This window comes from Manis javanica, chromosome 11 (genome assembly GCF_040802235.1).
Source record: "Manis javanica isolate MJ-LG chromosome 11, MJ_LKY, whole genome shotgun sequence".
NCBI classification, from domain to species: Eukaryota; Metazoa; Chordata; class Mammalia; order Pholidota; family Manidae; genus Manis; species Manis javanica.
Window position 1 is genome coordinate 94678692 of NC_133166.1, and position 144179 is coordinate 94822870.

The following is a 144179-nucleotide window of genomic DNA, read 5'->3' on the forward strand; positions in this document are numbered from 1 at the left end:
CAAATAAACAGTTAAAGTGTACATACTCTTGTACTCAAAAGAAAAACAACCAGGAATAGAAATCAATTAGAAACTCAGTTTTTAAAGAAATTCTTTATTGAAAGTATCGATACAATGTAATACCATTATTACACAGCCCATTGTCATAATTCAATCATGTTCATGGATAAGTTCATAAAGGAAAATTCTGATGTGAAATGATAACTGTACAATTAAAATATTTGTCCTATTACCCAATACCAACATATTTTCAACATTCAAACACTACCTATTAAGTATGTACTCTGCCAGGAACTAAAGATGGACTTAGCTCTATTTAATATTTACATAGGTTATACTGTTGATGAAATTGATTCATATTTTCAAGCCCACAACAATAATCCTATGGAGTGATAAGTCTTATAGAAAGACATCTAAATAATTTTGAAACAAAACTACTGACCAAATAAATATGGAAATACAAAAATTTATAAAGGGTCTTAGTTTCCAAGTTTTAAATTATCATACACTTTCTTCCCCATTTCCAAGATTCTAAGCCCTATCTTCCCTGTTACAGAAATAAGATTTTCCAAGGAAATAACTAGTATGTCCTCTAAGTAAATTGTAATTAATACATATCAACCTGTATATGAAAAAATTAATTACAGATTAACAATAACAGGAAACAAAAGTAAACCTAGTTTAAATGACCAGACCCTAAAATCATAGAATTTATACTTATGTTGATCAATTTTGCCTTGTCAGAGTAATACATCACACAATAAAAGCCTGATGTAACATGCCTATTATATAAAACATGCCCACATTAACATGCAATTTATTTTCAGTGTTGCAACATCATGGAAAAAAATTCCAGTAACTAATCCTATGTTGGAACCACCCAATGAGTTTAATTATAGATTTGTCCGTAACGAAGTCTCCCTACATCAAATGCATGCTTGGAAACCTACTCCTCATACTCCAGAGATTTTGAAAACAAGTAAGATGCTTGCTTATTGCTCAGATACTTACAGTAGAAGTTCCTTTTTGCTCGTGGGTTCATCATTTGGAGATGTTTTCATCAGGAGTCACCATGCTTTTCATCTTTAACACCATGCTTCCTCCAAGGTTTCTTGCCCTTCATTTCCAAAACAGAGCCACTTGTGCTAACAAGCCATCGTCCATACCATTTCTTTCTTGTGCGTGTGAATGTTACTCTGTCGATCGATCGATTTCCTGTCCAAAAACACTCAAAAATGAGCAAATGCTGCTGTATGCAAGTGAAATGTGTTACTCAAATACCATTTGTGCAGCCTGGTTCAGGAAGAAATTCTCTGATTGAAATGAGGAACTACATCCCAGTTGTTCCAGAGAACTTAAAAGACAGAAACGTCTTCCTTATGAATGAGCATATCAGAGTTGCCAGCATCATTTATTGTCACTCATTGATGGCTCCAGTAGTATGACACAGGAAGCATCTATACACCATGTAGATAAATAACCCTCCCAATTGCCACAGTAACAACATCCCAACTATATTTTATAATCGGGCTTAGTATGCTTTGAAGTACATAATGTTTTCCATTCCAGAAAGGACAAAGAGATCTACATTGTCAAAGTTTATTTTTAAGCTCATGTGCTTGCTAAGTGCAGGGTGAACAGGCTTGCCGCGCCTGTGGTACCACGGCTGGAACCTATTAATGCAAACAGATGAATCGCTGGCCTGGTTCCACATAGGCTTTTCTTCCTTTCTTTCTTTTTCAACTGTATCTAAATTACATTGATGGTAATTTTCTAAATTGAGAATGCTCTCAGTTTTCTGGGCTTAGTTGTTTTAATTTTATCGGTACAGCAGCAATGTCAGGAAGGCAAATAAAAGGAAGGTTTCAAATAGCTTTGGCTGAGATAAGAAAGTTGGTAATTAGAGGCAGATTCTGTGTCTGGAAGAAGGTTGAGGGACATTTGGAGGCAGCAAAAATGACACAAACTTTAAATAAAGGAGCCAAAACTGAAGGAGAGAGTGAGAGAGAGAAGCGAGGGAAGGAGAGAGAAAGATGCCTTGACCATTAGCAATAATTCTTCACATATTTTCTTACTGTTGGGAAAGCAAATTGCTCTAGTTTGCTTAACCCCCTACCAGTCTACTCAACCCACCAAAATTAGCCCACATGTCATCTAATACAGGCTAAGACTTGTGGAAACACATCACTGCTCTATTAAACCCATAACAAAATACAGCTGAGCAGCGAGCATTAGGTGATCGGGTGACCCTGAGGTAATCCAATCCATATAATGGAATTTCTAGCCCAAATTTTGGACATCTGGTTTTGATATGATAATAAATGTGATAATGTACATTAAATACCAGTATTCAAGTAACCTAATCCTTCGATCTGACTAAAACAATGACTGCTTTTCAAATCATGTGAGAGAGGAAGATTAGATAGACACATCTGTGCATATGTCAAAAATGAGCCTCTCATGTACACACACACACACACACACACACACACATACACACACCAATACAACATACACTGTCCGTCATCTTTCCAGAAATAAGAGTTGGTCTTCACAGAACACTTCCTGTGCTCTTTTCTGGACACCCTGTTGCACAATTGCACTAATTTGCAGACTTAGCTGCGATTGAGGAGGATGGAAGGCAAGTGTGAAAAATAACAATGCTAACTGAACCAGACAGAGATGTGAACCTCTGGCCTTTGCTTCATTAGTACCACCTCATGCTATAATCTGATGAAGCACCCAACCACGGACAACTTGAAAGATCTCTTAAATCAGATTATCCTGTTTTAACTTCATGGGAAAGAGTTTCTACATTTCAAATCCAAATATTCCCATATTCTTAGAGGTCAAGTAATTCAGTGCTGTAAATGGTGCCAGAGTCCAGAAGTCAAGACTCAAATTAGCACCTTCGAATTAGGCCAGTTGATGGAAAAAGACTAACGCATGAGCATCTGCTGACCTTTTATAATTGCACATGAGAAGCTGACAAGTGACCTGGAGAAGGAGAAGGTGAATGGAAGCTGTCCAGATGAAAGTCATGTGGGGATTGCTCATGGTTGACTGGTACGGGGCTTGAGAGACAAGGAAGAAGCTAATGTTGATTGGCTCAAGTGTTTCAGAAGGGAAGGTTTTTCTAGTGGTGTATTGTGCAATCCATTTCCACTTATCAAACATCTACTATGCCCCAGGCATTGTGGTAAGAATACAATTTTGTATGTTAATTGCAATAATATAAACATGTACAAAATAGAGTGGTAGCAAAGAAGAGAAACTTATTCCTTACGTTTGGCAAAATAAAGGTTTATGTCTGAGCTGGGGTTGGGAGAGAAATTGGAATTTGCTAAGCAGACAACAGGTGGTGGGACATTCCACATAGCAGAATCAGCATGTGCAATAGTGAGATGAGTAAGATGGCTAAATTATTCTCAAGAACACAAATAATATGCATTACTGGATTTTTCAAATTCCAGGGGAATATCAGAATGGGCAGGATAATGTGGTTTAGGTCTGTCCCCCTTCCTCAAGCATGTGAGCTATCTAAAGAGAGAAACTAAGTCTGACATGCCTTGGAATCACCTATATTCCTGGTACATACTGGGTGGACTGGTTAATAAGTTGCATGGCCACTCCACCCCTCAGCAAGGATTGCATGAGTAAATCTTCCCCCAGTGGATTTCCGTATTCTGCTCCCTCTCCAAGTAAGAAGTAATTCAAAATATGTTTGAACATGAGGCATATTGAAAATCCATTCACTCCCTTGTTTCCTCCTCATGTTCAAAGTTTCATGAGTCAGGTGGATGGTATTTGAAGGAGCTGCCACAGAATAAAAACCCCAAGTGCTCTTTCTTGATTTGAGCCAAACCCAAACGTTTCAAAGGCGTGAAAGCACGCAGCCACATTGGTTTGGTCTTCCTTGCCTGGGCCGCTCTTCTTCCCGGTGCTGGCCAGCACCCCACAGACATCTTAAAACAGGAGCCATTTCCACGGAATTTTAAATTTTGCCAAAAACAAGAGGAATTGGAAATTTCGTGAGAATGGTTATTCTTAGGAGATTTCCATCCCAGATTCCTAACTTGTGTGGCTCAGATAAGCACCTAAAATGCACTGCCAAAACTTCTGAGGTCCCCTATGCACTATTTCCATGCACAGTTCTGCACTGAGACCTCAAAGTAGCAGTAAATGTAATGACGTGTTGGGAAATTTTTTTGTATGCCAGCCCAAGATTCCCTTACCTAGGTGGAAATGGGTTTGGAGTGCCATTTACAACTCAAACATTGGGTTTGAATGTCCCCAGAACATGTTCAATTTTTAGATGAGATGTGTTTACATTATCCCAAATCAAAATAACCTGCCCCAAAGCAACCCTTCAATTATCCTTTTGATCCTTGAGCAACCCCAAAATATAAGAATATTTTATTGGTATAATGCTAAGTGCAACCACTCACGCCCTTCCCATAGGCTCATTTCTCATGAAAAGACTATCTCATAAATTCAACCAAAATCTCACTCACTAATTGGGATACTGTTTCAGCCATTGCTATGTAACATAACGACTCGGTGGCTTAAAACAATAGGCATTTATTACTGCTAACTCTTCTACAGGCCAGTATGACAACTCTAGTCTCATCTGGGCTTATTCATGCATCACCTGCATGTGATGCTGTTTTCTTGGTTGGCCTCTTTAATGTGTCTGGGGCTCAACTAACTGTAGCCTGCTATGGGGTAGCCTCAGCTGAGACAACTGAGCTCCCCTCCTTGTATTCTCACTTGCTCACGCCTTTCAGGTATGGTCCCAGGCCAGCTTGAGTATGCTTTCTAGGCAATCAGAGGCAAGAGAGGAAGTAGAAATGTACAAATGCATTTTAAAGCCTCTGTGCATCAGCTTGTTAAGGCCGCACAGGCCAAAGCAAGATACAAGGCAAGTCAGTGTTGGGCAACATCCACCACCAAAGGATGTGAATACTGAGAGGCAAGAAAAACAGGGGCCATTCATGCAATCTATCTGCCACAGGCACACTGAAGGTAAGAAGTCAGTCATATTCAGCCACATGGATGGACCTATGACTGTATAAAGGTGCCTCAACCTATGAGACTAGAAGTAGCTTCCAGGACCAAAGCAGAAGAGGGAAGCCAAACTCCAAGCTGGAATGGGTGCAAAGTGCCCCCAAGAAAGCACAGATGATGCACCGAAATGGCACCTGTGCCAGAGGGAGAGGTGGAGGTGTGGCCAGAGACGGCAATGTGCCACACATAATATGTGCCACATAAAACCACAAGTGTGGTGAAACAAGAGTCAGTAAAGCAATAATAAGTTAAAAGGTGAATAGCTGGGTGATAATCTCTGTGGAGTAATTTTCATCAAGGTGATGGAGTAGGGGAAAAGTGACAAATGCAGTTGCCCACAGGAGAGAAGAATGATGGAACTGGATTTGATTGAACCCAGTAGGGCGGTGAGAACAAGGAAACAGGAGGCGTAGTGTCAATGGTGCACTTTTACTCACCTCCAGCCAACCGCTGTCTTAAAAGACGGGGTACCTGGTATGGCCATATATTAAAATTTCATGTACTGTTTTCTGATCTTTAAAAAACATTGAATGAATAAATAAATAAATAGATGGGTAGATAGATAAATAAATAAATAAAACACTCTGAAAAATATTTGCAAGCATGATTTACCCCATAGGCCACTAGTCCGCAGCTCTGGATACAAAACCTTCATTTCAATGGAGTGATTTCTAGCTATCTCAAACAGTCTTTCCAAACTCATGTATTTAGGGCCTACAAATGATTTGCAATTAGAATATCGTTAATTGATATACAAATGATTGGATCATTCGAGAGTACCAAATACACAGATGTTTTTGCCTCCCTAAAACTTCCGAGTTTCAAGAGTTCGCATTCTCCCATTCTCTTATAGAAGTCTAATGGGTGCTGCCAGAACCCCACCCCAAAGTTAATTGCCCCTATTCTTAAAGTCAGTTTATTCATGACACTTTATTACATAATAACTTTCTGTTTCCAAGTATATTGGTCTAACAATTTTATTTCAATCCCTCACATTGCAGATTTCTAGAACATACCTCTTTCTCTATCATACCTTTTCCTATAGCATCTAGAAAAATATCTTTATAATTTATAAAATATATATTATAGTTATAATTAAAATGTATCTATAATCCTCAACCTTGTTTATCTTGCCCTCACTGCAGTCTTCTGGATTTCAAGTTTATTGATGCAGCTTCTCCACTTGTATGTTTGGCTTCTCACTTTTTGCTTACTGTGTATGCAGCCTGGAGGATGCTCTTTGAAATCCAAAGACCTAATTATTTCTTCCATTCTGGGAAGACATCTCTTCCTAGACATTAGATTCTTGGCATTTTGGGGGAGACTATCTTGCCTATTTCCAGAAAAATATGGTTTTACTGCAAGTGGTTAACCCAAGGGCAGGAGAAAGGAAAGCAGGAAAAGATGGGGTGTTTTAGCTTCCTAATGAGGTCTCCTATATAATCCTCATTTACTCTGTTTTTCAGATTCACATCTCTTACACAAATCTCTTTTTCTTCCTTTAATGCAGAAATTTGAGAATGCATTATATATTATGTTGATACTATTGCTGCATCTGGGTACACATATTTGTATTCTATTTTACATACCTTATGCTCCTGTCTATATTCTCTCGACCTCACCTGTTTCCCAAACCCTCAGCAATTTCCTCTATCTTAGCTGCTGACCCCGAGATCTACTTATGGGTCTGATGTTTGTATGTTTTTATATCTGAGGCCAAACAAGCAACATGTCAGGAGTCGTTGATTCCTCCCACTATTTCCAGACTTAGATTCTAGAAGCACACATCACATGGAGTGGGATCTGGCTGACTCCAAAGCTGTCAAAGGTACCAGGTGATAAACTTCTTGGTTGAGTCAACTCTCATAAAACGAACTGTGGTCAATAGGAGGCAGAAGATGGAAGAAAGCTGGCAGATAAATGTTATCTAACTTCTTCCTGGAGGGGGCTGTTTAGATTCAGGACTTTGCTATGCTATTTGCCTGAACAATGCCACATATCGCCAAGCAGGTGCACAGCTGAGGGAATGGCTATGTCTCCTTGTGGCTGTTTGTGAAGCAGTGGTCGGCATGGTACACATTATCTTGCATTTGCTTCCCACTGTTCTCTGCCACACTTTCTTCATTCTAGTTACCCTAGGATTCTCTTCCCAATAAAATATTAGTACTTCAGCCTTGTGTCAAGCTCAATTATCAAAGGATATAGGTTAATACATCTGTATATGTATATGTGTTGGCATAATTATGTATGCACACACACATATGTATACAGTTACACAAATATAATTTTATGTATAAATATATATTTTTATATAATTACATATATGATATATATGATATATTATATGCATAATCATTTATTTCCCTTTACTGTTCCATACAAAATATGTTGCCAGATAAAATCCTCAACTTCTGTATGGTGACATTGTGACACAAGATATTAATATAGAGAATTTACAAACCCCAGAGTTTTGCTTTCTTTTTATGGTTTTGTTTTGTTCTTTGCTAGTGGAAAAAAAACTTTACAAAGCAGTAAATATGAACTCTGTAAAATATTGGCCATAAACTTTGGGAAATGATCAGTAAGAACACTAGTCTTTTAGAAAACTAGGGTTTCAGACTCAAAATTATAAGTAATTGAGACAAGCACCTTGAATGCTTATAGCTTAAAAATATTTTTTAGCTCAAAATATTTTTCTCTTAAATGTTGTGGGACCCAAAAATAAAGCTGTGCTTTAATTGCCCTGCTAATAGCAGAGGCATATTTTAAAATAAATGTCCACTTGACAGTTCCTTATATGTGTACTATTTTATGTCATATTGGGGAAATGATAGGGTGAACTTCTAAGGGCATTTGTAGTATATTCTCAAATAGGTAATAAAACAATACAGATTTTTTACATGGTTTTGTTTCTATCCTTCTTATTGCTCAACTCTAAATAAAACATGCATATTAATTTGTGGGCTGAGAGTCCAGTATTGTTGGTCCAGATCAGTATCATATGCTTAGATTTTATGTCAGATTTATGGGCCATTTCAGAAATCAGCACTTTGTACTTAATTAGCTGCTGCCTGTGTGTGAAGAAGAATTTAATGTTCACCCATAACCCATGTAAGAGTCAACACCCTTCAAAACAGTGAGGTGCGACCCATGGTCTCTAGAGCCTTGAAATGAATCCTGTAATCCAATTTCAATCACAAATTTCTAGCACTTACCACACAAAGAGATCAGGGAAGCAAAGCCACCAAAACAATCTTTTTGAAAGAGTACTTCTAGAATTGTTGGTCCTGGGCCATTCAGCTGAGGGAACCCTAAGGTGAAGAGTGGAATAAAGGCTGAGGTGAAGCCACCCTTGAGGTGTGGGGTGAGGGATGGGGCCTCTGACCCCCTGGGGCAAGAGCAGCTCCAAGAAAAAAAGCAACTGGTATCCAACTGCCAGTCTGTCTGGGAGCAGGAGGCATTGGGGCCTAGAGCGCCCCTCTGTTCCAGATCAGGCCTAGAGCAGCCCAAGTACAGAAAAGATCCTACAACATGCAGAGATGACCCAGGGGAAGAACAACGTGCTCCCATGGCTAAGCCCAGGGCCTGAGGCACAGCAGACATTTGTGATGGTTGTATTCACTGGAATAACCAGTTTTAGCACTTTGTGGGCAACTTCATGACATTGAACAAGTTACATTTCATTTTTTCACTTTAAGCCTTGCTTTCCCCATCTATACAGGGATGATAATCATAATTCTTACTCTCGGAATGATTTCAAAGATGATATGCAATGATAATATGACATTGTGAATTCCAAAGCAGTAAATACAGGAGTGGAAAGATAGATAGCTGGCATCTGCATTGCTTCTTTTTAAATATCCAGAGATTTCACCATTTACCATCTTTTGGGTTACCCGCAAAAGCAGATCCTGAAACTAGGACTTAGATGCTGGTAGTCTAGTTGAGCATAATTCCAAGAAGCAGGAGAGGAGGAGGAGGAAACATTAAGGCAGAAGGAATAGCTAATTTTTTAGGGTTCTTTCAATGGGCAACTGGGGTTTCCAGGAGGACATGAGAAGAGTGTATTTAATGCCTCTTAGAACCTCACCTGAGGATCACTGGGGATAAATTTACCTATCTGTCCCCACAGTCCATAAAGGAAACCCCCAGAAGTATTAGTCCCCTCACTTCCAAGTACACACAAATAGTTGGTAAGAGCAGGTTTCCACCAGAAATGTGCACATAAGAGAAGATGCTGTTGTCGTGAGGAGCGGTGAAGCCCGTGTGGATGTGAAGCTCAGAAGGTTTGAATATAGGCATCCAAGACATCAGATACCATTTTAGTAACTAAACTAAAGGGCAAATTTTCTCTTTGGCACTCTTCTATTTAATATAACATATAATTTAAATTGTAATATAAGTTGATATTCACGGGACCCATTTGCCCCACAGTAATCTTACTGAACTTAACATTAAATCCAGTGCTATACCTTTGTGAGATTCCAAAGAACCCCAGCCTTGCTTCCTGCAGACTCCTGCCAGTTTACATCCTTAAGCATCTCTGTTCTTGGCCCGCAGCCTAGGATTGCAAAGCCTGCCCTCTATCAATTTCCACTGAAGCGTATGGGAGTTGTGTAGTTTAAGACATAAGGGGGATCATCAATGGAACAGAATACAGAGCCCAGATATAAACCCACATATGTATGGTCAATTAATATATGCTAAAGGAGCCATAAATATACAATGGGAAAAAGTCCCTTCAATGACTGGTATTGGGAAAACTGGACAGCGACATGCAAGAGAATGAAATTGGATTACTGGCTAACTCCATACACAAAAGTAAACTTGAAATCAATTAAAGACTTAAATGTAAGTCCTGAAACCATAAAACTCTTAGAAGAAAACAGGAAAAAAATTTCTTAAACATAAACATGAGCAAGTTTTTCCTGGACACATCTCCTTGGACAAGAGAAACAAAATAAAAAATGAACAAGTGGGACTACATCAAACTAAAAAGCTTCTGTACAGCAGAGAACACCACCAACAGAACAAAAAGCCGACCTACAGTGTGGGAGATGACAAATGATTTATCTGATAAGGGGTTAACATCCAAAATATATAAAGAACTCATATGACTCAACACCAAATAAACAAATAACACAATTAAAAATTGGGCAGAAGACCTGAACAGACATTTTTCCAATGAAGAAATACAGATGGCCAACAGGCACATGAAAAGATGGTCCACATTGCTAATCATCAGGGCAATACAAATCATAAATACCACAAGACATCACCTCACACCCATCAGAATGGCCACTATTCAAAAGACAAGAAACAACAAATGTTGGCAAGGGTGTGGAGAAAGGGAGAGGGATTTAATGTTAAGTTCAGTAAGATTACTGTGGGGCAAATGGGTCTCGTGAATATCAACTTATATTACAATTTAAATTATATGTTATATTAAATAGAAGAGTGCCAAAGAGAAAATTTGCCCTTTAGTTTAGTTACTAAAATGGTATCTGATGTCTTGGATGCCTATATTCAAACCTTCTGAGCTTCACATCCACACGGGCTTCACCGCTCCTCACGACAACAGCATCTTCTCTTATGTGCACATTTCTGGTGGAAACCTGCTCTTACCAACTATTTGTGTGTACTTGGAAGTGAGGGGACTAATACTTCTGGGGGTTTCCTTTATGGACTGTGGGGACAGATAGGTAAATTCATCCCCAGTGATCCTCCTACCCTGTTGGTGGGAATGCAAATTGGTGCAGCCACTGTGGAAAGCAGAATGGAGGCTCCTCAAAGAACTAAAAATAGAAATAATATAAGATCCAGTTATCCCACTTCTAGGAATTTACCAAAAGGAAACAATCCCTGACTAGAAAAGAGATATGCACCCCTATGTTTACTGCCACATTATTTACAATAGCCAAGATGTGGAAGAAACCTAAGTGCCCCTCAATAGATGAATAGATAAAGAAGAAGTGGTTCATATACATAATGGAATATTATTCATCCATAAAAAAGAAAGAAAGACTGCCATTTGTGACAACATGGATGGACCTAGAGGATATTATGCTCAGTGAAATAAACCAGGTGGAGAAAGACAAATACTGTATGATTTCGCTTATTTGTGGAATATAAAAATAAAAAAAATGAACAAAATAGCAGTGGACTTATAGACACTGAGAAATGACTGGTGGTTACCATGGGGGAGGGTGTGGAAGAAAGGAGGAGCATAAAGGGACACAAAAACTCTCAATCATAATATGAGTTGGTCATGAGGATGGTTGTACAGCATGGAGAATATAGCCAATGATCCTGTAATATCTTCCTGTGTCGACAGATAGTAACCGCATTAGATGGGGTAAGAATTTAATAATGTGGGTAACTGCTGAACCAATTTGTTGTATACTTGAAGCCAATATAAAATTGTAAATCAACTATACCTGAGTTTACAAAAAAAGACTTAAGGGATCATCATGGGGTACACCTCACGTTACCTCACAAACTGCCATGTCACCCAAACTATTCCACACAATCCCTTTCCTTATCCCGCACCTTCAAGCCTGCTTAAAACCCTATTTTCTGTCTCACATAGAAGAGATTCCTGTATAATTAGTTCTTAGAAGCTTCACATTTTCTAACAAAATGGACTTTCACCCTACATGGAGTTTTCATTTAAGCTACTAACATTTTTTTCTTCCTATCATGAAATAAGTACATAAAGTTTCCTCTATGTGACTCAATAATACTATATTTGGGCAGAAAAAGAAAAGTGGTTATAAACATTTTATTTTTCTTAAACTATCCTTTGCACAAAATATAATACCCATGGTGGACTGGCTTAAATCCCCCTTTTAAATGCTTGCATAGCTCAAAGCATTTTTCCCCTTTTAAAGTCATTACATTTGTATTTTTCCCTTTATTTTTATGATTTTTGATTAGAGTACATCTCTTCCCACTAGAATATAAACTCCAAGAATGTAGCAACCAAGTCCAGTCTTGCTTAGCACTAATCATCAGCACCTGGTAATGAGTCTGGCACAGAGGTTGGTGAGAGATACATTTGTTCAATGAATGAATGAATGAAATTACATGGGTGAACTTATTAATTTCCTCTTGCACAGGTGGAAGGAAACTATTACAGAGCAAAACTAAAACCCAAGGCCTGGAAAAGTGAAGTTGCTCATCCCTTGGCCCTCTTTTAACTGTAGACTCTAATACATTGTGATATTGCCTAAGAGAAGCAATATTATATATCCAGTGTTTCTCTCAAATTTACATGCTTGACTGAAGAAATAGCAAAGAAGCTGATCTCAGCATTTCCTAACTTATTTTCCTGTTGAGAAGCACCCAATTCGTTTATATCTTACCTTAAAATTCAAACTTAGAGCCTATGAGCACCCCCCTCCAACACACACACACACACACACTTCTTTGAAATCACTACTTTAAAATACCTCTGTATTTCCACAGGAACTTTTCGTGATTTAGTACCAGTGGGTTATGCCTCACATCAGCCCCAAACCACCAAGTGTTCAGTTTCTATTTCTCAAGAACACACAGAACAAAATGTGGCAGGTGGTACAACAGCAACAAAGTAGAGCTGTCAATCTCTCTGGGACCTCAAAGAGCCCCAGAAATTCATGGAAATGTAAAAGAGGAGTAAAAAATACCCTAACTTTATTTTGACACATCTTCCAAGAAGTCAGATTTGGTTATAAATTTCCCCTTGGAGCCTGAGGATGGATACACTTATTTTCTTATTTTTCTAATCTAAGTATGTAGATGGAGCTAACAGGATGGATAGCTTAGGAGCACAGGAGAGCTCCCGGGTCCACATGGAGTCTGCTTCTGCAGGTAAGGTTTGGGAAGGAGAAAGGGAAATGGGAAGTTATTGTCTGAGGGCCCGGAATTCAAACCTACATCGTTACCTGCAAACCATGCAATCTGCTTTAAAATAGAAACCGCAAATATGGAAGCCCTCTCACATTTGTTCACCCTTCATGTACTTCCCAAAGACTTTGACACGTGTTATTGCCAACATTCACAAATGCAATGAAAGTTCACCACTCCGCACAAGGCAAGGGAAGGTCATGCTTCTGTAAAAGGACTAGAGATTATATTTGATTAAATGTGTTCATGTTATTCCCTGAAAATGTGCAGACACTTTAAAGGGCAACTATTCTTTCCAGTGATAAACTTCAACAGAACCCTCATAGCATAAATTCCAAATTAGCATGATTTGCCTCAATGGCTTTTGCTATTAATAGGCTTGCATATAGTCGCTAGCAAGAGCTCCCTACCTGTATCCCAGCCTTTATATACAAAACCATTTAGAGCTGAGTGGATTGCTTGCATTCCCATAAGGAGACCATGAGTTATTTTGCAGTGGCAAAGATTACTTTTTAAAGGTTTATAATAAGAAAAAAAGTATCAGAGCCACCTGTCTCTGCTCCTGCAGAGGAGAGGATGATTTCCCTCTTTCCTTCATTTTCCTTTCTTCCACAGTACACCCTAGTTCCTGAAGCCCATGACACTTTTAAAAAAATAAAACTATAATGGCCCTGCTTTGTAACTTATTCCATATGTTTGACATGCTTGATAAAATAATTCCACATTAGTTTCCCTAGCCTAGCATTTGGATCATGACATCTGTTTTTCCCTATGTTTTCATGATTTATTTTGGTGTCCATGTGAACTTGCTTTCTAACAGTAAAAGGAATTTGCTTAGATTTTCTTTTCCTGGAATGTCTCCTGGTGCCTTGAAGACCCATCAGCCTTCTAATCCACACAGGCTCTGACCCAGCCACCATCAAGCCAAAATGCCACTTACAAGCACATGAACTCACACAAGTGGTTTCATCTCTCTGGACCTCAATTTTCACATCTGTACAATGGGGATGTAACAGTAACAACAATTTGCAGGATTTGGGGAAGCCTTAAATAAGTTATATGTACCATGAATTAGTTATTTATATTAATATTAATTACACACACACACGCACACATACATATATATATATGAAGCACTTTGATCAGTGTGGCATTGATAGTGTTAGTTGCTTTAGTTATTAAAGCCAAGGCATAAAGAAAGTTCTCGAAGAGAGTTCTCCGAGGTGGTTGCCCTGACTATACCACCCCTTTACCGGCCTTCATTTATCCTGTCAGTCTGCAAACAGTTATCAGGTGCCAAAAGATAAAACTCAGCACCAAGTGGAGCCACACTGGAGACTGAGGCTAAGGAGAGTCAGTAGCACAAATCCCATCTTTAGTTAAAATTTTGATATGTTATTCATCATAGCTTTTTGCATTAGGTTTGACTTTTTTTAAATACTGCATTAAAATATTATTTATATTGATTACCTTGTGTGCCCTCCCCCGGTTAAATTTTATTCCCAAGCACGTGCCTCACATGCCTCACCTAGTCTTGATCCTGGACAGTTGTAATTAAAACAGACTCAGTTCTAGTCCTTATGGTGTTAATAATTAACAGGGACAAGGGATAGGCCTTCCCAACATTATCACAAAAATGTTAATTATTTCCATTAAAAATGCAAGTTTTATATTACTCATTAAATCTCGGGATAAGTTAACTCTTTTTAGAAGTTGAGCTCAAACTTTAATTTATTCTTTTTTCAATAAATAGGTGTGAAACATCTGCCACATGCCAGGCACTGTTCTAGGACTGAGACACAACTTTCTACTTCTACTTTCATAGTTTATATTATAGTGTGAAAGAGAGTCAATGAACAATGCAAATAAATAAACTGGACCATTTGTTATATAATGCTAAATTATAAAAAGAGAGAAACAATAAATGAAAGGGAGAGAAAACCTGTTGGGGAGAAAATATAAGTGTAAGGTAGGGACCACCGGAGTTGTGACCTTGCCGAGATGACCTGGGGAAGTGAGAGAGAGACAGAGTGACCAGGTGCCTGGAGGAAACAGTCCAGGCGAAGACAGCAGCTAGTGCAGGGCAGAGACCCTGGCGTGAAAATGTGCCTGAAGTGTTTGAGAAAACAGTAAAGAGGCCAGTGTGGCAAGGAGACAGTAAGCAGACACTTAGATCAGAAAGGTATTGTGGGCTGATCATGGGGGACCTTTTAAATCATTATTATAAGTGCTTTGTTTTGCACTCAAAGTTAGCGGGGAAATACCTGAAAGACTTTGAACAGAATGATGAGATCTGACAGGTTTATCAAGATCAGTCCAGGGCTATGCTAAGGAAGGGCTCTTGGGAACAAGAAAAGAAGCAGAGCCAGTGAGGAGCCCGCTACCCAACCCAGGTGAGATGTGATGGCGGCTTGGACCAAGGTAGGAGCAGACGATGCCTCCAAGCGGTCAGATTCAGGATGTGTTTTGAAAGCAAAGCCAGTAGGTTTTTCTGTTGATGTGGATGCAGCATAAGAGAGAAAAAGAGGCGTCAAGAGTAACTCAAGGTTTTTGACCTCATAAAATGGAAGAATGGGGTTAGTATCAGCTAAAACAGTAAAGACTACAAAGAGGTATGTCTGGGACAGAATACATAGGAGCTAAGTTTGGCCATGTTAATTTTAAGATGGCAATAATCAACAAAACGTGTATGTTGAGTAGATTTGAACTCTAGAATTCAGGGTATACCAGTTGGATATAGAGGCAAAAATTTAGGAGTCATCAGCATGTAAATGATATTTAAGATCACGGTATTGGATAAAATTATGCAGGAATGGGCATAGATAGAGTGGGGATGTATTTAGTACTAAGATACAAAAGGGACTAGTAAAGGAGACTGAGTTGGAGAAAATCAAGGGAGTGTAGTGACTTGAAGTCAAGTGAAGCAAGTATTCTGAGGAGGTAGACATGAGAAACTGCAGATGCCTCTAGTAGGTCAAGTAAGATAAGGACTAAATATTGCTCATTGGATTTAGCAAAGTGAACTGACCTTAATGAGAGAAATTTTAACAGAACTGTGTCAGTAAAATCCTGATTTAGTGAGTTCAAAAGAAAAACAAGGGAGAATTTTTAGAGAATTATTTTGAGTTCTGCTGTAAAAGTAAGGTGAGAAATCAAGCCATGACTAGAAGGGAAAGGAAATTAGAGTTTCAAAATGTTTGTTCTGTGTCTTAAAATGGGGAAAATACTACCTTGCTTGTACACAGGCAGAAGACAAAGGATATTGGCAAATAGGTAATAAGTCTAGTCTGATGGTGTGTGTGTGTGTGTGTGTGTGTGTTGTGTGTGTGTGTGTGTGGTGTGTCGTGAGAGGAAGGAACAGAAATGGCCAGAGATGGAAGGAGGAATAAGGAGAACAATACCCAAAGCCAGTGGTCCAAGGAACCCAACTGGAAAACAGCTTCCAGGTGGGAGGGCAGCCTGCAGGGTCCTCTGGAGAACCAGACGTGGTCAGGGCTGTGTTTCTTGAACCTGAACGTGCATCTCACTCACCTTGAGGACTTGTTAAAGTATGAATTTCTGCGCTCACCCCAGGACGTTCTGATTCAGCAGATGTGGGTGGAGTCAGATAATCTGCATTTCTAACAGGTCCCAGACAATGCTGACTGCTCTTACTGGGAGACCTAATCTACCCAATTAGTGCAAGAAAGTGAAAGTAATTTTTTTCACAAAAGAGGCTCTTTAAAATTTGAAACCAACAAAGCCTGGTCCATGTAAAATTAGCTCCAATTTTCACTGATTTTTAAAACAATGTTTAAAAATTCATCACAAAACACAATTCTGTTTTTCCATGTTCCTTTACACTATCTATACATATGTTCATTTCCAATAGTGCAGACATAATGATATGTTATTTCAGGTTGAAACAAGAAGTGTATGCCTTCTGAATCATGTTTCTAATATTTTTTTCAGCCCCTTGTTTGTCTTATCTATTCCTGAATCTATTCCATTCATCTTGAAAACATTTTATTTGGAGCCTTCCTTTTCATTTATTCAACACAGCACCTGCTAAGTATGAGGTAGCGTGGTAGCACTTAGGATATAGCAATGAACAGAACACCGAGAGAAAGACACTGAGAAAATAAACAAACACACAGAGTAACTCAGGTGGTGATGACTTGTACACAGGACAAAAATAAAGCAGGGAGAAGGGATAGGGATGAAAAATGAAAAATGAAAAATAGGATGGGTGGTCAGGGAAGGCCTCACCAAGAAAGTGAAATTTCAGCAAGGACATGAAGGAGGTAGGGAAGTAAGATACCCAGGGGAAGAATATTCCAGACAGGAAATAAAAAGGCTATAAGACTAGAGTGTACTGAGCATATTTAAAGAAAAGCAGGGGGTCCACTGCAGTCATGTGGACAAGGGAAATGGTGAGGGGTAAATGACATCAGAGAATCAATGTGGAAGACTGGCAAAGGGATCATGTAAGGTCTTGCAGGCCCTTGAGAGAGTTTGGGCCCTTCTCTGTTGAAATGGAGAGTCTTCCCTGACTTTATGCAACGGAGAGACATGATTTGTCTTGCATTTAAAAAAGGATCCCGGATCAAGAGCAGGAGAGTGACCCTGAGGAGGAGGCCATTGTGATAATGAAGGCAGGAGATGATAGCAGCTTGAAGGGGGATAGCAGTAGAGATGTTAAGAAACAGTCAGATCCTGGAGATCTTTTGAAGGTAGAATCAAGATTTACAGAGGGAATAGATGTGGGGTGTGAAGAAAGAGTAAAGGATGACTGTAAATGGTACAGGCTTGCTACATGGAGCTGCCATTAACTAAAAAGCTCTCGAGAGAATTGGGAATAACAGGCTGTCCGTACTAATTTGGACTGCTTGCTTTCTAGGCATATTGCATATATACTTTTTCTGGGATGCACAGTAAAACACATCACAGCACAATGACTAAGGTCCAGAAAAAAAAAAAACATGCAGGACCACATTATTGCATGGTAAATTAAAAAAGAATCAGTATTAATTAGTATATACTTTCACAAAACAAACAGGAGTTTAGGTAGTATAATTTACATGGTTCGAAAGTGACAAAACACAGAACAGAAAACCTTAAAGACCAAGAGGCACTCACTTCCTAACTTCTCCTGTTCCCCACATGAAGAGAAGAAATACCCTGCCTGCATTTATTTAGGGGTCCAAGAACCAATCTCCAATCTTTATTATCATGGGACTATACTTTGTTTATGGGATCCCTAGGTTAATTCCACTAATTCATGTCCCTACCTTTTCAGTTTTCTTAGTTAGGTTTCTGTTTGCTTTTCCTGGAGAACTTCCTCAGAGGTAAACTTTCTGAGTATGTACATGTTTGAAAAGGACATCTGGTTATGAATTTGTCAAACCTGATTTCTCATTTTCATAAGTAACCAAATCCTAAATTTCAAACCATTCTCCAGAAGCCAGAGGCCTATTGCACCTTGTGAGAAGGATTTTTTGTTGTTGTTTTCATGTATATTTTGTTTTCCTCTCTGAGAGTTTTTTGTTCCTTCTTTTCTCTATTGATGTGTCGATGTGTCTTCTGTCACTACAGTGGCCTTCAGTGGTCCTCTTCCAATTTAAAAACTCATGGAATCCTCAAGTCCTGAGAAATTGTCTTCTATTATTTCTTTGATAATTGTGTACCTTTACTTTTCTCTGTTTCACTTTTTTCTGGAATTCCTATGAATTGGGTATTGAAGCTCAAAACTGATACTCTATACGTCGAATCATTTTTTTCTTTACTGTATTTTCTACATCTCTGTACTTTTTACTTTCTAGGTGAAACTTTCTACTTGCTGGTTAAGCCAAGCACTCTGGCTCCATATGCCAGAATGAGGAGAGCTTTGCTCTGGAGCACTAATTAACTTCTCTCTAAAATAGTTTATTCATTTTTTTTTTTAAGGGAAAAAAAAAAACCTGAAACCATAAAATTCCTAGGAGAAAACATAAAGGACCAGTCTCCTTGACATCAGTCTTGGCAATGATTTTTTGGATTTCACACCAAAAGCAGAGACAACAAAAGCAAAAATAAACAAGTGGGACCAAATCCAACGAACAAGCTTTGATGTAGCAAAGAAAACCATTTACAAAATGCTAAGGCAACCTACTGAATGGGAGTAAATATTTGCAAGCCATATTTCTGCTAAGAGGTGAACATCCAAAAAAAAAGAACTTCTACAAATCAATAGCAAAAACCAAACAATCCAATTTAGAAAGTCCAAAGAAAGGGAAAATAAACATTTTTCCAAGAAGACATGCAAATGGCGAACTGGTCCATGAATTGGTGCTCAACATTGGCAATCATCAGGAAAATGCAAGTGAGATACCATCTCCTACCTGTTAGGATGCCTATTATAAAAAAGATAAGAGATAGTAAGTGTTGGTGAATATGTGGAGAAGAGGGAATCCTTGTGCACTGTTGGTGGGAATATAAACTGGTGCTGGCACAATGGATGACAGTACAAAGTTTCCTCAAAAGATAAGTGAGAGCTGCCAGATGATCCGGTAATCCCGCTTCTGGGTATATGTCCAAAGGATGAAAAGAGGATCTGAAAGAGATAGCTGCTCTCCCATGTTCACGGCAGCATTATTCACAATAGCCAACGTACGGAAACAAACTAAGTGTCCATCATTGGATGAATGGACTGAAATATAGAGAAACACACAAAGGAATATCATTCAACCATGAGAAAGAAGGAAATTCTGCTAGTTGTGACAACATGGATGGATCTGTAGGGCATTATGCTAAGTGATATAAACCAGACAGAGAAAGACAAATACTACATGTCATCAATTATGTGGAATCTTAAAAAAAAAAAATCGAAATCATAGAAACAGAGTAGAAAAGTGGTTACCAGGGGCTGAGTGGAGAAAATCAGGAGAGGTTGGTGAAAGGGTGTAGACCTTCAGCTATAAAGATCAATATAGTCTGAGGATCTAATGTAAAACATGGCAACTATAGTTGGTAGTACTGTACTATATAATTGAAATTAATTAGAGAGTACAAGTTAAATGTTCTGACCAAAAAAATAAATAAAATAAAATACCTATGTGTGAGATGATGGATGTGCCAATAACTAGATGGGGGAAATCCTTTCACAATGTGTATGTATATCAAATCACCACAGTGTCTTTGAATATTTTACAATTTTGTCAGTTATAGCTCAATAAAGCTGAAAAAAGGGAAAATAACCCAAGAAATGGAAAAAAAAAAAAGAGAGAAAGCCAGTATTTTACCTGCATAAAGACATCCACATGTAATAGCTTTGGGGAGAGAGGTGGGCACCCCACACCAGATCAGCAGAGGCAACCACCGTGTTCGGCCCCATGTCTCCCTTCCACTCTCTACTTACTTACCGATCCAGCCTTCATAGCCTGCCCAGGCTTCTGTCAGTTCTGTCTGAGAGTATTTTAGGCTGTGTCTGCCGAATCAAAGCCTTCTTTCCACTTTGAATCTTCTAGAAATGTGTTGAAATGTCACATTCATTGATGCCCTCTCCTGCTCCCTTCGCTGTTACAGATTTTCTATAAGGAATTACACAGTCACATGACAGCCAGGGCCAGAAGACAGAAGAACTCTGTGTAGCAGAATGTGAAGGTTTACAATTCAGCTAAAATGGCAACTATTACCTATACCAGCCAATTGTTGTTGATCTGTGAAACAGAAACACAAGTGTTGTCAAATTTTTGATATTTCAAAAGTGGCCAGAACCATGAACTGTTATGAGAAATAACCAGTGTTTAAATTTTGGAAAGTAAGGTTTTCCTAAACACTTTGAGGGCAATCAAAATATGCCACTGGCAAGATCCACCCCTTGGTTTGCTGATTTTCAATCTCTGATTTATACCTTTTAAAAAAATATTATTTCTCTGCTTTCATTATAATGAGCTCATAGAAACAAAGAAGAAGAAGGTATTTAGTCTGCCTCCAAATCATATGAGTTAAATTTGATATTACCAATGAAATCTCAGAATAATATCCAGTGCATAGTAAACAATACTCATTAACTCTTATGTTATTATTATGGTGATCTATTTGGAGCTTTTGTTATATCATCATACTGCAAAAGTATCAAAAAGGTATGCATTTAGAACCAAAAACAACTGGGCGCAGGAAGCAGTTGTCAAGGGTCAGAGCAAAACTATTTTAGCATGCTAATTAGCACAACTATGTTAGACGGTAAACGACGGACTCTCCCCCTGAAAGTGGGGGGAAGAAAATACATAAAATACCTATTAAATAGGTGGCTGCCAAGAATACACTTCAACAAGTTGTAGTTACACCACAAATCTTGGCACTCATTTCTCCTGAAAAGAATCTAAGAAAATTCTCTCTCAATATCCATGGCTCCCAGAAATTTATATTCTCTCAGAGACAACCTAAACCAAACATGCCTAACACATCATTCAAAATTCTCTCCCCCAAACATGTGTGGGGATTTTAAAGGGCACAAGAAAGTAACACTCAACACACACATACATGTGCACACACTCACATGCACACACGTGCATAAACACACACATACATGCTCAAGTATATCCTTTGTCATTCTGCTGCTCCATCAAGGTTTCAGCAGTTTTCCAGTTTCTTTCAACATCTTTTCCATGAATCTATGTTGGTGTTTTTTGATCATTACGTGTCAGTTACCTGTAGCATCACCCAGAGGTTTCACATCAGGCAATGTTCAACATTCAAATATAGAAAGAGTTGTCCAACTTGTGGACAGAGCCTGTCTTTCCCGAATGTCCCAGGCTTCCTGTCACAAGAAGAATCACCTGCCTCTCCAGGACTTTCTGCAGCCTAAGGTCACCAGCCTTCCAAGGCCTCCCAGTGCTGACAGTCCCCTGCCACTCACGGTTTGCTTTTGTCACAACTCAGGGATTTTTTTATATCAGCAATTACCCTAATTGGCCAGCGTAGGAATTCTATCTTTTCCCCTCTGTAAATTTACTGAAGAGCATTATAAGCCAGGCTCCCAGACTGCACAGTTTAGTTATTTATAGTAAGTCCATGGATCCGCAGCCAGAGGAAAGAAGCGTAATGTGTTTCCCAAGCATAAATCAGCGAAAGCCCTGAATGGCTGGATCATTCCCGTGCAATACTAGAAATTACACTAAGGAAGCAAATGGTTTTTTCTTAGTTTTTTAAATGATGGTATCAGTTATCTCTTTATAGGACTAATTACTTGTGTCATGTGACTTCTCTGAATCCCATTTTCCCATCTGGGAAGTAGGGCTTGTTTTAAAAACCCCATTAGTTAAGTAAAGTTATCCTTATTCGACAGATGAGCAAACTAACTTCTCAGGATGTACAAAGTGATTGACATGGAAAAGTGTGTTTCAAAATTATGTTAGTAATATTAATATTTATCTAAAAGTACTGAGAAGATGCTCTCCCTACCTCCTGTCCTCTCCAACTATATAAATTTGGAACACCCTGCCTGATGAGAACATAAAAGGACATAGAACATTGCAACTGGGGATAAATATATTACATCCCTGATCTGGGAAAAAATGATTTCCAGGGGAAGAAATAATCAATGTTCTTGTTCAGAAGGAAGGAGGATGAGAGAATTGACTTTTCCATCACTGAATCTGTGACCCTACTGTTGATTTCCCCACAGCAAAGCAGTTGGAGGATGTTTTAATGAAAATGTCCATGACATTCCGGGAGGGACTTGAAGAGTCAGATACCAGGGGATCCTTGTAGGCAGAAGGGACTGCGCTGAGAACAGAAAAGAGAATTCTCAGAGAATCAAAACACTATGACTAGAGCCTCAAACTTGAGGGTACACCAGAATCCCCTGGAAACATTGTTATAAGCACAGATGGCTGTGCCTCACCCCAGAGTCTCTGATCCAGCAGGTCTGGGGTGAGGCTGGAGAATTTACATTTCTAACAAGTTGCAAGGGGACGCTGATTCAGCCAGTCCTCCAGGTACTTACCTGGGTCCTAATCTCCTCATGTATGGAGACCAGTCATATGGGATGAAGGCTCACCCTAATCACTGAATTTTAACTGAATTATCTCCTTAAAGACCCCAACTTCAAATGTAGTCATAGTCTGAAGTACTAAGAGGTAGGACCTCAACATAGGAGTTTGGGGTTTGGGGTGGACCACAGTTCAGCCGACAGCAGCCGGTCCACTTACAGCGAGGAGCAAACCGCACACCATGACATCAAAATCGCAGCAAGCCAGGGGCCAGAAAGCAGATGGCTTTCACCAGCAGACACCCCCACATCACCCCAGGGAGGTGCCGAAGGACGGGAGGTGGCAGAGGACCTTGTGAGACGGTGGGAGGATGGTTCAGGCTTCACATCTGAAGGATATGGTGATCCTTTAAGTTGCCATAATATACATGCTGTAGAACATATTAGCTTAACCCAATTTTAACAGGTTAAAGCCTACATGCTTTTCAAGTCAGGAGCCAGGGTCAGCAGGTGGGCCTCTAGGTGGGGGGTTACGCATGTAGAATAAGGCAGAAAACTTTCTAGAAATTAAGCCCCTACATCTGTGCAGGGCTAAGGCATTCATACTGTTCTGCAGGGCATCTCACTTCAGCACTGCTGCACTTTGAGTAGGATAATTCCTTGGGTCAGGGAGGTAGGGGTTGCCCTGTGCATTATGCGATGTTGGTGGCACTCCAGCCTCTACCCACTAGATGCTGGTGGCACCTGCCCCCAGTTGTGACAACTCAAAATGTCTCTAGACATGGCCAAAAAATCCCCGAGGGAGGGGAATGCAAAATTATTCTAGGTAAGAACCACTGCTCCATAGGTTCTGTCTTAATCCTTCTGGGCTGCTATAAGAAATACCATAGAGAGGAGGGCACTTAACATTTATTTCTCACAGACTGAGAAGCCAGAAGCCCCAGATCAAGGTGCCAGCAGATTCAGTGTCTGGAGAGGCCTGCCTCCTGGTGCACAGACAGCCCATCTCAATGCTGCTACCTCACTTGGGGAAGGGGGAGGGAGTTCTGTGGGGTCTCTTTGATGAGGGCATAGATCCCATTTATGAGGGCTGCACCTTCCCCATCTCAGCACCTCCCAAAGGCCCCACCTCCTAACACCATCACCCTCCGGACTGGGTTTCAACATATGAATTTGCGGAAGGGGATGTAAACATTCAGTCTTTAGCAGGGTGCATATCATTAACTCCAGGAACATAGCCTCTATTCTCACAACAAGTCCATGACACAAGTATCAGACACAATTCTTGGTTAAGAATCACCAACCCATTGATAACTTCTCATTGTCACAAACTGAAAGAATGTCTGTCTGATTCTCAGACCAGATTCTTTTTTTTTTATTTTTATTTTTAATAGAGTTTTATAATAGCCTAATAGCTCCCAAAGCAACATTGGTGCCTTCATAAGTTGTTTTTTTTTTGAGAGGGCATCTCTCATATTTATTGATCAAATGGTTGTTAACAGCAATAAAATTCTGTATAGGGGACTCAATGCACAATCATTAATCAACCCCAAGCCTAATTCTCAACAGTCTCCAATCTTCTGAAGCATAACGAACAAGTTCTTACATGGTGAACAAATTCTTACATAGTGAATAAGTTTTTACATGGTGAACAGTGCAAGGGCAGTCATCACAGAAACTTTCGGTTTTGATCACGCATTATGAACTATAAACAATCAGGTCAATTATGAATATTCGTCAAACCAGATTCTTTTGATGGAGTCTTTTTACTTGGCTGTTCCTGAGCCACTAGCACATTAGGAGAACCCATTCCTCTAACTGAACATGCCTCTCATTTCCAGGATTGGGATAATGCAACTATCTCAGGTTCCAGGCCCAGAAAGGGATCATGTCATCGTGAAAGCAGAGCCAATTTTCACACCCAGCCGCATGTGCACGCAGCACCAGGCTGCCCAGAGGCTCACTCTTGCTTCAGCCTGACAGATACATGTCAGGTAGACGCTCAGAACTGGCGGGGTATGAAATACACACCCAGCCCTCTGCGATTTATCAGGCAAAGCAAAGCTTGTCAACCTGTCAGTTGCTGTCACGATGGTGCCAGAGTGATTTCAGTTCTTTGTTCATACACATGAATACTTTGTGTTAGCAGAGAAACTCTTTTGGGAATCAAAGATCTGTGGCTTCATGCTTCATATTTTTTCTTTTTCTTTTTTAAGTGTTTCTTGGATGTCAGAGGTAATTCATGGCTTCAGAGGAAGTAAAAGAATAAATAATCTGTCTAAAGAATACACCAAGAAGTGGACTGAGAGCCTGTGTGGCCAAGCCAAAAGGGTACTCATTTATTCTTTCATGTCACCACTCTCACAGAACACTGAAGGTGTGTGTGCCCAGGTGGGCCTGGCACGGGAAACTCAGGTAGACACAACATGCTCCATGGCCCGATGCGAGGAGACAAACGCTTAATCACAAAACTGTAATACCATGGTGCTCAGGTGTTCAACACCAGAAGAAAGACTAAGGAGCCATATTAGGAACAAAACAGACAGGGAATGCAAATGTAGGGATGCCTTGCTTAATTGAACCGTTATGCAAGCCGTTCTATTCACTGGTAATTCAGAAGGAAAGAAGCCCATCGGAATGGAATCACACTCTCCTTGGAGCCTTCCTCCTGTGATCGGCCCTCCTTGGGGCCCCACTGCTTCCGTCTCATTCAATCCTTACAACTGTTCAACTCACCACCCAGGATTTGTTTCCCAATCTTCTTTCAACAATTCGTGATTTGTCTTATTTGCAAACTGCTAACCTATCCCGAATAGCTGTTTTTCCCACTTCTTTGGTTGTATTCCTTTGTGTTTACCAGATGCTCTCACTTTCTTCCTGGTTTTAGTTGTTTTTATTGCAGCTATCAAATGTCCTGTTCCCACTGTTCATTCTGTGCTTTTCTCTCAAATTTTCTGGGATGAGTTTGCATTCTTTCAGCAAAGAGACACTGAGAAGTAAATAGAGCCAGACATATTATTTCTGATTCTGCTAGTTTTACCTTATTGAGGCCGCAATAGTGACTCAGGTGAGATTTCAACAAGGACATGTTTATAACCTTGGTGTATGTGGAATCTAAATTAAAGAGAACAAATATTACTCTATTCTGTCCTTTCAATGCAAAATGACATCTTCACTTTGAAGCCATAGTTTCTACAGAACCACAATTGATTTTGAGTTTAAATTGATTGTAAAGGAACCAGATTAGAAGTCAAGAGTAGGCTGAGCAAGCTGAATCAGTCAGTGAAGTTTTATTTTGCCACAACTAAAGGGCAAGTCTAAATAGGAGAAAATGAAGCTAAGTGTTTGTAAGCTGGTATTTTATGAAGGGAAGGAGAAACATATGAGTTCTGTTTATTAATAGCATTTTAAATTCAAGTGACTCAAATTGATGTTGTGACAAAACAATAATATGGTCAGATCATCTTTCACATGAGGCTTCCTCAGACTTTGTCCAGCGAGGAAAGAACACTGGGCCAAAAAGGAGTGTCCTTCCCTGCCCCCTAACTGTGCACGTGTCTTGTGTACAGAATCGGACTGAGTAATTTAGGTGTTCACCATATTTGACAAGAGGTTGGAAAAGTTCAAGGGAACAGTCCATCTCCCTCATTTATTTTTCATCTGATTTTTTTTCTCTCCCCTTATGGATAACAAAGCAGAGAGTATATTCTTCAGTCATTTTTACCCACTCAACAGCAAAGGGTAAACTCTGAAAAAGAATTCTCAAAATGCGTCCTTCCTTCACCCGACATGTATCAGCTGCTCCCAACAAACTGGCATGAACCCCCAGTGTTTGAGCACTTTCTGTCTGCCAGACATGATTCTTAGAGCTTCATCTACTTTATACTCTTGTAATCCATAGGAAAACTCATGAAGTAGATCTGGACATACTCATTTCACAGATTAAGAAATGGAGGCTCAGAGAATTTAATTAACTAACCCAAGGTCACACACATGCATACTAAGCGATCAAACTGTGATGTGAATCAAGGTCAGCGTGACTGCATACTGTCCTGAGCAGTCCCCCCAGCATGCCTGGGTGCAGATCTGCCCCGCCTCTCTCCTTGGACCCTCCGTATGCATTCCTCGGAATTCTATTCCTGCCCATTCCCATGCATCCAGTCCTAGTTCCTCGAGTCTCAATTTAACCATCTCATTCACAGAGCTTAGCCCAGCCTTTCCAGTAACCGATTGCTTCTCTAAAACCCTATGGTGCTTTTTTCCTTGGCATTTAACGAATGCACCCTTCTGTTGTTCATCTGTTCTGCAGCAGGGGTTAGAAGCCTACGTAAGCTATTTACCTACTGACAGTTTGGGGCTGTAATCCTTCCTGTAAGATGCACAATGACAGGAACTGGGACTATTTCATCAACCACTCTATCCCCAAGCCCTATCAGAGTAACTAACACATAGTAGGTACTCAGTATATTTTCATCAAGTAAATACATATAGAGAAGAATTGAGGTAGAGAAAGCCTGTGATCTATATGCCTAAAAAGCAAAAGCATCTCGTGAAAGTAATTTATTGGCATCAGAGAGTAACCCAAACCCAAGGGGTCAGTGTGGGAAAGGAAAAATAGTTTAAGTGCCCCCTGAAGTATGCTGCCCCCGTTGTCATCAATCACTACCCTACCCAATAATGTTAGCAGAACTTAGCTCAAATCCATGGGACTTAGAGTTTATAAATTAAACAAACAAAAACGTGACTTCGTGAAGATCTCTGTAAGGCTCAGATCACACAAAGTGCTTCCTCTTAGCCCAGGCACTAGACCACAGTGGGCATGGAAAGCAAAAGCTTTTTCCACTCTTAAGCAAGGCAGTCAGCCAGGAGGCAGAGATCCATGAGACGTGAGAAGGGACAAGACCACAGAAGCCTGATTAAGAGCCAGACCAACCTACACAGAGAGAGCAGACGAGACGACAACATCACAGATCAGTGCTGGCAAGAGACATCCCTGAGAAACCAAAAGCAGGACAGAGAACACGGTAGCTGCTCAGGGCCGCTGAGAGACCTGCCCCAGGCAGCATGATGAACCCTCCTGGACTCTACCTGATACACAAGACATCTTTGTTGGTGAGCACAAATGAAAACGGCTCCCTCAGAGCCTCCTGCGCGAGCTGAGAGGAACTGAGGTGGGCATGGTGGGCCGGACTACACACGGTAGACGAGCCAGAGATATATTGCTAGCTTTGGTGTTTGTTACTATTACTGTGAGTTTTCTTTTTCTGTGTAGCCTGGGCACACTCTGGTCAAACCAATATGTACCCTGACTCTTGTACAAGATTGCAATGCCTTAGAAGTTGAGAAATACATTATACCCTTTTTGGTAAACACAAGTCTTGGCAAGATGTTCTCCATTAGATCCTACTAAATAAACATTTGGTGCAAAGATGATAGTGATGATAGGAATCTTAAAGAGATCACTAAAAAAATACCTTCATTTTCTTACATGTTGTTCTTATTGCTGGATTTTCTGATTATTTTATTATGTTCATTATTGGAGTTACTATCGCTCCAAAATGTTCCAGTAGTAGCAAATTCATTCTGGCAAATAATTATATTGTAACCAGTGGAAGACTCCCAGCAAAAAGCCTTTTGTATTTTTACAAGAGTCTTGAGCCCACATTGTGTTACCTCAGAGAACAACACTAAGGAATCCAGGGTCGAACAAACTTGCCAAAAACCACATAAGCACAGTACGCCGAAACATCATATAACAGAGCAGAGCTCAACCTTTTCCAGAAGAAAATAGATAAAACATTAAAACAATCTGGCCACTGCAGGGGCCCACTGGTCCCTCAGTAGAATGTTCGAAGCACCTAAAGCAACAAGAGTCTGCTGGACCCTGAGTTGCCTGGAAACACAGCCTCTTTTCTACTCTCTCGTGCCTTCGCATCACTCTGAAAAAGCTGAAATTGCGATATTCAGACCCAGATGGCAGAAGGTGACTCTTAATGACTATCCTAGAAGTTGAGTGGCGTTCTAATCTAGACTATCCTAAAAATAAGTGGGTATTCTTTTGAATCAGAGTATTGGTGATAGTGGAAAGTGAAAATTGTTAGCCCTAGTGAGGGCCTCTTCATAATAACATCAAAACCCTTTTATGTTTCTCTGGGTCTGAATTCATTAAACTCACCAAATCAGCTTCTGCCACAAGTGATAGAAGAGTAACAGTCACTTAACTTTGCTTGGCCCAGGCGGAGTACTTTTTGGCCAAGACGTCAGCTGTGAAATAGCTTTAGGCTGCAGCTGGACTTGGAGAAACCTGGAGCTGGGCCTAGAACATGACCTAGAACTCTCCATTTTCTCAGGTCAGCTTCTGTCTTAAGTTCCAACTTCCTTCTTTCAAACTGCCTTAGTTTATAAAGTCAAAGCCTGTTTACATCTCACTTCATCTGTCACAGTTTCACTCATCGCCAAAGGGATTACCCCTCTTCCCTTAGTCCAGTTTGAGGAGAGCCTGAAAGGGACTGGCTGAGCTTGGGTTCTGTCCCTACCCTTATGCCCAGACAGGGGGTTACTACGAGGTAGTCACTTCCACCAGGAACACATGATACGTGTAGAAACTGGAGACATTTCCAAAAGGAAGGCGGATACTATTCCAGAAGTAGGGAAGGCAGTTGGACGGATATTACTAATGGGTCACTGTACCAATGTATTCCAAAACTCTGATTCAAATAAGGAATGTTAATTAATTTAAAATTATTTTATGTACTGTCCAGAAGATTCTATTTGGATTTCAATTTTCTTGCCTTTTTTTTTTAAACCCTTCTGCTATTAATCAAGGAAATCAAGAAATTATTAAATGCCTTATAAGCACAAAAGAGAATCTGCAAAAATTAAGTAATAAGCAAGCACATTAAGCACATATTTTAATGCTAAATGTTCTTCTCCCTGCAAACTAACCAACCATACCTCACGCCCTATCCATAGTTCATAGTGCAATATAGACTGCTTTCTCTGGAATGTACTTTCTCCTTGCTTCTATCCATCTTCACCTGTCCCTTGTTTCAAAATCAGGCTAGAAGCTCACTTCTCCATGAAGATTTCATGACCAGTCTGACTTCCTGACTCAGTTACTCAGTGCTTTTGTAACAGAGTTTGTATTATTATCTCATGTTTGTTCTTATAATCAGGAAGGTTTCCTTCTATGACTATCGGACTCCCACCTTTTGAAATGCTACGAGGTCTAGGTGTTGAGTATGAATGAGGAAATTATACACAGCTTTCTTTTACCTATGGTTCAAAAAGAAAAAGGATACAAAGGCAAACATTTAAGAGTGTACTAAGGAGAAATAATATATATATTATTTTTCATCAATAATTGTCCTTAAAATGAACATCCCTCAATAGAAAATAGAAAAAGTTCCAAAACTCAGTTTGATTTCAGGCAAAATTCAGTATGATGTCCTAATTGAACCATGGGTTTGTGGGCAAAACAATGTGCCAAGTCCTGTGTTTGGCCACCCTGGGAACTCAAAGATAAGAAAGAGGAATTCACTTATCAAAAAACTCATTATCTAGCAGACTGAAAGATCGTGCTTGTGGAACAGCTGCATTAACTGTATGTGAGAGAAAAGAAGGAAGCAGTCGTGAAGGATGAACCTTCCCTGACCTGCCTGGAAGGATTTGGCTGGTACTTCCTGTGTATCTTCCCCAGATTCCCATGTCAGCCTGTATAATGGTATCTCTCCTTATTTTTCATCTTTCTACCTACTCCTCATTCATACACCCACTCAGAAATTGGGTCCATTTATAATTGTATGCATATCCAATGAGTGAATGAATGCATGCACACTGACATGGGCTGCATGCAGATGGGGAAGTGCCTCGTACACCTGGCTCAAGGGGTGGCACTTTATTCTGGGAGCAGTAGAGAGCCATCACAGTTTCCAAAGGGAGTCAAGATCAGGTTTGTATCTCATAAAGAATACCTGGGTGTAAGCAGAGTATGGGCTGGGTGAGGTGGGAAAAGTCTGGAGGCTGTTATACTAGACAAGAAAAAGAAGACCCAGATCTGAGTTGAGGCAGTAATGATGAAGATGCAGATGCCAGGACAAATATTTGCCAGACGGAGTTTGCTTTCTGCTTAGATATGGAGAAGAAGGAAGAATCCAGGTTAAAACCATTTTTATGAGAACAAAAGAATCTAGGCAATTCCTTAAAGATTATTGCAACAGAGCTTTTTCTTGTGCATAGGGGATGATTGATGGTAAGCTGCACGAGCCCACATAATCAGCATCTCTTGTCAATGCCAAACCTTTCTTACCCTTGAATTTCCAACATCTGCACTAAGATAGACTTGGCTCAGGTATTTCATAAACCGCCAGAGTTCGTGTTAATTTTGTAACTTATATAATTATTCCCTTTCATGTGTCTTAAATGTCAAGGTTCCTGAAACAACAGTAGAGGAGCAAATTAAGTAAGTTCTACTGAACTTAGGATGTCCTAAGTATGTAGGCAAGGTTTCAACATCAGCAACTTCTCCAAAAAATATTACGAACCCTTGCAATCTCCCCCAAAATGGATGCCTCTAACAAGGTGTAATAATTTCATTGAAGTTGGAAACAGATGAGCAAGCCAGAACTGGAGTGTTGTTCCATCTTAGCCACCCACAGAAATGACCGCCACCCCATTTAGGCTGGGAGTCCTAAGGCCGTTTTCCTCCAGGCAAGAGTTTCAAAAGGAACAAGTAAAGAAGTGAACTCAAACAATTCATATGCATGAATAAGGCTGAAGGATTAGGAAGTAGATGCTCTCAAGCTGATTCAGTTCTCCACACCCCTCCTCCGGGCCATCAGTCTGGATAGAGAATGCTGTGGAGTGAGGAGGAACGGGTATTAGAGACAGACGAGACACAACACCATGAGAGTTCATCGTTAATGAGGCGGGTGGGGAGGCTGTGAGCTAACCCCTCACTTCTTCAAGCTCAGCCCCCAGGGGGAGCCAGGAATACCTTCAGCCCCCAGTTAAGGCGCCTGACTTAAAGCTGGGAGAACGTGGGCCTGTTTTTTGATGAAGTCTTTGGAAAGCAGTTGACTGGGCCAGCGTGGTGGGGCCACCACAGAGTTGAAAGGAGAGGGCATGGGACAACCCCGAGATTCCTTCAGCCCTGGAATTAAAACATATTCAAAGGCTGTCATGGCCCCTCAGGCCCTGTGCAGCGGCTGCCCAGAATGTGGGTGGTTGCAGAGAAATGACAGCAGGGGTGCAAATGGAGAGACTGCAAAGTGGCCTGTCCTGTCGGACTTTAGCTGAGAGAGGCATTACGGTAGAAACAAGCTAAAGAGCCCGTGAATGGACAGCAGCAGGCCACCAAGACAAGTCCCCGTCACGGAATAAACATCTCCCATCCTCTGCATCGCCTTCTGAGCACAGCACCAACTCCAGAGAAAAGAGAGGTGTCACTGAATACCCTCAAACCTCAAGTGACAGATAGCACACCTAAACATGACTGAGTGTCCCTGGTAATGACTAAATTAAAATGTTTGCATCAGAAACAATGGGGGCTTGAGCTAAAATTAAGTTTCTGTGGACAAGTAAAGGAATTTATACATCTGAGTAAAAGTAACTCAGTTGAGTGAAAGTAACTGAAATTTGTAAGTTCTTAGCATAGAGGTCAAGGTCAGGAGCTCAAGGGTATGTCAGACAGATTTAAAGCCAGTTTTGCAAATTATCAGCTATAGGGCTTTATGTAATATGTACTTTCCAAGCCTCAGTTTCCTCATCTGACAGACTCAGAATTCTGATGTCTATTCATTTAGACAAACTTAATTCCCTGCCCATGTGTCCACCTGGGCCTGACAAACAGATCCCATCTCATGTTCCAGATCTCTTCTCCTGCTCTAGATCTGTTCCGCCCAAGAGCCTAATTTTCCAATTGGAGGGGGTGAGCTTGCAATTTCACTGATTCCGTGCTGCTTCTGAGTATAGCATCAAAGATTTTAGCAGAAGAGAATCAAGAAATTTAAGCAGTGATTGGATTAGGTGGCGCTTGTAAAGCATTTGGTATTAAAAACTTTGGATGTCAAAGCTGTTGATAGAATTCTTGTGTGTACAAGGAGTTCCCAGAAAATAAAATAACGACAGAAAATGTTCATACCAGTGAAGAACATTCATATTCTCAGGAGGTATAAGCTGAAGCCCAGAGAACTCAGTCACAAGCAACACAGTCATCACCTTCGGATCTGTCACCTTTTACTTAGTCGCAGGATTGCTCAGGGTGAAAATAATGTCATTGTACAGAAGCCTATACCCCAGTGATGTCCCTCTAGCCATTCCACATATTCCCAGGACAGCTAAAGTTCTCTGAAATCTCTTTCCTAAACTCTCTTTCATGCAAACTCCCAATGGGAAATCAGCATTCTTCATTTGCTATTTTCATTGCACAAATTTCTCTTTTCTTGAATGCCATGAGCATATATATTTTTCATACACACACACACACACACATATATATATATCACAAAATTTTGCTATTTCTATATATATTTATAATTTTGTTTTACTTAAACTACATTATTTCAACTATGCGTCTTTCATTTGTTTGTTGATACCCTTATCTCTTACACAAAGGATTTCAGGTGGTTTATAATGAAACCGGGAACCATAAATTCATAGTAAAATATAATTTAGAATTTAAAAAAAATTAGTAACAGAAAGAATGTAAATAAAACTAGCAAATTAAGATCTGGGAAAAGGAAAAGAAATATGCAAAGTGATTATTATTCACAATGAAATAGGATAAAATTGAATTCCTGTTAGAATATTGTAATTTAGACACGTTCCACTATCCAGATTTTAGTTTAAACCATGGAGGGCTTACTGTCATATATATAGATGTAATTACTCTCATGGAGTAATTACAATCCTTCTACCATCTATGTCCCCCTAGAAAAGGCCATCACCGGCCCTCACCTTTGGAAGGAGAGGGGTGATCTCAGTAGTGGAGGATATAGTCAGGGTAAAGGGTAGGGCTAGTAACAAGAATGACTACCAAGACTTACTGAACATTTACTATGAATCAGATACTGTGCTGAGCTCTATCAATACAGCCATTGAGATAATCCTCATGACCACCTCTGGATGGGCCCCTTTTCATAGAAGAAGAAACAGAGACTTAGAAAGATTAGGCATTTGCCTGAGATGAAACAGTAAGGGGCCACCCTAGGTTTCGAGATGTACTAGGTTGACAGATACCCAAGCATGTATGCTGCACCACTATGCCAGCTTGCCTGGAATGCCCAGACCCTTTCCTCCCCCAGCTCAAGTGTATCTGTAGCTGCTGTCTTGGCACTCAAACCCTAGCAGAACCATGATAACATATTTCATTAATTTTTTTAACTCTAGACTTTTCCAATTTCTGAACTGAATGGAACCAGACACTTCATACAAGGTAGCAGTGTGCATTCAGGTCATCCTGCACCAGTGGGTGCCAGAGTCCGGGCAGCTGTTTCTCTCTGCCTCCCTCAGAGGCCTGAGACAAATTTCCCAGAGAAAAACTAGAGTCTCTTCTGCAGCTTTAGGACCAATTATATTAGATGAAGAGACTTCGTCGTGAAGGTTACAGACCCCCTGGAATCTAACCACTATGCGCCTGTGAATAAAATGTGCCCTTTCAAAACCCTAAGGAGATTTTGCTTCTTTCATTTAAAAAAAAGAGAGAGATTGAAATATTAAGAACTTAACCATTTTACTAGGAAATATTTAACTTTGAAAGTACCTTGAGAGGCACATTTGAAAAACCCCGAAATAGATATTTTACATTTTACATTCAGCCTATTTTCCTATACTTAATTGGTTCCATTATTCATGTTTTCCACACCCCAAAACTCACTGATTTTTTCTTAGTGCTTATGCACTTCAAGAATGTACAGTCATTAATCAAAGGACCTGTTCTTCACTTAGCCAGACTATCCGTATTAAATTCTTTTCATCTTCCCCCATAAATCATTTCTTTCTGCTCCTTCATCATTTTTATGACTCATGTCCAAGTTCTTTCTAATTTATCTGAGATGCTTGAAACTTCCCATTGTTACAAATTCTACTGAAAGGGATACTTCACTTCCCAAATCATGACATTATGTTCCTCAAAGTAAAGTTAAATTGACATGAACATTTTTTTGCTTTCTGCTGCTCAACTCAGATTTATTTTACTACTTTTCAAGACAGTGGCTTTTCAGATTTGGCTTCTTCACTAAGAATCAGTTTCTGTTACTCAATACTTGCTTTAACATGGGATGAGACCCTTACAAAAATAAGACTAGCTGAGAGTGTAAGCCAAAAAGGGCTGGAAATCTGAAATATTTAACTAAACTAATTCACTAGAGTCCATCTCAATACCAAGAGCAATGAGTCTAGAACTTTCAGTCCCTGGCTTTTATATAAATCTATCAAGAAATCACAAGATTGTTTTCAGGCTGCACTAATTCAACATCTGTATACAGTCATGATCTCTGTCTCAAACATTTCAGAGACACCGTAGGACCAAATGGCTTTTAGAGTATTTGAGAGTTAGTGACAGAAATATTTTTATGTGAAAGGGTGGTAGAACCTCCTTGCAAAATTTGGCTTGGGGAAGCCAGATGTATACACCTGCTAGTTAATCCTCCTCTATTAACACAGATTATTCAATAAGCATACAACCCTGGTCATTGTCTCCTTCCTTTCCTTATACCTTTGGCCTGACACATAGACATTCTTGTCTCTGTCAGAGGATGGAGGTGCAATATGAAGAGTAGTATAACAGGAAACACTCTTCATTGAGTTTCTACTATGCTTCTGAGTCCATCAGATTAGTATTCTTTGTTACCAGCCCTGGTCTTCAAATGTGCAAGCCACCTCTCCCTGATACAAGATCTAGTACAAGGCACTGTGAAGAGCATAAAGAGAACTCAGTAAGTGGCAACTAACCAAAATATGGCTTGATGACACCTGTAGATTTATTTTATTTACTAAAGTTAGTATTACACGGCTTGGCTATGGACAACCAGGAATGATTTGTAAGTGAATCACTTTTACCAAGATGAACTAGCTAAAAGTGGTGGGATAGAGAAGTCACATCTCTGAGAAGCAGCCTAATGAGAGAATCCCTGTGTATTAGGAATGGGTGTTTTCCACTGAGAATCCATATATATAAATCTAATTATTACAAAATATACTAAATCTTGAAGCAGGACTTTGATCACTTATTAATGAACTTGCCAATCCACTGGAAAACACCATGGATGCACCCCAATCCTGCATTCTACGAAAATACAAAACTTGTGAAGATAGTTTGTGAATAAGTTCACTCTCTTCTGAATCAGAAATGGTAATGTATCAATGCATCAGTGATCATACAGATAATTTTGTCATCAATTACCTTTCTCTTCCTTATATTTTAACCCTAAATGACTACAAATTATAAGCAAATATTTAACATTGTTATTTCCATCAGAAAGATACATAGTTGGAAATATAATGAGGCTAAAATTTCTAATCTTGGGTGTAATTAGTAGATGCTCTCTAATTAGAAGCTTCTGGATGTTTTCTATTGTGGTCTTGAAACTAATTATCAAAGAGTCAAGAAACACTTCTGGAAATTGATCTCCATGTTCTAAGTGAAGCAGTGGTTACTGCTGCAAACTGGATATTTATTAAACAAAATTTTGATTATTGAACTGGAGGTTCAAGAATTTGGTATCTTCTGACCATCAGAATCTTCTTTGATGATGGAGGGTCTAGGTGCATTCAGAGTCAATGTGCAAAACGTTCACTGGGGACCCCAGGACAGTGATGCACAGGTGATTGAGGTCCGTCTACACTTACCTCCTCAGTGCCTGCTGGGAGAGTCCCTTCCCGTTTCGGCAGACAGGCACGTCCTAATTTCTGTTTTTTATCTTGTTCTGCAAAGGTACCAGGATGAGAAAACATTAGTAGATCAGCTGTTCTCTGTGGCTTTTTACTGGACAGCACTGCTGTGTTGTTCTTGTCCTGTGTATAACAGCACCGTTTTCTTTGGCATGACACATTCAGTAAACACATGGTGGGATCCTCTGCACATATGACAAACTGTGGCAATCGGTATGAACAGGAAGAAAAGGAAACTCAATGTCCGTGATGTGTCAAGTGATTTCCAACCATTATGTCATTATTTCTTTTAATCCTCAAAGCAATTCTGGGAAAGAGAAAATATTACCCCCATTTTTGAGATGAGAAAACTGAGGCTCAATAGAATTCATTAAATACAAGCTGTGCAGGAGGGGCAGAGACAGTGGGTTCAATGTGATAGCCATAAAAAGGAGTATTTCTCTGCCTTGAATGGGATCTTCAAGTAGCTGCCTTGGCCACAACTGAACATCACAGTTACAAGTAACTGAACCAAACCAGTAGGGACACGCAAACCAGAAGCCCTTCTGAGAGGGACTGATGTTGGCTAAGGACTCCCAGAAAGCCATCTCCTTCACAAACAGGTCCACAAGCTAGTCAAACGGGGGCACAGTGAATGGCAAACATCCTTTTGAAACCCTTCAACCTAAGGGACTAACTCTTTACCTGAAGGTTGCTGCAAGATTCTGTAGATCAATACTTCCCTGGGTGTTCTTTAATGAATTTTGCTTTTATTAGGATTCCAGGCAGGGGAGGAAAAACTAATTTCCCAACAGAACTGTTCTGACAAGAGATGGTCAGGAAAGTTGAAACAGCCTGAGCAAACACGTGGCAGGCAACAGGAACGGTTTACGGGAGCATCGATGGGCGGCTGGGCCAACGCGGGAGGCAGGACTCACGACCCACCAGAGCAGCAGCTGGCAGGAGGAGCTGGGACTGGCTCTACAGTCCCAGGAGCTGGGACAATGCTAAGCTCTACAAAAGGCTCTGGCCACACACCAAAGCACAAAGAAATCCCCTCTCCCAGACATTCTGGGGAACACGGCTCTCAAGCCTTCAAACTCAAAGGAGAGAGTTCTTTGAGAAGCTATCAGCTCTTGGATGCCTACTCTCAACTTGTAACGATATTCCTTCGCTGTGTGTGTGCAGGCTGGCCTCTCAGTGCCTGCAAGCCCTAGCACAGTAGCAAATTGTTCCTGTGCAGCACGTGGGAGGCAAGCTGGCAAGCCTGCTGATACGTGTTGCCTTTGTAGTGTGGGGGCCCGGGATCACAGACATAAATAAGGCACTGCTCCTCTTTCCAGGCTGCCCTGCAGTCCCCACGCTGCCTTCTCTCCCACCCCAAAGAAACAAACAAACACCCGTGTAGCCCCAATTTATCACCATCTGAATATGTGAACCTTCTCTCCCTTTAATCCCAATCTGGCTACTCCAATTAAAAAAAGGGGGGGTTCCTCTCCCTAATAAGTATTTGGAACAATTGTTTTTGATTCACTTTTTTAAATTATGAGAAAATACCAATAACAAAAGGAGCATTTTCTGAAAATCTACATTAATTGCAATACAGAAGAACCTGGCATTTCTCCCTTTCACCATATAAAATCTTTGGCCTATAGTTCATCTTTAATTACATCAGAATAATTTCAGAGTCAAAATCAGTTCACCCGCGTTCAGAGTCTCCCGGGTCAGTCTGTAGGCAGGGGCCCTACTATACCTGATCGTGAACATTCCGTCCTCAGAACGGCCCAGTGAAGCAGGTTTTCTCACCCACTCTCACAAAGGAGGGTATAAGCACCCAGCAATCTGTCATATGGGTGGGGAGTGGGTGATTTGGAGGAACAGAAATCAGAGCTTCATGACTCTAAGCCTAGGACTCCTAAAAGATACATTATCCCTCTTTTTCTCTAAAACTAAGTTGTACGGGATTTTTTTGTAATCATTTGTTATTCATTGTAGTTGTTGAGAATTTAGGAAGTCTTTAAAGCAAAATTAAAAACTAACTCTGCACACAAAACGTTTGAATACTTAGGATCAGAGAGCCTAAACACTTCCATCAAAAAAAATAAATAAATGCATGATGATGAAATAATGCCCTAGTTTGGTGTCAATGTTTTGGAAATCTGGAGATTTATGTAAAATTTCCATTTCAATCCAGGGGCTGGTGTGCCTCCCAGACTGGTTGCCCTTTACTTTTTAGAGAAACAGCTTTTCTTACTACTGAACACCCTTGACCCACACTCCTCTGGCAAGTGTGTGAACGAAAAAGGGTCAATTCTGAGCAGTAAGTCAGACCAAATACCTGAAACAGTCAAAGGAAAGAACACATGTGTTTGCTTGAGTCATCAACCATCACCTCATTTTCACCTTTCTGAACCTGAATACTTGTGTGCAAGGCATGGGGCATCAGCATTTAAGGCCCCAGATTCTGACCTCATTGGAAGGCTCTCAACCCAGCCTTGAGCTTGTTAGCCTGACTCTCCTTGCCAAACCCACTGACCTTACATAGGCTGGGGCCATAACCTCTGCTGAGTACTGCATCACTTGAACTTTTTAGATTCAAGTGACAGAAGCTGACTCTGACTGAGTAGGCAGAGAATGAGATTAAAGATATCAGCTAGTTCCCAGAATTACTGGGAGTGCTAGGGAAGCAGGCTTGAAGCTGAGCTTCCAAGAATAATGCCCAAAATTGTGCCCCAGGACTGATGGGATGAAGAAAAGTTTGCCACCACTATCAGGCATTGGACACTACATTGTCATTTCTATGCCAAAAACAGCCTTGTAATCATGGTTACTGTCCATGTTGACAGAAAAGGGATAGAAAATAAGCACCTCTATAGCTACAGAGTCAAAAATTGGAGCAGTGAATCTGCCTGGCAGACCCTTTGTCTCATGCCTGTACCCTGGTATAAAGGTCATCTCCAGCTTTAGAGGAAGGAGGTCTTTGCTACCCAACAAAACTCACAAGGTAACAGATTCCTTAATGTTAAATGAGAGGAAGCATAAATGTGCTTACAAAATAAATGACAAACGTATGTCAATTTCTTAGCATAATAAAATATACATAACAACTCCAATTTTTTAATTACAAAAACCAAAGAGGTACAGTAACTTGCCTAAATTCATTATGGCCAAGCCAGAATTGGATCCTTGGTTTCTTGGATTCAAAAGCCCATGCACATTCAACTAAGCTATTCTGTGACCTTATTTCAGTGAAATAAGAGTAGTTCGAATTCAATGTCCTAAACAACACAGTGACAATTGTCAACTAAAAATGCCAGATGTGTAAGAAAAGTAAAACATCTTGAACTAGTAATCATGTATGATTAAGGTTTGATAATCCCAAACCAAATAGTTGCTGCTGTGCAAATAAGCAGCCTAATTTTTTCCCCTTTGTGTTAAGTATGATCAAGCATTGAATCAAAATGGTGTAATTTTATATTCATAAGTCACATGGTTTTTCTTACAGGACATGAAGAAATAACCTTCCAAAGCAGTGTTCTATATAAGATTGTCTTAATGTGAAGCTTCAGCTCTGTTTAGATCAAAGTACAGATTTATTAAGTTGTTACACATGTGCAAGGCGTTGTTCTAGGCACTGCAGAAGCATGAATTCTACTGTGGAGAAGCTCAAAGCCTAGTAAATGAGTAAGAGAAATAAAGATATGTTTCAGTTTTGCAGTGACCACATAGAAGATATGACAGAAACCCACAGGACACCAAACCAATATCCAGGGAATCCAAGCTATTATGGAAGCCCCAACCGTATTCGTTCATCATTTCTTTAAACGTCTTTGGAACTCCTCGTATAGGCTTTTCTAAGAGTGACGGGCTTAGGATACAAAATAAACGCAGTCTCTACCCCCATGGAACATAGAACCTAGTGAGAAAGACATAAATTAAACTAATAATTACACTAACACTTTATTAAATGCAACTGGAAAAAGTGCTATCCAGAAAAAAACAGTTTCGTAAGAGTTGATGGCAAGGGAAATCTATCACAATCTAGATGAGGTAGAGGACGTGATGAGAAACCATTCTCTATGTGTCTCTCTTGTTTATGTGCATCTTGTTTCAGCTTTTGTTCTATACTTTTTTCATAGTTGTATATGTATGGTAAGCAGCCACAGAAGTTCTTCCCTCCGAAGCAGAGGGCATATTTGCTTCCTACCAGTACAATCAAACAAGGTCTCCCTCCAGATCAAAAGATGGCAGATTTGTTGCAGTCCCCTTTAGAAGATGAGTTTTCTTCAGCTCAAGGTTCCTGAGCCACGAGGCAAACCTGTCATGTGTGTATCATCCTGCATCACCCGCAGGAGACTTCAGGGACAAGGGGGACTGATAAGAATGCACAGCCCTGCTGCCTGCTGTGCTGCGAGTAATAAAGACCTTTGTCTCTGACCCAGGAGTCTCATGTCTTCTTCTAGCATCTATGAAACTGTAGCTGGAAATCATGCAGATTACACATAAGATGGGGTCTCAGACCATTCAAGGCATTGGGGGGAGTGGTAGGAGGTCAGAGGTCCCCTTGAAGAAGGAATGTTTAAATTGAGACCTGAAAATAAGGTGTTGATAGTGGGAATTGGTCATTTTGAGGTCGAGGACTCTGAAGGAGAGGAGCATGGCAAGACTCGGGAGCTGAAAAGGGGCTGCAGTGCCTGGAGCACAGCAAGGGAAGTTGGAAGCAGCCTCTAGGTGAGGCTGATCAGATAAACATATATGATACTGTGATTTATGATAAGAAATATATACATATGGTCTTCACCACTTTCTAGAAAGGAACTCCTAAAATCCTTGGAGTTCTCTGAGCAAGAAACCTACAAAAGTATCTTTCATTATGTTCATGAGGCAACTTTGGAATCTTATCTAAAGGTGGGGGTCTAGTTGCCCCAGGAGAACTAGTCATGATTAGAGGGTTGGACATTTCAATCCCACCCTTGACCTCCAAGGAGCGGAAGGCACTGGGGGTTAAGTCAATTGTCAATGGCCAGTGATTTAATCAATCATGACTATGTAACAAAGTCTATATAAAAACCCAAAAGGAGGGTTTCCAGAGAGCTTCCAGGTTCATGAACGTGTGGAGGTGTTAGGAGAGTGGTGCACCTGCAAAGAGCGTGAAGCTCAGCCCCTCTTCCCACATACCTTGCATGCCCTATGTATCTCTTCATCTGGCTGTGGATTCCTATCCTTTAATGTCCTTGGTAATAGACTGGTAATCTGGTGAGTAAATGAGTTTTCTGTGTCCTGTGAACCACTCTAGTGCACTAAATGAACCCAAGGAGGGAGTCATATGAACCTCTCATGAAGAAGGACAAGTGACAACCTGAACTTCAGGTTGGCATCTGAAGTGGTAAGGAGCAGTTTTGTGAGACTAGCCCTTAACTTTCGGAATCTGAGTGCCATATCCAGGTACTTAGTGTCAGAATTGAGTTGAATTGTAGGACACCCAGCTGGTGTCTGAACTTGCATCTTGGATTGTATGGGGAGCCCCCACACCACATATTGGAACTGAATGCAGAACCCCCTTGACATATAGAGGAGTTACATCCTGGGAGACAATTCTCCATGGACCTCACATTTCTCATGTGGATTTATATGTTCAAGAACCCATTCTGCCCCATGCCACCTGTCAGACGCTGTGCAAGCCACCTGATTTCCTTTGCTCTTTAATTCATCATTCACTAAACAGAGATAATACAACACATGAGGGTGAAATGAGATGGAAATATTTGAATAAGAGTAATAAGTTTCTCTACCAGACTACTCTTAAAAATCGCCCAGCGGTGTCTCTCTTTGGGAAACTTAACTGTTGAGAAGCACTGAGAAAATCTTCAAGATGAATTTGCTTTTGACCTAAACCTTTTTATGGTTGGGTCACTGGAAGCTATGTGTCTATTTGTGACAATATCTTAGTTCTGTCTTTCCAAAACCTTTTCCAAACTCAGGGAAAATGGTGAGGCCAAATGCATGGGATACTTGAAAATATAACCTGCTCCCCAATCTCAGAGGATGTTGCTTTTCTTTCCCACAACCAATAACATCACATATCCTGTAATACTGGTAGTCAAATGCTTGAACAACTATTGTAGTCAAGCCGCCATTGCTGTCATTTCCAGATAACCCTCAGAGCACAGATGCTGAATGCTGAAAATAAAGCCGTATGTCGATTCCCAAAAACATGTTGAATGCCAGTTTCTTAAAATAAAAGTAGCAGGTGAGGGTTTTGTTTCTGCTTTTAAATAGCCATGAGGAATCCTCATTCTCCAATTGATGAAGCGTAAGTACACAGCAAAGCCCCATTCTAAGCTACCTCGTTATAGTTTTCAATCTTCCATGTATTCTGAGCAAAGAAATTTGTCTTTCCATTAAACTCTGAAGTTTTTTTGGCACTCACTTGAGAGTATGATAAACCAGCAAAAACCTGATTAATTAAAGCCTCAAGCTGAAGATAACCAAATGCTTTGGAGTGATGTTTTTTTGCTATTTTGTGAACAAGAACAATTAATCCAAGAGGCAAAGGGACTTTGTTACAGGGAGCAAGTCTGGCAAGGTCTGGTCCTAGTGCAGAAGCCAGGACTCTGTGCCCATTGGTGTTGACTTAGGGGGCTTCAAAACTCACCCAAAGGTCATTTTAACTATGGCATCTGACCTGTCTTCCTTTCGCCTCCATTTTTACCCCATATGTATTTTTTTTATCATGACCAGGGTATCGCATTATTTACTGGTTCATTGGTTGGGTTCTTGCCTTAAAATCAGGGTCTGTATTTATTTAGCTATTCAAATAACACAGTTGCTTAATAAAGGTTTTTGCTTTTAAATTGAATGACTCAATAAATAAAATATAATCATTAATCTGATAATTTAGAATCCAAAATACAAGCAGGCACACTGCCACCAGGAGGCCATGGCAGTGTTGGAACAGAAAACTCAAGTATTAAGGCCATATTGCAGCAGCACAGGGAGTTGGATTTACATTTCAAAACTAATTAAAGTTCCTTTCGCTTTCTTCCAAAAGGGAGAGTTCAGCTCAAGAGCTATTTAGGGAGGCAGAGAAGAAAAAGCTCTTTCCAAATTGCCTTCTTTCTTCCACCTCTAATTACCAGAGCACAAAATAAAGCTCAGACTTTAGAATTGTAAAAGGCTGGAGGAGAGACCCCCAACAATAGCAGAAACGGTCCCAGCAATGCAGTTTCTGTGCTCCAGGCAGACAGGAATAAAAGACTCACTCTTGACAGAATTCTCAGAGTGAGTAGACCAGGGAGCTGCTCCATCCCAAAGAGGTTTTCTCGAAATATTTATTCATTCTTCTGAGAGACACAAACCAGCCTGTGAATCCAGCAGTCAGACCCTGTGTTCAGGGTGAGCATCACATGCCCATCATTGACCATGTGCCCAGGGGTACCCATCTTTTCAGATGACCCACCTTGAAGGTGCTTCTTACTATTAAAGATACTTTGTCAACCCCCAATTTATACTCAGCATTTTCAACTAGCATCCTCCCCTTCCATGATGTTATACAGTTCTAAAAGGTAAATTTATTGAATATATTATTCATTAATAATATACAAATAGTTTCCAACTTTCTAGTTTACACACACAGTTAATCACTAATCATGGTATTTCCACAACCCCACTGAACCAGAATTAGTGTGGTAAAAAAAGGGGAAGGGCTCTGATGAGTTGAAGATTATTCTCAAGTCCCTCTTTATCAAACAAGGGCAGAAATATGGTTAGTACTGTGTATCACCCTGAATAGGAGGTCAGGGGGCTGTTCCCAGAGGAAATAAACTCCCAGCCAAGATGGAGTGAGCATTTGGGGGGACCCAGGAGGAGGAGGTCATACCCAGTCATGAGAACTATGGTTCTAAATGGAGAGGATGAAAGACTCCCAGCACCACATTAGGCTCCAAGGAACTGAGACCCTAGCCAAGTACTAGGACAGGGACAAGTAAGGGTTTGGTCACAAGAGGCAAGGAAGGAACCCATTTAACTGAAAAAGACACAAGTTCTCCCTAAGAAGGTTATGAGGAGCCTTGATTGTAGGATCTGGGTTGGACTCCATCTGCAAGTGAGCAGTATTCAGAAGGCCCAGCAGCGGCTGTAAGAGTTCCTGCAGAGACAGGCACCGCAGCCTCCCCGGTATTACAGTGGGAGGAACAGCAGGTGGACCAAGTGCCAACAGACACCTCCTTAAAACCGGAAATTTGGAAAGTCACTCAAAATGAGCATCACTATCTCAGAGGGTCAAACACAGGCAGACGGAGAACATGCACCCATCAGTTTGCAAATGCTCCCCGACAGCCCCCAGGACTCAGCACAAAGCCTCTCTCTCCCTGAGCCTCTACCTCTCTCTTGATTTGGCACCTCTTTTCCTCAGCTCTTCCCTTGCTTAGTCCTCTGTTCCTTTCCTTCAGCTTACTGACCCTCAGGTACATAAGACATATATGCTGTACCCAACCCCTACAGAGAGCAAGGAATTTGTCCTAACTCTGATGTTCTGTACTCCAAGTGAGCTCTTCTTAAAAACTTCCTGCATTTTGAGGCAGTATGAATGGGAATGTTGCCCACAGTCCTTGGTAGGCTTAGAGAGAAATGGTTGTCCTGTTCTATACCCCTAAAACAGCAGCAAAGCTCAGAGAACAGTAAAATTTCCCCTTGATTTAATTCAAAGGTATTGATTCAAGAGTAATAATTTCACTGAAGACTCTACCTTATATTAGGATATCCAGGAAGGCTATAAAGTTTCTGCAAGACTATAATATAAAATTAGGTCAATGACTGTCTCTCTTATCTACTGATGCCTGCCCAATGTATGGCTTATGCGTAACAGACATTCAGCATTTAAATGAATTAACGAATGATTCTCTTTTATTAACCCTTATGTGGATATTGCATCTTTCAAGTTGGAAAAATTATTTAAAACTAATTAAAAGCTGCAATTTTAACCCATCTCTGATTCATCTATTTTGGAGATAGTGAACATGTCTTATTCTTCCACACTATTCTTTATATACAACCCTCTCCTTTCCTACTGTTATGCAAGTAAGCCCAACCATTCAACCCCTCCCTAGTCTTGGAACCTTGAGATCTTGGTCCAGAATCTTCAGGTTCAAATTATTCCCATATTCTCCCCATTTTGCCCTACATGATTTTCTTCATTCTCAGTTTAAGGTCCTCGCCCTGTAGCATTTGATCAAGCTTTATTTGCTAGATTCTTATTTGCTGACTTATTTTCACGGCACTAATGTGTTCTTTCCAACCTCTTGGTTAAATTTTAATTATTAATATGCTAATAATAAAGTGGCATACAAATAAAGGGATACAAATAACTTTCTTTATTGTTCCTAAAGAAAGACAATGTAATTTATGTGACTTGCAGTGCTTATAAATAATTGACTTTGTTGGAAATAAACTTATTTATTTTGTTACAAATGAAGCCTGGAAATAAAATCTACCAGGAATAATAGCAAATAGATTTAATTTTGTGATTGATTCCATTTTGATGAGTCTGACAAGATCTCTTTTTCACTCACTAATAGAATTATATGCACAACCCAAAATATAGCACATGGTAATAATTTCCACCATTTCATTGTCATTATGATTAGCATCATCAAAACTATTAGATCGGTATTTTCCTTTCTGCAGAGAAAAACATTCCTTAAATGTGGAAAAATATTCTACACCCATTGAAATTCTTTCCTATCTCAGTAGTTTATATGCCTACTGCCTCTGTCATTTCTTGTTATGGTTTTGTAAGGAGTATAAAAATGTGGCAAGGGATATTAAGGTGCAAATACCTAGCACTTCTCTCCCCAGAGTGGACTAAAACTTGGAGACCTGAGTGGCCTGGGCTCTGGTGCAATCAATGTAGGGGAGGGACTTTCTCGTCTACCCTACCTTATCAAACCCCTTAGAACCTTCGAGCAGAAACATGAGGTTTATTAATTCTTCACTGAGTACCCTATGGCAATAAGAGGACCCGACAATGGACTCCATGAATTATTACTATGCCAATTTCAGAGCAGGCCACAATTTTATTCTCTCAATATTATTCTTCCATTAACTATAAATAGTATGTCTTTAATAGCATCTAAATACATGAAACATTTTTTGCCCAATTTAAATTTGAGAATCGTCACCATTACAATGAGAGCTTAGATTTTAGAGACACATTCCTTCCTGGCAATCCTGCCACTAACCTCACTGACCTAAACCCTCTGTAGTTATGCATCCTCCTGCATAAACTGACACCATCAGTGCCTGTGTGATTGAGATAATTTTAGGACGTACCCAGCACAGTTCCTGTCAAAGGGTAGGAGCCGTGAAATGTTGTCTTACAATAGTAACCCATTTGCTTTTCATTATACATAATCTTACTGCCCAATCATTACCTCAAGGAAAATTAGGATTGTTCTAGGATGAACACAAAGAAAGAGAAATAAGAAATGTTCTGGTTTTTTTTTTTCCACTAATCATGAAGAGGCCCTTGAAGCCCAAAGAAGCAGGATATAGCTAGAATGTTAAGGGCTGAATTGATTCACCCCAAAATCTGTATGTTGAAGTCCTAACCCCTAGGACCTCAGAATGTAACTGTATTTGGAGATGGGGTCTTTACAGAGGTAATGAAGGCTAAACAAGGTCCCAAGAGGGGACCTTAATCCTATGTGACTGATGTCCTTATAAGAAGAGGAGACTAGGACATGGACAAGCACAGAGGAAAAGGTATGTGAAGAAACAGAGAGAAGGTAGCAACCTACAAGCCAAGGAGGGGGGGGCCTCAGAAGAAATCCACCCTGCCAATACCTTGATTTCAGACTTCCAGCCTCCAAAATTGTTAGAAAATAAAAGTGTTGTCTAAGACACTCAGCCCATGGTACTTTGTTACAGCAGCCCTAGCAAACTATATACATAGAGGTTATGCCATAAAAATAGATCACGAAGAATGGAGAAAACCCCAGGTACCTCTAGCTCTGCAGGGGACAAGCTGAGGGTCATTCATTCAGGCAGAGGCTGAAGGTAGGAGGGAGCAGATGAGAAAACAGGAGAAGGAACCCAGAATGAGAAGGGTAGATCTAGCAAAACTACATGGAAGGCGGTCCCTGTACAGGACTTCAACAAAGCTCAGCCCATCGCCTCTCCCCACACCTCCACCATCACAGACATTCATTTCACTGCCAGCAAAGCGCAGTGTCAGTCATGCAAGGCCACTGCAGATTTGACTTCATATCGTTCATTTTTTTCATAAATAGCAAAGGAGATTTTTCAGTAAAAATTCCAAGTTACTATTAGTCTAGAAGAGGGAGAGATAGGCCCTGTTTAAGCAGATGGATGGTTTCATTAAGAAGGTACTAGAGAGAAGTGGAAATTTCTTTTCAAGACTGAAAAAAAAAAATTCCTAAGGAAAGGCAAGTTCATTAGAGTAGATGCTGATAGATGCACAGAAGAAAACGCTGGAGATCAATCTGCTGCTCAAACATGGAAGATCTAATGGACTTCCTGAAAGAAAATCCAGGCAGAGGTCCTATTTGTGATAAAAAAAAATCTCAAGACATTTTAAGGCCATTGTGTTTTTCAAAAATGTAAAAACAGTTGAATTATGAATGAGAATTTTAAACCTGTCTATAAATCAAAAGTCATTTTGTGGGGATGAAGATATGAAAACAAAATATGTGCATCTTCACTCCTCATCAATCGTGTCAGATGTGGGATATTTTAAAGTGGTTTTTTTATGATACTGACTTTAATAACTGATTTAGCAGGTATTTTTCACACTGATAGAAACTAGTACTACAAACTTTACTGCCTTATTCCTGCTTACAGTTGCTCAGGGAAACAGGCTTTAGACAAAAAGTTACATTAATTATCATGTGGGAGAATTAGCACTGGGTTAACATGCCATAGAAAGGACTCAATTTCAGAAAAAAAAAAATTCCGGTAGAAAAGAAAGAAAAAAACCTCCAAATTGAATATCACTTTTAAAATATAAAAGTAATCCATCTCATTTACCAACTCTCCTTAGCTGCAGTTCTTCTTTAAATCATCTTCATGAACTTCTGAAAACTGGTGTGCCTTAGATTCAACAAGCATTTCTTGCCGTGGTTTCTTTCTAAATTTGACAGATTCCCAAATGTAGGTCCTTTTCTCTCATATTTTGCTGGAAAATGAAGGAGTTGAAATCATTGCAAAGTAGGAAAATTCAGAAACGTGCCCCCATTTTTCAGGAAAGAGCCAAGTGACAGGGTCTCAATTAGCAATCCTGGACCAAGCACCTTAAAGAGATTTTCTCTTCTTCCTCTTAGGAAAGTCTGTTTTTTTTTTTTTTTTATCAGTCAGGATTCTTAGTTGCAAGTCATAGAAGCTGACTCTGAGTGGAAAAGCACGGTGGGAAGGTGTTTGTTTAAGGATAGAGGGTAGCTCACAGAATTCCTAGCTCCAGGTAATCTTTCAGGGAAAACACCCAAAATCACATTGCAGACCTGGTTGGATGAGAAAATTACTGCTGCCACCACCATGCAGTAAATTTTCCACTCTTGAACTTGATGTTTCTTCCACCACTGCCATACCAACATTGTCCTTATGACTAGCTGCAGAATTCAAGCCTGGCATGAGTGTCACTGAGAGGCCAAGCCTGGGTGACGTACTCCATTTGCCTGAATCATTACCAAACCTTTTTAGTTACTATAACTTCATGGAGAAAGTCTTAATATTTGCCTTGTGGATCTTTTTATCATCTTTCAACTTTTCTGTGTCCTGAAATTTAGTGTAACTCTTATAAATACATGAGTTTTTTTTTAATAGATCCTGACAATTTTTATCTCCTAAATGGAAAGTTAGTCCATTTATATTTATTATGATGACCGACATATGTAGCCTTGCTCCTATAATATTACATTGTGCTTACATTTGAACTATTTGTTTTTCTCTCTCTCCTTTCTTTACTTTTTTGCAATTAAGTGAGATTTTTGTATTCCTTTTCCTCTCTTTCTAGCTTGGAATCCATACACTGTATATCTTTTCCTTTTGTTTTACCCCACAATTTGATACAGTGCTTATTTTAACAAAATACACACTATAAAAATCCTTGGATTATTTTTATACTGTCCCCAACTTCAGCATTATCTCTTTTTAACCCAAGAAATTAAACAGTATTGCTATTGTTTTATACTGTCAATATTCTCTTAGAGTTATCCATTAGTTTACCAATTTCTCTGCTCTCCATTTCTTCTTGCATTTCAGATATTTAGGGGCATTTTTCTTTTGCCCAAAGGACTTGCTTAGTGAGAGTCAGCTAGAGACAAACTGCCAATTTTTGTTTAACACTGTATTTTGCTTTCATTATTGAAAGGTAGTTTCAGTGGGCTCTAATTTGATCATTATTTTGACCCTGCATATCTGGATATGAAAAAGTTAGATGCCAGTTGAATTACACATTTAATTCTCTTTGCTTTCTTATGCTTCTACATTCTCCCTCACACCGCTACTTTCCCCCCACCACCCATCACCCTCAGTTTCCACCTTCCTCAGAGACAGCACAGTGTGGTCTTTAGGGCTGTGACTCTGTGGACCCTGCTACGTGGACAGTCTCAGGTCAATTACTCTGCCCTCTGGCTCCTCTCCTATGAAATAGTAATGACAGTTCCTACTTCCTAGAGGCTTTGTGAGGTTTAAACGACATGCTAAGCCCTGAGATCGGTAAATTACAGAAAGCCCTCAGCGATTACGGAATACTATTTTAAAGGTGTTTTATTGACAATATTCATATTTCCCTAACATTGTCCAGTCGTCAGGAAAAAGCATTTAAAGCCTAACTGTACCACGGAATTTGGGTGCATGAGTAAAGATGTTGCTTGTTTCGTAATGTTCTCAAAATGAAGTCTTAGTCCTTTATTTCCCTGTGAGCGTTTCTGAGAAGGAAATGGCAATGATAATTGTTTACTTTCTGATGTAATTAGTCTGTTCTGAATTCATATTTATGTATATTGTTATTTGCCTCATCAGGTCTTTTGTCAATATGACTATCATGTTTGCTATCCTTCTATTAGTATCCTGATATAATGCATTTTAGACAGTCATGGTCATTTATTTTGGTACTTGAGGCAAGGAGATAATAAAATGAACAGGGAAGAAAAATCACATAGGTTTTGGAAATCTGTGACAGTAAAACAGTATCTTTTTTAATTTCTTAAGGGCTATATATTTTCAACTTAATTCATCCATCCTGAGCTGCTTAATGTAGTATAATTTGCATATTAATTGTTGCATCTCTAAGGATTAATTGCTTACTTCAAATTAATTTAGTGGATTTTCTAATAAATTGGCCTAAGTGGTGGGAAAAAAAAAAACACAGTAATGAAAATGAAGTACAGCCCACGCAAAAAAAGTTTCTAAAACTCTCACATGCTTAATGGAAATTAATCCATAGTTTAAAAAGAAATGAGCCTTATTTGGGGAGCAGACACCCCCGTGCAGTCCCAGGGTTTAATGCTTTTCTGTGTCAACTAGCTTTGAGGGAAGTCTCCAAGCTAGCAGGGCCTCACAAAAGGTCTGGATCAAGCTGTTGGACAATTCAGACCTTGACCTCAGTTGTCATCTGGTTAAACACAGATTTGTAATTTGGATTATAGTCAAATACAAAGCTATATTGCAAAACTATGTCCAAGATTTCTAACGTGGATCATCCCTTCTCCCAAGCAGTTTCATGTGTCATGATAGATCAACATTTTCCTTCTAGAAAATCCTTGTTTTTTCCCCTATACATTTCATTGAGTGAGTTAACAACAAAGCTTAAATTTACCTTCCCTTGACTTGGAGAAAGACTAGACTGCCCTGCCCAAACTGCAAAGAGATTTTACGAATGTCAAATCACCTTGTATTCATCAAGAAAATAAATGTCTATTGAAATTGAGGCTCTTAGTAATTGTGTTAATTAATGGGTAATACTCATTTTCTTCTTAATGAAGAAACCAAATGTAATTGCTTTTGCTGCAGTTACTGACGTGCCGTAGTTCCAAGCTTTCTGACAAATGATTCTGTGAAGTACAAACTGATTTTGCTATCATTTCAATAGAAGGAAGAAAATCATCCTTTGGAAATTCAAATTAGGAGAAACATAAATGCTTGATCAAAATAATTCCTCTGTATTTCTGGCATTTTCATGTGCCTTCCTTGGAGGGGAAAAAAAAAACACCAAAATTTTTCCTCCTTGCGTCCTTCCCAAAAATGCGGAATCACTGAGTGAACAGATTTTTGCTTTAAAACACCTACAAAAATAGTTATATTCATGGTCTTTTCCAGAGAATTTTCATCCCGTGCAGCACTATTTAGCATTTGACACATCAAAGTCATGTCAAATTTTCCAACCTTCTAATCTTCCCTTTACCTGAGGTAGGTGGAATATTGAGTGGCATCATTACAAGTCTTTCCTAAAGCAGAGGTACTAAAATCTGCAAATGCCATACATGTGTAATAACTCTTCTTTATCCTTGTCTCTAATAAAAGTCAAAATCACACCTGCATAGCCAAAGCTAAGTCTCAAAAGAAGAAAAAAAGGAGTTTAAAGCTGCATGTGTAATGTGAACAACATGGTTTTTGGAACCAGATAGACCCATCAGAAAGCATAGCTTAACTCTTCGAGCCTCTGACTCTTTACTTATGTGGTACAAAATAATAATATAAAATAATAATATCTAGCTTCCAGACTACTGTAATGATTAATTGGCATAAGCCACAGTAGGAGATGGGTACCTAATAAGCATTCAATAAATGGCAGCTGTTTTTATTAAATTTTTTCATGGACAGAATTCATCAGTTCCACTGAGGCCATTTAATTGGACTTGTGTATACAAAAATAGGAGCTTGTGACAAAAATAAAATGACCTCAGTCTCGGCTGAACCAGATCTCACACAAAACAGGAAGGAACTGTTCAGAGGAAGGAAATAGAGAGTTGAGCTGATTATACTCTCAACTGAATCCTACAGGGAGTCATTTGGATAATTATTTGTTTCATTCAGATATATAAAATCAGCAATCCAGCTTCTCCACTTAGATATTTTCTTTTCTTCTCTCCCTTCCTATATTTTCCAACTTCATAAGTATGTTTACATTGAACTCAGTCAACATCATAGGAAACATTTTCTGATGTTATGTAAGTGATTTTGAGTTCAGGCGTTTTGAAGTGAGATCTTCATTCTGAGCTATCTTGCTTGCCTGCTTGCAACACCTAAGCCAATCCCAAAATACTTGCTCAGATGCTTACTCAGGAAATAGCTACTTCCTAGCTGATTGCAAAATTCTTTATGACAAAGAAAACAGATGGGAATCTCCAATCCACCTGTATTATTTATTTAGAAGACATCTGTAGGGAAGCCCCACACATACACATACTTTCCCTACTGTTCTATAAGGACAGCTCTCTGCTGCTTCACCCCAGACATGTCTGCCCTTGAGAAACCTTGAAAACACAGTGTGTTATACTCATGAGTAAGGAGCTAGATAAGATCCTTGAAGGCGGGACACCTTGCCATGAAGGCCACACGCATGCACATCTTCAAAATTAATGTAACCATGAATTAGCACTATAGCAGCATAGAAAGTATAGCTTTATGCAGAATAAAGTGGTTTCTTTTGAGTACCCTCCACAATGATTCCCACCTCCTTCTTTGCTCTTTGCATTATCCCAAGACCTCAGCAGCAACCCCCAGACCCTGACAACATCTTATATTGAAATTAGGCATCGTCAACTGTGGAGACTCAGGTTATTAAACTTCCAGAAATATCTCAATGATGAGAGTATAACTGGGCTAAAGGCAAAGGGGGATGATCTTCAGCAAGTTGAACACAAGCTGAAATACTGTGCAGAGGTAGGCATCATTCCAGCTCCTTCTATAACACCTAGAGAGTGTCATCCACCACTGTTGATCCAACCACAACCAGCTTTGTATGTTGCAGCCAGTAGACAACTGTTAAGATACTGACCACATTGCAATCAAGCATGGAAAACAGGCCTTCTCGAACTTCAAAGTTCCCTCGCAACTGCGGTGTCCTGGTTTTAATAGATATCAAATTTCCCATATTCTGTGGCTTCCTGAACCTGGACAATTCTGAAAATCTTTGATTGCTTGAAAGATGCCAACCCCTATGGTACCCATAAGAGAAGTTCCCACCACAGTCATCCATGATCCTCAAAAGACAGGACTCCAATGCTTGTGTTTTCATTGTGATTGTGCCACCACCTGGATGAATAATTTCTATATTTCTACAAAGGCTTCATAATATGATGTAATGGCCACATAACAGTGCATAGAAGCTGAGGAGCAATCGCTCCTCTATGGTTAGACTTTTAAACTGCTAACTAACTCTCTTCTCATATGATAAATAAGGATGCAGTCATGATTTTCCTGTGTTAAACATTGTCCTTTTTCAAAAATTTCCTTCTCAGGAAGAAGATTACTGAATTGAAGAGAGTAATTTTTAAAGTTCTTGATGCGTAACACACTAAAATTCTTTCCAAAAGTGTTAAGCCACTTTACACTACAAACAGTATGAATTAAAAGTATCAGTTCACTTTGCCTTCTATAACATTGGACTTTGAAATATTTTGCTAAAATATGGTGATTTACTATTTTTAGTATTTATTAACTTTTAATATATGTAATTAATATAATTACATTAATTATGATTGTTGATTATTAATAATATACTTTTTCTTTAACTCAGCCAATCTTATTACCTCAAATGAATGGTGTTTTGTATGTTTAGCCCATTTATCTGTTGCAATCCTAATGTTTCCTATCACTTCATATAAATCTTCATATTTTAAAGGTATTAGCATTACTTCTGTCATATATGCTGAAAATATTCTTCTCCAACATGTACTGTGGAATTTTTTTGTAGTTGTTTGTGTATTTCAAATTCTAGGCTTAAGTTAACAAATAATTAAGAGGTTACTATGTGTCAGACATTTACAAGATGCTGAGGCTGCAAGATAGACACGGTTGCCATTCTCATATAGGTGCATCCAAGAAGGAAACATAACTGGGAAGAGTGCGTTAGATGTCCAATTAACAGAAAACCAGAAATCAATGGCTTAAGTATATGGGGTTTAAGTTTAACAAAAGATTCAAAGTTAGTTAGTCCAGGCCTGGCACAGCTAAGATGCCTTGGGCTGCTATTATCAAGGACCCAGACTCTTCTCCCTTGCTAGTTCATCAACTTAATTTATGACTTTCATACTCAAGATCTCAAAATTGCTATTGAATCTCCAGATATAATGTCTACATTGCATGTAGGAATCACAGAGGAGTTCCAGCCACAGGAGAATTTCTGTATCAGGTAAACAAGAGCCTCCCCAGAAACCATAACCTTATGACTTGACCAGACCTGTATCACATCACCACTCCTAGTGGCAAGAGAACTTGAGAAGTGAGTATTTTTATTTATCTGGATGTATATTCTGAAGAATATTAAGGGTTTCTTAATAAGGAAGTAGAAATGGAGATTAGGTAGGTAACTAACAATGTCTATCTCAGGAAGACTATCTACAAAAAACTAAAATAATTGTAAGTTGTAATGAACGCAATAAAAAAGGTAATGAATGCTTCATAAAGACTAATAGGGGAGGGAAAAAATGGTGGTGTGAGAAGTAAGGCTAAAACCTCCTCCCAAAATCACATAAATCACAAAAAATACAGCAAATACAACTAATCCTGAAGGAGCAACCCAAAGACTGCAGAACAGACTGCCTACATCTGGGGAAAAGAGAAGACCTCACAGAAAAGGTTAAAGTAGCAAAGCCTCAATCTGGCAGGACCCAAGCCCCCCCCCACCGATTCCAGCCCACAGGTGAGAGGAAGAGAAAGGAAGCAGGGAGGGAGTAGAAGCCCAGGATTGCCAAACACCAGCCTACTCTGGGACCACAAACTCACATTACATGGTTCTCTGCAGATTAGTGGGGTAGGAAGAATACCAGGAGAGATTGAGAATCCAGACACTTGTGGAAACAGGTACACACAACTGGCCTCCCAGGAAAAAAGAAAGGCAGGCACTTTGAAAGTCATCCCAACATCAAGAGGGGTGCTAAAGGGGCAAAGATTACACAGAGTTCACTGCTCAGGAGAAAGGACAGGAAGACAAAATCATCCCAACACACTCAGCCCAGCAGGTGGAAATGCAACAGGCAGCCTGCAGCTCCTTCCTCCTGACAGGCACTGGTCCCACACACCTGCTGTCCCCACCATCACTCCAGGTCAACTAGAGGGTGGTTCCACCTATGGTAGCTATAGGGACATAGCACAGAGGCTCCTCCCTATGTGCTTGGCCCACTGTACCTGAAAGTGGAGGCAGGTGTTACAACTGGGAAGGCAGGTAAGAGCTCTTTCCTCCAGCAAGTGCCAGTTCCATTCACCTGCAACCCCTGCCATTGCTACAGGTTCCTGTGGCAACTCCAGAGAGGAGAGCTTCAGGGCACTACAGGTCACCCCCTACACAAAGATATTATTCCATAGGAATTAGTAAAAAAATGAAACAGCCAGAGAATTTTGTCCAAACAAAACTATAGGAAAGGATGCTGGAAAGAGGGCTAAGTGAAACTGAAATCACCAATATTCTTGATAAAGATTTCAAAATAAAAATCATAAACATGCTCACAGAGATAAAGAAAAATATTTACTATCTCAGGGAGGAATTCAAGAAAGAGATAGAAACTTTGGAAAATACAGTATCTGAAATGAAACATACAATGGAGAAATTTAAAGTACATTACTTGAGGTAGAGGAAATGGAAGATGAAATAGAATCAGAGAACAGAAAAACAAAGAAACTTAGGCAAAGAGAGAATAAAGGATCTCTAGAAATTTAAGAATATCAAGAGAACTGTGTGACCAATCCAAGCAGAACAATATTTGCATTGTAAGGGGACCAGAAGAAGAAGAGAGAGACAAAGGTATAGAAAGTGTCTTTGAGGAAATAATTGCTGAAAATTTCCCCAACTTGGGGATGGAAATAGTCTCTCGGGTCATGGAAGTGCACAGATAACCCAACACAAGGGACCCTAGAAAGACAACACAAAGAAATAAATTTAAAATGGCAAAGAGAGAGTATTGAAAGCAGGCAGAGATAGAAAAAAGATCACATACAAAGGAAAGCACAGCAGGCTATCAACAGACTTCTCAGTAGAAATTTTACAGACTAGAGGAAGTGGCATAATATATTTAATGCAGTGAAACAGAAGAGCCTCCAACCAAGAATACTCTACCCAGCAATATTATCACTTAAATTTGAAGAAGGGATTAAGCAATTTCCAGATAAGCAAAAGTTGAGGGAATTTACCTCCCATAAACCATCTCTACAGTGTATTTAAAAGGGACTGCTGAAGATGAAAGTGCTCATAAGACTAAAGAGCTGTCACCAGAGGAAATAATACAAGAGTAAAGAAAGTAGAACAATTAATTACTAAGACTTCAACACACAACTCACTCCAAAAAACAGACTAACCAGACAAAAAATAAGTAAGGAGACAGAGGCCCTGACAAACATATCAGAACAGATATACCTAAGAGACATTTACATAACACTCCACCCAAAAGCAGCAGGATACATATTCTTCTCAAGTGTACATTAAATATTTTTCAGAATAGATCATGTATTAGGGCACAAAAACAGCCTCAGTAAATTTGAAAAGCTTGGAATTGTGCCAGCCAGCTCTCAGACTACAAAGGTATGAAAGAAGAAATAAATTATGCAAAGAAAACAAAAAAAGCCCACAAATACATGGAGGCTTAACAACATGCTCCTAAATAATCAATGCAACAATGACCAAATTAAAATGGAGATCAAGTAATATATGTGGACAAATGAAAACAGTAACTCAATATCCCAAAACCTGTGGGATACAGAAAAGGCAGGCCTAAGAGGAAAGTATATAGCAGTACAGGCATACCTCAAGAAAGAACAACCCCAATTGAGCAGTCCAAACTCACAACTAATGAAACTAGAAAAAGAAGAACAAATGATGCCCAAAGTCAGTAGAATGAGGGACATAATAAATATCAGAACATAAATAAATAAAATTGAGAAGAATAAAACAACAGAAAGAATCAATGAAACCAGGAGCTGCTTCTCTGAGTAAATAAGCAAACTAGATAAACCCTTAGCCAGACTTAGTGAGAAAAAAAAAGAGACCATGTACACACAAACAGAATCAGAAATGAGAAAGGAAAAATTAATATGGGCACCACAGAAGTATTAAGAAATATTAAGGAATACTATGAAAAATTACATGCCAACAAACTGGATAACCTAGAAGAAAAGGACAACTTTCTAGAAAAATACAACATCCCAAGACTGACCCAGGGAGAAACAGAAAATCTGAACAGACCAATTAGCAGCAATGAAATTGAACTGGTTATCAAAAAAACTATCTAAGAACAAAATCCATGGACCAGATGGCTTCACTGCTGAATTTTATAAAACATTTAGTAAAGTCTTAATACCCATCCTTCTTAATGTTTTCCGAAAAGTAGAACAGAAGGGAATACTTCCAAACTCATTCTAAGAGGCCAACATCACTCTAATACCAAACCCAGGCAAAGATACCACAAAAGAAGAAAAAATTACAGACCTATGTCCCTCATGAACATAGATGTAAAAATACTCAACAAAATATTAGAAAACTGCATTCAAAAATACATCAACAAGATCATCCATCATGATGAAGTAGAATTTATTCCAGGGATGTAAGGATGGTTCAATATTCCACAATCCATCAACATCATATACCACATCAACAAAAGGAAGGACAAAAATCACATGATCATCTCCGCAGATGTGGGAAAAGCATTTGACAAAATTCAACATCCATTCATGATAAAAACTTTCAACAAAATGGTTATAGAGGGCAAGTACCTCAACATAATAAAGGCCGTATATGACAAATCCATAGCCAGCATCATACTTAACATCATACTTAAGACTGGGAGTAAGACAAGGATGCCCACTTGCACCACTTTTATTCAATATAGTTCTGGAGGGCCCAGCTATGGCAATCAGACAACACAAAGAAATAAAAGGCATCCATATTGGTAAGGAAGAAGCTAAACTGTTACTGTTTGCAGATGACATGATATTGCACATAAAAAACCCTAAAAAGTCCACCCCAACACAACTAGAACTAATAACTGGATTCAGCAAAGTTTCAGGATATAAAATTAATACACAGAAATATGTTGTATTCCTATATACTAACGATGAACTAGCAGAAAGAGAAATCAGGAAAACAACCCCATTTACAATTGCATCAAAAAGAATAAAATACCTAGAAATAAACCTAATGAAGAAAGTGAAAGACCTACACCCTGAAAACTACAAGACACTCATGAGAGAAATTAAAGAAGACACCAATAAATGAAAATACATCCCATGCTCATGGCTAGGAAGAATTAATATTGTCAAAATGACCATCCTGCCTAAAGCAATCTACAGATTCAATGCAATCCCTACCAAATACAAACAGCATTCTTTAATGAACTAGAGAAAATAGTTCGAAAATTCATATGAAACTACAAAAGACCCCAAATAGCCAAAGCAATCCTGAGAAGGAAGAATAAAGCTGGGGGGATTACACTCCCCAATTTTAAGCTCTACTACAAAGCCACAGTAATCAAGACAATTTGGTATTGTCACAAGAACAGACCCATTAATCAATGGAACAGAATAGAGAGCCCAGATATAAACTCAAGCATATGTGGTCAATTAATATATGATAAAGGAGCCATGGATATACAATGGGAAAATGACAGCCTCTTCAACAGCTGGTGTTAGCAAAACTGGACAGCTACATGTAAGAGGATAAAATTGGATTACTGTCTAACCCCATACACAAAAGTAAACTTGAAAAGGATCAAATACCTGAACGTAAGTCATGAAACCATAAAACTCTTAGAAGAAAATATAGGCAAAAATCTCTTCTATATAAACATAAACAACTTTTTCCTGAATGCATCTCCTCAGGCAAGGGAAACAAAAACAAAAATGAACAAATAGAATTACCTCAAACTAAAAAGCTTCTGTAAAGCAAAGGACACTATCAGCAGAACAAAAAGGCATCCTATAATATGAGAGATTTATTTGTAAGTGACTTTATCCAATAATGGGTTAACATCCAAAATATTTAAAGAAGTCAAATGCCTCAACACCCAAAAAACAAATAACCTGATTAAAAAATGGGTGGAGGATCTAAACAAACATTCTCCAAAGAAGAAGTTCGAATGGCCAATAGACACATGAAAAGATGCTCCACATTGCTAATTATCAAGAAATACAAATTAAAACCACAATGAGATATCAACTCACACCAGTTAGGATTGCCAACATCCAAAAGACAAAAAACAACAAATGCTGGTGAGAATGTGGAGAAAGGGGGACCCTCCTACAGTGTTTGTGGGAATGTAAATTAGTTCAACCATTCTGGAAAGCAATATGGAGTTTCCTCTAAAAACTAAAAATAGAAGTACCTTTTGACCCAGGAATTCCACTGCTAGGAATTTACCCAAAGACAATAAGATCCTTGATTCAAGTTTATCACAGCACTATTTACAATAGCCAAGATATGGAAGCAACCTAAGTGTCCATCAGTAGATGAGTGGATAAAGAAGATGTGGTACATATACACAATGGAATATTACTCAGCCATAATAAGAAAAGAAATCCTACCTTTGCTACAACATGAATCAAGCTAGAGGGTCTTATGCTCAGCGAAATAAGCCAGGCAGAGAAAGACAAGTACCAAATGATTTCACTCATTTGTGGAGCATAAGAACAAAGCAAAACTGAAGGAACAAAACAGCAGCAGATGCAACAGATTTGAAGAAGGAACCAGCAGTTACCAAAGGTAAGAGGTTGGAGAGGGTAAGTGAGAAGAGAGGGAGAGGGTAATTAAGGGGCACTACAATTCGCAATCACAATATAGGTAGGTCATGGGAAGGTGGTACTGCACAGAGAAGACAAGTAATGACTATAATATCTTACTACACTGATAGACAGTGACTGTAATGGGGTTGGTGGGAGACTTGATAATATAGGTGAATGCTGGAACTACAATGTTGTTCATGTGAAACCTTCATAAGATTGTACATAGCAATGATATCTTAATTTTAAAAAAAAGACTAATAGGGAATGAAACTATGTTAGGTACAATGTTCCAGAAAGACCCCTGAAAGAAGTAACAAAATATGATGGGAAGGATGAGAAGGAATTAGTCTTGCAAGCAATGGAAGGAAAAGTGATTCAGGAAGAAGGAAGACACACTAGAAAGGCAGAAAGGAAAGAATTTGGGTTATTCATGAAACTAAAAAAGACTAGTAGAACCATGAATGCAGAGGAGAGGGCCAGGGAGAAGAGACACCAAATGAAGCCGTGGAGCTGGTCACAGTCTTGATTGTTCAGGGTCTTACTGGCCAGGGTGACATGCTTTGATTTTCAAGACTAATGGGAAACTTTGATGTTCCATCTTGCATAGTCTGACTTACATATTAAGATTACTCCAGCTGCTATATGGAAAAAGATTTGTAGAGGACAAGAGTGAAAATGAGAGACCAGTGGGCATTTTGATGGTCCAGATGAGAGAGAGTGAATGTCTGGACAAGGACTGCAGAAGGGTGGTGAAGAGAAGTGAGTGGGGTCACAGTAAACCTCAGAGGAAGAATTAACAAGAGATGCGGCTAGCTTGACTATGAAAGAAGGGAAGAAATCAAGAATGGATCTAAGATTTCTAAGTAAGTCAGGTGCACTTAACTATTTGCTAAGAGGACTGAGAGTGGACAGTAAAGATATCAAGAGTTCAGCCTAAGGTGTGTTAAAATAAAGCTTCTATGAAACATCTGAATGGGAAAATCAAGTAGATAGTTGAAAATATAAGCAAGAAGGTCTAAGGAAAAATCTACATTAAACATGTAAATGTGAGAGTCCACAGAATATTGATAACATTTAAAGGCATGAGTATCAATCAGATCATATATGGAGAAAATATGCAAAGACAGAAGAGGGCCCAGATAAGGCAACAGAAATATTAAATGAGAAAAAAGCTTTCTGTAAAAAGAGTGAGAAGGAGCCATTAGTGAGATAGAAACAAAACCAGGAGAGTGGTGTTCTGGAAGCCATAAGAAGTGCTTCAGAAATGAGAGAGAGGTAGCTCTTTATAAAGCTCATAGGAGATAAATCAGAGGGGAATAGGGATGTATCTATTAGGTTCTAGCAAGTTAGTGATATTAATATTATCTTCCTATCATGATTAGATCACAAAGGTCTTGAGGACAAAGGTAATGTCTAATACTATTCTATCTTGCCTGTAATGCTTACCCAAAGGCTAACTCAATAAATGCTTGGAGTCATAGAATCATAGCAGTGATCGAAGTCTTAGAAGTTACCTGATCCAACCTCAATTCAACAAACAAGGAAATTCAGACCAAGAGTGGTTAAATAATTTGAGCATAGTCACCCTGCTAGTCATTGGCTGCTTACAAGGAGACCTAAAACTAAAATCTATACCATCAATTCCCAGTCTAATTGATTTTTTTACTACATTATACAGTAGATTGATTTTCAAACATACACATAGAGGGAAGAGGAAAATTTTTTCTCTTAGAGGCAAACACAGCTTCCTATAGCTAAGCCAAAGTTTTAGGTCTAAATTAGAAGGAATAGAGAAACAAAATGTTGACAGTGAATATGTCTGTATTGAATCCATAAAGATAGAGCCACATATCTTCCCCTATATCAAAATATGGATGATTCAATGACAATGATTGGGGGAAAAGGAAAGGGAGAGAGAGGAATATAGCCCTTGTTTCAGTCAGAATATCGAGTAAATTTAACTCCTTCTTTATCTTTTGATTACTTCCTACTCAACCTAACCCAATTCAAGAAACATCTAAGTTGAAGACTTTAGGGAGACCTCTTATTATCTTCCCTCCATAAGGTTTCACACATTCCTGATACCAGTCATTGGAGATACTGAAGAGATTGTTGACAAGTTAATTTAAAACTATTGTGAACACAATCCACACTAATAGTTTGTGATATCAGCCCTCTATATAAAACAAAATATCATTGTGTTTTGCCAATATTATAACCACTGATCTAAAATGATAAGCTATTTTAGAGAAGTACAATATTTCTTATAATCTTAATTTTCATTGGTTCCTAACATTCCATCATGTTCTCCAGGGCCATGTTCCCTCTAGATAGTTAATCAGATTGACAATTCATTGCAAAAATTGAATGAATCCTTGATGAATCACATAATAAATTCTTACATAGTTTCCTAGTAAAGTCTCTCCATAAGAAATTAATATCTTAAAGTGACTTCCTTTTACTCAGAGTGTTCACATTCATGGAAACCTATTGAAAAATATGTTCCATGATGATGTATAGTGTAATTTAGACTACAAACTGTACTATAAAGTCTATATTAGTTCTACAATTCCCTCATTAGTTAGTAATTAAACAACTTAAAATGCTAAAGCATGCTATTCTCTACTGCTGGAGACACTAAGGGACAGATGGTCCTAGAGTAATTACCACAATCCCTTAACTTAGATACATTTTTAAGTTATATAAACAGAGCCAAGCAGAGCAATTAATCGAAGTAGAAATTAACAATATATAAGTGTGAAATATCATGAAGAATTTTTAAGAAATGTGTGCTTTCACTTCTAGTTTATTTCACTTTTATCTAGTGAACACATCTTCAACTAGCTTTCACTAGTTATTACTTGAAGGACTTGCACTCTGAGAGGGGCAGCTGACTCATAATTTTGAGAGCTTTTCCAGTAGATTTTGTTTTCTCTACAGAGAGTTCAACAGCCTCAACAGCATTGGATGGCACCTGTCTTTCAGCTACAAAGACAAACTTACCAGAACAATATCTCATAGAAGGAACATAATATAGACAACAAAATGTGAGTACCATTTGCAGGCAATACTACTACATCTTGCCAGTTCTAGGGCTGAGCTAAAGAGAACTTTATCCATGGAAAGTACACTCCACTTTCATGCTTCTCCATTGGCATAGGTATTAGCATACTCCAGCTATGGTCAGAAATGAATTGTTATTCTCTTCTTCACTGACTTCATAAGAGACTGAGCTGAAAATGTTTCTTTAAATGGCTCTAGACCCTAGAGAAGCTATATATGATTTGAGTGCTGACAACTCACCCTGGGAGGAATGGTCTATGTGTCCTTCTCTGCCACTCTGGACTCTTGGTCCTAGATATGTCGTGTAACACTCGCTTAGACCTCCACTGTACTGACCTCCATCATCTGTAGGAAAGACTGATGCAACAGTAGTAGTGGTTGAACAGTAATTTGAAAAAAGCAGCATTATGCTATCTTTTCTTCTGTCTCATAAATCTTCAGGTCATCTCTCTTGAGTAAAGTAAATCATATTTGGATCTATTTTCCCCCAAATATATCTGGGCCCTCCGGGGAAGAAAAATTCAATCTCTTGAGCAGATACCAAGGGATCATGTCATGATCCTATATGCAAGGTGGTCCCATAGTATATTGTCATAAAATCCACAAATCTGCGATATTATGAGAAATGAGACCCTCTAAGATGCCCTGAGATGGCTCAGGAATGCTATCACCAAACTAATAGTCTTGATATTGACATTTAAATCCCTGAACAATGACAGCGATAAGATTTTCTTTCAACAGGTGAGAGTTTCTCAAACTTTCCATGCATTTTAGTCACTACAGGTACCAGATACAGAATCAGGCTTACCTAGGCTCAAACCCTGGCTCTACTGTTTTGCTCCATAAAGAGGACAACTCTGGGCAAGTTTTCAATCTCTGGAAGTCATAGTTTCTTTATCTGCAAAATGAGACTTACTTTGTAGAATTAAAGGAGAAAACATAGGTAAACTATTCAGTACGGTGCTTACTACATAACAATCATTCAAAAAAGTTATTAGTAGAAACAGAGAGAGAGCTAATAATTGCATATGACTGGGCTCCGTGGATAAATAAAGTTAGGAGCAGAACATGTCTCTGTTTAGTGTTCTCTCCTTTGTTTGATTTCCCATAGGAGGGAAATTCAAGAAGCAGGCAACTGACATGATGTATACTTCAGAGTTCAGAGAAGCCAGAGAAAAATAGTATCAGCATAATTTCATGTTCAAGTTAGATTTAATAGCTATTAGAAGTTCATAAGAACAAAAATTACAGTCCTGGCTCTGGTCCAACTTTGTTTGTCATACTACATTTCATCTTTACAATCAGAAAATGTAGTGTTTAAGGTTAAGCAACAAAAAGGGATTATGCGGTTTCAAATTTTTTTTAATAAAATCTTGTTAATACCCCAAGACCCACATTTACTTTCCATGGTTATGAAGGTAAATATCCAAATAGCAGGACTGAAGCACTTCTTAAAAAAACAAAGCTAGAACACAATGGTCAATGGTATAGATAACAACAGGAATACTTTAAATATAACTTACAGCCAATACACATTCCTTACAAATGTGTGATCTATAATTAAAACTATCTAAAATGTTTTAGTCATGTAGATGAGGATAAAAAGAAAGTTCAGGGAAAACAAAAATTGCCTGATTTCTTGAAGAAAGAAGATAGTGATTTTTTTTTAATTTTCACTGTTGTAATGTTGTTTACATGACATTTTAAACTGTACACATAACCATAGCTACTAAAACACTTTTTAAAAAACTAGCTATTTGACTGAAGACAGTTACTAATTGTTTTTGTCACACAAACAACAAATAGATAATTAATCTTATTCTCCAAAAGATTACTCTTCTAATAGTTAACAAAATCCCAAGAGTTAACAAATTCTCAAATAGCTGAAAATTCTCATTATAAGAATCTATAAAAAATAAATGAATGCTTATTAAATGTTATAAGGTTTCAATATAAAAGTACTCATGAATAATATAAAACTAAGCTAATTAAAATGCTTATTTTCTCTAAAGTTGGGTCTACGATACATACAACCATTGACAATAACAGTTAAATACAGCCTTTAACCCTAACAAAGACAAATACAGATTCAAATTAACATCAGCCACACAATAATCTGTGCCATCCACTCCAACACTGCAATGAACTTTGCATGTAAGCAAAACTATTTAAAAAAGAGTATGAATATGAGACCCTGTCTTTCGCCTTGAAAAAGTATGAGTTGCTAAATATTTATCTCAGGTGCCTAGAGTCTGTCACGTGACACTCAGAAAAGCTACATTTGTACAGATTTTGTCCACATTTAGCAGTGAAGAAAATAACAGTGATAAATCCAGAAACAAAAATGATTCCCTATCCCTTTCCTGATTATTTTAAGTGAAAATGTTTCAGACCTAGATTACTCCAAAGAGTATTTTAAATGTCTACTTTACTTTGCATCCTTAGTTAATATAAGATCCCCAGCTAAGACTTTTTATTTATGTCTTTCCACAGAAAAGAACACTTTTCAGTGAGACACTTTGAATATTAGTAGGTAAGCTATTCTCGAAGTCGGGTATGTATATTACCTACTTACATCTAATAAAGGGGTGAAGCAAATTTGCTGGGACGTTATAATATTTTGATCTTTGACTCTTTTCTCATATATGATGCATCAAAATGAACAACAGCTAAAAGAAAGTCTCTAAAGAACTATGAAAAATTTCATCATGGGCAACACTAAACCATGCTTCTCTTGTTGTTCTTGTTGAAAGCATTCCTTCATGTTGGTATGTTTGTTCTTTTAGAATGTTGGGGGTTGGGGGACTCAAGCTGATTAATAAAGTTTTTCTTTGAATTTGTTTTTTTGAGTCCCACAGTTCAGTGTTTACATCAGTGGGTGCCCTGCTGCTGTTAAAAGCTCATCTATGTTTTTTTATAAACTGTTCCCTATAAAGCTCAACCCATATGTTTTGCTTTTTCTTTCCTCCCAAAAGTAAACCTGAATTCCTCCTTTCCATTACCATTGATGAGTATTCTAGAATTGATTTTCTATAAAGTCTCCCCACAAAAGAGGATTAGAAAATAAATAACAACAACCAATCTAACATGCCACCACAGTTTATTGTCAGGTTCTAATTCTTCCTCAATTTCTTGAAGCTTCATCTGCTTATGAGGAAAAGGAAAAAAATACCTGGTTTTATCATCAGAGTTTAGACCATAACATTGCATCTAGCCTCCTTTTCCCCAAGTATACTAAATGCTTAATTTTCTTTTTCCTAGTTTTGGGAAATATGAGGTAGGCACTGTTTTAAAAAACAATATTCTTTTAAAAGCCATGATCATAAATTTGTAAGGTTGAAGCCTGAGCAAATGAAGTCATTCATGAAAAAGTACAGTCTTTTCAATCTTGCCGAAAGAAAGAAAAAAATACTGATTTGTGAAAGTATAGTAAATTTTAGGGACTTTTTCAGAACATCACTAATACCGCCTCCAAGATAAAACAAGAGTTAACCGTCCAGTAATAAGTTTACATTTTGTCACTGGAGAAAATTTCAAGATCAGATACTTCCTAGCGTATTGAGATCTGATATGTTTCCTAGATCCTTACAACTAACATTAGCGGGCAGCGGGAGGCAGAAAGGCTAGTGGCGTGAAGACTTGAGTTCTTTCTACCCTCTCAACTCACTATGCTTAAGCTGTTCAACTTAAAAACAAGCTGTTTTTATTCTATTATTTTCCATCCCAGGTTTGGATGATGAGAACACATCTCTATCTTGTCTCACCACACTCCCTGCCTTTTCACTACCTTTCTTTTCAAAAGTGATAAATACGGTCTTGTCATCCACAGCTGCTCCTCCAGATGCCCCTGAATGGGGCCCAAAATCAGCCCGTCTGTGCTTTAAATGTGGTCTCTTGGGAATTCTGGTGGGTGACGCTGTCTTCCCTAGGTGAGCTCTTTCCCAGTTTCAGTGCACAGCAGAACAGAGGCCCTTCCTCCTCAGGGACGTCTGCCCACCAGGATGCGGCTGCCTGACCATTTCGGTCAAGTGGCCCATCTAGGAGACAGAACAGCTATTAGCTGGGAGTCAGGCCAAGGGGAGCCCCAGCAAGAGGGCCTGTTCCAAAGAAAATCTAAGAGCTTGTCTGCTGTTGAATTCCAAGCTGATTTATCGAGTATGTAATGTGTGCTGCGTCACTGACATACGGCATTTCTTTTTGATGCCACTTTTCAACGTAGTGAATCTCATCCCCATTTTACAAATTAGAAAATCAAGGCTTAGAGAATCTGTGATGAGGATTGTGTCGGTGAAATTGCCAACTTAACTCAAGCTATTAAGTAACTAAATTATTAAGAACTCCAACTTAAACTATTTGAGGTAAAAGAATTTAGTCGGCATAAATAATTGCTAAGTCTCCAGTATTGCCGTCAGGCCTGGCTGAGTTCACAGGTTGAAAGGTTATCGTCAGATTTCTGGCGCTTCATCTTCATGTCTCAGCAAAGGTTCCCTGTGTGCTGGCCACATTTTCAGATAGGCTTTCTTCATGTGAATCAAAGATGACCACCAAAAATCTGGTCTGACGTCATCTTTCTAGCTACAATCCCAGCAGGGAAGGAAAGTGCCTTTTTCCTGGCAGCTCTGGAAAAACAGTCTGAGGAAGACTGATTGTTTTGGCTTGGTTCATATCCCTGTTCTGGAACATACTTGAATAGGATGCTCTGGCCAGGCCTGAGCCTTGTCCATGGTTTTGAGGAAGCGTGTGACCAGACTCAGCCAAACCATATGAAGAAGTTCCCCACAGAAAAAAAGAGTTTAGTGACCACATGAAATGGGAAAAGGAAAATGTGCTTGGCAAAAAGTTCTGTAGTTACCACATTCTTATACAGGGAGGTGTAGTTACCACATTCTCTTGCCCGAGGCCACAGTACTGGGGTTCATTCTCACCTGCGCTGACTATAAATCCCACCTAGAGAGAAACAAGAGAGACATATGGCCAATCTAGCAAGAGAAGAGTGACATTAGAGCCACCAAACAGCTCCAAAATATTTTGGGAGTAAATTAAATGGTAGATTCAGTTGTTAATGGCGTTTGAAGTGGAGATCCCTGGTAAATGTGTCTCTAAAAGATGAATTTCTAATTTAGAGTTTACTCTTATCATCATAAAATTATTATTCAAACAACTTGTAATCAAAGCATTGTAAAATATATTTAAGTGTTCGTACTATTTTTAAGAGAGCATTTATGTGGAATGTAATGGCTCAAAATTATCAACTTAAACATCAGCCATGATAATGTATTACCACATAATTACACTCCAGGGTCTCCTGAGATTAGAACAACTATTTACTCATAGCTTCAATTTAAGTTTTCCTATCAGCTTTTGTTATTTTTCTGTCACTTCCCTCACTTGTCAGGACAATATAAAAACTGAAATGTAATTATATTTTGAGTAAGATAAAAGTGGTCACCCTCCACTGCTAGCCTCCATCTATGTCCTCTGCCGTCTTGTTTGATGCTTCAGAAGCCCAGGAAACTTAGATATCAGATAACCCATCCTATTAGAAAGGTATTAAGTATGTTCAATTAATGCATCTAAGAATTGTCTCTTGGTAAATGAATTTTTATATGAATTCATTGTTGGTAAATGGTTTTGTTGTATGACTAAATATTAAGAAGTAACATTTCTAAGAAAAAACACTTGGTCAGTAACTACATAGGCGATGCCTGAAATATTTAAAGAAAAATAAAACCTAAGCTTCTTTATGTGAACTAGGCTTCACAAAAGGCTGAGGACAGAGACCTAAGTAGAATTGGGGTGACATGACAGATCTGGATCTCTGTCACTTCCCGGGTGTAGAGGTGGTAGAAAATCATGTTTTAGAGCTTGGAATTTGGAGCCAGGCAGATTTGGGTTTGATTTGAACACTTCATCTTTTTGTTACATATCCTTTATATATATATATATCATATATATGATTATATATGATATATATATATATCAAGTTCCTTATACTTTCTGAACATCAATTTATTCCCTTATAAGATACAAATATTAATAGTTTTTCAGAGGGCACTCTGAATACTAAATACAATATTTTGAAATGCTTATCACAAGTGTTTGGAAAATGATGTTGAAATTATTAGTATTGTTTTTGTTAATGCTGCTCTGATTCCATAGAATCTAATTATATAACAGGCATAAAATGGACAAAATATTTTTCTAAACTTCTTCTAGCATAGAGGAGTGCTTGATGCTGAAAAACTGAGGTTTAGGGTTTTAGTTTTAAATCTTCCTTAATTACTTGCTAACCCTGTCAGAAAAGAGAACAACTGGATAGTTTCTCATCGTCAAAATGCAAAAAGTGCTGTTTATAAATATATAAAATTCATTTACACTTACTACTCCATCTCTTATGATTTTAATGGGATGAAAGTAGATTCTTGATGAGAAGTTAATAGAGTAGAGTAGTATCTTATAAAGAAAGTAGGACCCTAAGTGGATGGCTCTCACACAAGTCAATGCAAATACTTAATCACCCCATGTATCAAACCTGCTAGGGTTGAGTACAGAAATCTAGCAGGCCTATATTGCAGATTCTAAAAGAGGGACCCCAACCTTTGAGCTCTAGGGCTCTTACGTTGCATGGTTAGGGAAGCACGGCCCCTCCCCTAGTTGATCAGGTAAGAAGACAGAGCAGCAGTATTAGTTGACAGAACCTTGCCTCCAATCCTATCTTCCCATCTTAAGCTTTCACAGTGGAGGGTAATGCCGACACCTCCCTGCCATGATGGTATGGAAATAGGAAGTTGCTGTCCAAACTTGGAGTTCACTGGGATTGATCATCTCAAGTACCGACCCAAAGCTAGTTTGCATGATGCTTCGAGGAAAACCAATTCCATCACTGGAAGGCCAGCCTGTGGGCCATCAGTGTTAGTCAGGTTAATCCTTACCTCTCTGCAGGTAAGGTTATGATTGAACATAATCAAAACCCCTTTTGAAAAATCCCTTACATATACCCAAAGCATAGTATACATGGTTATACATAAAATTCTGTCCAGCGATTTTTATGCACTAAAATAGAGAAATGCAGAATTGAATTAAAAGAGAAAACTCTATGGGCAAATACCAGGGCATTCATATCATTTAGCTTTTAAAACAACATTGAATTCTCTGGGTGAATGAAAGCCCAGTGGAGAATTCTAGAATGTTCCAACCCATGTACAGAGCTTATACCATTTTCTTTTAGTAGAAAATCCCTGTAGCATTAATATTCATTACCAGGTTTGTTTGTTGTTGTAAGAATTACATCAGCTCTTAAGTTAAATGAACTATATTCAGTTTCCACAGGTAATAGTTGTTGATGTAATTCATTTTGTGTTTATATGGTTTTTGAGCTTTGTTTTTTGTTTTCTTGTTCAAGAAGTACTTTGTGATCAAATAGAAAACAACAGCATGCAGAATATTATGATAAAAGAAGGAAAATTATCGATAAGAAAAACAGTTATTTCAAAAACTTATAAAAAGTCAAACACACCACTCATTAGAAAAAAACTGTATGTGCCAAGAAAATTCCTATCCATCATCTGATTTAATTCATATAATAGTTCTATGATATTTATCCTACTTTTATAGATAAGAAAACTCAGACTTCAAGAGATGAAGTGATTTACCTTAGTTCATGCAGCCTGTGAATGACAATACTGGATGTAAATTACTGCTGTTTTGAATCTAGGGCCTTGTCTTTCTCTTGTCTCTATATATATATCATACCTTAAAAGATAATCTAATATATAGGCATCATAATTAAACCTTAAATACAATATAGAAATTCACTTGCCTCCTTAAAGATAGTTATTAAAAATAGGCATGAAATCAGCCTATCAAATATTTAGCTAATGGTTTTATCTATGCATGCCATATCTGATGAGATTTACTCACATGCTTTGGCAACGGCAATTACTTAAATGTAACTCAAATCCTGGCCAAGGGTTACCTTAACAGCCCTGGAAATAAGTCTGTTAATTGTTATAGCAGTATAAAGGCATTTTATTACTTTTCAATTGTTATTTAGATACTCATATAATATTATTACAAAGGATGACATTTTAATCTAAGAAGTTGTCATGTAATATTTAGCCATTGATAATATAATTTCCTTAAGACTGAAGGCTCTAAAAATATTAAGATTATTTATTGAGCCCCTTTTACATTTCAGGTACTTCTCATTACTGAAGATGCAGCAATGAACAAATCAGACACGATCTCTAGCTTCATCACCTCCTTAAAAGCAGGAGACAAACAGTAATCAAGTAAGCAAAATAAACAATGAATATGGATAACAGATCAGAATGCGTGCATTCAAGGAAACAGACAGGGAGACGTGACAGGTAATAACATGAGGGATGGAGTGATGAGAGGACAGAGGAGAAAAATTTCCTAGCGAAGTCAAGGAAGCCTTCCCAAAGAAGATGGTTGAACTTATACCTGATGGTGAGAAGGCGCCCATTATCTTGAGAGCAGTGATAAAGGCTTGCCAAATACAGAAAATGGCTAATTTCTAAGGCAGGAAATAATGTGGCTGTTGGAGCAACAGAAAGCCATCCATTGGAGCAGACGGTGGAATAGGGTGAAAGTAGAGGGGTAGGCAGGGGCCAGGTAACACGGGGACTGGCAGGCTACAGTAAGGAGCTTGGGTGTAATTCCAAGACCAATGGGAGCCACTTGAAGGTGGATTCATCAGGGGAGGAGCAGGGTCTGGTTCAAGAGTAGCATGCTTGCCAGTGAGCAATGCTCCCTTTGTGCGGAACACTGTACTGAGATGTCTCCTTCTCACCCTGTTGGGAGGGCTTATCACTACTGTTATGTGGAAAACAAAGCCACAAAATGTCGGTTATTTAGCGTCACTTAGCTGGTGGGTTTGAAATCCATCCATCTGACTCCCAAGACCAAGTACTTACCACCAGGCCTGGCTTCGGCAATTACTGAATGGCCTAATCAGTGATACATTTCACACCACTGTATTTTCAGCATGTGATTTTTCCCATTTCTAGAGACAGACTGGGATCCAGACTAAATTTGATAACCTCTTGAGAGCTAATGAGAGTGTGAGTTTCAAACTGAGATAGTTCTAGAATAAGAATTCTTAGCCAAAAGATGCCAGAAATGAGTGAAGTAATTAGAACTCAAATATACAGAAAGATGTCCAGATGGTGCTGACCAAGAACTCTATTTTCATGGAGGACGGCTCAAGGAACAAGTAGGATTAAACCAACAAGACTCTTTTAAGAAACCATTTCATGGAAACCCACTAGCGTTAGTCAAACCTTACATGCCACAGAGATACATAGATTATTGCTCTGGAAATGGAAATAGATTTGACTCTGAGCTGCATGGTTTGAGTACGCAACATTGGGTGTAGTGCCCACGCTCTCAAGGCTATTTCTAGTCTCAGCGTCCAGTCCTGGCGCATCAGGCTTCCCTTACCCGGCACACATGGAAACCCACACGAGGACAGAAATGAATAAAGTTCTGCGTCTCCAGCCTTCCTTGACTCTGTGACTGTGTCATTTTTCTTATTCATATTCTTTGTACTGTGCACTTTCAAAACTGCTTGTTATTTCCTCATAGTGTTTTGGCATCCTTTCAACAATGAAGTAACCAAAACCTACCATAAATGTTGCTAAAGAGCAGGAAAGTAAGGTGACACTGTATTTCATAAATTACATGGTCCCCACAAGGAATTATGGAGAAGGACCTTAATATTGTTTCTAGTTATAGAATAATAGTAATGGCAAAACAGTAGTGATGGTGTTTATTATAAGTAGTTGGCACACCTCTAAGTGCGTTAGTGTAGTGCCTCCTTTAATCTTGCTAGGTTGTGCTATTCTTACCACCCTTTTGCAGATAAGGAAAGTAATGCAAACATAGACCAAGTAAGTAGCCCAGGGCTCCAGAACAAGTAGTAGAAGAGGTTGGACTTAATTCCAGCTGTCTGGCTCTAAGTATGTGCTCTTAGGGACTTCCCTCCACGCTGTTCCATGGCAACTTAATAAAATACTTGACAACCCAAAAGCCGGGGACATTAATAGCTCAGAGAGAAGCATTAATAGGAAGCGTTAATAGGAGGGAGTCTACAGGGGCATTAAGAGTTTTCTATCAGCCTAGCATGATTTCATTAGACACATACAAAATAGATGTTTTAGTACAAACGCATTGAGAAGAACATGAGAGAGCCCTTTAAAGGGGTTTCTGGAGCGAAACATGTAAACTGTAACCGAACAAAAACCTCCTAAAGCTGTACAAGTCGAGAGATGATTTCTCTTAAAGTTCATGCAATTTTAAAAAGATCCCTGCAGCTTCATTTCCTCGGTGCCCACCAAGACTGGACCCTCAGCTCATTGAAAATGTAAAGATTTCATCTTATCTATGGGCTCACTTACCCCGCGCAGTCCAACTGTTTGTACTTCCCGCAGGATGGGATTAATCTTGGAGTGTTAGCACAGTTCCCTGGAGGATGAGCAGCTCCCAGGAAAAATAATAGCTAAACCATGGCGGGCCCTTATTCGGTCCTAAGAGGTTTGCTTGCATTAAAGCTTTCATGCTCCACAACTGCTCTCGGAGGTCAGTCTTGCTTGGGGAGGGAGCTTCTTTGCCCAGCCCTCTGCTTCCTGCCTCCTCCCACTCTTCTAACTACCCCCTGGCTTTTGCAGGAGGAGTTACTAATCAGAGTTCAGTGCTGGAGGCACAGGGCCTTGTTTACAGTAGAAAAGGTTACACTCCTTAAAGGTAACTCCGGACTCACTTGAGACTTCTTATTTACAGTCAACCTGGGAAAAGTCTGTCTCCTGTGTCCGGCCTTGGGCCACTCTCCTCCTTCACCCCCTCTTTGATGAGATGGGGTGTCCAGTCAATCAAAGTCAGCTCTGCCAGCCCAGGAAACTCAAATTCACAAAAAGGAATGGCGGTGGGGGCGGGTGGGGGGAGGGGAAGTTCACATGCTCCCTGGACCAGACCACATTCTCAACTGCCCTTTTACCAGCATCCTGGATGGTGGGTTACTGGGAACTTGTCCAGATGTTTATAAATGGCTCCTTAGTTCCCATTTTGGTTATTTTCCTTATCATATAAACGTCTTGATTGGAAACTCCCACAGGAATTGAAATGCATGGCAGATTACCAAATCTACACTCTCCAACTCCACGAACAGCAAACAGACTAGCCTAACAGTAAATGATTTGCTCATCTCTGGGAATCAAATGAGGGAAGCAAGGTGCAGCTGGGTCTGGTAAGGTACCACGGGCACATGGTTAAAGAGCAGAGGAGCCTGAACACATGCTCTGGAGCAAGAACTGTTTAATCAAAACCTCTTTTTAGTAGAAGGAATTTAAAGCCTTTAGGTTCCTTGCCTTTAAGAAATCTAAAACTAACCTAGAACCTAGAGCATGCTCTTCTGTGACAGGAAGTAGGAGGGAGGGAGGGATTTGAGGCTGATATTGTTCAATAAAGAGCACAGGTCCAGAGCTGGCAGGGCCGGCTCTGGTCCCAGATCCCTACCACTTAATGTTTCTAGAGTGAGCTTCCCTTGTGCAAGAGGAACACATTAACCTAAATGACCTTGACCTATCTCTCAGCTCCAGAATTTAAGGGCTCTTGCAAAGACTTTGGGGGGAATCAAATAAGATAATAGATGTGAAGTCACTTTAAAACATTTGACCACACACTTTGGAAATGTATTATATAGAAAAGCATAGCAAAACAGTTCCAAAAGCCCTAAGAATGAAGGATCCAGGTGATTTTCCACTTCGGTCCCCTCTGAAGGCCACTGCCACACAAAGCAGACTCCAAGGAAGCATCAAAAGGCCCAGAACATCCTAAACAGCAAATGTCTCTGCTTTTGTTTTTTGCTGGAGAGACTCTTCTTGCTCAGCTGGGGTGCCTTTGAATTGATTTCACAGGAAGAACTCCCATTGTCACAAATGCACCTGTGATCCATACAGAGGCAAATAGAACTTGCCAGGAGGATAATGAAAGAGGCTTTGCTTAAATCAGAGAACTGGGAAATAGATAAATATGTTTGAAACTGTACTTTATCAGAGCAGTTAAAATAGAAGTCTAAGAAGTAGGCATTGTCCTTAGAGGAATGGATAGAATTGGTGTACAAGAAAAAAAATCTAAGGATAGAACAGGGCCAGGAGAAAGAAGGAATGGACATTTATAAAGGATATAAATGGTATAAATTATAAAGGGTATAAATTATAAAGGATAAACTAGCAGATGAGCATAGTGAGGGCAGACTCACATGATATAATGTTAAGAAAAAGTCCAGCTATCTATAAGGGACTTTACCTACATTGATTTAAAACAACCCAGCAAAAGAAAGCAAAGCCTGAGAGAAATGAATGGCTCAAGTAACGTAAGTAGTAAAGTGAGGGAGACTCCTCAGGGCTACCCTAAAAACACTCAGATTCCTCAGATCCTTCTCTATATTTCCTCTTATCACTGATGTCTCTGTTTTGATAGCAGTGAGAAGATCGGGGACAGAAAAGTGTCTTGTTCTGCACCCAAATGAGTGTTTACATAGATAGTGTCATGGAGCCATGGCCCCTGGGCCAGGTGCAGAAGGCACCAAGACCCAGAGAAAGTTGACGTTTGTGTATCTTAATAGTAGTAACATCAATTGTGTCCAGCCAGCAGATAAGTCTCTTTTTTGCATTTTCTTACAGCTTGACCATTCTGTCAAGTTGCTCAACTGCAAAATACCTGGCAACAGGACAGGTCCCCCTGGGGCTGCTGCTCAGCATGGGGTGCAAACAAGGTCATGCCATGGGTTAGGATCAGGATAGTTGACATTCAGGTGGCGAGTGGGGGATTTGCTTGTGCAGCTTCATGTGGCTGCTCAGGAGTGAGCTAAATGTTAAAGAAGAACCACGTCCACTCTGGGAGAGGCAAAGGCCAGCTGATGTGTGCAAATCACTATTATATCAACCAACGCCATTCTTCTGGCTTTCAAGGTACAAAATAGGGTTTTAAGTACAATTTTTGCCAGTTTTTCCAGCACCAATGAGGTTTTTTCTTATATTTGCCCTGAAACACCATGTTTTGAAAAATTGTATCTACCAAACCTCATTTACTAAGTAAATTAATTTACTTGCTGAGTTTTATCCATCAAAGATGTAACTGCCCATCAAAGCTTCTAGTCAGCCTAGAATAGCTAATATTTCCATAGTGTGCTAATTATAATTCCAGACTAAAGTAAAGAAAGTTGACATTTTAATTAGCGTGGGCAGCTTTGCTATAATCAGTGAGTCATTTCTACTGGCTTTTTGAAAATGCTAAAAATAGCTCCCAGTTGTTGTATAGATCCAGGCACCCAGGGTTCAGAAGCAATTGAGTTCCCTCAGCCTTGAAACTGGGTCAGGTGGCCTTTCTAGGTAATCCCTTAGGACCTTCTACAGGCTCCTTCCAGCACATTCTGCACGTTGCATTGTAATTGTTTTTTTATACTTAACATCACTCACTTGTGATTACTTCGGTACTATCCTTAATTACATAAGCAAACCTACTGAGTTTCTTCCAAATCTGCACTTTCCCCAAAGAGAATTCCAAGGAATGTTATTTTCTCCATCTCATGTGGCCCCTATTTTGTTACACTTCCACTCAGGAGTGAACCAAATGTAAAAGAAGAACTACCTCCACTCTGGGAGAGGCTAAGGCCGGCTGTACGGCACATAGACATTCAAAGAAGTGAAAATCCCAACTTGATGAAGATTCTGAAGCAGATGATTCATATGTCAAGGGAATGAAAAAGGAGGAAGGGTCCAGGCAAAGGGAAAAGGTTGGGGAAACACGTGAATGTATCAAGCTATGAGCTTAGCCAGGCACAGAAGAGAAGAGGAACACCGGTGCACAGAGGAGAGAATCAAGGCAAGGAAGTGTCATCAGGTGCACCTAACTAGAGTTTGGAGATTTAGGAGGAAATGGCAAGAAATAATGATGCAGGTTTGTAGGGAAAATGGAAATTTTATGGCCAGGATTCTGATACCACCCACTGTACACATACTGAGCCTGCTTCCATGGCCCTTTGGCAGTGAACTGTTTACCTGCTGACAGAGCCATGAGGAGAGGACTCGGAGTAATGGAAGTATCAGCTGGGGGGAAGGGCAGAGGGGAGCAGGAAGTAGCAGAGCCCCTTGCTGGGGAGCAGGGGGGAGCAGAGGCTGGCAGAGGGAAGCCATGGAGCCCTGTGCTAGGAAGCAGAGAGAGAAGGCTTGGAGCCTAGTTCTGGGGAGCAGGAGATGGAGTCCCCGGCAGAGGCAGCACCTGGGTTGCAGATGCTGGGGCTAGAGATGGAAATAGGCTTGCCCCTTGCACAGAGCCAGGTGACCGCTGTGAGAATAAAGCCTGGTATGAGCCCTTTTGTACCTGCAGAGTTCCACTGTCATTATTCGGTCTCACTGAATTCATACTGAACTTGCCGAAAGCAGGGAACCCCCTCCTCCCAGAGCAACAAGGTTGCAGGTAATATATTGATGACTTTAGATTCTATCTGGAAGCTACAAGGAGTCACTGAAGAATTTTGGAAAAGATGTATTTATGCTTTAGAAAGCACAATGGCTCTGACTACAGCGTGACCAATGTGCAACCCAGATATCAACAGCATTGAGTCTGCCAGGGGACACAAAGGAAATGCCCCTGGATCCTCCCAGTTCCATGTTCCTCCCATAGATCTCTGCTAGTTCCCAGGGAGTTTTTCTTTCTGGGCCTCCCCAGGCTCCCGGCCACTGTTTGCTTTCAATCCTAACAGGAAACAAGTTCTCTTCTTCAGTTTCACAATCATAAAATAGTTTTTTTCATTTACACAAAGTCTTTGGTTTTTTGTTGTTTATTTTTTATTGTTTTTTGAACACTACACCAAAGATGTCTTAGGCAAGACACAGAAAGCTTTGCATCTCAATGATACAAACCGATGGGAATAGGAGCTTGGCCATCCACTGCCTTGGAGGTTAACGGTGTTTCCCTGGGCACCCATTTCTTTCTCTCCCTACCCCCATTGTACCACTGTGATTTTCACACTGTTTAGGGTATCCCCAGGAACTAGGAATGACTCCCCCTCTATTTGACCAGTGTGCCCTCTGCTTTGACGTCTGATGCCTGTAGACATCTCTGTCCTGAGGTGTTTCAGCCACCCCCAAGTAGATATATCAAGACATATTCCCATAATGACTATTTCTTCCTCAGAAGAAACTCCTACAACAACTGCTAGGAGAATTAGATCTTTTCCATCATTCTTAAGAATGATTGAAAGACAGAAAGTTGCAAAGGAAAGAAGAAATGGTTGAGAAAAATGATAAAAAGCCTGAAACAACAGCAGTGCAGATAAAAAGAAGATTGTTTTAAGAGATTCTAAGGAGACAGAATCAACAATACTTGAAGATGGATCCGATATTGTCTTTTGGGGGGCAAGATGGGACCAAGAATGATTTTGTTTTCTTTCTTGGGTATCTGAGATTACCATACATGATAATGATATGAAGCAACGTAGAGAACACTAGAGGGTCAGTATTAGTTGGTATTCTCCCTGTCAGGTGTTGAGCTGAGTTGTCTGTGGAACATGCAACAAAGTGGTCCAGCAAACCTCGGATTTTCTGAGCCTTCCTAGAGCCAGGAGTTGCCAGAATGGATGATGTGATGATCATGGAGGAACTACTACCTTGAGAGCTAAGGGAAGGAAATCTCCAGAAGGAGAGAGGCCGGCCACAGCGTCAGCGCTGTGCAGAAACCCCGGAGTGTGGGACCACAGTCCTCCACTGGATTTTCTGCTGTTTTGTCGAGGGGAGAAAACCAGTGTGAGATCTGGCAGATTTGAATTAAACAGTGGTTCCAATTTTTTCTTCATCCTAATAATTTAATTGTTTTTACCCAATTCTTATCACCAACAGGAAAATATATTCTAAATGCTCTGGAATATAAGTACTTGATTTGCACAGCTATGGTATAATGATAAACATAGGTGTGACCAAGGGGCCATATATTACCTCTATTTTAATTACTGAAGCTGAGAATCCCAAGAAAACCAATCAGACAGTAGCAAAGCCATTATCAAGCATAAGCCACTGCCTAGTACAAATTAGGCATATTCAGTAGCTGCATTAAATCTTTCAGGTCACTGGGGTCAGACATTATAGTAAATGGTATAAGGGAATAAATACAGGTTACTAGATGTCCAGAAACATATCTATTAGGAGAATATGCCCTAGGTCAGTGGTAATTTGATTTTTTTCTTAATCTTATTTTCTTCCTCTATACACTATTCTCAGAAAGCTCTAGCAAGATCTTCAGTACAATCTGCCTGGCTGCCTGATGTTAACAGATATTATTCTTTAGGAAAAAAGGGTCACATCAAGAAGTGTTCTCCCACCTAAGAGAACTTATTTCATAAATAAATGGATGTGGGTGCAGTGGCATGCCAGCCAGGACCCCCTGTCAGGCTTGAGCCACTCATTGTATCTGACTCAGCAGCTGAGACTCTCCCTGAGCCAGAGGAAGCACCTCACCCGAGTTTATGCCCCATTCACAAGGGCAGTCCACAGCCCACGGCGGCCCACGTGAGCAGAAAGCCAGACGCCGTGTGTTGGCTCTTGCCTTGATTCTGGATAAGTCTGGAGGGCCAAATCAAGTCCAGTGCTCCTTCGTGGTCTTCCCACATTAATCCATGGTCATTCTTTCCTGTTTCCAGGTGAACACTTTCGAGTTATCCTTGAATATTTTTCATTCTTCCCAAGGAATAGTCAGTCCAGCAGTTCTGCACCACCTTCATCATACACCCCGCCTCTGCCTGCTTCTCCCCACCTACACTGCTCCCATAATGTCCCATCCACCCTCCTCCCTCACTGGGGCAACTGCAAGAGACACCTAACTTCCCTGCCCGTTTCATCTTTGCCTCTTTGTAGTCTGTTCTCTATTCAGCAGCTAAAGTAATCTTTGTAAAACGTACAGTCAGGTTATCCAATCCTATGCTCAAAACACTACAACTTCTCACACAATATGTAGTAAAAGGCAGTGGTCAATAGGACACAGCAGAATTTGATCTCCCTGTTCCCTTTCCGACCACCCTTCCTGCTGGGCAATCCCTCCCTTTCACTCCATTCTAACCTCCCTGCTATTTTTAGAAGATGTCAAGTATATTCTTTCTTTCTGATCACTCCTTCCCCAGATGTCCATGTAACTAACTCCCTCCCCACTTTCAAAGTTTTGCTCAAGCACACCTGCCGAATGGTCATCGAGCTGTACCCTGATCATCCTATTTAAAATTGAAAAAGTGCCTCTAGGTACTCCTAATCTCATCTGTCCCACTCTTGGTTTTTCCTTTTTTACAGCACTTAGCACTTTTGGCTATCCTATATAAATTGTCTCTTATTTATTATGTATTCCCCCCCCCACCGATGATGGCATAAATTGCCATAGAGGAGGAACTTTGCTTGCATCTTCAATGATATACCCCAAGCACATAAAATAGAGCTTGGCACATAGTAGGTGCTCAATAAATACCTGTTGCCCGAATGGCTTTGGCAGTGCTCTTTCTAGCCTGAGTGCTCTGTTCCTTGTCCTACCCTCCTTTCGTGGCTGACTGCTCCCAAGAGATCAGTGGGCTTTTGTGTTTTCTACCAAAGATAGCGGGTTTTTTTGTTACTGTTGTCATTTTGGGATGAGAGCCACATGATATAAAATCATCCATGCTAAAGTGAACAATTCAGTGGCATTAATATATTTATAATGTCATCTGTCCACCACCTCTGTTTAGTTCCAAAATATTTTCAACACCCCTAAAGAAAAGCCCGTAGCCATTAAGGGGACACCTCCTACTACCCCTTGCTCCCAGCCGTGGCCATCACCGACCTGTATTCTTCCTCTGTGGCTTTACCTATTTTGGATATTTCATATAAATGGAAGTATGCATACAATACATGAAATCTTGTGCGTGGCTTCCTACGCTTCACAGAATGTTTCTGATACATGCCACAAGATAAGGCATCAGCACCTCATTACTTCTATGGCTGAATACCATTCCATTTATGTATGTATTATAATCCGTGTATCTATTCAGTGATTGATGGTGATTTGGGCTGTTTCTACCTTGTACCTATTGGAAACAGTGTTGCTATAGAAATAAATGTATAAGTATTTGCTTGAGTATCTGTTTTCATTTTGAGGGGGTTTATACCTGGAGTAGAATTGCTGAGCCATGTGATAATTCTATGTCCACAACTGAGTATAGGCTTTTGCTCCATTCTTGGATATAATCTCATATCTGTAATAAAGTTGGTGTTTTGTTTTTCATATGTCTTTCCCAGTCATTCACTCATCATTCAATAAATAATTATTGAGTACTTATATCAAGTCAGGTACTCTCTAAAGTGCTGAGGAAACAACCATGAACAAAACAGATTTTTAAAAATCCTATGTTTATGGAGCTCTGGTGCTAACATTAGGGTTGGGAGACATATATAAGATAAGTAATTTGGAACTATATTGGCTAAGAACTTGGGCAAGGAATACAGGAGATGCCATTTATTGATTCCCTCATAGCCCAATGATTACTGCTATAGAATTTTCAATCTCATAACTCAAAAAAGTTATTATCCTTTTTTCCCATCTGCATTCTTGGTTGCAAGCAGTAGAAAGGAACTCTGGCTCTTATGTACAGGTAAGATTGAAGTGATCGTAGGGGTGTTCACAAAGTAGAGAAGTTTGAAATGTAAGCCAGAGCCAAGGGGACTGTGGAAGCCAGGAGTAGGGTCTAATCCCTGGACCACACATTGACGCAGCCATTGCTAAAACCGCATAGCTCCACAGCTCCTTCTCAGGAGTCAAGTTCCCAGGCAGCCGTAGCCTAATGGTGGAGCTGAAATATGTGCTACCAAGGAGAGGGTGAGTGAATAACTGCGTTTTTTCAATTTCCATAGTGAAGGGCATGGATCTGCTTCCCACCGGGGCCCACCTAATGAGCTCATTTAAAAACCACACTGCTTGGGGGTTGGGCTGCCTGCCTGGCCAAAAGAGACATATACACGTTGTATTAACATCATGCTGTGCTATTAGTACACCCTAGCCCTGTTAATCTTACTTTTCTATTTCTCTTTTTTATAAGGAATACGTAGCCTGACTTTTTTTATTTTAATCTTATGGCTAGAAACTGGGGGGAAAATGCCACTTTAATACTGCAAGTACTTTTGTCTCCTGACAGGTGAAGAATCAAATTAACCTCTGAGGCAAATTTCTCCTTCATTTCTGGGGGAAAAAAAACCCACCTCTGTTCAACAACACAGCATCCATCCTGAATATAGATGCTTCTAGTAGAGCTATGTCTCTGAAGATTTAGTTGACGTGCTGAGAAAGATCTTTTCTGTTTTCTGTAAGGATAGAAACTGCCCTATGTCTTTGTATTATTATTTGTTTTTGTGGAAGGGTGTGTGTGTGTGTGTGTGTGTGTGTGTGTGTGTGTGTGTGTGTGCGCGTGTGTACTTACAGGCAAGCACTTTCTCAGAGGAATTTTGGGAGCAAAGACTCTAGAAACTGAAGAAATATGATATTTACTGTGAGCTGACAAGAAACTGTAGAAAGAAACTGTAAATATAATGCTTGGCATATGGTATTGTTCAAAAGGGAATAATACAGAGTTTGGAAAATATACTTATTTTGGACGATGTTTGGGTGTAATTATCCTGTGAAGGCTCCAGGACAAGATGTAACAGGGTAGGTTGTGAGGGAAGGGTCCCCTCAGGAGGGGACAGTCCCACCTGCACCAACTTGGCAACCTCTTCCTGTGACTGCAGCCACTTCCACAGCTCATACATGTCTATGTTCAGGAGCCCAACCTGTCAGCCTCTGTTACCTCTGCTGGGACCAAAGAGATTGCTGCCCAGCCCTTCCCCTCATGCCACTAGAACCTGACAGCATTTGACATGAGGGTTGCTGAGTGGTCTACCCCAGCTGACCTGCCTGTACTTCAACTGCAACAGAGACTAAGCAAGCCAGTGGGGGGCACACACAGAGCCTTTCCAGGGAGAAGGTCTTTGCCAGCACGCCTGAACTCCCTACAAGCATGGGGAAGAATCTGAATGGACAAAGCAATGACAAATGCCCATTACACATTCTAGCATCATTTTAAATATGGTCTTGTTTTATAGTACACTCAAATGTTAATCTTTCTCACTACCATCACCTTCCTTTTCTACCTTGGAACCAAGAGATACAGTGGTATGATCCCCTGATGAGTGGGAATTTAAATTTGCTGGTATCCAAAATTCTTTTAAATTCACCAATTCAATCCATTCAATAAATACCTATTAAGTGCAAATCTTGTAGTATATCGTAATGATTTAGAATCATGAGATCTGGGATGGCAATGTAGAACACCTTATATAAATATTTTATTAAACATTGTTACTCATTAAAATGTTTCAATTTTAGAAAAAATAAAATTTCACCATTCTCCTATCTCCCTGAATTTTTCTGTATTTATATTCTTTTCCAAGTATTTTCACATCTCTTATATTTTTGCACCTTAAATTCTTGTGGAATTATATTTACAATTTAAGTTTTAAAATGTGGGCAGCAGAGAAATATTATACAATATTGCTTTTTTTTTTTTGGCAAAGAGCCCTAGGGTCATGAAGACACCTCCCCTTAATCTCAAAATATATTTTCAAACATCACATAATGAGCACATAATATGTGATAAAAAAAAAAACAGAGTCTAGTACTGAGACAGATTTATTAATAAACAATTACAAAAAAGTAGAATGTGTTTGACCTTTCACACTTAAGTCATCCTACCTGAAATTAAATGTTCCCTATTGGGTGAAGTAGGATAGATTTCATTCCCTTCAATATGAACATTTCCTTCAGAACCATTTATTAAGTCATATATCCCTTCCCCACAGATCTGTAAGGTGACCTTCCTCACATACAAGGGAGTTAAAATGGAGACATAGCTCTCTCTTGTGCCCACTGCACTGTGTGACTATGCCTGCGTGTGTGCAGGGCGCTCCAGGCCCAGAAAGCTGCTCCAGGGCAGTTGGTGGTTGATGGTAAGATGGCTCAGGCACTCAGTTCCTATGACTAGGCAGCAGATCCTCTGAAAGACGTCCCCAGAGGATGGGCCTGTTCCAGGGTCTGTGGATTCTGAAAGCGACCACATCTAGAACCAATTATAAGTTACTCTCTGTGTCATGCTTCCTTTCCATTAGCCTCAAATCTCCATTGAAATCGCGCTCAGTTTTACAGCCTTGTCTCATCTTTCAGCAAGGGAAGTAAGGGAAGGTACAGGGCAGTAATGAGATGACAGTACAAGGAAGGGCAGCTGTTGGGAGGCAGGGCTCCGTAAATATTTTCATGTTTCTGCAGTCGAGGCTTTCTGAGTCAAGAGCCCTGGCACCTGTTTGAAGGGATAACTGAAGAGCAACCCTAAAAATAGAGACATCTGGAGAGATAGAGATTTATCTCCCTGGAACTATTTGTTTAAGTTACAAAGTGGTGAAACAGAGACCTTCCCTTCCTTTCCCCAGAGAGGGTTTGTTTACAATCCAAAACAAACACATGCTCTTTCTCTGTCTCATTTCCTCCCTCAGTCTTTCCTCCAAGTTCTCAGAAGGGAGGATGGGCAGATGAGCTAACAACTCCTATATAAACCCCGAGTTTCATAGTTTAGGGGTTCCTCCCCTGTGGTGCAAACCCTTGCGAATGCATGCATCTGCCACCCCTTGGAGAATTGGGGCTTGGGGAACTGACACAAGCTGTTCTGTGAGAAAGGTGTGCTCCCTGACCCTGAGATGTCATAGATAGGCAGATGTCATAGATACAGAGAAAGATGATGTCAACGTGGATATGAGTATGGAGATAGAGAGAAACATAAAACGATGGCAGGTTAATGTGTTAGCTTGCAAATAGCATAACATTTCAGCCTTTTGACAGTTTTAGACTTAACATCAGTTAGAACCTAAATAAAACTATTTTGGAGATCATAGAAAGGGATCTTGAGTGGACTAGTCAGTAGCCCATAGGTAACATGGAGACCAGAAATCTGGTGCTGGGTGGTGTTCAGCCTGCAAGAGGCATCCAGGACGGATACATTCTCAAAGTTCCCAGTAACTCTGTCATGTGGGGTGAGAACACTGGTAGGAGACTGTATTTTCTATAATCGAGGGGGCTGGGAGATGCGTTTGGAGAGACAGGCTGAAGTATGCCTGAAATGACCAATGTCACATGGAAGCATTTTTGCTGTATTCTACAGGTAATGAATACTTTTAAGCAATAATCAGATTTTTAGGGATTTTTTTTGTTTAGGGTTTGTTTTTTTTTAAGATCATTCTGACAGCAATGCCTAGAATAAATTATAAGAATTGGGAGGAAAAAAATAGACTATTATACTAATCTAGGTGACACATGATGAACTTCAACTAAGGTTTATAGATTCTAGTCCTGTCTCTCTTAAATTGATGTTAAAATTAAAACTACCTTCTCTCATGACTGAAAATATATTTGCTCTTGTCTCCAGAATTTGGATTATGGCCAATATGCTTCTTGTGCTCATCCAAATTGAACATATAATCGACTCTCCACTCCATATTCTCTTGCTACACTGTTCTTTATAACAAAATGTTTAGCAGGTTTCTGAGTCATATCTTTCTGTGAAAGTGTCCTCACAGGGCTTGGGGAACTGATGCAAGTTTTTCTGTGGGAAAGGTCTGTCCTTGACCTTGAGATGTCATAGATCTATAGATGCTATAGATATGGATATGGGTATGGAGATAGAGTCAATCTATCTTGTCTATGGAGAGTTGTTAGTTGGTCTTCCTGTGTCTTTAGAGCATTTTTAATTCGAGAGTGTATTTGAGTATTAAACATTCGCTCCCATTTTCTCACCCCACATATTTATCCTTTGGATTATACAAAACTCTGAATACCTGTCCAATGTCAGGAAATTGAAGATTGACCTGATGCCACTCTCAGGTATCCATTACCTACTACTTCCCAGGGCAAGTATAGACACAGAGATAAAGCTCTATAGACAGAGGGATGCCCATCCTAGAGTTTGTCCACACAGACTGCTAGCTCAGCCACAAGAATGGGTCTTCCAGGATCCAAAAGCCACTCCCATCAGCCGGGACTACCTCCTAAGGGCCTATGTTCATTTCTGTCATGCACAGAATCATCCCCATCAACTCAGCCTGGTTCAGTGAATCCCTCCTCAGGCCACTCCCTTCTTTCCAAGCATCAGCCTCTCTCCTCTCATTCTCCTCTCTTCTAGGCAACTTCACTCCGTCACTTGTTGAGCCTGACTTCCCCAACAAAAGGTACATGGCTAAACCTGGGAATGACGCCAAAGGGGAGAGAGCATGCCCTTGATCCATCATTCTCAAAACACACTGGGCATGAGAATCACTTCAAGTGCCTTTTCCACATACATCTTAACCAGCCAGCAAACTTGCAGGAAGGGCTCCGGGTAAATCAGAAACAGGTGGTTCCAGGACCACGCTTGGAGAAATACTGGCCTAGACCCTACAATGCAAATGCTTGGCTGATTTTTTAGGAGGGACAGGAATGGAAAAATGCCTTAAGAGCCTTTCTTGATGAACCTACAATCAGCCTTCAGTCTGGAAAATAAGAGTTGATTTCTCAAATCAGGTTGTCTTGCTTCACATATTTTGCATATATTTTCTAAAATTTAATGATTCTGGGTGTCAGGATGAGAATTTGTCTCTGCGACCTGACATAGCTAATAGATGAAGTCTTTTAAGGTGCAAGAAGCAAAAAAGCTATTAACATGATAAACAGTGGAATATTTTACATGTCTAGGCAAATTACATAGACATATTTTCAAATTTTGCTATGACAAGTGTTTTCATTGCCAACTTATTTTGTAAGCCTGTACATTAGAAGTAGACATCTATCTCTGCCTTATAGAAAACTACAAGGTAATTTTACTTTTCTTATAGAGAAAATTTTTTCTTTTTTTGCTTTCACTTAACAATGTATTTCCAGTCTTAAAATAATAACCATTTCTTCCTAAGAAAGAGTATATTTTAAGAATACAAAGCATACTAATGAAGCAACTTTCAAAGTTGCAACTTTCAAAGTAAATATTTATTTTCTCTTTTTTCCCCCCTCCCAATAAGTACTCAAAGACATCCATTAGCTATTTCTAGGAAAAAATTACCATTTTGAAATATGGAAGATTGTAAGCTAGATAATGTAAAATAATAATGATAAAAACGTAAACAGTAGTCTCTTGTAAGGAAAGTGCATTCAATACTTTCATTGTTTTCCTATCAGCATTGTACATAAGATATAGAGCCTCAGAGACAGAATCTGGCTGTGATTCTGGTTAGATAGTTTCTCCCTTCAAACACCTTTTCCAAGAATTTTGTGTTATTTTGCCATTTACAGAAATTGGGAAAAAAAACATTGCACATTAAATATAAAATACAATTGCACTTTCAGATTGCTTTATTTGCTTGTGGCATACTACATTTGTAATATTATTTACTAGATAGGAACTCAATGTGAACTACCACATTTAAAGTACCTCCTAAAACTGGCCAAGAGAGCACTTCGAGTATTTTAATTACAATGAAAGGAAAATTTCAGGACACCAAAAGGCAAAAAGGGCCAGAAGCCTTTATTCTCCATTTCCTTCCTACTAAGTACAGTACAAGTGGTACCCAGGTCATTAAAATCCACGCCACTCCTGCCCTCTGTTGGGAGGAGGATCACATCAGCTGTTTAAGAAGTCTTAGAGCCCAGAGCAGGGTGTTTCTCTGAATAGCCAGGTCAAACGACCAACCATGGGAATGCCTCAAAGCTCTGAGCAGTTAGCCCGGGTGACTAATGTATGGGGCAGAGATGTACTGTTACTTTCCATACAAGAAATTATGACCCTTTGTCATATTCTATGATTCACATGTTCAACATCACCTTATTTTAGGACATTGATGAGCAAGCTTTTTCTTATATGTCATAAAATATAAAAAGAAAATACAAATTGTCTACAAAGAGAACACCTAACAAATTATCAGATACTATGTGCTCTCCTTCCTATGATGCTTTTTCTAAGAAAAATACACTATAGACTGCAATGGGGGTGTGAAGACTTTATAATTTGGGTGAATGTTGAAACCACAATGTTGTTCATGTGAAACCTTCATGAGATTGCCTATCAATGATACTTACAAAAAGTTCAACATTTCTTGAGTATTTCCCCATGTCATTAAAATTACTTAAAATATTTTTAAAAAAGAAAAATACACTATAATCACCAACCATTTGTTAATTGGCTTCTCATGAGAAGGAAAATGGATCTTAGGCCTCAGGTAGAGACCCAAGCAGAGGTTTTTCTCAGTAGTGTTATGTAACTACACAAATGAGAGGGGAGAAAGAGACAGAAAGACCCTTAAAACAGAATTCAACAGAATAGGAATGACTAAAAAAAGATTTATTGAAGGATATATTTCTGAAGATGCTGTGTGAAATCTTTTTTGTTACTAAAAACTTATTTTTTATATTGCTTTATAGTTTTAGCCATACTTTAGCTCCATTTCTGAATTATTTTGCTTAGCAGCAGCTCCTAAAGGTATAGCTTTTCAGGATTTCTGCCTTTCCTCATTTTTCCTTTTGGAAAGCAGTTAATGACTTGTTAACCAAGACTTAAATGCATCAAAGAAAGCAATAATTTTGCAAAATGAGGTCACACTTTTGTAATGCAAACCCTCACAATTTACGTAATTGTTAAGCAAATCTCCATTTTCTTTTTTTTTTTATTAAGGTCTCATTGATAAATACTCTTATGAAGGTTTCACATGAAAAACAATCTGGTTACTACAGCCACCTATATTATTGAGTCCCCTCCATACCCCAATGCAGTCACTGCCCATCAGTGTAATAAGATGCCACAGAGTCACTACTTGTCTTCTGTGCTACACTGTCTTCCCCATGATACCCCCAACACCATGTGTACTAATCACAATAACCCTCAATCCCTTCTACCTTCCAACCCACCTGCCCTCCCCCACCCCTCCCCTTTGGTAACTGCTAGTCCCTTCTTGAGTCTGCTGCTGTTTTGTTCCTTCAGTTTTGCTTTGTTGATATTCTCCACAAATGAGGGAAATCATTTGTATTTGTCTTTCGCTGCCTGACTTATTTCACTGAGCATAATACCCTCTAGCTCCATCCATATTGTTGCAAATGGTAGGATTTGTTTCTTTCTTATGGCTGAATAGAACTTCATTGTGTATATGTACCACATCTTCTTTATCCATTCATCTACTGATGGACACTTAGGTTGCTTCCATATCTTGGCTATTGTAAATAGTGCTGCAATAAACATAGGGGTGCATATGTCTTTTTTAATCTGAGAATGTGTTTTCTTTGGGCAAATTCCTAGGAGTGGAATTCCCTGGTCAAATAGTATCTCTATTTTTAAATTTCTGAGGAACCTCCATATTGCTTTCCACAATGGTTGAACTAGTTTAAATTCCCACCAACAGTGTAGGAGGGTTCCCCTTTCTTCAATCCTCACCAGCATTTGTTGTTCCTAGTCTTTTCTATGTTGGTCATCCTAACTGGTGTGAAGTGATATGTCATTGTGGTTTTAATTTGCATTTCTCTGATAATTTGCAATGTGGAGCATCTTTTCATGTGCCTGTTGGCCACCTGAATTTCTTCTTTGGAGAATTGTCTGTTCATATCCTTCGCCCATTTTTTAATTGGGTTATCTGCTTTTTCGTTGTTGAAGCATATGAATTCTGTATATATTTTGGATGTTAACCCCTTGTCAGATATGTTGTTTATGAATATATTCTCCCATACTGTAGGATGCCTTTTTGTTCTGTTAATGGTGTCCTTCTCTGTACAGAAGTTTTTTAGCTTGATGTAGTCCCATTTATTCATTTTTGCTTTTTTTTCCCATGTCTGAGGAGACGCGTTCAGGAAAAAGTTGCTCATGTTTGTATTCAAGAGATTTTTGCCTATGCTGTCTTCTAAAAGTTTTATAGTTTCATGATTTACATTCAGGTGTTTAATCAATTTTGAGTTTACTTTTGTGTATGGGGTTAGACAATAATCCAGTTTCATTCTCTTGCATGTAGCTGTCCGGTTTTGCCAATACCAGTTCTTGAAGGGGCTGTCATTTCCCCAGAGTATGTCCATGGCTCGTTTATCATATATTAATTGACTACATATGCTTGGGTTTATATCTGAGCTCTCTAGTCTGTTCCATTGATCTATAGGTCTTTTTTGTGCCAGTATCAAATTGTCTTGATTACTGTGGCTTTGTAGTAGAGTTTGAAGCCAGGGAGTGTAATCCCCCCAGCTTTGTTCTTCCTTCTCAGGATTGTTTTGGCTATTTGGGGTCTTTTGTGGTTCCATATGAATTTTAGAAATATTTCTTCTAGTTCATTGAAGAATGTTGTTGGTATTTGATAGGGATTGCATTAAATCTATAGATTGCTTTAGTCAAGATGGCCATTTTGACAATATTAATTTTTCCTATCCATGAGCACAGGATGTGTTTCCATTTATTGGTGTCTTCCTTAATTTCTCTCATGAGTGTCTTGTAGTTTTCAGAGTATAGGGCTTTCACTTCCTTGATTAGGTTTATTCCTAGGTATTTTATTCTTTTTGATGCAATTGTGAATGGAATTGTTTTCCTGATTTCTCTTTCTGCTAGTTCATTATTAGTGTATAGGAATTCAACAGATTTCTGTTTATTAATTTTGTATCCTGCAACTTTGCTGAATTCAGATATTAGATCTAGTAGTTTTGGAGTGGATTCTTTGGGGTTTTTTATGTACAATATCATGTCATCTGCAAACAGTGACAGTTTAACTTCTTCTTTACCAACCTGGATGCCTTTTATTCCTTTGTGTTTTGTGTTGTCTGATTGCCATGGCTAGGACTTCCAGAACTATGTTGATTAAAAGTGGTGAGGGTGGGCATCTTTGTCTTGTCCTCGACCTTAAAGGAAAAGCCTTCAGTTTTTCACTGTTAAATGTGATGTTGGCTGTGGGTTTGTGATATATGGTCTTTATTATGTTGAGGTATTTGACGTCTATACCCATTTTGTTGAGAGTTTTTATCATGAATGGATGTTAAATGCTGTCAAATGCTTTTTCAGCATCTATGGAGATGATCCGTGGATTTTTTCTTCTTTTTGTTGGTGTGGTGGATGATATTGATGGATTTTCTAATATTGCACTGTCCTTGCTTCCCTGTAATAAATCCTACTTCATCATAATGGATGATCTTATTGATGTATTTTTGAATTTGGTTTGCTAATATTTTGTTGAGTATTTTTGTGTCTATGTTCATCAGAAATATTGGTCTCTAATTTTCTTTTTGTGTTGTGTCTTTGCCTGGTTTTGGCATTAGAGTGATGCTGCCCTCATTGAATGAGTTTGGGAGTATTCCCTCCTCTTCTACTTTTAGGAAAACTTTAAGGAGGATGGGTATTAGGTCTTCACTAAATGTTTGATGAAAATTCAGTGGTGAAGCTATCTGGGACAGGAGTTTTGTTCTTGGGTAGTTTTTTGATTACCAATTCAATTTCATTGCTGGTAATTGATCTGTTCAGATTTTCTGTTTCTTTCTGGGTCAGCCTTGGAAGGTTGTATTTTTCTAGAAAGTTGTCGATTTCTTCTAGGTTATCCAGTTTGTTAGCATATAATTTTTCATAGTATTCTCTCACTATTCTTTGTATTTGTGGTATCCATAGTGATTTTTCCTTTCTCATTTCTGATTCGGTTTATGTGTGTAGACTCTCTTTTCTTCTTGATAAGTCTGACTGGGGGTATACCTATTTTGTTTATTTTCTCAAAAAACCAGCTCCTGCTTTCATTAATTCTTTCTATTGTTTTATTCTTCTCAATTTTATTTATTTATGCTCTAAGCTTTATTATGTCCCTCTTTCTACTGACTTTGGGCCTCATTTTTTCTTCTTTTTCTAGTTTCAACAATTGTTAGTTTAGGCTGTTCATATGGGATTGTTCTTCTTCCCTGAGGTAAGCCTGTATTGCAGTATACTTCCTTTTTAGCATGGCCTTTGCTGCATCCCACAGATTTTGTGGTGTTGAATTATTGTTGTCATTTGTCTCCATATATTGCTTGATCTCTGTTTTTATTTGGTCATTGATCCATTGATTATTTAGGAGCATGTTGTTAAGCCTCCATATGTTTGTGGGCTTTTTTGTTTTCTTCGCATAATTTATTTCTAGTTTCATATCGTTTTGGTCTGAGAAACTGGTTGGTACAATTTCAGTCATTTTGAATTTACTGAGGCTCTTTTTGTAGCTTAGTATATGATCTATTCTTGAAAATGTTCCACATGCACTTGAGAAGAATGTATATCCTGCTGCTTTTGGGTGTAGTGTTCTGTAGAAGTCTGTTAGGTCCATCTGTTCTAATGTGTTGTTCAGTGCCTCTGTCTCCTTACTTATGTTCTGTCTGGTTGATCTGTCCTTTAGAGTGAGTGGTGTGTTGACGTCTCCTAGAATGAATGCACTGCATTCTATTTCCCCCTTTAATTCTGTTAGTATTTGTTTCACATATGTAGGCACTCCTGTGTTTAGTGCATAGGTATTTATAATGGTTATATCCTCTCATTGAACTGATCCCTTTATCATTATGTAATGTCCTTTGTCTCTTGTTATTTTTTTTGTTTTGAAGTCTATTTTGTCTGATACAAGTACTGCAACTCCTGCTTTTTTCTTCCTATTAGTTGCATGAAATATCTTTTTCCATCCCTTCACTTTTAGTCAGTGTATGTCTTTGGGTTTGAATGGAGTCTCTTGTAGGCAGCATATAGATGGGTCTTGTTTTTTTATCCATTCAGTGAGTGTATGTCTTTTGATTTGTGCATTCAGACCATTTACATTTAGGGTGATTATCAATAGGTATGTACTTATTGCCATTGCTGGCTTTAGATTCATGATTGCCAAAGGTTCAAGGGAAACTTCCTTGCTATCTAACAGTCTAATTTAACTCACTTAGTATACTATTACAAACACAATCTAAAGTGTTTTTTTTCTTCCTTTTTCTTCCTCCTCCATTCTTTATATATTAGATATCACATTCTGTACTCTTTGTTCTTTACTGCTTTTGTGGGTAGTTGATTTGATTTTGCATTTGCTTAGTAATTAATTGTTCTAACTTTCCTTACTGTGGTTTTATTTCCTCTGGTGACAGCTATTTAGTCTTAGGAACACTTCCATCTAGAGCAGCCCCTACAAAATACACTGTAGAGATGGTTCGTGGGAGGTAACTTCTCTCAGCTTTTGCTTATCTGGAAATTGTTTAATCCCCCCTTCAAATTTAAATGATAATCTTGCCAGATAGAGTATTCTTGGTTCGAGGCCCTTCTGCTTCACTGCATTAAATGTATCATTCCACTCCCTTCTGGCCTGTAAGGTTTCTGCTGAGAAGTCTGATGATAGCCTGATGGATTTTCCTTTGTATGTGATCTTTTTTCTCTCTCTGGCTTCTTTTAATATTCTGTCCTTGTCCTAGATCTTTGCCATTTAAATTATTATATGTCTTGGTTTTGTCTTCCTTGGGTTCCCATGTTGGGAGATCTATGCGCCTTCTGAGAGACTATTTCATTCCCAAGATTGGGGAAGTTTTCAGCAATTACATCCTCAAAGACACTTTCTATCCTTTTTTCTCTCTCTCCTTCTTCTGGTACCCCTATAATGTGAATATTTTTCCATTTGGATTGGACACACAGTTCTCTCAATATTCTTAAATTCCTAGAATTCCTTTTTTCTCTCTGTGCCTCTGTTTCTTCGTATTTTTCTTCTCTAACTTCTATTCCATTTACCATCTCCTCCACTATATCTAACCTGCTTTTAAATCCCTCCATGGTATGTTTCATTTCAGATAATGTATTCCTTAATGATTGAATCTCAGTCCTGAATTCATTCCTGAGTTCTTGAATATTTTTCTGTACCTCCATGAGCATGGTTATGATTCTTATTTTGACATGTCTTTCAGGAAAATTGATGAGTTCAGTTTCACTTGGCCATCTTTCTGGTGTTTGTGGGATTTTGGTTTGAACCAGGTTCCTTTGACATTTCGTATTTGTATGTGGTGCCCTCTAGTGCCCAGAAGCTCTACTCTCTGGAGCTGCTCTACCACTGGAGCCATGTCAGGGGTTGCAGTGGAGCAGTGCTTGTGCCTGGGGTGAGGAAAGAGCTATTTCATGCTTCCCAGCTTCTGTACCTTTCTCCACTGCCTCAACCAGTGGGCCAAGTGCACAGGTGTAAGCCTCTATACTTTGCATTTGTAGCTGCCATAGGTGGGTCCTCCTTGTGGCTGGCCTGATGTCAGTGAAGGGGCTACTTGTTTGGGAGCCAGTGAGGCCTGCTGGGAGGAAGACAAAGCAGACTGGGTATCAGGGTGGGGGGCTTTGCAGCTGCATAGCCAGCCAGGGGTATGGAGTGCCTCAAGTTTCTGAAACTTCCCAACCTGCTGGGCAGAGTGAGCCAGACAATTTTGTCCACCTGTCCTTTCTCCTGAGCAGTAAGCTCTATGCACTCCTTTTCCCTTTAGTAGCCCTCTCACTGTTAGGAAGTCTCTCAGACTACCCACCTTTCTTTTGTCTCAGAGCAGTCAGGTGTGGATACCTGCTTTCCACAAGCAGCTGGAATCTCAGTCTCTCCAGGTATTTCTCCTGTCTTAGCTTTCCAACCCCACTAATCTCCAGATCACCATGCAATGTAGGTTCATGCTGCAGAGTAGATCACCACAGCTGGTGTTCGGCAGTCCTAGGCCTCCACCAGCTCCCTGATCCATTTCTCTTCCTCCCACCAGAGGGCTGAGGCGGGGGAAGGGCTTGAGTCCCTCCGGATCATGGCTTTGGTATGTTACCCTGTTCTGTGAGGTCTGTTTTTTCTCCAGGTGTATACAGTCTGGCACAGCCTTCTTTCCTGTTGCTCTTTCAGGATTAGTTGTATTAATTATATTTTTGTATTATATGTGGTTTGGGGAGGAGTCCTCTCTCACACCTCTCATGTCACCATCTTCAATCCAACTCAACCAAATATCCATTTTCTTAATGAAAATTAATATGACTAAACAGAAATGTGATTTATATTTTATTCATTTCAGGTACCATTACTTAAAATTATAGTTCAACTATTCTATTGAAATGAGTTAATCATCTTCAAACATTCTAAAGAGCTATTGATGCTTAGCTTCTAATGTTTGGAAGGCTATTCATACAAACAGCTCATTTTGGATCCATTTGATTTCTCTTGGCATCTTAAGACATAAAACATAAGCTACTGTTATATCTTTTAGCTTTATCCTATTATTAAAAAACAAATTGTTTCTCTTCTGAGGAGTCCAATAGCATTTTCAATGTTTGTGAGTTTGTGTGTGTGTGTGTGTGTGTGTGTGTGCATATGCATTTAAGCAAGAGCTAGAGGGAAGCAGAAAATACATGTGTTATACACACTCGAGAAATGGAACACCCACTTTTGGACCATGGGCAAAATGGTGATGTTTGGAAAACAGACGATAAGTTTTATCTTAATATCTCAGCATTTTTCATCATAAGCAGGAAAAGTTAACTATGATGCTTGTTTCCTGTCTCTGCTCTATCTCATAAATAACCCTTTTCTTCAGACAAAACTCCAAAGGAGTTATGAGTCACCTGTATACATCATGCCCTATGTTAACCCTTACCCTAAAAAGCTCTGTAAAACTCCAGACCCTACACTCTTAAGAGCATCTCCTCTCTGACATTGCCCACACTTGCCTTTCTTCAAGTGTGTGACTCTCTCTGCCCTACTTCAGATAAGTAGGGAAGGGCTGCTGAGAGCTCTGATTTGGGCTTACAAGTTTCTGTCACCTGGATGACCCAGACAAGTCTGCAACTGTACGATCATGCTTCTAAGCAGCTGGCCTGAAAATCTTTTTCTTTACCTGTGGGAAGTTCTCAGACATAATCCCACTCTATCCAGTGCTCTGCAGCTCCCCAAAATCCTGGGGTGTTAGGGACTTTGTTCCCACGCCACGAAGATTCAAGTGGACACTGGATGCCAGGTGACACCGGCTTCAGGGGTTGGCAAGGGAGTATGCACTTAGACAAAGCAGCAGTTTAATGATCTTCCCTTTCTTCCATTTTTCCTTCCTCTCTGCTTTATTCAAGTAAACCTGCCTTTATCTACCTTGACTCTGGCCTCTCCTCTCGGAGTGTATTCAAACAAAACTTTACTCTGCTTTCCTTCTCTGTCTCTGCCCTTCAATTCTTTGCTGTGGCAGGGACAAGAACTGAGGCAAATAAACCCAACCTCCACCACCCCCAACAATTTTATCCTACATTTGTGTATTTTTCTTTGTTTTCAAGCATTAAATATATAGTATCAATTTAAATTTTTCTTACGTGAATGTATGGTCTCCTTTGAGTTTTCCAACCAAGAACTCAAAATTAGATGACACTCTGCCAGGAACGTTGATGATACTCCAACATTGATATAACCCCACAAAGAATATCTTGATTCCCTCTCATACACACCAACTTTTCATAATAAATCTGACCATACACTTGATCAGGGAAAGAAGGTGTTTCATAGCACATTCTTGATCCTTCTGGCTTGAAGCCCTCCTGATTGTGGAAAACCAAGACTAAAAGAAGCCAGGTTACTTGCACAAAAGGACAAGTTAATGGCAGAGCTGCAACTTCAACACTTCCATTCTACCACTCCGCCTCCCAGGCAGGAGGAGGAACCCGTAGAGAGGTGTATGGTAAGACAGGAGCAAGGGCAGAAAGCGTGTCATTATTAAATGAGAGCCTGGGCAGGACACAAACCAGTTACCTTTTTGAAACTAGGGTCCTTCCTCTGAGAATGTTCAGACATCTCATTTCCTATTTGCTTTGCCCTCTCATTGAAAAGCATAGTCATCTCCAAAACTAGATGCATAGGTCCTAAGTGACACACAGGACAATCCATTGTGGTAGAAGAAGAAAACACTAAAACTTCTATTTCTATTAATTTAATGTAACATGTGTGTTACTCTTTTTTGTATGTTTTATACATACTTATAATGCATTCTTACAGAAGCAGATGTAATAGTTTAGACAGTGATATACACATATTGAAGATACATACTCAAAAAGCCATCAGAAAAGTTTAGAGACCACCGCTTAAAAACAATCTATAAAGGAGATGCAAATATGCATCTATAGTATTCACTGCATTCCTGAGTTGCTGCATTCAAATACTTTTTTTCTGGGTTACACAAAACAAAAGGAAATGCATACCCTTTACAATTCGTTCTGACTTAGCACCTCCAAGGAGACCCAAGGAACAAAATACATGAAGGGTCTTCCCCAAAGCACAGAACTACAGAGCAAAAGGTGGGAGTCACAAGCAATGGCTCCATTTCCCCAAGACAGACACAGTCCTGATGTCAGGGTTGAGCCACCACCTGAAACAAAATGATCATGTAATACCTCCTCAGGGCACAAGCAGCTGATGTGAATGCTCTAGGACTAGCCATCATCTGTTTTGAGACTAGAAGACCATCTTTACCTCCTGGATTCATTTACTAAATTAGCAGCAAACTGTTGCTTAGTTGGTCATTTGTCCCTCTTCAGAAAGCACAAAGAATATGTCCGATAAAAAAGAACGAAAAACATATGTTGAAATACATTTGCTCATAAGGATTCATGTCAAAGAATAATTTTACTTGGGCCTGGTACCAACTGCACTTCATGGAAGACTCCAATAGAAGGAGTCACTAAGGATCATTAGATCTTCCAAGTAATGCTGCACAGTTGAGAAGGACATTTGAAGTGTCCCCAGGGTCTGAAACTAAACACAGTCTGCTCCACGCTTCATGTGCCCCACTGAAGACTACTTGGAAATGGTTTCTGAGAAGACAGGTTTTGGCTTCCTGGCATCAGAACTTAAAATCAACTAAGAGAACCTCTTCCTTACGTGAAGTCAAGCTAAAGACAAGCCAATAAGGTGACAAGGATGAACAAAACCGAAGCACAAACAAGAAGTCAGAAACAAAGGAAACAACATGGATGAGGAAGATCTTGCATTATATCTCTAATGAGTGGACCTGTTTGCACTATAAACAGATGTGCAAATAGAACCCTGTCTAGCTAGTTTACAAAAAAGTAAAATTTCAAAGAATTTCAAAGTATCCCAGGGCAGGTTAGAAAACCAGGTTTAAAGCACTGCTGCCTGGCACAATGCCCCAGTTATACCATACATCTGCCCCAGTAAAGATGCCACAGCTGTCACCCCTGGGCAGTGACGCCACAGTTTGCACCGTGGGGCTATTACTGGCCTTCCTTCATGCTGCTTCTGCAGATGGCTGTCGCTGCTTCCACCCTCACCAGACTGGATGCCCCAAAACACCTTCTGAATGCCATTAGTTTCTGAATCAAAAGATTGTATGAGTGAGCCTCGCTGGTGCAGGCTAGGTCACACTGTTAGGCTTCAACCATACACCTTGGGGATGCAGACTCATCATAACGTGGTAATTTCCTAAATATCAACAGGTGCTCAACATTGCACGAGGCCATAGAATTTCAAATACACATCCCATTGGGTTCAAATATCCCTTACTACTTGGGACTGCCTGACATCTGTCATGGCAACTGTGGAGACATGTTTTCCCACTTAGAACATGCACCAAAAAAAAAAAGGCTTTAACTGCAACTAACATGAGATAATAATGAGTAAAAAGAAAGAAGTCCTTGTCCAGTGTCATATCATTAGTCTCTTGATGTGGAAAATACCTGGTCAAAAACCTAAGCTTAGGCAGAGGATCAGAGCAAAGCTTATCTAATTTTGCACTAATGGCTAGATTCAGATAAGCAAATGTTTTTATTTAACAAAACTGAAATGTATCCCCTTAAATTAAAACAAACTTGTGAGGCTACAATCTTTCCTCATTGTATGTATGAATAAATATCAGACTACAAATCTATAAATACAAAGTTATAGTTTCTGTGTTAGAGTCAACAAGCAAGCATAGAGTCGTGTTTCCTCAGTCCAGTATTTGCTGGGTGAAAGACTGTGTCATGCCTTGAAGATATATTCCAAGAATTTTTGGTTTTATGATGGCACAATAGATATTTCTGCCCTCTTCTTCTGTCAAAGATTATCTGAAAATGGCATAAAGTATTAAGAATCAAAAGACAAACTTCATCTTTGATAAAACCAGGAGGAGGCTAAACCACAATAAAGGAAAAACAAAACCAAATGGAAAGGAGTGGGAAAAAATGGACAGTAGAGGAAGGCGAAGCATGAGTGCCCACAGGTTTGTGGCACGGGTGGTAAGGGATGCTCTTCACCCACCGAGACTGAGAAAGCCTCAGGACTCACAAGGCTCCCATGCAACACTAGGCCGATGGGAAGTGTTGGGTAAAAATGTAAAACGTGGATAAGGATTGTCTGAAGAACATTTACATTATCTCCCTTCCCTAAAGCACCATTAATAGGAAAAGAAAAATCAGGAAATAAGGAATATTTTATAAATAACTCAGTAGAATAGTTAGAACATAAAGCCAAGGAATCTCATATACTACAGTGAGAGGACTAAATGCAGGATGAAAGCAGAAGAGACAAGGGAATTAGATGACTAATTCAAGAGCTCTAACATTCTACTAATTCAAGTTCCAGAGAGAAAACAAAAAAAGAATGGGGAAGGAAATTATCAAGGAAAGATGATCAGAAAGTTTCACTTACCTGCATACAGAAGCCTCCAGATTAAGGGACCAACCTACTGTTTAGCTCATTAAATGAAAACAGACTCACACCAAGACACATAATTTTACAACGTGAAATAATGAAATCATAAAAGCTTCCAGAGAGGAAAAAATAAGTCACATACAAAGGATCAGAAAATTAATGACATTGGAGCAGTCAGCAGCAACATCTAAAGTACGAAAGCAACAGAAGAAACCCTTCAAACAGCTGAAGAAAAATTATTTTAAATCCTTAATTCCACTCCAAACCAAATTATAAATTAGAGATGTGAACCTTGAATAAACACATCTTCACACACGCAATGTCTCATCAGTTTATTTCTCATGGGAAATAAATTTTCTGTCAGAATAAACACTGAAGGAGGGGGCTTTACTGAAATAAACGGGGGTGGCTGGGGGGACTCAAGAAAGAAAAAGACGAAGCTAAATGAAGCAGGAAATCCAGCAAGACACTCAAATGCAGATCCCAGGGTGCCCTCTACGAGGCAGACTAGAGAACACCGTCCACACTGAAGTGGGAAGCTGAAAGTCTCTAGCCGGGACATCTTCAAGGGAAAACAAGAATCTGATTGAAGACCTGATATATTTGAAACAGAAAATGGTATTGAGAGGCCATGGAAATTTACGAATATACTCAGGAATAGGTGCAAAGAAAACTTTAACGAGTGAAAAAATGAGGCAAGCATTAACGCCAGGGGAAAAAATTTTTGTTCAAGCAAAGAAATGAGATAACAGTATGCCACTTGGCTCAGCAGCAAACAATTCTGCATAGCCATAAAAATGTAAACTGCATCTTGATTACACCAAGTTGTGATATAACTACGTTGAGAAGATGGGCTATGCAGACTTAGCTGTTTGTAGAGGGTGGATACACTAGGTAGCAGGTCCACGTAATGGACTAAATACTAATCTTCCTTAGTCAAAAGTTATGAGACAATGTCTAAAATTGGCAAATCGAGAGATAGTATAAACAAGGCTTAGAAATATGAAAATAAATAAAAGAATATAGTTTTTATATATTTAAAAACTATAAAGAATTTACCTTTGGAGAATGGACCAGAGGTGAGGAACTAAGGGGAGGAATTACTATTTTTCATAAACCTTTTAGCACTTTCAGTGTGTGATTCATTTTTGTATTTCTTGGATTAAAACTCGGATTAATTTCAGAAGAAGCTATCCCTAGAGCCAAAGCTATGGAGGGAAAATAGAAATTCAATGGCCAGGATTCTCACCTGATTCTAATCTCACCCATTGTATATGTGCAGTAAGATAATACTCAGCCTGCTGCACAGGCACCTACTTGCATACCAGTTGGCAGTAAGCTATTTCATGGCTGATCTTGCAGTATGAAGAGTTCTGCCCCGTACTAGCGGCAGGGCAGAGCCTAGCACAGGAGCAGCAGAGCCTGGTGCTAGGAAGAGAGAAGAGAGCCAGGAGTCTAAAGACTGGGGAGCCTGGAGCAGAGACACTATGAGCAGAGGCAGTGCCTGGGGAGGAGAGCCTGGAACCGAGGCAAAGACTGAATTGGGCAGACAGGAGTCCTGCGCCGACCTACTGCAGTAAGAATAAAGTTTGGTATGAGCCCCTTTGTACCCTCAGTCTTCCACTGTTATTATTCAGTCTCACTGAGTTCATAATGGACTTGCCCAGAGCTGGGAAGCCCTCCTCCCAGAGCTACAAGCTGCCACAGCCTTGCAACCCTCAACTGTTGAAGAGACAGCTTAAGGGGCAGCAAGTCATGTCACAAAAGTTGGCCGGGTCAAGTCGGAGCTAAATCCGCCACTTCAGATTTCTGGTCTCAGCCCAGCCCCACCCCTGTCCTGGATATTCCTATTGGAACCACATGTGGTTTTCCCGTCATGCAAACTTCCCTCTCAGACCCCGGGCTCTCACACTGAGCTGTGGACTGAGCCTGGTGTTCTGTCACATGCTCCCAGCACCATGGCCAGTGACCTGCAGTTTTCCACACCACTGGGAGACACTGAATGCTAAGGAAGGTAACTGTGTAAAGCCATACATCAAATCTGTGTGGATAGATAGTCAAAGACTAAAAAATGGGGAAAGAGTCATCTAGGGAATTCAGTGAAAATGCTGAGCAGCGTATCCTTGCTTAAAGCTTTTTAGAAATCACTAAAATTGTGTGTACTGACCTAAAGGTTCCTCCGCAGGTCTTTATAAAGTATCTATTTCAATGTATCTCAAATAAAACTGAATTACATGCAAGGAAGGATAGACTGATCTCTGCAACAAAAAAGCAACTCAAAACTTTGGCCTTATTCAAATTAAAGTCAGAAGTTTAGGAGCTCTCTGTCTGTTAGAAAACTTAGTGTTATGCAAATAGGAATGCATTGTTTAGCAGTGTTCCTCCAAGACCTGCTGGAGATAGATGCAGTAGCAGAAATAAGGGTGGCCCTATGAGCTGCTGCCTTCTGTGGGAGAGCAGGAGATCTGGAAGGGCTGACTTCAGAGGCTGGGAAAGGAACTCCAGCTCCTGGGGAGTGAGGCCCCACACTACATGACTAGGGAAGCACTAGTCCTTCTTGGATATGACTGGGGTTGGGATAAAGTGACAATACTTATCACATAGACTAGAATATCAGCTCCCTCTCCTCTGCTAGCTCAGCATTTATTTGGGCAGGGAGCATAAATCCTGCTCCTGACATGATCAAGGGTCTGAGGTCAAAACCTCAAGGGTGCAGCCCTAGGATGTACCCAGCTAGTACAGAATTTATCACTGTTAGGCAAGCACTCTTCTCCCTTGGTTTTCCTACCCCTCTCCCCATGCAGAGATCTAAGTCTTGCGGTTACTGGGATTGATCATTTTTAATTCTGCCTCATAGCTGGTTTGCACGGAGTTTTGTTGGAGCACAACCCCTCTCCAAAAGCCTATGTGCAGGGCATCAGTCATAGGTGTGTCAACTCTCACTTCTCCTTTACTACATTCGCTTATTCATTCCATGAACAGTTAAGTCCTTTAAATGTGAATTTAACCTGTAAGTAGTTTAAGTGTTAAATGTGAACACAGAGAGAAAAACCACTACCTTCAATGAGTTCTCAGTCTAGTGAAGAAAACAGGCTTTAAACAATAGTGTACATGTGTTCTGTTAGAACAATGTGCGTGGGATAATTAGAGTCAGACAAGGAGAAAGAACTGGGTGGGAGTCAGAGAAGACATCCTGAACCATCGACGAGTTCAAAACTGACATTCTGAAGTATTCTCGGGAGAAGAGAGAGACTGCGAAAAGGCAAGGAGGAAAGGGGGGTTAGGGCCAGTGTGAAGACCCAACAATGATGTGGATTGTCAGAGCGTGTGGCGCACTGCTGGGAGACGGAAGATGTGGACCATGAACAGCTGTTACCTACTCTGCTCTGAATCTGGACCTCATCCCATTGGAGATAGGGGGTCAAATGGTTAAGAAAATCAGAATTGTGTTTTTGAAAGATTACTCTAGCATCGTTGTGAAAGATAAACTTTAGTGAGGGATAGAAGAAGAGACAGAGGCTGCGGGCAGAGAGCTGAATTAGAGGGTAATCTGGGAGCCGGAGCAAGGTCTAAGGCAATGACAGAGTGGGTGAAGATGACAGGCCTCATTACATCCAGGGTGGGCCTGGTTCTCATACCCTCCCGAGCGGCCATGCGGGGACAAGACATCACCATACAAAACACCCTGACTGGTCTCCTGTTTACTTCTTCGATTCCCGTTCAGACCGTTTTCACTCAGTGACCAGAACGATTCTGTCAAAAGTTAGATCTGATGATAAAAGTCCCTTGATCAGAATCCTTCAGCGGCCACCCATCACGCTGTGAACACTAACCGAAGCCCTTCCAGTGCCCCACAAGGCCACACAGCCTTGGCATCTGCCACCTCTCCGGCCTCCCACTCCTTACCCCAAATACGCCAGGCATACTCCTGACCAGTTTTTCCCTTGCTGGTCCCTTTTTCTGAAGTGCTCTTCCCCAAAATATTTCATCCTTTTCCTCCTTCAAATCCTTACTCAAAACCATCTCTGAGCACCCCATAGAAAACCGCACCCCCCAACAACCCCTCGTCCCCTTCCATGTTCAGTTTTATGTATGGTTCTTGTTAACCGCTGATGTACTGCACCATATTTTACTTCTGTCTTTAGTTTCTCATCTCTGCTCTGCCCCTCAGTCCTGGACTGGAAGCTCCCTGTGGGTAGGGATTCTTATCCTTGCTGTGTATCTCCAGTGCCTAGAATAGTGCCTGGTACATAGGAGACCTTTAATTAATATTGATTGATTGAATCAATATCTAAGAAGTAAAATCAATAGGACCTGGTGACTGATTAAATGTGAGGGTTAAGAAAAGGAAAAAGTCTATCTAGGATGCCTTATAGGTTTCCCATTGGTATGACTGTGGAGATGGTGATACCATTCAGCAAGACAGGACCCAAAAGGAAATGTCATTCGTTCTGTCCTGAGCAGACTAACTTGGAGATGCGGACCTTGTGTGCCGGTTATCAGAGCACTGCCTCAGCCCCCAAGCCCGCCCTTCTTTGCTTGTGTACTGGAGTCGGACCTGTAGGCATGTCTCCTTGCTAGGTGGCTCGATGTAAGGCTTTGCCCATGAGTGCATGTGAAGGATGCGGCGAGGCCCTAACAGCAGGAGGGGACCCTCTTCCTATTTCCTTTGGCCTTTTATTTGAGTATAGCATCCTACTAATCAGCAGGTGGAAGGCGCAGGGGCACCCATCTCAGAAATCCTCTCAACCAGCTCCACACCTGTACCTTCCGGCAAGTTTTTCCACAGAATTCAGCACTTCAAAATTCTTTATTTCTTACTTCTTCACTCCTCCACAGCCCTCAAGGTAGCAGGTGCTTTCTGCACTTACTATTTTTGCACCCTTAGTGTCCTCTATTGCCCTTTTGAGTAATTAACAATTCTTTATATTAAATGGTCTTCATTTAAACTACTGTTGTGTTTTCTATCTCCTCATTGGACCCTGATCAACACAACAGCCCAGTCAAGATGCCTCTTAGGCTGTGGGTGCAACTTTAAAGAGAGATTTAAGTAGAAGATTCATGTTTGGAAGTCTCTGTAATAATGCATCTGAATGACAGTGGATGATTTTTCATGGGGAGTATGAGTAATAAAAACATAACAGGCATGAGGAGGAAGCCCAGATGTTGAGGGACACCAACATTCAGTGGGGCCATTAGGAAATGAGCAAAATTGGAAATTGAGGGAATGAGGAAAGTAAGTGGAGAATTGAGAAGATGCTGGGAAGAATTCATCTGAAAGGTAAAAAGAAAATCCAGAGAGGCTAAAGGCAGAGGGGATTTCAAGAAAGAGCATTTGATCAACAATGCAGATGCCACAGGAAACTCAATTCGGTGAACTGGAAACTTCAAATGAAATTAAGAGTGATTTTAAGTGTTTTTCAAGACCAATTTTAGTGCTGTGGTTCGAGGAGCCAGTAAAAAGACAGGAAGCAGGCACGCCAAATGCAAACCACTCTTCTGCTAACCTTGAAAGACTGCGCTGCTGGAGGGGTAGCTGCTGGCACGGCGGCCCCACGAAACCATCAGTGTCTCACAGCGCTGCCGGCTTGCCGCTTCCCTGGCCCTCACATGTTGCTTTATAAGACACGGTTATAACATTGCTGTTGCATCTCTAGATTTCACATTCACGGTCCAGGAAGGAAGGGGACAAAGAGCAGAAAAAGACTTCCGCTTGTGCTTACTTGGGAAAATCTGTATCCCTTGGCCACCTCTGAAAAATCAAGTTTTTACCTCTTTATTACCTGTATAGTAAGGTCAGGTAAGACAGCAGGGAGTTGAAAATGGAAATTGAGACCACTAACCTCAAGGAACTAGCAGGCTCCTAACTAAGCAAGACAGCTGGAGAAGAGAGGAAGAATTCAGTTTAGTGTCCGTAGGGAACTGAAACGAGAACTCACAAAAGAAAGCCATGAGGATTTGCCCCCAGAAGACGAAGCTGACACTGGGGGCTTTGAACTCATAAGGGCGCCCATCCTCAACACAGGGACACTCTTCACAGAAAATTACAGGAATAGAAGATGATTAATTTCATCAGAGTAGAAATGTTTGTAGCTGTGGCAAAAGGAAATGTGTAAGGGAGTCCCAGGCAGATGTGAAACTGTGCTATGATGGACCACAGGCTCTTTCTCAAGAAGGAAGGGAAGACAGAATGGGGCTGCTCATTTGGGAATTCAAGGAGGGACGTAGAGATGGGAGGAGTGGATGAGTTCAGTGCCGGACAGGAAGCCCTGGAAGGGTGCGAGCTTGTAGACGGAACAGCAAATGAGGACTTAAGATGTGAGAAATAAACAGCTCTTGAGGATGACAAAAGAGTGTAGCCGACAACTTTGGCATTAAATCAAGGAGCAATGAGGGTGCATATTGGAAGGCCACCTGCATGAGCATGGCCAGGATGACACAAGAATTGGGATTCTTGAGTCAAGTACCAAATTCATAGGTGTTTGGGGCTATGTGGCCAGGATATGAGTGGATGACAGCCCAGGTAGGAGTAGAAACTGACCCATGTGGACTGTATCTCTTGCAATGTGATTTCATCCAAAGATGGAGAATCTTATTAAGCTTGTGAAAGACCAACCGTGAAATGGAGCTAAAACTGTTAACTCCAGTTACCTGTTAACTGTTTAAAGGAAAATGTTTACATATGAGTACAAAACCTATAGTGTAATCCATTTATTTCAATTTTTTTTCTAATAATCTAAATGTTATTTGTACCAAAATAAAGTCAATTCTCAAGTACTCATTCATTTATCAAATATATTTGAGTATCTACTACACAGAAGGTACCACAACAGAACAAGACTGGGGAGGACAGATCCCTGAAGTGACCTTGCAGGGGCCCAGGTTGTAGAACTGGCCTATCTGTAACTAGTGGTATGGCTTTTGCATATTTCAGTTCATTTGCCCTCAGTTTACATTTACTGTAATTGAGCTGATTTAGATTAAATTAATTATCTCTCAGGTCCTTGTGCCCTAACATTTTCTTTAGATATTTGTTTCAAATCTATTCATGGCAGTATTTTTTGGTCTCTCCACTGCTCGTTTAAATCATCTTTAGAGGGTGAACAATAAAAAGGAAAAGTATGAGACATCAAAGGCAAGTTTGTTTTAACTGACTCGCTCCAGGAGGTCACACCAGGTAAACTGAATTGTGTTGCATTAAACCATCTCAAAAACTGTTGGGTTCAGTATAAAGCACAGATGAGATGTATCTATCATATTCATTTACTGTTCTACATGTATCTGTCATCTTTAATAGCTTTCCATTTCTTTCATTTACCACTCCACCATAGTTTCTATAGTGGTGTCTTATGCATTCAGATATTTAATACATCCTGTGAACTAGTGAGTTTTCTATATCCCTTGTTTAAATTATCAAAACACTCTTTCCATTGTGAATTTGATGGTGGAAGTATACAAAATGGTTTCAATTATAATTCCATGTTCACATGTTCATAACTTGATGAAAAAAATGCCTTTGGGGCTGAAACTTTCCATTCCATGTTCTATCTCCACCCAAATACAGTTATTTTTTCTCCTTTGGAAAATTTGAGGAAATCCGTATGGTCACTTATGAATGTGGAAAAAATGCATTCTTTCAAATGTTTAATTAGATCAAAGAATCAACAACTACAAAACCTTTAATATAAACCTACCATACATATTTATAAAAACCAAAATATAAACATAGCAGACCTCAGAAATGAGATCAGGTTTTTACCCATTTAGAGAAATCTTAATTTTGAATCCTTATTAATTTGAAATTTAGAAAAAGCTGTATTATGCGAGCACAATAATATCTGTATTAAAGTGATATATTCAATATGCCTTTACGATATGATTACTTCATTAATTTTTGCAAAAAGATACATGATGAGTCAAAGAATGCAACCAGGAGTGGAGGTTATTTTCTTAATTTTCTGAATTTTCAATGCTCTGTGCACACTATGTGCTCAACAAATGCTTGCTTATTAAATATGTGAAATACGGAAAATAATTTTTTTAGTGCTTACAGTTAATTTAACTTTCTATATCTTACTTTCTGTATCATGACTTACTATATCTTCACATCAATGCACTTTGGAAATTCAAAAAGGCATCTTCCATAATCATTAAGTTGCCTGTAACCTTGTCCCTGTAAATAAAGCAATTATTCAGGAATATTATGATAGGTCAAACCTTTTGAGCATTTCTTATACCAACTCTTTCAGGGTTTCCTCATTACCACAGAAGTCAAGTGACCAGAAATGATAAACATGGAGAGCAAGCCTTACCCGAGCAGTGCTATTGGGAATGCAAAATGGTATAGCCACTTCAGAAGACATTTTGGTGGTTTCTTACAAAACTGAACATATTCGTGCCATATGACCCTCCTTGGTATCTCCCCAAAGGAGCTGAGGACATATCCACACAAAAGCCCATACACAGATGTTCACAGCAACTATATTCCTAATTGCCAAAAGGTGGAATCCACCAAAAGTCCTTCAGTAGGTGACTGGATAAATACTGTGGTATATCCAGACAATGGAATATTATTCAGCCCTAAAAATAAATGAGCTATCAAGCCAAGAAAAGACATGGAGTGGAGGAACCTTAAATGCATATTATTAAGTGAAGGAAGACCATCTGAAAAGGCAATATACGATGGGATTCCAATGATGACATTCTGGGAAAGGCAAAACTGCAAAAACAGTAATAAGATGAGTGGTTGTTGGGGGTTACAGGGAGAGGGAAAACTGAATAGGTGAAGCACAGAGAATTTTGAGGGCAGTGGGACTGTTCTGTGTGGTGTTCTATTGGTGGATACATGTTAGTGTACTTTTGTCCAAACCCAGTGAATATACAAAACCAAGCATGCACTCTAATGTGAGCTCTGGCCTGGATATGTCAGTGTGGGTTCCTCAATTGCAACAAATGTACAATGTGGGTACAGAATATTCAAGGTTGTGCAGACTGTGAATGTGTGGGGGCATGTATGTGGCACCTCTCTATACTTACTGCTCAATTTTAAGGTGAACCTAAAGAGCTGCTCTAGAAAATAAAGTCCATTTAAAAAATAGGAAGACTTCATCCTTAAATTTTGGAAACAAAAATCAAGAAACTTCTACATCTGTACAGAAATGTTAGGAAAAGTGTTCTGGTTAGTGGAGAAGTCAGCTTCTCCAGTTTTGAAGGTGGCAATCTGGCTAGTTTAATATTATGGTTAATAGAAAGTAGAGCTGCTCTGTTATAAGGGGATATGAGGAGAAAGAGAATTGTTTTTAATTTTTGCATAAAATAGTAATGCTCACAACTTCTCAATACAAAAGTAAAATGGTACATGACAGAAGGTACGACAAGAAACAAGAAAAGGTAAAGACATGGGTACTAATGTTTCCACCTTACCATGAAAATTAAATAAGCTAGTGACAAATATTTATGCATATTATGTTTAGAGTTATAAGGGCAACCAGCAGAAGAACCCAAAATGATGACACGTTGAAGGAGGATATAAGAAAAGGAAAGAAGAATAAATTAATTAATTGCAGTTTTTCATATTGAAGAGTCAGAAATAGAGATAAAGGCATATTATCTTGAGCTATGGAAATTACCATCACAAGAAACCAAAGTGGGAAGATTTTTAAAGGTTGTCTCTGACTATTGAAAGTGGATTTAGGAAACGATGAACCAGGAGACAAGCTTTTTGTTACAAGGAGCCCCTATTCATTGCAGAAGTTTTAAAAGAATGGACAGCTTCAGGTGCAGGGGACGGGCAGGCGTGAGAATAGAGAATCTCCCAAATTCAATACAATTTAGAGGCTCTGTGGCCCCAGAAGATTGCCTAGTTGACATTAACCTTAGTTTGGTCAAAATTCATCAGGGGCAGAGTTCCAAGATCATTCTCTAAGAGCTCAGACCCAGGCACATACCCTACCTAGCAATTAACAGAGAAAGACCTGGAGGCCATCTGACTTAGGAGAATAGAAAATGCTTTTCACACCTCTCTTATATTTAATAAAAATAACACTCATAGCTCTGCTTTTTGACCTCTTACACTGGTCCAGGCAATGCTACTAAGTACTTTGAGTAAATTATCTTCACAACATTCCTATGAAATAGGTATTATTTCCATATTACAAATGAGGAAAATTGAGGTCCAGTGAGTCACACAGCTGGTAAAGGTCACAGCCAAGATGTGACCACAGTCAGGCCAGAGTCTGTCTCATCTAAAGCTAGTACTCCCACCCACAGTACAAGTACCACTCCAAGGCCCCTCACCTGCATATCTGAAGCCCCGTAACACTGAAAACCTAAAGCCATTATTCTGGAATCAGGGTATTTTCACCTGGAGGCCAAATCTAACCTACACTGATATGAGGCTCCTGAGAATCTTTAGCCCACTTAGTATGACTATTTACATTTTTCACTGCAGAAATATGAATGCATTTGACTACAAGTTGTTCTCCTAAACACCACTGGGGGTGTTAAGTGGTATATTGTCTATGCAAAATATTACTTTCCTGTAATCTGAAATATTCCCATTTCCAAAAACACTTGACTGCAGGGATTTCAGAGAAAAGATCGTGGCCCTGTATATGCAAATGTTAATCTTTTTAAAGATTATTTCAGAAGTCTCTGGATCCTACTGGGAAAGATAAATATTTATAGAAAAAGAAAATGAAAAGGAATGGACAAAATCTGTATTGACCTATGCAATATAGCTAGGAATATACTTTCTAAAATAGAAAGAACTTTTATCAAATGTTTGGTTTTCATTTATTTCTTTCTCATAAACCTGGGTCTTCGAATGTGAAATGTTTAAAAAAACGTCCTGGTAGTTTGGACTGCAATTAAATGGGAAAAATCTTTGCAAATACATTTGCCTCCTACTTTGGAACCTTTTTTGAAAAGGGAAAATTTGTCTTTTCACAAAGTTCAAATGAGATGGAACAAGTGATTCTGACCTTCCTCTGCTGTGGAAGTGACATGCTGATTTTGCTCAAGCCAGGGAGTATTTATGTTTTGAATTAACCAATGAAACAAAGAATGCTAAAAATAAATGTGGAGCTACAACACATTAAAACAATTATACAAACATTATTCCTAGTAAGCAAACAGACTTAGATCATATTATTTCCTTTCTACATTTATTTTTCCAGAAAGCACTAACACATGAAAAGTAAACAGTGCGATTTTGTGGCTTAAAATGACACTTCCATGTAAATTGCATGGTGCTAATACGCTGTTCCTCTGTATTTACCACATTCACGTGTCACGTATTGATGCTGGCATTACCACTGGGCTTCTGTGAACTGAAGCAACCTGTTTCTATTTTTAAATTGCTGTTATGAAAATGTTTAAACATACACCAGGTAGGAAACATAGCACAATAACCTACCAGGTATCCATCACTCCAATTCAACGAGTGTGGGCATTTGGCCTTACTTGCTTTATTTACCCCGTCTCACTCTTGTTCTTTCTTGCTTTCTCCCCGCATGAACTATTTAATAAGACCAAAACCAAGGCACCACTACATTTCACCCCAAAGGGCTTCAGTGTGAACTTCTAAAACATAAAGACATTTTTTTACGTAACAACAATACTTTCAAACCCAACAAAAATAACTATTATCCTTTAATTTCACTGAACACTCCATCCATATTCTAATTTCATCCATTATCTCAAAAATAACAGTTTTCCTGTCTTTTTCATACCTTTTCATACCTTTATTTTGAATTGCAATAAGCTCTCTTATTTGAACACTTTAAAATAAAACAATATATTCCCATCAAAGAAAGACCCAAGGGAATCTATGTCTAGGTTAAGTGGTCACTGAAGCTGGAAAACTGGAGTTCAAATCCCAGCTCCTCCAGTTACATGTTCTGTGGTATTGGACAGGTTATGTAATTCCCATATGCCTCACTTTACCCTTTTGTGAAATGGGGAAAGTAATAGCAACCACCTCATAGGGTTGTTTCAAGAAGTGAATGAGCTACTGCAAACAAAGCACTCACTATGATGGCCGGCACACAGGAAGCACTTGAATGACATCAGGTTTTTCCTCTAGTTTGCTTTTTTTGGACACTCATGTGCTTTTTTTCTGGCCTTCTGCAATATTCTCAGTATTTCTAGCACTTTGAACCTATGTATTTGTACAGTTAAGGAGAAATACCTATAAAATGAAGAAAGGGATTCCTATACCAAACATGGAATTCTACTTAGAGCCAGCACCCAAACATCAGTCAAACCTACAAAGATCCTCATCCAGCTGTGAAAAGGAAAGAAAAAAATACATACATATATATATATATATTCAGATATGCCCCAAATTGCATCTTTGTTAGGCTAACAGAGTGTTTGGGGTGAGGTGGATGAAATCAAGTGCCCATGGACAACATACGCTTTCTACTCCGTACCCCAGTACCCATTTCTTTTCTTTTTGTCTCCACTGGATTTCCATTTTCCAATTCCTGATCTTGGCTTTAAAGAATTAAGAATGTTGTGTAACTATTCTAGTCTCAGCTTCCACATCTGCAAAATGGGTCTAATCACTTACCTGAGGGGATAGTTGTGAAGCGTCAGTGAAACAATACCTTTAAGCATCCATGACATCGCAAATGCTCCTTACATGTTGGCCCCTTTCCCACTATGATTAAATTAAGATTCCTCCATTTGTTGTAGGAGTGATATCCCATCCTTTCGGGGTCTCTTTAAGTTCTCCCACTCTGCCTCAGACACGTTCTCTTCTCTCCTATTCTTTCTTCCCAAGTGTTCTTTCCTCTGCACCGGCATTGCCTGTGGGCAGCCCACCAGTCTGCCATGTATCTGGGCTGAGGATGATGAGGTGACACTAGGCCTCCCATTCCTACATTTAAAACTACAATTACTGCGCTCAAAAACAATAACAACAAGAACTGATATAAGTATTTTACAGTCCTGTAGAGCTTTCCATATGTCATCACTATGCCTTATGCTGTTCACCACTCTATGAACAAGATACTGTTATCTCCCATTTTATAGATAAGGGATCCATGGAGCAGAAATTTGTCTGTGGGTCCAGGAAGAAAGGGTTCTTACCAGTAGTCATAACACTATTAGCTACATCTCAGTTAACAATGTAGATTGATGAATTTTCATTTGTTCCTCTATCTTGAAACTGATTTTAAGGACCAGAGAGAACTCATTTTATGTCTCTGTGTTAAAGTTTCTTTTTAAATATTGTTTAAAATAACTGTACTTTGAGAGGATAAAGAGGCACAAAAATATCAATTGTAACAGAAATTAGTCACAGGAATGAAAGTACAGCGTAGAGAATATAGTCGATAGTTCTGTAACATCTTTCCACGGTAACAGAGAGTAACTACACTAGTTGGGGTGGGCATTTAATAATGTTGATAACTGTCAAATCAGTGTGTTGTATACTTGAAACCAATATAATAGTACAGATCCACTTTACCTCAATAAAAAATAAATTTTAAGAATAGAATAAAATAAATAAAATAACTATACTTTGAAAGAGTATTTCAACCTTTAGGAAACTGTTTCTGATTTAAACAGATTTTGCCACTCTAAATTCTGCCTCAAAAGCAGATTTTAAAAGAAGCTATTGCTGAAGGAGTTATGACATTCTACGTCCATTTATACAGGGCCTGCTAAGGCAACTAAAGTCTGGCACTGAAGTAAAAAAGAAAAAAACACAGTTTGTGCGTCATCATCTCTGTTTCTGTGAGAGAGAGATGAAAGAGAAAAGGAGATGTGTAAAGGAAAGGAAATTCCTATTCTTATTGATTAGTAAGGAGCTTCCTTCACTAAAGAAGAGAGTCAGTCAAGAAAGCCTGCCAGTCAGCACTTCCCTATGGCAACCCTGAATCTGTGGCACTCTCCTGGAATGGATTTTTTTGGCTTTGAGTTAATAGAAGCAAAGTGAATATCCCCCCCCCGCCAAAAATAAAATAATAAGGTTATACTTTTTGTAATTTCAATGATTTATTAGAGATCTATATAACTTATACAGTGGCAGGATGATGAATAAGATACTTAATTAAGATAACTTACTTTTTATACTCTACATAACTGTCAGGCCAAAGTTATCCTTGGAAGAATCTGCAAATTGCAAAAATCCCCAAAATAATATCTACTCTACTTACCCCTTTATAAAAAATCGCCACTGGGGATTTTGAATATGAGTTATTAAAGAAACTGGAGAAATATTTGTGATTAATGTATGTTAAATATCAAACTCAGATGTCCTTTTTCTATTCTCTTCTCAAGGATAAGGCAGTTCAGGGTATTGTAAATAATGCATGGATGGATCATGTAGAGAATAACAGTGTTTACAATGGCAAAAACTCCAATAGTGCCATATTTTTAAAAAAACACAAATTGAAGAAAATGTACAGAAGGAAAGGACCTAAGAAAGGAAACAATTAAAACTCCAGCCAAAAGGCAGCTATGGGAGGAGGAGGATGGCAACAGAAGTGAGACTGTAAAAGAAAGCAAAGACTGTGTTCATTATTGTTTTATAAGTACCCATTTGTTAGAAATATCTAAGTGTTCTAGAAACTATAGAACCAGACAAAATTTTTGCGCAGGAAATTACATCAAAGACTCAAGAGTGCTATTGTATAGAAACTTACTACCTGGACTATATTAGTTGATTAAACAGAGATAATGGGAGCTGAAGTTTGTTTTTATCCTACGTATTATTAACTACTGTTATGATTTAATGGCATTCTGTACATTAGCACTAATCATGCGGCTGTGGTCTGAATGTTTGTATGGCCCCCAAAATTCATATGTTGAAATCTTAATATCCAATGCAATGCATGGTATTAGGAGGGGTGCCCTTTGGGAGGTGCTCAGGTCCGGAAGCACCCTCATGATGGGATTCGCGCTCCTACAAAAGAGACCCAGCAGAGCTTCTGCCCCTTCGCTCCCCGGGAGGGCACAGTGAGAATTCCGACCTCCTGCGGCCTGATGTCAAATTTCCAAACTCCAGAACTATGCGAACTACATTTCTGCTGTTTATAAGCCACTCAGTCGGTGATATTTTGTTAGAAGTCTATTCAGGATGCTCTAACAAAGTATCACAGACTGAGCGGTGTATAAACAGGCATCCGGGGTAGACTAACAGACACCTGCTCTGTGGAAATCATTTGCTTACACCCGACCACCTCCCCTTGATTACACCCTCCTCCATGGTGGGGACTCTATTTCACTCATTTCTGTGCCTTTCCCCTATCAGAGCCTCCAATCCATGTTCCCCACTGGGAAAGGGCTCAGCCGGGCAGTGTCTCAAATGCAATATACCGTCAGCCGCCACCACCGCTCCCACGCCACCTCCATGCTTGCACCTTTTCCTGTTTTCCGTCTCCAAATTACTGGTGTCACACTCCAGTGGTTCTCAACATAGAAATATGGTGGCCGTCTTGATTTTTCCCTTTTCAACAAAAAATCCACTACCTCTATATTTAAAGTGTCTCTCAACTCGGCTCAGCTCCCCCACCCTCCCTGCCACACCCTGATTTGGGTTTCTCATCATTTCTCCCTTGAAGTGTTTCGACAGCCTCATGACTGGCTTCTAAGCCACACATTTCCCTCCACTCTTGCGCATCTGGGAAGATAAGCCTGAAACATTCAGACTGTGGTGTTAAATAAATAACAAAATCCGGAGGTTTTCCATCACCAGCAGAGAAACTCAGCCTTTTCCGCAGAACACGTGGTTGCTCCCCGACCAGGTTTCAGGGTTCCTCCTCCGGGCCTTCGCTCACTCTCCCCCTTTCACCTACATGCCCAGACTCTCCCACAGTGAGTTCTTCCTGTCCCTCGAATCCCTAACACCTCCGTCCCCTTATACATGTTATTCCTCCGGGAATGCATCCTCCTTTATTCAAGGCAAAGTTCTATTCATTTTTCAAGACCCTGTTGCAGTATCATCCCCTCTGAAAAAAAATGTTCCCAGCCTCCAGCTAGAGTTTGCTGGTCCTGCTCAATGTTCTCACAATAGATTGGTCACATTTATGTTCAAGCATTAATCATATGGCATCACCATTGCTTACTCATATGATGATTCCCCCTCCCCACCTTCCACTGGATTCTGAGCCCCCTGAGGGCCAGGACCATGCTCTCTACTTTCTACATAACTGGCCTTCAATACAAGTTCTATCAATGCTCGAATGAAAGAATTAGATAAATCAGGTGATGAAAAAATTAATACAATATTAGAAAGAATGTTTAAGTAATGAGAAAAAAATTCTTAAGCACTGTTTCCATGAATACTACCTATAAACTGTTTTGATCAATAAAGGGTAGGTAGATCTCCACTCCAATAATTTAAGAACATTAGGTTACAACATTACTGAAAAGTTATTATTCCAATAATTCTTAATAATTCAGGTTGTCCTTCTTGAGGACATGGGTTAAATGTCTCAAGTCCTATGGGTTTTATTTATTTGTTTAACACATATGTTCCTCACAATATTTAAAGATCCATCAAAAAGGAGACGATGGCTGTTTTGTCCAATACTGTATGTCAATTGCCTACTGACAGTATCTGGCCAAAAGTAGACTATCAATAAGTATTCATAGAATGAATGAGTAGATGGGTGGATGCTTAGCAATTGCTCCAGATCCCGACAGAGAAGACTTGAAACTGGTTCAGAATAAGTGAGTAGACTGGGGTTCTGAGTTGTATTGTTAATTCAGTGGAGGAGAGGGACCAATATGATGGCCCAGATGCGGTCTCTGCAGGAGCTGTAAAGACACCAGAATTTAGAGTAGGAAAAATCAAAGAGCTGTTACTCCGGTTGACTGGGAAATTTTACCCTGATCATTTTTCAGAGGGAGTCACTGAAGTTTATAATTCTTGTGATGAAAAAAGATGAGTTGGTCTTTTAGGAACTTGCCAATCTATGTTTGTCCTCCTGCCTAAATCATTCACTAATTATAGAAAATAAAGAAATGTGTGCCATTTAAGAATTATTCTTACATATTTAGATGATGTGTGTAAAGGCTTGCCATAGATTCCTTTGAGTAGGACTCCTTAGTTCTCTTAAAATAATCCTTGATTTATAATAATTTAAAGCATTCAAGTGATTAGAGAGGCAGTGATATATGGCAGTTAAAAGCATGAACTTTGAAGTCAAGCAGGTCGAATGTAGGCAAGTTAGTAAGCTCTACCAAACATCAGTTTTCCCATCTGTAACATGCAAATAATAACTCATATGTTTACGATAAATATTAAATGCCTTAAAACATGTAAAACTCCTATCTCAGTGTCAGGCCAGTGCTCAACAGTTTCTTTTAAGAATGAGTATTAGCCTCTTTGGCCAAACACTTGCCTCAATGTTCTAGGAAAACTCTACAAATTAGGGTGCGTGATTGATATTAATGTTGCAAGAAAGACAAGTTTCCCTTTCCTTAAAAACCCTGAAGGAAAGTCATCTCCAGAACACATGTTTGGCTGACACTCGTAAGTCAATTTAGCCTGTGCCCTGGTGAAGCTGCACATTTCTGAAGTGAAGATTTACTTTTGTTCCCTAATTAAGAGGAAAGAAATGTTTAATGTAGACATTTAAAAAAATCCTTGTCACTAAAATCTTACATTTACATGACTTAGAGTTGATGGTATCCTTTTCTTATTTCATCAAAGATAATTAGTGCTTATTAAATAAAAGGGATTGATTTGTATTGGGATACGAAGTTCACAATAAACAACATTAGCCCTGAACACTCTGTGAATCTTCTAGTCTGTGGTGATGGTATTTGTCCTTTTAATTGGTGTCTATCCTCACAAATCAAAGGTGCAAATCAAAAAATTTAACTGTACTTTGGTAGAGCTATCAATACATAATTAATGTCCAAAATAAACTTCCTCTACCTTCTCAAATGGCACTTTTCATCTGAAGTACTTCACTCTGTGATTACATATATAATTTACAGTATGTACAAGAAAACCCACTTAAGGCACAGAGTTAGAGAGGACTCACATGCAGAGCCCTACATGTAATACCACAGCTAATACCAAAGTGAATATTCTTACCAGAACTGATTGGACTCCTGAAAAATCCCTGCCTGCTAAGGAAAGAACAAAAGTATGATATAAAGAAGCATAGCTAACTCTATGATGGTCATCATTTTGCAATATATAAGTGTATCAAATCAACACACTGTGTGTGTACCTTAAATTTAACATAATGTTGTGTGTCGATTATATCTCAATATAGCTGGGGGGCACCGGGAAGTGTGCTCAACAAATGAGTATTTGGAGTTTGGGGAGCTGGCAACAGGATGAACGGAAACAGGAATTCTTTAAATGGTGTACCAATGCATAATCTTTCAATTGTATGGAAGTACACGAATTACCTTTTCAAAAATAAATGTACATATTTTTTAAAAACAAAGAAAAATACCTTCCACCCCACCTACGTAGAGGTATAAAAAGCATGATCTAGCCTCCTGAATCTCCTCACATTCCCCCTCCTAAGCTTCTCCATGAACTCCCCTATGCCTTTCTGTTTGGTTCTATCTCCTGGAAGTCAATTCTTCCTCTGGGTAGACCTTTCACTTGGATGGCCTGGTTGACTTTGTCCTGATTTGCTTGTTTAAATGCTGACTTTCTGGTTTCCCTTAGCTTAATCCTCTGCATCCAGTGGGATTCCCAGAACTCTGCTCCAGGTGCTCACGACACACTGTCACTTGCCCAGAATGGGTACCCTGACCCTCCCCACTTCAGGGTTTCTAACCCTGTAACTAACCTCTTAAGCCCTGTTGGACTTGAAGTTCCAGTTCTTGGTTCAAAAGTTTTGCTCTACCTTTAGATATGTGATCTCAAAAAAGATGCTTGTGTTAAATTCCTGTCTCTACACTTAGCAGCTGTGCCTCCCTGGGTAAGTTATTTCACTTCCCTGTGTCACGATTTCCTTATCCAAAACCTAGCGATAATAATAGCAATTACCCCAGTAAGATGTAAAGATGAAAGGAGTTATTACATGTAAAGCACTTGGAACAGATTATGACACATAGGACACTTGAAGTGAGCTATGATCATTAAGACCTTATTGATTATTATTTGTTATTGTTATCATCGTGGCTGTATTTCCCCACGCTAGGCCTTATCTTCTACAACAGAGGTCAATGAACATTTTCTTAAGGTGCCAAAAAGTAAATCCTTTAGGTTCTGTGGACCCAGAAGCAAAATCAAGGCTATTATGTAGGTACTTATACAAACACTTAAAATATAACCATTTAAAATATAAAAGAACAACAACAACAGAAAAACATTCTTAGTTAATAAGCATCAAAAAACAGATGGCTGGTCAGAGTTGACCCATGTGCCTTACGCTTGCCAACTTCTGTTCTAGAACATGATCCACCATAAATATGAGGTGAGCTTCAGATATGAACTACATAATTTAAAATTTTCTAGTATAACCATATATTTAAAAAGTAAAAACAAATAGGTGAAATTGATTTTAATACCCTATTTTATTTAGCCCAATATATTCAAAACATCAGTATAAAAACACATCAATATAAAAATTAGTAATGAGATATATATTCCTTTTTTGTTACTAAGTCTTTGAAATCAGGTATATATTTTATACTTACAGTACATCTCAATTCAGAAGAGCTACATTCCAAATGTTTCATAGACAATTTGGACCATGAAGTCTAGAACTATAAAATGGAAGGGTTGGACTTAATAATATGTAGGTTTCCTTTTGCTCTAAAAACATCAATTATGAAGCTAATCTGACTTTCTATTAGCTCATCAACACTCATTTACTCTTTTGTTTATTTATTTATTTATTTATCTCTGAGACTGAGTGTCCTATATGCACTAGGCACTGTATTAAGCTCCAGAAAAAGGCAAACTGCTTAGGAAAGGTTCCCACCTCTAGAAGTTCACTGTCTAACCTGGGAGAACAATTTCTAGCCCTGTGACAAATACAGCGCTCAGTAAGAAAGTAATACACAGGTAGGAAAAATGGGGGAGGGCCAAGGTGTACGCACAAAGGAGGGAATGGTCGATTCCCCCTAAGGACTGACAAGCGACCCAGGATAGCATTACAGAAGTGGTGGTGCTTAACCTGAGCGTGCGGAGTGGAGAGTGTCAATCCCAGCATGAGAGCAGCTGAATGGCAGGCAGGGAGGCATGAAATAGCCTGGCCCCACCGGGGACCCAAAGGTCATGCCAACTAACCAGACTTGAAGATGCTAAGAAGCAAAGTCACAGCCACAGACCCCAATGAAGAGCCACACCCTGGCTGTATTTATTTAGTGGTGATGCTAAGAAGTTTGGACTTCACCCCATAGACAATAGGGAAGCATCAACTAGGTGGAAGCAGGGTTTGACATGATCAGCTTTGCATTTTGAAAAGATCATTTGCCTGAAGTTTGAAGCCTGGCTTGATTAGAGGGAGAGGCATAGGGCGACAAGGAGATGTGTTGGAAAACCATTGCAATAACTAGACAAGTGATGATGAAAGGCCAAACCATGACAGAAATAGAGGAGATTCCAGGTATGGTAAACAGCAAAGGCAACAAGCACATGCACAATGAGAAATGAGCAGAGGAGAAGAGGCAGGGGCCAAGATTTCTGACCTAGATAACTGGAAAGATGACTGGACTTCCATTCACTCATCAAACAAGATACATCAAAGAGAAAATACATCCTTTAAAGAAAGTTCCAGAGAGATCCATCTTATATGGAATGCTATAGCAAGTCTGTCTTGGTCAAGTTCAGTAGAAGGGACTTGACTGGCTTGTCCATTTATGAAAAGCTCAGTGGGAGAAATGGATTTTTTTTTAATGTTTTATATGAGTTTCCAGCCTTACAGTGGAACAATCATACCAGTGTATTGTTTGATGCTGTTTTCTGATAGAACATCTTGAGTTTGTGATCTAATGTTTCCTGAATCAACCACAAACTCCCCACAGAAAAATAATTTGCCTGAACTGCAAAGGCCATGCTCCTTTTTGATGCTTTGACAATAGAAATATATCAAGCTTCTCTTCACCTCAGACAGTCATTAGCTGTTATCTGGTCAGTCTTTCTGACCACACTTTTCAGTCTCTTATTATCACAGATTTTGCCACCATGATTAATGTTCATTCAGGGCCGCTCCAAGTATTACATCTTCCTTTAACTTTGTTCAAGGCAGGCAAGGAGGGGCAAGATTTCTCATCTCCACAGCCCTTTTTATTAGGGAGCAAAATTCTTCCCAAAAAGTCTCCCCACCCATGAGACTTCCCTTTGTGACTCACTGAATGGAACTGGGTCCCATGACCATCCTAAACCAGTAGGAGCGAAGGGCAATAGGATTACCACACCCTGGTTTAGACCAAATATGGTTCATACCTTAGGACTGTGGAGGTGGATCTCATCTTTCTTTTTCCTGTGCTACCAAAATACAAATGACCAGTGCATGCATTTCCAATTGCTGCTGTAACAAATTATCACAAACTTACTGGCTTAAAACAACACACGTTTATTATCCTGCTATTTTGAGGTCAAAAGTCCAAAATGAGTTTTCACGGGGCTGAAACCAAGCTGTTAGCAGGGTTGCACAGCATCTGGGACCTCTAGGAAAGAATCTGCTTCTTTACCTTTTCCAGGTAAAGACGCCACCTGCATTCCTTGGTTTATGGCCCCTTACATCTTCAAAGCCAGTAGTGCTTTGAAGCTTTCAATCTGTGTGTGTGTTTCCCTTGTCACACAGCTTTTCTGAATCCAACCCTCCCCCTGCTGCATTCCTTTATCAGGAGTCTTGTGAACTCACTGGGCACACCCAGATAATCCAAAATAATTTCCCTGCCTCTAGATCCTTAACTTAATCACATCTGCAAAGTCCCTTTTGCAATGTAACATGACATATTTCCAGGTTCCAGGAATTAGGATATAGATGTTTGGGAGGCCATTATTCAACCTTCCACAGTCAGGCTTCTACAACCGAAGGACAATAGACCATTGTCACAAGAGCATTCACTTAGTGTCTACCATGTATCAAGCCCTCTATTGGGCACTTTAGAAATGTTACTCAATTGAAGACTAATACTAACACTTTGAGAGAGTCAATGTCCCTATTTTATAGGTAAGGAGACTGATAATCAGAGTGTCCATGTTCATGGCTTAAGGAATTAGCCTCAGTTCAGACCCAGGTCTATCTGTGTCCCTAACCTGTGTTATATCATGCTCTCTTCTGCTTGGGAAAGTCCACTGGAAGCCACCAAAGTAAAGTGTTTTGAATCCCCAAAGTTATATGATTTCTTCAAGGACCACACCTTGGCAGTGGCAAATACATACCTGGATCCTATTTCTCTGAATTACCAATAAAATGCTCAATATTGCCCTTTCTTAAAGAAAGCTAGTTAACAATTTAGATTCAATTTACTTCTGAGGACTCAATCTTATGGGAACAATCAACCCCTACCTACCTATTTCCATTTTCTGCCTATGCTTTCCAAGATCATCAAATATTTTTAGTAAATAAACATTTTTAAATAATCTTGGTAGTATCCAGTGGGTTTATTGCTTTATTTACCATTTGTTTTTAAGTCTCTGGGTGGTTTATAGTGGACTTTAACTAATTCTTATAGGTTGTCTCCTGGGAAGAATTCCTCCATCTATTCAAAAGTAGAAATACAATAAAAAATAAAAATAATATTTGTGGTGAACAAAGTGTTAAAAATGAGATTTTTTTTTTAAACTTGCAAAATCTGCAAGATTGTTGCATGGATTATTAACACATAAAGTGATAAATAGCTCTATTGGTGTAGTAAGAGAAAAATACATGTCTGAACCTAACAGCACCCATTTGCAGCCAGGCAGAAAGGTGAGGAGGTAGAGAGACAATTTTCTGTTTTTACACATGATGAATTCCTAAGAAGATACAGTAAAATCAAATATAGAAAACTTGAACAACAGCTGTATGTACTGCACGGGGAAGATCTATTCCAAAAAAGCTAAAACCCTTAATTGCAATTTGCCTTTTAGACTATCTTCAACAACATATTCGCAACTTATGCTTCATTTATTTTTCTCTTTCTCTACAACTGAACATCACAGTCAGCTCTTAGGTCTTCTGAGTGTCCAACTGAAGCTAAATAATTAAACACCCTGCCAGAGCAGGGTTGGGCAGGGGGCACAATCTTCATTGAAATAGTTTCATCACTACAGTCATAAAGCCCTTTGGTTTTCCTGTTTTCTATTCACGTTAAATATTAAGGATGAGATGCAATAAAATATTTATGTAAACAATCACAGAAACAAACACTACTATACAACCAACACTGAGCTACTGGCTGGCAAGCAATAGCAGCAGCCAGGAGGACCTCACCTCAAATTCAACATAAGCAAAGCAGTTTGGCTGTATTATTTATTGTACGGTGTATGAAAAAAGAATTAAAATACCAAAAAGAAGATAAGGAATGCCTATAGTCCTTTTCTCAAATGTTAAGTCCCCTGCATCCCAACTGGTACCTACCATGGTGTCATGTGTCTGTGATGGGGGGAGGGTGGGAGAGGAGGGAGTCTGTCTGCTTATCTCTTTGTCTGTCTGGGAAGCAAGGTTGGCTTTTTGTCTGAAGCTCAGACAATTTTTCAATGGAAATGCTTCTGGAACAATACAAGGTCAATAATTTAGTACCCTTCTTTGATGTCCCCACAAGTCCATGTCCCCCTCCTTTCACCCTGCACAGTCAGAAATCAGGACTCAGCCCATTTCAGGTGCACAGGATATGTGGCATCTAGTGGAAGCCTCCCTGGCTGCCCTGAACCCTGCCGTTTTCCAGATGTGCAGCCATGCACTGCGTGCCAGGGTTTGCTGCTGAAAATGTGGGAGTTTACAAGTGAGTCATGAAGTAAAAATGACTAGGAAGCTCCGACATAAGCCATTATATAAAAGCTGAAATTGGACCATTCCTCGTGTAAAAGTATTGATGAAGAAGATTGCCTTAAAACCAGAGCCACCTTCACTATTGGGCAGAAACCTGTGGACAATTTTTCTCAGGCCCTTGGGAAAGTCAGGAGGTTCTTATTAAAATGAACACTGAGTAATAAACTTTAATAGTCTCCAGAGGTACGTAATGCCAGAGAATAATACATAAAAAATGCTGATTTAATAAGAATACTTATAAACTCCTCATAAATCATTTATTGCAAAGCATAATTTTGAATTACTCAAAAGATACTAAAACCATGTTAAATTATAACTCATGCTGAACCAAGACTTAGGTTTCCAGTATCAAACAAATAGATAAATGAATGTCCTTAATTAGCAGCTGATGAGAAATCATGCGTTGCTTTAAAAGAATCCTATAATGTCTATGAAATTTCCAAGTCTGTTGTCTAAAATAAGCTTTTCCCTTTCCCAGCTTCATTTTTTTTTCTGGATCTCTCTGCAAGCTGTCAACCCAATATATCCTACAGGGTCATGTGGCTGCCCATCACAGGAAATTGCTGTCTGACAAAGGTATTTCCAATCTGTAATGATTACTGTATCTGTCAAGCAGATAGTTAACGTAATCTCATAAAACCAAGAAAATCTGATGCTTCCCCACATGTCTGGGTAGCCAGTATTCTTTCTCTCACACATGCACTTAACAGATGTACTGTATTTGTTAGCAGAATACAAAATAAAACATAACAAGCCCCATTTTCTCCAATTTGCATAAGCAGCACCAATGTGGGAGGGGAAGCTGGAATTAAAGATTCTGGGTTTCTTTCGCCTGTATCTTCCAGTTGTTAAAATCTGAACGGTATGATCACCCTGACAGGAAAGGAGTCAGCGGTTTCTATGGCAATGTTAAGAAGAGAATGCCAAAGAATGGCCCAAGGACATGGGAAAGGGTCAAGATTATTACTACAATCTCATTCTTCTCTGATCTTGTTATTGTTGACATACTGACTGAAAAAAAAGTCCAATTTTTGTGACTTTTCTTTCTGTTTCATGGTAAGTGTCAAACTGCAAATTATGGACAAGAATGAGGGGAAGGGAGGAAGAAGGAGATTCTCATAACAGAATGAGACTGCTGGGGTCCAAGGAATGGAGAAGATTTAGGAATTTCACTGACTTGTGCAAAAGCAGACCTCTCACCTAACACCAAGGCCTTTGAGGGATAACAAGCAGGAGGGGTGGCCGAGCACTGCAATTATCTTTGGGACACATTTTTCAAGCGTGGGCAAGATACGGTGGCAATCTGCCAAGTCCCCGAACATCATACCTTATCCCAGATAACTTAATTACCTGCCATTTATTAGTTATGGAGTTACAGTGTTTGGAAACGGGGATTTGGATATTTTGATTGCCTATTTTCTCTCCAACTGCTGCCATATCTAATGGAAGAACTGAGCAAGAATGAATGGCACAGGGTGTGCTGAGACGAGCTGACCCAACACTGAGCCTGGCTGTGGAGGAGGGCAGACACCAGAGGAACCAGAGTCCAGGGCACTGGGGATACAGTCAGCCTAAAGGCAAAGACTGAGTATCAGGATGGAACAGCAGAGAGAAACAGGGTCTCCCAACAACCACCACTGAATGCACTGGAGGAGAATCTAGGGATATTCAAATGAATAATAAAATTCATTTAAATAAGCACCTACTATGTGTTGGGCACTGTGCAAGGAAAGGTGAACCAACTAGAAAGCGTCTATTCCCTGAGGGGACTAGCATCCTACAGGAGGGAGTAATGTTAGAGAAAGTAATACCTGCCTTAGGAGGGTCTCGCAAGAGTCCCTAATCCAGGCTGGGAGAACAGGGAAGACTTCCGGTTGGTAATGTCGCTCTGGTCAACCTGAAGCATGAATAGGAGCCAGGCAGGTAAAGAGGGGGAGAAAGAGGATCTGAAGCTGAGGGACTCCTACCATCCCAAGGAGGAGGAGCCCAGGGTGTCCAGTGAACTGAAAGAAAGCCCTGCCACAATTTAAAATATGGATTGGAGGAGACGGGAGCAATTTGAAAGGAGTGAAAGATAAGGACAGGTTCCTAAAGGTTTTGTAAGACAGGTTAAGACTTACCTCAGCACCAAGAGAAGTTCCTGAGGAATGTAGAAAAGGGCAAACGTGATCTCATTTGCATCTTCAACCATCACTGGCTTTGGGGTGAGGGATGCATTTAAGGAAAACGTAACTCAAGGCTTCCAGGTGCTGCTGATGTGGACTAGGCTGGGCGCAGTGGAGGCGGAGGGAAGTGGAGGAGCCAAGAGCCGTTAGGAAGCAGGCGTTGGCGTTGATTAGACGGGGCGTGGGGGAGCGCAAAGGAGATGAGCAGGAGGCCCAGGCTTCCTTCTCCAGCTACCAGATGGCGACGGGGCCTGTTGAGGCGCCACGTGGACAGTCCTCATTGCAAGCGGAGAGACGGGCAGAAGCACTGGGAGTTCAAGGACTTGGAAGCTATGATAAGAATGTTGGGGTTTATTCCACATGCAAAGGAAACCACTGGATGTCTTCAGCCCAGAATGACAAAATCAGCGGTAAGGCCGCTCTGGCCTCACTGTGGAAACAAACTAGAATAGAAGCAAGAGATTGCAGTCGAGAGGTCGCTGCCAGACTCCACCGGAGAAACTGGAAGTCAGGACACGTTAGCCGTGGAGAAAAGTGAGAAGCTTCGAGGAAGGTTGGGGCAGAGCTCCGGAAGTTGGAATCAGGGAGAATCTCTACTCTGTGCAAGGCATGCATCTTTTCTGCACACTTTTTAAAAGAATTTTACTGAATTATAGTTTTTCTTTTCTGTACATTTTATCTTTAAAAAATGGCTTGTGGAAATGATTCTTACGTGGAATCAGAATTTTGCAAATATCGCTGATCTGGTTCTACTGAAGATGGATTTTCATATCCTGGCCTATGTGGCAGGTGTATTTCAGGTCATGAAGGAAGGATTCTGTACCCAGCCATCAACACTGGTGGGTACGTTTTTCACGGCTTGGCCCATCTTACCATCTTTTTCCCTCGACCCCACCCTCCTGGAAAGCACTGGACTTGCACAGCTGCGAAAGATGACTCTTGGGACCAGGACACCACTACTGCCCCGCAGGCCAAGGAATCGCCTTAAAAATAGGATATTAAACCATTTAGCAGCCTACTAAAAAGTCCAGATGCTGTTAGGGAGGGGCTCTGGCTGGCTTGAGAGTAATCGAGAGAGACTTTGAGAATGATCAAGAAATGCCTTCTAGACGTTTACCTCCCCTCTTCCCCCTTAATCTCTAGCGTATTAATCTTAATGCACTAATAAAGACAACGAGCTCAGTGCTGCCTTCTGTACGCTGAGTACCATCAGGTTATTCCTACACGGAAGTATCATCCCAAATTTTATAGGCTCATCTTAATGGATAAAACACAGTGTCTGTCTTAGCCTCTGACTACAAAATCTCTTCCAGTAAAAACACACTCATTGAGCCCCACTGCATCTCCCTCTCCAAATAGATCTTTTTTCTTTCTTTCCTATAAAATGTGCATCACCGGAGGCCACCAAGGCTGCTGAATGTTGTTCACGCTTCCCGTGCTCCCTGCTAATGAAATCAGAGCTGATCTCACCTCTTTCCTGGAGAGTGCCCAGAGCAGCATAGGGCAAGGGAGGTGATTACACTGAGGATTTTCTGTGTATCTATTCAAGGATAGAACTTCCCTAGCATGTCCCAGGAAAGAAAATTGATGGGGAGTAATTGGTGACAGGGAAAGAGACTCGCAGTGCTGGCCATCTGGTGATCTGAGCAGACTGCAGCTTTATTTAGTTCAGATGCCGCTGCTCTTGATCCTTTTGTAGGATTTCAGCTGTCTCATTTCCATTTCTAATAACAAAAATAGCCCAGTATTTCCAAATCATTGATATATAAAAACTTTTTATATGATATATCTCCAATGAGAGATGTATGGAAAATTTTTTTGTTTTTTTAATCCCTCTGTTATCCCAACATCAACAGTGTGAAATTCATCTGGCATATTATCATTTATGTACCAGAAAGAAAAGAAGCAAAAGCATGGTTTATCTTTCTGTCCTGAGTCTCTCCAAATGTTTTCAGCAATAGATATTAAGGTGGGAAAATATATACTGAAACTAAACTGCTCAAATCAGTCTGTCTCTGTGTTGTCTTCCTAACACAAGTACTTCCTTAAAAACTGGGAATCAAACTATGTATCTATGAAATGGAATTAAGTTATCTGTTATCTGAACCACAGCATTGAGTTTCAGGAATAACGATGATTTTATTTTCCCACTTTGGATTGTTTTTCTCATAGGATAGATTTATACTGACAATTTTCCCCATCTTTATTCCCATTTCTTTAAAGTATTTCTTAATTTGCATACTGTAAAATTTGATCCCTATTCTGTGGGTCTGACAAATATGTAGACATGTGTGTCCACCTTAGTCATGACACAGAACAGTTTCATTGCCCTTTCAAATCTTCCCATGCTGCCCCTTTACAATCAACCCATCCCCACCTTCCATCCCCATTCTTCTCTGTTCCATCCCTACTATTTTGCCTCTTCTAAAATGGCATATAAGTGAAATCATACAGTACCTAGCCTTTTGGGTCTGGCTCTTTCCCTTAGCAAAGTGCACTTGAAATTCATGCAAGTTGTTGCATATATCAATAGTTCATTTTTACTGTTGAGTAATATTGCACTGTATGGACATACCACAGGTTATTTACCCTTTCACCCACTGGAAGACATTTGAGTTGTTCTCAGTTTGGGGAGATTATGTATAAAGTTTCTATAAACATGTGTGACAGATTTTACTATGAACTTAAGTGTTTATTTCTCTAGTGTAAATACCTAGGAATAAGATAGCTAGATCAAAGTGTAAAAGTAGGTTAAACTTTCTAAGAAAGCTTTTAAAGTTTTCAATGGCACTGTGTATTTTACATTCCCATCTGCTATGTGTGAGAGTTCCAGCTGCTCCACGTCCTCACCAGCACTTAGGACTATCGTTTTTCTGAAGTTTTAGCCATCCTGATTGATGTGAGGAGGTATATCATTATGCTTTTAAACTGTATTTCCCTAATAATGGCTCCTTTGGTTCCAACCATCATATCCATCCTTTAGGCTTGAAGAAGGAAATGTCAACAGGCAAAAGGCAAGTGCTAGCAGAGGTGGCACCCTTATTAGGTGGCATTCCCAGAAGCCCCACCCAACAACTTCTGATTACATATCATTGGCCAGACCTGGTCACAAGGCCTCCCCTGCATGCAAGGAAAACTGAGAAATGTATTTTCATTTTGTTTGTGTGTTTGTTTTTGTCTGCATGTATTACCACCTCAGTGAAACCAGGAGTTTCTAAGTAAGGAGGAGGAAAATGGACCTTGAGTTGGCACCTCACACACACTTACCATGCTGATCACCCTTCCTCCCTCTGGTTCCCCTGTGCATGTGACTTCATGTCCTCCTGCAGCCAAGGTGATCCTCTACAAAATTCATTGCATCATATCACTCCTGCACTGAAAATAATTCAATGTTCTCCATCTCCCTCAGAGACCTTTCAACTGGTCATAAGCCCTTTCCTGAACTGCAACCTCCCCACCTTTCAGAACTCATCTCCTACCAATCTCTCCTGATGACTGTGCTGCAGCCATACTGCTGCTCATCCTCGCCCCTGCATAGACCGAGTATGTTCTCCCCTCTGGGCCTCTGCACTGCTATTCCTTCTGCTGGGACAGTTCTCCCTTCAAACAGCCTCACTGCTTTATTCTCAATTTCCACACAAATATTCCTGTATCAGAGAGGCCTTCCCTCTTACATAAAATAGAGCTACAAACCCCTCCCATATTCTGTTCTATTGCACTTAGCACCTAATATCATCTGAGATGTCATATATTTTGTTTGTTTATAGTTTCTGTCCTCATGTCTAAAAAACGAGGGAGAAGGAACCTTGTTTTGCTCACGCCTATGTCTAGCATAGGGCCTGGCACTCAACACATATTTGCCAACAGTCTGGATGGAGAGAGAAGAATGAAAGGATGCCAGTGAATGAATGAAGTTGCAAAGAACTCATAAGAGAATGTGCTTTGGTATTTCCTCTTCTCTTGCTGTAGATTCTTCTGTCTCTACTTCCCAACTGAATGAGGAAGACGCCAGAGACCTTGGAGTTTTGCAAAAGGAGGATCTGACATTATATGCCTGGCTGCGCATTTGCTGAACTTGAGAATTCTGAGGAGCAGTTACATAGAGTTTCCTGTACTGCAGGGCATGGAAATAGATGGAGGAATTGGGGATTTGGAAGGGAAGGAGGCATGGGTCTTCTTGTCTGTCAAGCAGACTCTGTGAAGGCAAGCAGGCTAGGGCCATACTGAAAAAGTCTCACCCAAGGGCCTTCCAGGGTTCATTAGTTTCCTGAGCTTCCCTAACAAAGCACCACAGACCGAGTGGCTTAATCAACAGAAATTAATTCTCTTATAATTCTGGAGGCTGGAAGTCTGAGAGCAAAGTGGTGGTGGGGTTGGTTTCTTCTGGGATCTCTCTCCTTGGCTTGTAGATGATTTTATCCCCGTGTCTTCACATAAGTCTTCCCTTTGGGTGTGTCTGTGCCCTAATTTCCTCTTCTTATAAGGACATGGGTCACATTGGATTAAGGCCCACCCTAATGACCTCATTTTAACTTACTTACCTCTTTAAAGACCCAATCTCCAAAAACAGTCACACTCTAAGGTCCTAGGGGTTAGGCCTTCAGCACAGGGATTTGGGGAAGGCACAATTCAGTGCATAACACAGGGCTAGGAATTCCCAGCAGAAAGAAACCGTACAGCACGTCCTCCAGAGCACAGGACCCAGGCACGCACTGAGCAGCACCAGGACCGGGGAGCCGTGCAGTGCCGAGGTCCCCCCAGCGACGCATTGAAGAACCCACGGGACGAACTCATGAGAAGAATGTGCAGTTGGACAGCTGACATTTAACAGCCAAGAGAATAACAATAAGCCAGGGGAGCTAAAGACAAAGACCTCATTCTCTGCTCCTCTGTTTCCTCTCCTGTGAGCTCCACTGAGCCTTTTGGGTGAGGAAGACGATGGAGGAAGGGGAGTAAAAGGACGAACCACTAACCTTTTTCCCTCTGCAGGTTGCAGGCCTGTGGGTTGTACCCAAGCTAGGGAAAGGAGAAAAGATTAAAGTGGATGAGAGATCAAAGTTTGATTTCTGAATTTGGCCTGCTGGGGACCAGGGCTGCTGGGGAGCAGAGCAGGTCAGAAATGTGAAGACAGTGGGGTTTTGCCAGTGGGAGACGGGAGGCTGCTTTGGAAGCTGTCAGATCAGACTCTTTGGAAGAAACGATGGCTTTCAGGAGGGGAAGCATTGCCGGCACCATCAAAACTGTCCTCAGAAATCAAGTCCATAGCACTGTAACTGGGAACGAGTCCTTCACTCCCCAGTCTTTTCACAGTGATTCTGCCAGGAAAGTCACTTTCCCAGGGGCACACCTGCAAGGCCTTTGTGCACTGTTGGGCTTGAGTCCAAGTTTTTCCAGTTCTCTATGATCCACTTTCTGATTTCACCCAGTCATTTTTCTTGGACATATCAGGCCCAAAGCCTGAGGTTAGGACTGATTCCAGCACCCAATGTCACAAATATCCAGAACCCCAGTGGACCGATAGCATAGTGACAGGGCCAGCTGTTGCTTCAAGCTTCAACCTACAAAAGGTCTTCTGTATGCTTTTCTGAGGACAACTAGGTTTACTTATCCTCCAGGCACCCTACAAAAGGAGGCATCATCAGCGATTCCAAGATGATATTCTACCTACATCCACATATGCTGGAGCTGGCAAGGTCTCTGTATTAGTTTGCTAAAGCCGCCCCCAGGAAAGTACCACGCTGGGTGGCTTAAACTACACAAACGTATTGCTTCACTGTTACACCAATGTATTATTTTACTAACGTTATGCAAATGTACAGTTCCGGAGGCTAGACGTCCTAAAGCAACGTGTCAGCAGGGTCGGTTCCCTCCAAACACGGCGAGGAAGAATCTATTCCATGAATCTCTTCTAGCTTCTGCTAGTTTGTGGGCAATCTTTGATATTTTTTAACTTGAAGAGTATCACCCCATCTCTGCTCTTGTTTTTCATGGTGTTCTCTCTGTGACTGTGTCTTTGTGTCCACATCTTCCCTTTTTACAAGAACACCTGCCATGTTGGAGTTAGGGCTCACCCTAAGGAACTCATCCTAACTACCTACATTGCAAAGACACTGTTCCACATAACGTCACATTCCGAGGTACAGAAGGTTAGCACCCCAACATGCGAATTTGGGGAAGGGAGGCACAGTTCAATCCATAACTGTTTATCACTAAAGAATGAAGAGTTTAATTACTAGCAGGACTCCCTTTTGGCAGGACATCACCCACTCCAAGTATGGTTTCGATTTTTTTTTTAATGTGTGTATGAAAGCCTGACAAGAAACATTACTCAGGGGAATGACCCACAACTTCAACAACTAAATAGTCAACTCGCTGTTAAGTAAGACTGACATCAGTACCAAAATGCTCTTCTAATCCCAGTCTACTAATAATATTAAGTAATGAAACTGAGATTCTTTTCAAAAGCAAACAGGCAAACATTTGATTTTTGCTAAGTCAGTGGCACCAACCTTTGCTAATGCAATGAAATTTTCTTTAGCTGAGAGAGAAGTGTATGCCTCAGAGCTGCACGCTTTGAATGGGCTATGAAGGCTCGTTTTGAGCTATGAGGCTTCATATTCTATCCGTTAACTTAGCTGCTGTTGACTCATCTGTACCCAAGAGATGCACACTCGGATTAAATGAGAGCTTTGACGTCAAAAGCATGTCAGGGGCTTTTATTTGCTTTGTTTGAAAATATTGCTCTTGGACTGTCCTATTTGATTATCTATTATCCAGGGAATTTAGAGAAGGTAAAAGCACATCAGGTCCCCTTAGTGCCCTCTGTCATCAAGCAACATTACAATGGTCTTAAAAGAATTGTTCCTGCATGGATGTGGTACTTTTATTCAGAATCTCAGAGGCTTCTGCAACAAGTAATGTTTTCTATTTTATGGTTTCAAAGATAATTGGAGGCTAGTCCAAGGCCTGTGAATAGATCTGGGGGGAAAAAGTCCAAGAATAAAGTATTATGCTTGAACTCATAGCCCAGAGGCTATACTTCTTGGAAAAAATGGACTCTCTTTATAACACAGTAACAACCAGCTGCAGTGTATATGGGCATCTGCCATCTAAATGAAATCTAGCAAGGGTATTATTTATTTGACAAACACTACTAAATCCTACCATGTGTCTCAGACTTCTGTGCACCAGGGATGCAGTGATGAGTTAAGTTCTTGTGATTTTACATTTTAGTAAGGGGAACAGACAATGAACAAATATATAATCTAGAACATGTAATATATAATATATATATTAAATGTCCTGAGTTGAATAGTGTCCCCTCCTTCTAAAATTGATGTCTATCTGGAACCTGTGACCTTATTCAGAAATATAGTCTTTATAGATGTAACAGTAAGATGAGGTCATACTGGAGTAGCATGGGCCCTAAATCCAATATGACAAAGTCTGAAGAAGGGGAAGATTTGAACACAGAGAAACACAAGCAGAACACCATGTGATGACAAATGCAGTATTAGTCTGTCTTAAAATGATGCAGCTTTAAGCCAAAGCACACCAAGGATTGCCGGAAGTTAGGGGAGAGGCATGAACAGATTCTCCCCAGAACCTCCAGGAGAACCAATCCTGGAGACATGTTCATTTTGGATTTCTAGCCTCCAGAACTATGGGAGACCAAATATCTGTTGTTCTGAGACACCTGGTTTGTGGTTCTTTGCTGCAGTAGCCCAAAGAAACTATCACCATTTTCAAGTAAAGATAATGGCAAAGGAAGAAAAAATAAAGCTGTGAAGTGGGATAGAGGGTGCTGGGGAGAGATCACAATGTTCCATTGGCCAGGAAAACCCTCTAGGAGAAGGGAATGTTGATTAAATCCTGAAGGAGGCAAGGAAGTAACACATGATACCTGGGTAAAGTGTTCCAGACCAGAGGAAGAGCATGTGCAAAGGCCCTGAGAGCTTGCCTGCAAGTCCAGAGCACAGTAAGGGGACAGTGAAATGACAGATGAGGAGAGGAGGAGGACACGAACTCAGAGAGGTGATGGGCAGCCAGGTCATAGACATGCTCTGGGCTATTGCAAAATCTCTGGCTTTTACTCTGAATCAGACAGAAAGCCAGCTCTTGGTGTTTTTGAAACAGGGGAGTAGAGCAGCAGAGTGACAAGATCTGACCTATATTTTAACAAGATCTTTGAGTTGTTGAGGTTATTCTGAAAAGAACAGGACAGAAGCAGGTAGACCAATTAGAAAACTGCTGCAGTAAACAGCGTGGGAAATGACAACGAATTACACCATGATGGCAGTAGTGTTAAGTGATTGCACAGCGTCAGTTTGGGGATAACTTTGTAGATACGGCTAAGTCTTACTGTAGATCAGCTGTGGAACATGAGTGAAAAAGAATCACGGATGGCCCCCAGGCTGCTTTGCCAGAGCAACTGGAAGACCAGACTTGCCATGTATTGAAAGGGGAAGTCCAAGGGAGGATGAGGCATAGCTGGGAAGATTAGGAATCATTTTGGGACATGTTAGATATATGCCATTCAGATACATGTGAGAACATTGAATGGGCAGTTGGGTATACAAGATGGAGTTAGGGAGACGTCTGTGCAGGGGACACAAATTTAGAAGTTGTTGGAACAGAGATGGCATCACATGCCTATGTATTCGTTCACGCCTCTCCACAGCACATCTTGTTTCCCTGCAGAAATATACTACATAACTTGGCGATGCAGGAGGGTGACCTTGCCTCTGACTTGCAACAGTCCTATATCCTTCTTATGGGAAGAACTATAAAAATGACTTACCACAATCTGTTCAATGTGTTAGAATTGTTAAACATTTATTTTCTGTAGCACTTCTATTAAAAAATATTATGCAGTTCACATGTTTGAAGACATAAAATAGGACAGTTACCGTTTTAAAAAGTGAAAATGGCGGTAAGAGAAGTTAAGTAAATCAAGCACCTGTGAGTAGGAGATTTGTTTAAATTCTTTTAATGATCATCATATTTTGCAGGAGGAATAAAAGAGTAAATATAGCCACCATGGGAAATTTCTTTAAAAATCTCTTTATTGTTTTCTCAATTTTGGTTTAAAAAAAAAGTATTATTTTGAATCAATAAGTGAAAGTTTTATACTGATCAGTTAGACCTAACAGCAAAATTGGTTTGCTTCCTAGAATTAATAATACATTGTCTCCTGTAATAACAAAGTCGTGATTCCTCTACAGGGATCCTTGGCCAGAGACCTGAGAAGTAACTATATCAATAAGAAAAAAGCCCCTTCTTGATTTAAGAGCCCTGAAGGAAGTGGACCAGTGATAAACAGAGGTGAATCTGTGATGATGACCAAGTCTTACATGGGAGCTGACAAAGGTTCAGAGGACAAAGTGAATCCAGTGAGAGCTGAATTCACTCCCCAGGGGACAGGAACCACTACAGAGACCATTGCCTTATTCTTATTCAAGTGTTGCATTGAGGTCTGACCAGTCTTCTATGCTTTCTGCCTTTGAATGTGAAACTGACTCACATCATGACATTTGAAAGGCTTCTTTCCATCCATTCATTACGAAACACAAAATAGAATCCAGGGCTCAAAATGTTCCACTTTAGGACCAGTAGTAGAGAGCAGGTGGACTATACCATTTCCCTCTAGTTTAAGAATTGGGTGTTGTGTGTTCAATTAAATTGGGCTTTGGGTGGACATTAGCAAAAAATGCTTTGATTAACTCTTTTCCTCTCAATCCCTTTAGCCAATGCAGAAAATTATCTATAACAAGTGGTATAAATTAGACACTATAACTGAATGCTAAATTGAACTTAAAGCTTCATGGTAACTATGCTTTTTAATTTTGTATTTAATTATGTAATTAACTTGCTTGGAAAAACTTTTTTTCTGATGTAAATCTGTGAATTATTTACTGCATGGATTTAATGTCAGGACATTGGATGGGAGTAGAAAATGCTTACTACCACGCTTTTGCAAATAATAACTTTAAACACTGTATATGAATACTATAAATAACCACCACTTCAACATTAGTCTTATACACAATATGCAGTTTTTAAGTTAAAATCAAAACTGTGTATATAGTTTTCATAAAAAAAAACAAAACTGCCATTATTTTCAGATGACATGATTGCATACACAGATAAACCCATGAAATCTACAAAAACAAATCTTATTTGAACTGACAAGTGAATTTGGCAAAGCTGGAGACAATTAAGGCAAAACACAGAAATCAATATGATTTTACATACCAACAATTAGAAAGTGCAATCTTTAAACAATGCCATTTACAATAGCAACACGAAACATAAAATCTATAGGAATACTTTTAGCAAAAGATGCACAAGATATCTACACTAAAAACTACAAGTTTGAGGGAATTTAAAGGAGACCTAAATAAATGGAAGGATATTCTATGTTCATTGATTGAACTAAATCACTATTAAGATACCCATTTTATGCAATTGATCTTTTTCATGTAATCAACTTGAGGAATCGACTTTGGGAAGTCCCAGCAGGCTCTTTTGTAGAAATCGACGGGCTAACTCTAAAATGTATATGGAAATGGAAGTACAAAGAATCTGAAGCAGTTTTTTCTTTGGAAAAGAATAAAGCTGAAGATGTATTCTGCCTGATTTCAAAACTTACCATTAAGTAGTATTAATCAAGACAGTATGCTACTGACACACAGATAAACAAATCAATGGGAAAAAATAGTTTCCTGAACTAGACCCACATTAGTTTTAAATAGGTCAGTTAGTTTTAAAAAAACTGTCAAGGAAATTCAACAAAAGAAAGAAAGTTTTTCTTTCATACAAATGGTAGTAAAAAAAAAAAAAAGGAAAGGAAAACTGGACTCCACAGAGACAAAACAAATAAATAAACCTCAACTGCTATTTCATTCCATACACAAAAATCTGTCTCAGGTGGATCATAGACTTAAACTTGAAAACAAGAACCATAAAACTCAAGGGTTGATGAAGAATTCTTAGGTCACAAAAGCACTGACTGTAGAAGAAAGAAATTGATAAATTAGATCCAAAAGAACTACAAATCAACAGAATAATAATTAATTTTAAAAAAACTTACTGCCAACCTAATTTTTTAAATGGCAGACTATTTGAGAAAATCATTCACACACAAAAAAATGTACTAAATGACCAATAGGATATAAAAACAAGCACAGTATTAGTCAAAATGGAAATTTAAGTAAAATCAAAATGAGATACCGTTTCATACTCACTAGAATAGTAAATATCAAAAACTGACAATATCAAATGCTAGTGAGGATCTGGAGCTACTGGAACTCTCATACACTGACAGTGAGAGTGTAAAATGATACATAGCTTTGAAGAAGTGTTAGGCAGTTTCTTATAAACGTGCATCTTCCTCATGGCCAGCAATTACATTTTTAGGCATTTATTCAAGAGAATTGAAAATATATATCCACAAAATACATGCACGACAATGTGCATAGCAAACTTCCATTGCTGCAAAAGTCTGGAAACAATCTAAATGTCCACCAACATGTTGTTTGCCCCTTATTGGAGGAGAAGTAGGATGACTGAAAAGGGACTCAAGGGAACATTTTGGAGGAAATGAAAATGCTCTATATGTTTTTTTGTGGGTGGTGTTTTACATGGATGTACACAGTTAGCAAAACTCATCAAATTAAACTATGCAACTTAAAAGCTATGCATTGTATGTAAGTTACACCTTAATTTCAAATTTTGAAAATCTTTGTAACAATTTTTCTAAAGTTTGGCGGCTACATGTTTTATTCTGCTGTAAAAGAAACACTGGGATAGAATAACCAAGTTTTTCTTTAAAAAAAAATAAAGTGTAAAATCTGCTGAAGCCTTTGGACACCTAAGGCACACCTTCACTAGTCACTGCCATTTAACAGTAATTTTCTAGTGTTGTTAAGGAACAGAAAACAAAATTGTATGTGGCTTCCAAAGATTTTTAAAGGAAAATAAAATAAACTGGCAGTTCTTTTATGCCCCCTGTTCCCAAAGTCAGGCAGCCCCTCCACCTTACCTAGGAAATACATGTGATCTTCCAAAGAGGTTGAGGCTCTCTAACAAATAGTAAATACAAGTCAACGTGTAGCTTTAAATGCTTTAAAAGAAAATTTGTTACAATCTCCCAGTTAATGAGTTGCACTACGAAATGAGTTTTTTCTTTTTCTTTTCATTTACTATCTATTGTTGAAAGGTGATTGTAGAGGTACAGTACACTTAAATTTGGAGAAATTTCTAACCAAGACTATATATAACTTTAGCTTTATTAGCCCATCTTATTGACAATAATGAGCACACAGGCTGTTGTTTCTCAAAGCCCTTGATTGGTCCCAAGCATAAAACATGCCATCAACATGGAAGAGATCACCTGAGGCATACAGGAAAGCACGTATCCAACTAATCGATCACCTTTGCCAGATTATTTAAAGTTATAATAGTAAAAGGAGAGAAATGACAAGCTATACTTTTGCAGCATTTAGAAATGAAATTCCTTTTGTAAGAAGACAGTTCTTACCTGCCCTGATCCAGTAGCATTATCTAGTATGATAAGGTGTTACAAGTGACACTTTGAAAAGTGTTACACATGTTACAACATATTCTGTAGAATATTCTTTTCTATTTTACTGAAACCTGACTAGAAATGAAAGCAAAAAGCACAATACAGTTGACCCTTGAACTTGGGGGTTGGGGTGGAGATTCTCCACACATCAAAAATTTGAGTATAACTTTTGACTCCCCCAAAATTTTACTAATAGCCTACTATTTAAAGCCTTTCTGATAAAATAAATTAACACATATTTTGTATGTTATATGTAATGAATACAATAATACATCACTGTATCACTGTATTTTTACCATAACAGAAGCTAGAGAAAAGAGAGTTTTTTTTCAAATTGTCATAAATCTCCGAAAAATTTTCCAATCTATTTACTGAGAAAAAGGCATGTACAAGTGGACCCATGCAGTTCAAACCTATGCTGTTCACAGGTTGACTATATTCTTTTTTTCTCTGTATAACTCTTTATCTTTTAACTTGACAATGAAGTAGAGTATAGAACTTATTAGGAGTGGAATCTGCTTGTTCCAAAATCTGCTTGTTTCCACATATATGGTGTCATGTGACTGTTCTGCAAGATTAGTTTTGTTCTGTTTCTTTTTCCAGAAAAAGTGTTTTTAAGAAATATACAAGACACTAGTAGATTTTCAAATTGGGAACAGAAAAACTTGAAAGCCTTTCTTTTGTGAAAACCGGGTAGACAACCTTTCAAATCCACTCTGATGCAGACCTACAGGACAGCTGCTTGAAGGATCGCTTGAAAGAAACAGTGATATTGCCTCCTGCTTTCGGTTTTGTTGGGGAAGAAAAGACAAAATAACTTGGCTGCTATTCCTAGTTTTAAATATTCACAGATGTTTGAAGATGGCAAAGGAAACAATTGATAAATTTAATAATAACAAAATTAAAAATTCTTCATGGCAAACTTACCAGGAGCAAAGTCAAAATACGAATGACGAGTCAATAGAAAAAGTACTGGAAACTCATATCACAGACAAAGGCATAATTTTCTTTATAATGACCTTAGGAAAAAAATCAGTAACACCAAGAAATCAATAGAAGACTGGAAAAAGGACAGGAATATGTAAACTACAGAAAGTATAAGTAACTTAAATACATGAAAAGATGATGCACAATTTCAGTCTGAAAAAGAGAAATAAACATTTAAACCAAAATTAGATGCAATTTTTTTATCTGCCAGATTCTTAAATATCAAAATATTCAGTAGGTCTCAATGTTGTTAAACGTGAAGGGAAACAAGGTGCCTTCACACACTGCTGATGGGAATAGAGGGACTACAGATGGAGGCCAGTACAGACGATATGGGGCTTGGAAACATAAAAACGGACGAGGATAGACATTGCCATATTGTTTGCAATGCAAATGAGTATCCATCAATGGGCCATCATTTATACGGGTTATGAAATATATAGAGAATGGAATGTAATTTTGGAAAGAATGAAAAAGTAATGATCTGAGGGGAAAATCCTCCATCTTTAAAGAGGGGTCTCTACACCCTGTATCTCCTACCAGGATCGGGTCTTAGAGTAAGGGGAAGAGTTGAACAAATGCTCCTCTTCAGATCATTTTGGCATTCAGAGAGCAGACAAGTGCTGGACCCGTTCCCAAATGGCACCCATAGTGACAGCAAAGGACTCATCTTAGCCTGCCAAAGGAAAGAAGAACCTTAAGAGGGTCTATTTGCTACTACTTTTTAGGTAGTACAAAGAAGCAGGAGTGAGAGATAACGGGGGAGGACTAGGGAAGGGGAGGGTGCGTTATCAAGCTGGCCACCGCCACTCAGGACTGATTATTGCATCTTTCAGAACCAATCTCTGAGAACTCATTTGAGAAGAAAGTCCCCAAAATGGACCTAATCTGACATACTTCATCAAAACTGTAATTAACTAGGTAAATTTCATGCCACCAGGCAGAAATGAAGTTTATGACAAAGAAAAGGGTAAGTTATAGAATAAGGTCACATTTCTATCAACCTTAAGGATGTGGCTTGAAAATACTGGTCATGCCTGTCGTAGATTGGCTGATTCCGTGACAGCCATCTCAAGGCTCAGAGCACATTCAAATCGGTCTAAACAATTTGTCTCAGGAGTGGCATTTGCAAAGAAAGACTGACTAGTAATTAATTAATAAGGTTGATCTCTTGATGTAAGTTAAATTTCTTCTAGACAAGTATATTAGTTTGGTAGGCCTGCCATATCAAAGTTCCACGAACTGAGTGGCTTAACAGAAATCTACTTTCTCACAGTCTGGAGGCTTGAAGTCCAAGATCAAGGTATCAAGAAGGTTGCTTTCTTCTCGGGCCTCTTTTCTTGACTTCTAGATGGCCACCCGCTCCATGAATCTTCACATAGTCTTCCCCCAGTACATATCTGTATCCAAATTTCCTCTCTTTACAAAGACACCAGTCATATTGGATGAGGGCCACACTAATGACCTCATTTTAACTTAATAACCTCTATAAAGACACAGTCTCCAAGTATGGTCACATTCTGAGATCCTGGGGGTTAGAACATCAACATGAATTTTCTTTTGAAGGGTGGCACAACTGAGCCCATAACAACAATTTACCTTGTCTTATCTTTTTTCTCTTTTAATGTATGTTAGGTGCTCTGAGGCAGCCAAAGAGGGAAGGATCTGCAAGGGTCCTTCTTTTATGTGTATTCTAGGATTGAACGAATCAGTGAAGATACCAAATCAGTAGTAAAATCTATGTTTATCACTGTGGGAGAAAGAAGTTACACTTCAAGAAAGGTGGAAGGCTAGAAAGACCTCATGGTGTTGGATTGGAATCAAAGATATCAGCATGAACTCACAGTTTTTAATATATATGCAGATATATGAATATAGAAATAATTATACATCTATCTGTGCATATGCAGGTTAGTTTATATACCACCCACTGAGTCTGGGAACAGTGATATTACAGTAACAATGAGCATACCCAGTACCCAGATCTTCATCTTCTAAATATCATTCTCCAAAAAATAACCCAGGCTCTTTGAAAAAGAGTTGAAAAAAATCTTTGGAACACTTTCCATCTTTGGAAAACTGGCTGATACCAGCATCAGAGCACAGATCCAAATATATGATATTTGGGACATCTTATGATGCTAGAAAAGAAGGAAGTGTATGAAAAAGAATGAGGCATATCAAGGGGACACTAGAGGTAACTGACAGAAGCTCCCAATGGCCAAAGCTGGAACAATTTGAACAAAAAATTAAATAAATAATGATAGAACTGAATTATAAGCCATAAAGTAAAATAAATAGCCATACATCCCCCACAGATACAAAAACTTGTATAAATAAAAAAATTGTGGATATGGGGCATCTCTTTTTTATGAAAGAATTTCAATTAATTAATGCAAAAGTAAAAGGGAATTCAAAAATCACCATTTGGCCAACACCACAGTGATTAATGTCTATTGCAGACAAGACTCACCAATGGATGTCAATATGACTAGGCAGAAATTTGAGGGAAAAGGACATGGGTGTGTTGTTCAGGTGTCTTCTCCACTCTATCAATTTCAAATGTAAAATAAAAAAAAACAGCTTTACAGTGGAAATACAGCAAACAACACCTCAACCTGGTGATCAAAATCGACATTCCCAGTAAGTGGGCAGTTCTAGTTCCAAGACGATATGATGAGGACAGTACGTCACCTGCAGTATTTTTGTCAAAAATGTATAACCTCCTTCTAATCATGAGAGGACATCAGAAGGAGAAACCCAATTTGAGAGATTTTCTGCAAAATAACTGACCAATACTCATCAAAAGTGTCAAGGCCATGAAAGATATAGAAATAATATAAAGCTGTCCAGACTGGAGGAACCTGAAGATGGAGATCAACTAAGTGCACGTGAGGTCCTGGATACGGTCCTGAAACAGGAAAAAGACATCACGGGAGGAAAGTTCTAGTGGCATCTGAACTCCACATTTGCAGTTGAAGGAACAGAATTGTGCCAGTGTTAATTTATTGATTTGGGTCATTGGGTTTTTTGTTTGTTTTGTTTTTGGTCAGAGATACAGGGGCATGATATGGAGTTTTATTTTAAAAATACGCAATTTTCACATTCTTTAGGACTTGGGTAGAAAAGCTGAAGTCAAATTTTGTCTCTACAGAAAGTGCTAAAAGAGAATTCATCTAATTTTAAACTTTGGAAAGACTCAGTTACATCTTCAGAAGATTCTCCAGTTTTCTTAAGTTTTCAGAATGTCACATTTGCTCATGCGGCATGTCCTATGGGCTAAAAGCCAGGGGTCAGTGCCTGCCTTATGGAAAAAAAATTTTTGTATGTTAAAATATGTACCACATCTTGGGGTTTATATATGTCAAAGCAAACAACACAACTGTTGTTAATCACTGTGCTGTGTTTATAAAAGTTATTGACATCAGGGGAAGCTTGGTGAAAAGGTACATGTGAACTAGATCCTATTTTTGCCACTTTTCTATAAACTTAAATTAAAAGGTGTTTTTAAAAAGATTTTGGGGAAGGAGAAGCATGCCTTACCACATATCCTGCTGCATAAGAAACGGGATACAAAAATAGAAGAATTCTGTTCATAAAAGGTCCCAGAATAACCAAACAAAAGGAACTGCAGAAGCAAAATGGAGGGGCACATGAAAGTCAATTTAACCTGTTATTCCCTCAAAAAACCATCTCCCACCCTTAACCACTGACCAACCTGCATCCTTAACTTTTATCCAAGGACCTTTTCTGAGGAAGTGGAGAAGTGACGGCCTCTGGAGATCAAAGCACATGCTGTTAAAGCCTACTCACCAGATTACTGGGAAGATTAATGAAATATGTGGAGAAAAGCCCAATCTAGTGACTGATAAATAAGGGGAACCCAGCAGAGTTTAGTTTCTGGAAGGGAGAAGACTTAGCGTTTATCCTCTGCCCTGTGTCTACAGATGAGAGGGAACTCTTGTTCCACCTCCCAGGAATAAAATTTCCAGTCTCTTC

The 144179-nt window shown here is 39.5% G+C and overlaps 1 long non-coding RNA gene across 1 annotated transcript; it reads right to left on the bottom strand.

Annotated features, from left to right (window-relative positions):
- Positions 1 to 1132: 1132 nt before the first annotated feature.
- Positions 1133 to 74390, bottom strand: LOC140844298 (uncharacterized). Its single transcript, XR_012122454.1, has 3 exons — positions 74203 to 74390; positions 36755 to 36831; positions 1133 to 1215 (listed from the first exon to the last, which is right to left on the bottom strand). It is a non-coding gene; the product is annotated as an uncharacterized lncRNA (long non-coding RNA).
- Between the last annotated feature and the right edge of the window lie 69789 nt (positions 74391 to 144179).